Below are 144,179 nucleotides of genomic sequence, written 5' to 3'. Positions count from 1 at the left end.
GGAACTGTAATGTTCCTATTGCTTCAACAGAGCAGAATAAATTTGCTGATGCATGCATTAGAGTTACGATTAACATTATTTTAAAAGTTTTTGAGTTTTCTTGAACATTTACTGCTTCTATAACTGGCTCATTATCTGAAACTGTTGAATTAATCTCCCCCCCCCCCCCACACCCCACCTAGCTATGGATTTACAGGGCCAAACTTTGTATCAACCCTCAGATCCTCAATCAAATGAAAATGGAGAAAGCTGATCACTGGTTGTTTTCCCATCTTGTAACTGCACAAGTGATACAGTAAACATTGGGGGAAAAAATGTGTGGGAGGCAACAGCACCTATAATTTATATTAGCAGAGCCAGTAGACTTCTGGTTTACTTTGCCATGTTTGTATGGTTCTTATGCACAGACCTTGAGTTTTAATTTTATTTATTTATTTATCTAGAAATACAGTGCAGAACAGGCATCTCCAGCCGCATCTCCCAACAACCCTCAGTTTACCCCAAGCCTAATCACAGAGCAATTCACAATGACCAATTAACCTACGGACCAGTAGGTCTTTGGACTGTGGGAAGAAACTGCAGCACCCGGAGAAAATCCATGCATTTCATTGGGAGGACATATAAGCACCTTACAGAGGACAGGAACCGATCTGACCTTTGGCCTCAGCTCCCATTTTACTCTTTGAATCTCAGTATCCTTGATTTTCCTGTTAATCAATAAAATTAAATGCAGCTTTGAAAACACAGTTTGAGCCAACCTCTACAGTACTCTGAGTGGAACATTCTGAAGATTCATTATTTGAGGAGAATAAATTTCCCTTCATCTTAGTCTTGAGTGGTGAACAATCTTTTTCCTGAGACTACCCTATTGTTCTAGACTTTGGACTAGGAGAAACATTCTTACAGCACCTATCCTATCAAGAACTTTCAAAATTTTCCATGTTTCAACAAGACTCTCAATCTCTAAAACTTCAGAATGTTTTGGTCCATATCACTCACTGTTTCTTCATATCGTAACCTCACGGCAGGAGTCTTCATTAACCTTCACTACAGAGCCTGGCTATACAAATGAAGGAATTAAACTATATGTTTCTGACTCAAATTGGGTTGTGGGTATAACCTTACGAACCAGTTGGGTTCAGTTGGATCTGGCTAAGTTGTGATTTGAGAAATGAAAAAGAGAGAAAATGAGATGGGTACATGGAGAGAGGCAAACAATGTACATGAAAGAGGTGGAGAGATGGGCTGGGGGACAGGCAAGCAGAGAGAAGGCATTGGGTCAGACTGATCTTACACCTATACAAAACTTTATTTAACTGCACTGCCTCTAAGTTAGTACATGTAGTACTCCAGTTGTGGCCACATTTAAGTTCATAATGGTTAGGCAAAACAGCCTACTCTTATTTTCTATTTACCCCATGTGGTAAACTATGTATATCTGTCTGGACATGCCCCTCTGCTGACTGCTTCTGTGACTCCTCCCACAGACCCCTGTATAAAGGCGATTGGGGCACTGCTCCTCCCTTAGTCTTCGACATGTTATGCTCCCTTTTCACTGTTAATAAAAGCCTATCGTTCACTTCCAGTCTCCTAGAGTTATTGATGGTGCATCACCCCACAATAAGGACCAACATTTAAGCTGCCAATTGACTACAGTACTTGGAAAGACTAATCTGACCTTTGGCCTCAGCTCCCATTTTACTGTTTGAATCTCATTATCCTTCATTTCCCATTGATCAATAAAATTAATTGCAGCCTTGAAGACACTAAATGATGCAACCACTAGAGTTCCTCCATGCTAACTTTCTGCAATCCTAGCTGCACTGCACATTCTTTGTAACTGCAACACCATTATATATTATGCATTCACTTTTTAAAAAAATCACCTTGATGTAATTGTGTATGGCATAGTCCACCTGGGTGGTATGCACAACAAAAGCAACTCATTGTATCTTCTCACATGCGACAGATCGTTTGTTATGTGCCATGTCTATGATGTGCGAGATCATGATCTTTCCATGACCGTGGTTGTTCTTGGAAAACTTTTCTACAGAAGTGGTGTGCTATTGTATTCTGGGCAGTGTTTATACAAGACAGGTGACCCCTACCATTATTAACATTCTTCAGCGATTGCCTGGCATCAGCACTTGTGATATGCACCAGCTTCTCATATAACCATCTATCACCTGCTCCCATGGCTTCACATGGCCCTGTTCGGGGGGCTAAGCAGGTGCTACACCTTGCCCAAGGGTGACCTGCAGAGTAGTGGAAGGAAGGAGTGCCTTACACCTCCTTTGGTAGAGACGTATCTCCACCCAACACCCAACTTGTGGCAGTAATAAACCAATATTAATTATCTTGTAAAAGGATTTCTCTGAACAATAATCTTTATCAAAATTAGAAATGGGATTTCTAGAAATCTAGAATAATGGCAAAAAAGTGTCAGAAAGTCTCAGCAGCTCAGGCAACATCTGTGGAATGAGAAACAGTTAATTTGTCAGCTCTGGGATTCTTTGTCAGAACTGGGTATTTCACGAGTACACTTCTGACAAACAGCATAAAAGGACAGAGATAAATTTTCCATCAGTCATGTTTGATTCCTATTTGGTATGTACTAAGATGTGATTGTAAAACAAAATCAGAATCAGGCTTATTATCACTGTCTTACATAATGTAAAATCTATTCCATCAGTATGTGGACTTTGCAACGAGGGGGGAGAACATGTTGATCCTGGTTTACAGTGGCAGAGTCCCACCCCTACCTCGGATACTCAGACCACATCTCTGTTATGCTAATCCCAGCATACAGATCGCTCGTCAGGCTCTCCAGACCAGTTCAGAAGCAGGTGAAAACCTGGCCAGCAGGAGCCATCTCTGCTCTTCAAGACTGCTTTGAGCACACTGACTGGCACATGTTCAGGGAGGCTGCAACCGATGGCGACTCTACCAACTTAGAGGAGTACACGGCATCAGTGACCAGCTACATCAGCAAGTGCGTGGATGATGTTACTCTGTCCAAGGCCATCACTATACGCGCTAACCAGAAGCCATGGATGACCGCAGAGGTGCGTGTGCTGCTGAGGTCCCATGACTCCGCCTTCAGAGCAGGCGACAAGGCAGCTCTAACAACAGCTTTTTTAATAGTTATCAGACCACTGGAAAATGATGCTGTAAAAGTAGTAGTAGAGGACAAGGAAAGGTCTGATGCACTGCAAAATACTTATTGCATCAGTCTTCACTGTCGAAGACACTAGCAATATGTCGGAAGTTCGAGAGTGTTGGCAGTTGCTATTACTGGGGAAAAGGTGCTTGGGAAGCTGAAAGGTGTGAAGGTAGTTGAGTTACCTGGACCAGATGGACTACAGTCAGGGTTCTGAAAGAGGTAGCTGAAGAGATCATGGAAGCATTAGTAATGATCTTTCAAGAATCAATAGATTCTGGCGGCATGGTTCAAGAGGACATGAAAATTGCAAATCTCACTCCGAGAAGGGAGAAAGGAAATTATAGGCCAATTAGCCTGACCTCAGTGTTTGGGAAGATGTTGGATTCAATTGTTAAAGATGAGATCTCAGGATACTTGAAATAGGCTAAAGTCAGCATTATTTCCTTAAGGGAAAATTTTGCCTCACAAATCTGTTGGAATTTGAGGAAATAACAAGCAGGATAGACAAAGGAGAATTGGTGTACTTCGATTTTCAGATGGCCTTTGACACATGAAGCTACTTAACAAGACATGAGCCCGTGGTATGAGAGGAAGGATACTAGCTTGGATAGAGCAGTGGCTGATTGGCAGGAGGCATAGCGTTGGAATAAAGGGAACTTTTTCTATTTAGCTTGTGGTGTACTGCAGGGGTAGGGGTTTGGACCGCTCCTTTTTACATTATATGTTAATAACTTGGATTATGGAACTGATGACTTTGTGGCCATTTGTGGATGATATGAAGATTGGTGGAGAGGCAGGTAGTGATTAAGAAGCAGGGAGACTTAGATCAGGAGAATGGGCAAAGAAGTAGCAGATGGAATACAGTGTCAGGAGTGGATGATTATGCACTTTGGTAGAATGAATAAAAGTGTAGACTGTTTTCCAAACATGGAGAAAATTCAAAAACCTGAGGTGCAAAATGACTTGGGAGTCTTCGTGCAGGATTTCCTAGAGGCTAACTTGCAGACTGAGTTAGTGGTGAGGAAGGCAAATACAATGTTAGCGTTCATTTCAAGAGAACTAGAATTAAAAAAAAGCAAAGATGTAATGCTAAGACTTTATAAGGCACCGGTGAGGCCTCACTTGGAGTGACACGAGTAGTTTTGGGCCCCTTATCTAAGAAAAGGTGTGCTAACATTGGCGAGGGTTCAGAGGAGGATCACTAGATCGATTCCAGGAATGAAAGGGTTATTGTATGAGAGTATTTGATGGTTCTTGTCATGTACTCATTGGAGTTTAGAAGGGTGGTTGGGGGGGGGGTGTTGAGGGGAGTAATCTCATTGAAACATATCAAATGTTGAAAGGTCTAGATAGAGTGGATATGAAGAGGACATTTTCTATCGGCTGTATAGGATCAGAGAGAAGGTACAACCTCAGAATAGAGGGGGCACAGCCTCAGAATAGAGGGAGATTCCATTTAGAATGGAGATGAGGAGGAATTTCTTTAGCCAGAGAGTGGTGAATCTGTGGAATTCGTTGCCACAGGTGGCTGTGGAGGCCAAATCATTGGGTGTATTTAAGGCAGAGATAGACAGGTTCTTCATTAGCCAGTGTGTGAGAGGTGATGGGGAGAAGGCAGGAAAATGGAGTTGAGAGAGAAAATGGATCAGCCATGATGAAAATGGCAGAGCAGAGCAGACTTTGCTTGGCTGAATGTCCTAACTCTGCACGTACGTCTTTTGTTCTTATTATTGAATTCTAAAAAAATTCCTACATACCATAGTTTGGAAGGTGGCCCATGTTAAGCCAAGGGACCTGGATATTCCTTTCTCAATAATGACTCAACACAGAAGTGTACTTCAAGATGTTACATCAAGCCACATTCTCTTGGTTCATTGCCCTGGTTTCTACATTTGGCTTCAGAAACTGGAAGTTGTTGTTACAAGAGCAGTGGCAGATGGAATACAGTGTAGGAAAGTGTATGGTCATCAATGCAAGAAGATCACTGCTGTGAGCTTAACACCCCAAGATACACAGCAGACCAAAAGGACAGGCAAGCGGGAAGAGTGGCTGTGGTGGCTTTATTGCTAACAATGAAATCAAATCCTTAGAAAGAGGTGACATCGGATCAGAAGATGTAGTATCCCTGTGGGTAGAGTTAAAGAAACTGCAAGGGTAAGAAGACCCTGTTGGGAGTTATATTCCCAACAGTAGCCAGGTTGTGGGGTACAAATTAATAAGGAGGACAGAAAAGACATTTAAAAAAGGACAATGTTATGATAGTCATAGTGGATTTCAATATGCAAGTAGATGTGGAAAAACAGGCTGGAACTGGATTGCAAGAAGGAATTTGTATAATGCCTATGAGATGGCTTTTTAGAGCAGCTTGTGGTTGAGCCCACTAAGGGAATGGCAATTCTTGACTGGATGCTGTGTAGTGAACCAGATTTGAATAGAGAATCCTTCAGAGGTAGTGATCATATTATGATAGAATTCACCCTGCAAAATTTATCTTAAACTTCCGGTTTAAGATGGCCCGGCTGAAGATGGGCGACAGCTTACTGGCAGTTCATAAAGCAAGAAATGCAATTAAATGCTTTATTAATAACACTTTTCTGTGGAAAAGTGTAATGTGCAATCACCACACTGCAAACAACGAAAAGCTGAACAGAGGTGAAGCTGACTCCAGGGTCGAGGTGTAATGCAAAGTCAAAGCGAGGTTGAGGAGAAGTGATTGGAGTGAGGTGGAGACATGTTCAAGCCAGAGTTGGAGCAAGTGGAGCGGAGAAAAATTGGAGCTGAGGAGTTTCGGAGCACTTCCACCTAAATCGAGAGCAAGGTCTGATTGATTTAAGCGCCAGGCCGATTTGGAAAGGTCAGGGACGGGCCAGAATGTGGAGACAATAGACAATAGACAATGGGTGCAGAAGTAGACCATTCGGCCCTTCGAGCCTGCACCGCCATTCTGAGATCATGGCTGATCATCTACTACCAATACCCGGTTCCTGCCTTGTCCCCATATCCCTTGATTCCCCTATCCAGCTCCTTCTTGAAAGCATCCAGAGAATTGGCCTCCACTACCTTCTGAGGCAGTGCATTCCAGACCCCCACAACTCTCTGGGAGAAGAAGTTTTTCCTTAACTCTGTCCTAAATGACCTACCCCTTATTCTCAAACCGTGCCCTCTGGTACTGGACTCTCCCAGCATCTGGAACATATTTCCTGCCTCTATCTTGTCCAATCCCTTAATAATCTTATATGTTTCAATCAGATCCCCTCTCAATCTCCTTAATTCCAACGTGTACAAGCCCAGTCTCTCTAACCTCTCTGCGTAAGACAGTCCAGACATCCCAGGAATTAACCTCGTGAATCTACGCTGCACTTCCTCTACAGCCAGGATGTCCTTCCTTAACCCTGGAGACCAAAACTGTACACAATACTCCAGGTGTGGTCTCACCAGGGCTCTGTACAAATGCAAGAGGATTTCCTTGCTCTTGTACTCAATTCCCTTTGTAATAAAGGCCAAAATTCCATTAGCCTTCTTCACTGCCTGCTGCACTTGCTCATTCACCTTCAGTGACTGATGAACAAGGACTCCGAGATCTCTTTGTATTTCTCCCTTACCCAACTCTACACCGTTCAGATAATAATCTGCCTTCCTGTTCTTACTCCCAAAGTGGATAACCTCACACTTATTCACATTAAACGCCATCTGCCAAGTATCTGCCCACTCACCCAGCCTATCCAAGTCACCCTGAATTCTCCTAACATCCTCATCACATGTCACACTGCCACCCAGCTTAGTATCATCAGCAAATTTGCTGATGTTATTTTCTATGCCTTCATCCAAATCGTTAACGTAAATGGTAAACAGCTGTGGTCCCAATACCGAGCCCTGTGGCACCCCACTAGTCACCACCTGCCTTTCCGAGAAACACCCATTCACCGCTACCCTTTGCTTTCTATCTGCCAACCAGTTTTCTAACCATGTCAATGCCTTCCCCCCGATGCCCTGAGCTTTGATTTTACCCACCAATCTTCTATGTGGGACCTTATCAAATGCCTTCTGGAAATCGAGGTACACTATATCCACTGGATCTCCCCCGTCTAACTTCCTGGTTACATCCTCGAAAAACTCCAACAGATTAGTCAAGCATGATTTACCCTTGGTAAATCCATGCTGGCTCAGCGCAATCCTATCACTGCTATCTAGATATGTCACTATTTCATCCTTAATAATGGACTCTAGCATCTTTCCCACCACCGATGTCAGGCTGACAGGTCGATAGTTCTCTGTTTTCTCCCTCCCTCCTTTCGTAAAAAGTGGGATAACATTAGCCATTCTCCAATCCTCAGGAACTGATCCTGAATCTAAGAAACATTGGAAAATGATTACCAATGCATCCGCAATTTCCAGGGCCACCTCCTTTAGTACCCTAGGGTGCAGACCATCTGGACCTGGGGATTTGTCAGTCTTCAGTCCCATCAGTCTTCTCATCACCGTTTCCTTCCGAATGTCAATTTGTTTCATTTCCTCTGTTACCCTATGTCCTTGGTCCATCCATACATCTGGGAGATTGCTTGTGTCTTCCTTAGTGAAAACAGATCTAAAGTACTCATTAAATTCTTCTGCCATTTCTCTGTTTCCCATAACAATTTCACCTAATTCATTCTTCAAGGGCCCAACATTGTACTTAACTATCTTCTTTCTCTTCACATACCTAAAAAAGCTTTTGCTATCTTCCTTTATATTCCTGGCTAGCTTGCGTTCGTACCTCATTTTTTCTCCCCGTATTATCTTTTTAGTTAAGTTCTGTTGTTCCTTAAAAATTTCCCAATCATCTGTCCTCCCACTCACCTTAGCTCTGTCATATTTCCTTTTTTTAATGCTATGCAGTCTCTGACTTCCTTTGTCAACCACTGTGGCCCCTTTCCCCCCTTTGAATCCTTCCTTCTCCGGGGGATGAACTGATTTTGCACCTTGTGCATTATTCTCAAGAATACCTGCCATTGCTGTGCCACTGTCTTTTCTGCTAGGCTATCCTTCCAGTCAACTTTGGCCAGCTCCTCCGTTACGGCTCCATAGTTTCCCCTGTTCATCTGCAACACTGACACCTCCGAGCTACCCTTATCCTTCTCAAATTGCAGATAAAAACTTATCATATTGTGATCACTACCTCCTAATGGCTCCTTTACTGCGAGATCGCTTATCAAATCCTGTTCATTACATAACACTAAATCCAGAATAGTCTTGTCCCTGGTCGGCTCTCGTACAAGCTGTTCCAAGAATGCATCCTGTAGGCACTCTACAAACTCCCTATCCTGTGGCCCAGCACCAACCTGATTCTCCCAGTTCACCTGCATGTTGAAATCCCCCATAACTACTGCAACATTACCTTTGCCACATGCCAATGTTAACTCCCTATTCAACTTGCACCCAATATCCATGCTACTGTTTGGTGGCCTGTAGACAACACCCATTTGGGTCCTTTTACCCTTACTGTTCCTCAGTTCTATCCACACAGACTCTACTTCTCCTGACCCTATGTCCCCCCTTGCAAAGGACTGAATCTCATTTCTCACCAACAGGGCCACCCCACCCCCTCTGCCCACATTTCTGTCCCTATGATAGCATGTATATCCTTGTACATTCATTTCCCAGGTCTGATCTCCCTGCAGCCATGTCTCCGTTATCCCAACAACATCATAATTACCCATTTGCACCTGGGCTTCAAGCTCATCTGCCTTATTTCTGACACTTCGTGCATTCAGATATAGAATTTTTAGCCCATTTCTCCTCTCTCTGTTTGAATCTCTGCCTATCGTGCTTAACCCAGCTCCCCGAACTCCCATCGGGCTATACGCCCCTAGAATTTTGTTGTCCTTCCTAAATTTACTCATTCTTTCAACACATTTAACTCCATGTTCCATCAGACCATCCCTCTGTACATGAGTCCTCCTTATCACTTGTTCTGCCCCACCTTCCTCTACTACACACTTAATATTCCGGAACCCACCTGTGTAGTCCCCACCTGTCCTTTATTCTTCCTCTCACTATCCTCTCTCACATTCTGGATCCCCGCCGCCTGCAAATTTAGTTTAAACTCCCCCAAGAAGCACTAGCAAACTTCCCTGCAAGAATGTTAGTACCGCTCCAGTTCAGGTGTAAACCGTCCCTTCGGAACGGATCCCACCTTCCCTGGAACAAAGCCCAATTATCTAAAAACCTGAAGCCCTCCCTCCTGCACCATCCTCTCAGCCACGTACCATACACAATCAATACCCCGTTCCGGCCCTCTCCCCATATCCCTCGACCCTGCTATCTATAAGAGCTCTATCTAACTCTCTCTTGAATGCATCCAGAGACTTGGCCTCCACTGCCTTCTGGGGCAGAGCATTCCACATATCCACCACTCTCCGGAGTCAACGGGGCCTGGGTCCTAGCGTGGGGAACAACCTGATGTTTGGATGATCTAAGTGCCAGACCAGATGGTTTAAAAAGGCAGAGTGTTGGGACCGGAGGCTAGGGTCAGGCTGGTTCTGCTTGCTGCTGCATGAAATTTACTCCACTCTCTACTGAGGCTGAGGCTGTGGGCCTGCTCTGGGTTTCATGTCCGCTGACTTCGTGTCTACGGATTCATTTTCGTTCTCAATGGTGTTGCTTGCTTTTATTGGTTACACAATTTGTGTCTTTCTGCATTTTGGGTGCTTGTTGGTCTTTTTAAACTTGGGTTCTTTCAGATTTCTTGTTTTGTGGCTGCTTGTAAGGAGACAAATCTCAAGGTTGTATGACTTACACATACCTCAATAATGAATGTATTTTGAACTTTGAAAGGGAGATCTAAGTTAGATCACAGTTCAGCGAAGGAGACTACAGAGGCATGAGAGAGTAGCCAGCCAGTTTTTTGGAGGGGGATGCTAGCAGGGATGACCGTGGAACTGCAATGGCTCTGGTTTCTGTGAGTAATTTGGAATCAGGATTGGTTCATTGCAAAGAAGAAGTATTCTAATGGAAGGATGAGACAACCATTGCTGACAAAGGAAGTCAAAGTGGGGTGTGAGACAATTGGGATGCTTTTAAAAACCAATAGAAAGCAACAAAATAGCCATAAGGAGAGAAAAGACCATAAGACATTGTGGTAAACTATGTGAATACCTGTCTGGACACGCCCCTCTGCTGACTGCTCCTGTGGCTCCTCCCACAGACCCCTGTATAAAGGCGATTGGAGGCACTGCTCCTCCCTCAGTCTCCAGGATGTCGTGGTCACGTTTGCAGCTAATAAAAGCCTATCTTTTGCCTCCAGTCTCCGAGAGTTATTGATGGTGCATCAATTTTATTAGCTGCAATTTTAAACCATGGAGAGCATTTTACGACCAGACTGGTTTGACATTGATCCACAATCTCCCGAAGCAGCTATTGCCTTTGAACTCTGGCTTGCATGCTTCCAATCATACTGGGAAGAGATTCCTGTGACTGAGCCTGCTATCATGCACAAAGTTCTGCTTTCCAGGGTCAGTCCGCGGATATTCTCCCTTATCAGAGACCTGACGACCTTCCAAGGGGCACTGGATGCCCTCAAAAGACAGTACCTGCGGCCGGTGAACACAGTCTATGCAAGACATTGCTTAGCGACACAGCGGCAGTGTGCCGGAGAGTCAAGCGCTGAGTTTGTCCGAGCCATACAGACACTCGTGCGGGCCTGCGACTGCAGGGGACTGACGGCGGAACAGCATGTGGAGCTCCTGGTACGAGACGCCTTCGTTACGGGGATCAGGTCAGTGTACGTACGCCAGCAGCTGCTGGAAAGCACCAATCTTACTTTACAGTCAGCGATCGAGCTGGCCGACACGCTGGAGGCTGCTCTGCACAACGCTGATGCTGTCCAGCCGCGCAATCTCCCGCTGGTCCCGTGGACGTTGCAGATCCCGAATCGACCACAGCTGCTGACACTCGCGAGTCCGTGAACTCCCCGCTACCCTCCATGAACTCCCCGCAACCCTCCGGCGAATCGTCCACAGCTGCTGCCAGTCGCAAGTCCGCGCAGTGTTACTTCTGCGGACTCAAAAAGCACCCCCGAAATCGCTGCCCGGCCTGAAAAGCTACCTGCTCCAGCTGCGGAAAGAAGGGCCACTTCGCCAAGGCCTGTAAGTCTAAACCACGAGCAGGGTCGAGCAGCGCCGCGTGCGAGGCATGGGGGTCACCATCTTGGTCGCCGTCATCTTGCCTGCCCGCCTTGTGCGAGGCATGGGGGCGGCCATCTTTGTCGGCGTCACCTCGCCCCGCCTCCGACCCACGGGTGCTTACCGGGTACCAAGACGGCGATTCAACTCTTGCCTCCGTAACCCTCGACCAAAGCGCCCCACACCGGTTTGCAAGGTCAATGACGGACATCCTGGTGGAGGGGCACAGGACTAGCTGCCTGTTTGACACAGGCAGCACTGAGAGTTTTATTCACCCGGACACAGTGCATCGCTGTGGACTCGTGACACGGCCGGTAAGCCAGAGGGTCACCATGGCTTCTGGATCGCATTCCACAGACATCCGGGTGGGTTGTGTAGCGACATTGGTGGTGCAGGGCACAGAATATCGGGACTTTGCGTTACTGGTCATGCCTCAACTGTGCACGCCTGTGCTATTGGGGCTGGACTTCCAGAGCCACCTCGAAAGTGTGACTATGGAGTATGACGGGCCCCTCCCACCACTCACTGTCAGGAATCCTCAGTTTTGTGGGACTTCGCCATATACCCCGCTACTGACCACACACACACACCGAACCACAAATCCCACCCAGCACCATGCCGACAGCTGCACTACTGACATCACTTGCAGCCTCTCCACCCTCAAGATCCCTCCCCCACCGCTGTTTGCCAACCTGACCCCCGACTGTAAACCTGTGGCAACTAAAAGCAGGAGGTACAGGCTGGGGGACAGGGCCTTCATTCAGTCGGAGGTGCAGCGGCTGCTCAGGGAGGGGATCATTGAGCTAAGCACAAGTCCTTGGAGGGCCCGGGTGGTTGTTGTTCGGACCGGGCAGAAAAATAGGATGGTCATGGACTATAGCCAGACCATCAATAGGTTCACGCAGCTTGACGTGTACCCCCTACCCCGCATCGCGGATATGGTCAATCAGATAGCTCAGTACAAGGTGTACTCGACCATAGACCTGAAATCCGCTTACCATCAGCTCCCCGACCGCCCCTACACTGCCTTCGAGGCAGGCGGCAGGCTCTATCACTTCCTGTGCGTCCCCTTCGGTGTCACAAATGGTGTCTCTGTCTTCCAGAGGGAAATGGACCGGATGGTGGACCAGTGCCAACTGAAGGCCACATTCCCATATTTGGATAACATCACCATCTGCGGTCACAATTGGCAGGATCACGACACCAACCTCCAATGATTTTTCCAAGCGACCAAAGCTCTTAACCTCACCTATAATAGAGACAAGTGTGTGTTTGGAACCACCCGACTTGTTATCCTTGGGTATGTCGTGGAGAACGGGGTCATTGGCTTCTTTTCCTATTACGCCCAATGGGTCCCTCACTACGCAGACAAGGCCCGCCCCCCGGTCAAGATCACCGCATTTCCACTCTCAGCCGAGGCCTGCGCGGCCTTCAGCCGTATTAAAGGGACATTGCCAAATCAACAATGCATGCGGTGGACGAGACCATTCCCTTCCAAGTAGAGAGTGACGCCTCCGACTTTGCGCTGGCTGCTACCCTCAATCAGGCAGGAAGGCCGGTAGCATTCTTCTCTCGTACCCTTCAGAGCCCTGAAATTTGGCACTCCGCGGTGGAGGAAGAAGCCCAGGACATAGTGGAAGCTATTAGGCACTGGAGGCACTATCTCGCCGGCAAAAGGTTCACCTTGCTGACCGACCAGCGCTCAGTTGCGTTCATGTTCAGCAACCAACAGCGGGGCAAAATCAAAAATGATAAAATTTTGAGGTGGAGAATAGAACTCCCCACCTACAACTATGACATCCTGTACCGGCCTGGAAGGCTCAATGAGCCCCCTGATGCCCTATCACGGGGAGCATGTGCCAGCGCGCAGCTTGACCGGCTATACGCCCTCCGTGCAGATCTTTGCCACCCGGGGGTCACCCGACTCTACCATTTTGTGAAAGCCCGGAACCTGCCGTACTCCCTTGAGGAAATCAGGACGATGACCAGGGACTGTCAAGTCTGCGCTGAGTGCAAACCGCACTTCTACCGTCCTGAAAAGGCGCAACTTATCAAGGCCACCTGCCCCTTTGAGCGACTGAGTGTTGACTTTAAGGGCCCCCTTCCCTCCACCGACCGCAATGTCTACTTTCTCAACGTCATCGACGAGTACTCGCGGTTCCCCTTTGCCATCCCCTGCCCGGATACCACTGCCACGTCCGTCATAAAAGCCCTGCACCAGCTCTTCACTCTGTTCGGATATCCCTGCTATATCCACAGTGATAGAGGGTCCTCGTTTATGAGTGACGAGCTGTGCCAGTACCTGCTGGCTAGGGGCATTGCTACTAGTAGGACCACGAGATATAATTCCCGGGAGGAATGGACAGGTGGAGAGGGAGAATGCCACAGTGTGGAAGGCCACACTCTTAGCCCTTAGGTCAAAGGGACTGCCGGTCTCTCGCTGGCAGGAGGTCCTCCCCGAGGCACTCCACTCCATCTGCTCCCTGTTATGCATGTCCACCAATGCCACCCCTCATGAGCGACTCTTTTCTTTTCCCAGTAAGTCTGCCACTGGGACCACCCTACCGGCCTGGCTGATGTCCCCAGGGCCAGTGCTGCTCCGGAAACATGTGAGGAGCAATAAATACTCCCCGATGGTCGAGAGGGTTCACCTACTACATGCGAACCCCCAGTATGCCTATGTGGTCTTACCTGATGGGCGGGAGGACACGGTCTCCGTCCGCGACCTGGCTCCTGCAGGAGCACCAGACCCCTACCCCGAACACTCCACGGTGACTATGAACCCTGTACCCACCGATGTATATATATATATATACCCACGAGACCCCGTGCACACTCCCCTCTCAGCCGAGGCCCACGCGCACACCAAGCCCTACGCAGACTCCTCACGACACTCCCATACCGGGCGCCAGGCACACGCATGAGGGATTACTGACGCCTAACGGGCTGGCGCCTCAAGTCAGGCCGGAGTCAGCACAACCACTGTCACCGGTGCAATCGCCACCGGTGCTACGTAGATCACAGCAACAGACTCGGCCACCTGATAAACTTAACCTGTAAATATACTTGTGAGAAACTTCGCCCGTGGGGACTCTCTTTTAAAACAAAGGGGGGGGGGTGAATGTGGTAAACTATGTGTATACCTGTCTGGACAGGCCCCTCTGCTGACTGCTCCTGTGGCTCCTCCCACAGACCCCTGTATAAAGGTGATTGGAGGCACTGCTCCTCCCTCAGTCTCCAAGATGTCGTGGTCACGTTTGCAGCTAATAAAAGCCTATCTTTTGCCTCCAGTCTCCGAGAGTTATTGATGGTGCATCAGACATAGGAGCAGAATTAGGCCATTCAGCCCATCGAGTCTGCTCTGCCATTTCATCACGGCTGATCAATTTCCCTCAACTCCTTTGTTCTGCCTTCTCCCCGTAATCTTTCATGCCCTCACCAATCAAGAACCTATAAGCCTTCACCTTAAGTACATGCAATGATTTAGCCTGCACAGCTGCTTGTGGCACTGAATTCCACAGATTCATCACTCTCTGGCTAAAGAAATCCCTCATCTCCATTCTAAATGGAAGTCCCTCTATTCTGAGGCTGTGCCATTTGGTTCTAGAGACCCCACAAAAAGAAACATCCTCTCCACTTCCACTCTATTAAGGCCTTTCAACATTTAAAAAGCAAACATGAGGAAATCTGCAGATGCTGGAAATTCAAGCAACACACACAAAATGCTGGTGGAACGCAGCAGGCCAGGCAGCATCTATAGGGAGAAGCAGTGTCGACGTTTCCGGCCGAGACCCTTCGTCAGGACTAACTGAAATCAAAGATAGTAAGAGGTTTGAAAGTAGGAGGGGGAGGGGGAAATCCGAAATGATAGGAGAAGACCGGAGGGGGTGGGATGAAGCTAAGAGCTGGAACGGTGATTGGCAAAAGTGATACAGAGCTGGAGAAGGGAAAGGATCATGGGACGGGAGGCCTAGGGAGAAAGAAAGGGGGAGGGGAGCACCAGAGGGAGATGGAGAACAGGCAGAGTGATGGGCATGCAAGTGAGAATAGGTTAAAGATAAGTGGGGAGATTGGAATCAGAACCTAGAGACAGCACTGGCTCAAAGGACTGAATGGCCTACTTTGTGAAATAAATAGACATGAAGTCAAGTCCTTCCAGATTTGTAAATCAAATTTTATTGGATAAAATCTAAATCCCAATTGTTCCCTATGTTTTATTTCTACTTTTACTCTTCAGAATAAATTTTGCCAATAATAACTTACATTAAACCTTAAAATCAAAGACAATCAAGAACCTCCCCAGCACCTTTACTTAATAACATTTTCCAATACTAGGACATTATTTGAATTTTGTATTTCAATTTAACTGATTGACATGGTCATCAAATAAATAAAAATGTCACAATTATTTTATATAGTTCAAAAGCAAACCTCCAACTATTCATAAAGTTGTTTTATACTCTATTTATAAGGCCTTTTAACATAAAATGTATAATTCAGAAACAGTTCAAAAATGCCAACATTTCTGCTGTACACTAGCCCCCTTCGACATTGTTTCAACCAGTCTCAATGTATTCCTTCCCACCTCTTCTATTCATATAGCTCCTCTTTTTTCACCCGTGCAGCCTCGAAGTGGAGATCAACAGTAATTGATTAGTAGAGTAGGAAATGCACCTTAACCATTTCTTTTACACAAACACCTTAACCATTCCATATTTGTGAAATGTTAGACATAATAGCATACACACCTCAGAAGGTTGTGCATCTGCCCTGTTTCAGAGACAAAAACCTCAGCACCACTTAAATCTATCAGAATTAAAGAACAGGTGCAATGTCAAAGGCTAGCTTCTTCAAGTGAGATTAAACATGAGTGGCAACATGAAATATGAAGGTAAGCTAGCCAATCATATAAAAGAGGATTCCAAAAGGATTTTCATATATGTAAAGAGTAAGAGAGGCACGACTGGACATTGAACTGTTGACAAATGAAATTGGAAAGGTAGTAATAGGGTACAAGGAAAGGATGGATGAACTGTATAGGCATTTAGCATTAGTCTTCACTGTGGCAGACACCACCAGCACGTTAGAACTTCGAGAGTATTCGGGAGCAGAAGTGAGTGTAGTTGCTCTTACTAAGGAGAACGTGCTTGGAATGCTGAAAGGTCTGAAGGTAGATAACTCACTTGGACCAGATGGACTAAACCCCAGGGATCTGAAAGAGGTAGCTGAAGTGATTGTGCAGGCATTATTAGTGAGCTTTCACGAATCACTAGATTCTGGAATGGTTCCATAGGACTGAAAATTTGCAAATGTCTTTCCACTCTTTAAGAAAGGATGGAAGCAAAAGACAGGAATTTATAGGCCAGATGTTAGAGTCCAATACTAATGATGAGGTTTCGGGGTACTTCAAGGCTTCTGATAAAATAGGCCCAAGTCAACATGGTTTCCTTAAGGGGAATGCCTGACAAATTTGTTGCAGTTCTTTGAGGAAATAACAGGCGGGATAGACAAAGGAGAATTAGTGGAAGTTATTTGCTTAGATTTTCAGAAGGCCTTTAACAAAGTGCCACACACGAAGCTGCTATATGAGAGCCCGGGAAAGATACTAGTATTGCCTGACTGGTAGGAGGCAAAGAGTGAGAATAAACTGGGCCTTTTCTGATTGGTTGTTGGTGTCTAGAGCTGTTCCACAATGGTTGGTGTTGGGTCCGTTACATTTCACTTTATATGTTAATGATCTGGATGACAGAATCGACGCTTTCTGGTCAAGTTTGTGAATGATACAAATATAGGCAGAGGGGCAAGCAATGTTGAGGTAGCAGGTACTTTGAAAAAGACTTGAACATATTAGGAGAATGGACAAAGAGGTGGCAGATGGAATACAGTGTCAGGAAGTGTATGGTCATCCACATCGGTAGAAGGAATAAAGGTGTGGACGATGTTCCAAACGGGGAACAAATTCGGAAATCAGAAGTGCAAAGGACTTGGGAGTCCTTGTGCATATTCTTGCAAGTTGACTTGCAGGTTGAGTTGGTGGTAAGGAAGGCAAATGCAATGCTAGCATTTATTTCAAGAGAACTTGAATATAAAAGCAAGGATGCACTACTGAGCCTTTATGATGTCAAGCCTGCACAGGCAGGCACCTCCCAGTCTCCACCCAACTAACGAGTCACCGGCCATTCGTTTCCATCTCATCACCTGCAGCCTATTTAAACCCAACTCTCATCCACAGTCCTTGTTCACCCATTGAACCAGCCAGCCTCAATTAATTGCACCTGACCTTCAGGTACCTTGTTGTCCAGTCATGTTCAGTATCTGCTCTCTCTCGTTTTGTGGCCCCACATTATTGATACTTTGGAGTTTATTATTAAAGTTATCACTTACTGCTAAATCATCTCTGCTGCTCTGCTTTTGGGTCAAGCCTTCTCTACATTCCCTGAGAGGCTGAATGAGCCAATGATTGGCCCAGCAGAGTTTGCTTGCCCAAAGGAAGTTGTTCATCAATGTGAGAACATGATCTAGAAGGTGCAGGAAACCATTGACCAATGAGGAATTCACTGCTGAGATGCACCATGTTTTCAACCAGTTGGGAAGTGGATCAGATACTTTGCCTGCATTGAGGGTCATACTCTGCATTGGATTACACTGTGGAATTCAGGATCTTCATGGCAGAGTGTATTGGAGTATAAAAGTTGAAATTGTTTGCTGTGTAACCAAAACTATGTAGTCAGCTTTGAAACTTGCTATTTGCTATGCATGTACCCAATTTAGTAGGAGAATGAAATCTTAAGAATGTAGAAGACAATGGTGTGTTAATGAGAGGTAGCTAAGGGATGTTGATTAGAACATGATTAAGTCAATGGGTAGAAACAATAGTGGCGGATGTACTTGTGATAGGCAACTATAGACCGATTGGATATGCTAATGCAACTAAACCAGGAGATTGCTATAAAAAATGCTATGTACAAGGATCGGTGGGCAATCAGCGACTAGCTCAATGACTGTCTCAGCTTCGATTTTCAAATTAAAGTTTAACCCTTCTTGAAGAATCTTCTGCGTCTCCTGGTCGTTTGTGGGGTACGAGAAACCACGACAAAATTGGCGACCGCGGCAGGACCGGAAAGAGACCCGCGGAAAGGAAATGGCAGATTGGGGATGCTTCCCAGTCCTCTAGGGACCCCCACAAGGCTAACAGAATTAAGGGTGCACCCAAACAAAAGGTAAGCGCTTTTTGCGACAATTTGCACTAAGAATTCTGTTGGTTTTGGGGAGGTCTTGGAGTCTCAGAAGTGCGGAACCACTGCCGAAGTGTCTCTCCAGTCCAAAGAATCTGGCAGAATTGGGGGTTAACAGGAGGCTCAGAGGATTGATCAAGAACACTGCAGTGAGGGTAAGTACAAATAAGTTAATAAGAAGTTAAGTGAAGAAAAATTCCACGTGGTGTTGATAAGTCCCTGTGGATACCGCTTCGTATGAAACAAAGGTCTGAACGGGCAGGGAAAGGGAAGATAGAGAAAATCCTCGTGGATACCGCCTTAAGAGATAAGGGTCTGAATAGACGAGGTGCAAAGAGAAAGATTCTGTGGATACCGCTCTGAATAGAGGTCTGTACGGGCAGAACAGAATAGGAAACAAGGACAGTCCAATATATAGTTTAAAGCACTGGTAGATAGACGATAGACTAGGCATAGAATTAGAGTAAATAATATTATCCAGTAAACGAACTGTGAATCTCTGAAATACCTTAAAAAGAGAGAACAACATGACAGGTAAAGGAACGGCAGTAGAGATTCTGAGCAAAAACAATCCCGGTAAATAAATATCAATAACTTCAGAAAAATGGGAAAAGAGAACCAAAAAACTGGTCACAAAATGGCCAAGAGAAGGAACGTTTGATGTAAGCTTGTGCGAAGAAATGGAGGCACTAATTAAAAATTACAAACCAAAAGATAAATCTAAGAAAAGAGGACAAAAAAGAGAACGAGAAATGGAAGTGCTAAAACTCTTCAGAACGGAGGGAGAAAGGCTGAGGAGGACAGGTAGAATATTGATTACAAGCGAGGAAGACACCAAGGTGCTGGAGAAACAGCCTGTTAGAGAGAGAGCGGAGGGTACGGTGAGAAGCTGGCTTCAGCTCTGTACCCGGACGTGAAAGAAACAGAAAAACCCCCTCCGTATAATGTGGAAGGAACCCCTAAGCAGTGCCCCCTGCTGACGGGAACAGTGAACATGCAGGGAGAATTACAAGTTTGGGATAATGAGGAGGGAAAAAAAACAAAACGAGAAGGAAAAAGCGGCGATATGGAAGGAGATACAGGCAGAAAGGATAAAGATGAAACAGGTAAAGGGAGAAATGGAAGAAGGGATTGAACGGATGAAATACTAGAGAGAGGAAAAGGAGTATGAGGAGTATCGGTTATACTATAGAAATAAACAGACTAGAAAAGAAGGTGGCTCATCAGGGCAGGAAGAGATGAGGCATTCAAGAGGAAGTGGAAAAAAGATAGCAGACGAGAGTCTTGGAGAAACACAAGAGAGAAGGGAATCAAGCACGAGTAAGGATCATGAGGAGTCCCTGCCACAGGTGTACAGGCACGGACAGGAAGAAAGAGAAGGTGACTCATTGGAGGAGCAAGAGTTAAGTGGAGAGAGAGAGGATGTGAGAATTTGTGGGGAAGAGGTAGGAGGCAGAAGCCTAGAAGAGCAGAAGGAGGTGGTAGGGAAGTGACTTGCGGAAGTAGAGAGAGAGCTAGATAAGTTACTGAGAGGGGATTGCCAGAGGAGATGCAAAAAATACTCCAGGGGCCAACCAAGTATTGAATCAGGACAGAAAGGAAGGACTCCACAGGGGAAGAAGAGGACCCTGGAGACATTTGTGTGGGAGGCAGTAAAGACATACCCTGAGACAGATGGGGAGTCAGGCGAGGAGGAGAGCCAGGGCAGGTGGGAAGAAGGAGGAAGAATGATGCCGTTGTTAGTTAAAGGATCAGGACAAGTGCAGTATATCCCTTGGGGATCCCAGGAACTAGAAGGGCTAAAAAACACTCTGCCCAATCTACGTGAAGGAGCAGGGAAATGGATTAGAGCCTTTGAAGAAGAAACGGCGGGACGATTATTGGCTATGGGAGATTTGAAGGCACTATTGATAAGGTTGATGGGAACCTCCAGATTTAACGAACTAATGGAAATGGCTGGCATAGTAAACTCGAACGACCCAAGAACTGATGGAGACGGGTTTGACAGAGTGAGGCAGAGGGTATGGCAGGCCTTCAGGAAGCTTTATCCACCCAAAGTGGACCCCAAAGCCTTAAAAGGGGATCCCCTGGGAGACACTGAAAACCCAGCAGCCTACGTAGAAAACCAGTTGAAAAGGTGAAGACTGGAGAATGAGCAAGAGGTGGAGAATAGCTTATTTATGACCTCACTGTTCCGACATAGCATTTTGGATGCAATGCCTCCACAAGTAAAATCCAAACTGGAAGAAGTGGTTGGGCTGACGTCAATGACCCCACAAGAATTTAGAGACCACATAGTCCATGCGGTTGAGAAATACCGGAAAGACAAACGAAGGTTGGCTGAGCAGCAGGAAGAGGTGCAAAGAAAGTTAATACAAATGCAGCTCGAAGAACTCAAAAGAAAGAAAAAGAGAAAAGCAAAAAGATGCTGCCAGCAACCACCGGTCCGAGTACAGCCATCGAACTGGATGAAGCACCGCTATATGGAGGAACCGATCATACTGTAAGACAAGGGCTGGAAAACCCCAAGCCAATAATCATCTTTGGAGGAGCATTCCCACAAATGCACTATCAGGAACAGACTAAATTCAAACAGCCCAGACAGGACTGGAAGTCCCAAGGAGGGGTACAGAGGAGCTATGGGCAGAGAGGACCAGTGAGGAAACAGGACGAAAGAGAGGTAGAGGGATTGTGCTGGGGATGTAATCAGCCAGGTCACATGAGAAGAGATTGTCTGTTTACACCATGGCCTGTCACACACCAGCAGGAACCGATAAGAAGGGAACTAAAGTTTAGCCAAGGACCAGCCCCCACCGGCCCAAGCGGACCTGTGAACCCCTATGCGAGGTATTAGTGGTGCCCCGAGAACTTGAGTGGGAAGGGACATTACCCAATGATAACAAGGGAGGCAGACGAGGAACCCATTGTTCAGGTTATGTTAGAAGGGCAACTGACACCAATGATGATAGATACTGGAGCCACGTAAACTTGTGTACAGCCACAGAATGCCCTTCACCTTCCCATGTCAGTAAAGTTTATTAAGATGGTAGGGTTCTCAGGGAAAACACAGTTGACACAGTGCACGGCTCCAGTGCGGTTGAGAATGGGAAATAAAGAAATTGTTTTGCCGGTGCTAGTATTTAAAGGAACTCCGATTAATTTGTTAAGCAGAGATGCCTTATTGAAACTGGAATTAAAATTAGAATGCACCAGAAATGGGCTGAGTGTGGAAAGAGCAGGGGCTCAATTGATAGTGCAAGAAGACAAGAAGGCTAATGTCTTTTGGATAGGAGACATCGCAGATCAGATTCAGGAAACCTGGGAAAAATGGAAAAAGGGCGTGCAGGCTATATAACCCAGGGCTGTAATGCCCAAATCTGAGCTACATTGTACAGTGATTTTTGACGAGACTCAGAACAGGGAGTTAGAGGAGAGATGGCACCTGGAGGCATGTACCCAACAACACCTGGAAGGGGAGGCTGTGACAATTGGAAAGCAAGGGGCAGCTTTACAAGTTAAGTGGAACACCTTTTTAGAAAAATGGTAGAGGATACCGGAGGCTGCGCCCCACGTAACGCTGTTGGTGAACAAGGGATATCAGTCTAAAGACTTAGGACCCTTAGTTAAGAATGCTGAAACCGTAACAGTGTGGAGGAAAATCACGCCAGAGGTGTGGATATCAGAAGACAACAATTGCATTAAAATAATGGTAAGTGTAGATATGGTAGGGACAGTGAGAGAGGTCGAAATAACTCCCCAACCACACCTGCCTTTGCTGGGAAAGGAAAGAGACCAGCAGAAAGATAAAAGGTTAGATGAGTTGCCATGTATTCTGTGGTCACAGCATGACACGGACGTAGGGAAATTAAAAACAGCTAATCCGGTGGAAATAAGGCTGAAAAGGGGAGCAATTCCACCCAGGAGACCACAATACCCTCTAAGACCAGAAGCAGAAGAGGGAATAGCATCCACAGTGCAGGGGTTGCTTGAAATAGGAGTGCTTAAAAGAACAAACAGTCCATGCAATACCCCGTTGCTGCCGGTCTTAAAAGCAGATAAAGCTAAGTGGAGATTGGTGCATGATTTGCGAGCGGTAAATGATGTGGTAGAGGACTGGCCAGCGGTAGTCCCCAACCCACACATGCTTTTGACTAATGTTCCAGCAGAAGCAAGTTTTCAGTGATTGATTTGTGTTCGGCTTTCTTCAGCATTCCTCTGGCCGACCAGTGTCAGTATCTGTTTGCATTTACTTACAGAGGTGCACAGTATACCTATACCAGAATGGCGCAAGGATTTAAACATTCACCACACGTTTTTAATCAGGTGTTGAAGACAGACCTAGAGGGCATGCCATTGGAAAGTACATTGTTACAGTATGTGGATGACCTGTTGATTAGCTCCCACAGCGAGGAACAGTGTGAGCAGGACACTATAACGCTGTTAGAGAAGCTGGCGCACGGAGGACATAAAGTATCCAAAAAGAAACTGCAATTTTGCACGCAGCAAGTGGAGTACTTAGGCAGGGTAATATCCAAGGGAGTGAAGGCGATAGCACCAGATCAAATTGAGGCAATAACTAAGGCCCCAAAACCCCAGACTGTAGGGCAGATGTTGACGTTTCTGGGAATGGCAGGGTACAGCTCAGATTGGATAGGAGAATATGCTGAGATTGTGGCACCTTTGAGAAAGATAATGAAAGAAGCAGGACATACAAATTTGAAGAATGGCTTACAGTGGAATGGAGAGGCGGAGATAGCTTTCAATACTATTAAGCAGGAATTGCAGTCAGCACCAGCATTAGCTTTGCTTGACTACGAGAAGGTTTTTCATTTGTATGTATCCAACCGACAGGAGGGTTATGTCACAGCGGTTCTAACACAAGAGACAGGCACAGGAAAAGCAAAGCAGCCGATAGCATACTACAGTACGAGACTAGATGAGGTGGCTCAGGGGTATCCACCCTGTTATCAGGGATTGGCGGCGCTGTACTATGCATATGGAAAGGCATCATCTGTAACCCTGGGCTATCCTGTGACTCTGTACACACACCACAAAGTAGCAGAATTGCTGGAAAGAGGGAAATTTGTGCTGACGCCAGCCAGGATAGCAGCGTATCAGGTGCTATTGACATTTCCAGACATAACTATACAGAGATGCACTACCAGTAATATAGCCGATTTTGTCCCTTTGGGCTATGAAGGAGAACCCCATGATTGTGTAGGGAAGACGATGGCATTTGCCAAATTGAGAGCAGATTTACGGTCAGAACCACTAGAGGATGCAGATAAAAAGGTTCTGTTCGTAGATGACTCTTGTTATAGGGATTATGATGGAAATCATGCAGGGTTCTCAGTAGTGCAGCAGGATCAGTCGAGCTATAAGATTATTAGGATGGAGTCCTGTCCCCAACCGTGTTCCGCCCAACTAGCAGAAATCAAAGCCCTGACAACTGCGTGTGAAATGATGGAAGGTGAGAAAGTAGACATCTATACTGATTCAGCATATGCTCATGGAGTATGCCATTTGTTCGGGGCAGTGTGGAAACAGAGAGGTTTTAAAAAAAGTAGTGGAGATCCCATACAACATTGTCAGCAAATTCTAGACTTAATAAAAGCCATAATGAAACCTAAAGCATTGGCTATAGTAAAATGCCAGGCACATAAAAATGGAAATGATGTAATAACAAAGGGAAATCAAGCTACGGACGAGGCAGCCAGAAAAGCGTCTGGATGTACATCAGCTGTCATTGCCCCCCAGGTAAGCCTAACTCCAGAACCTGTGGTAGAGGACCTAATTGAAATACAAGGTAAGGCAACTTCGGCAGAACAGACAATGTGGAGACGAAGGGGGGCCAAGCAGAACCCGGGAGGCTTGTGGAGCATGGAAGACGGTTTGTTGGTAACGCCCACCCCTCTACTGACGATTCTGATTTCAGAAGCGCATGGGATTGACCATTGTGCAAGGGGGGAAGTGATAAAGCAAATAAAGAAGGATGGTTTTTGGTCACCTTATTTACAGGCTTCAGTGGACTTTGTCTTGTCACAGTGCGAGGTATGCGCACAAAATGCAGGGCTCGGACAGGGTTAGAAAGTAAACTCGGAGGATGGGGAGCATGGCTGACTAAAATGGCAATAACTGTCAGTATTATATTGTTGAGCTGTGCGCTTGTGCTGTGCTGTTTTCTTCCTTGTCCCAAATCTCTTGTAGTGCGTGCTGCAACCAATTTCCAATGCTCGTGGCAATTACTGAAGCAAGCTTAGTGGAGAAAGAAACACCGAAAATGTATCGTTACAGCCTACAACACCTACAGGATGAACAAGAGCAAAACGACAGTGTGGGAGTAGATTGTAAGGGCTTCTGAGTCTTTTTCCCTGTCTCAGATACATAGGGACAGGTTTTTGGCTCAGCGGCCCAGGGTAACAGGGAGAGAATACTTTGAGGTCTTGGCGCAGAAAATTATAGTTTAACCTGAGATTTGGGAATAACTGCTTGAGCTTATTGGGGCTTTTGTGCGCAGACTCTTAGTCTTCTTTCTCTGTCTCAAAGGGGGGATATATTGGAGTATAAAAGTTGAAATTGTTTGCTGTGTAACCAAAACTATATAGTCAGCTTTGAAACTTGCTATTTGCTATGCATGTACCCAATTTAGTAGGAGAATGAAATCTTAAGAATGTAGAAGACAATGGTGTGTTAATGAGAGGTAGCTAAGAGATGTAGATTAGAACATGATTAAGTCAATGGGTAGAAACAATAGTGGCGGATGTACTTGTGATACGCAACTATAGACCGATTGGATATGCTAATGCAATTAAACCAGGAGATTGCTATAAAAAATGCTATGTACAAGGATCGGTGGGCAATCAGCGACTAGCTCAATGACTGTCTCAGCTTCGATTTGCAAATTAAAGTTTAATACTTCTTGAAGAATCTTCTGCGTCTCCTGGTCGTTTGTGGGGCACGAGAAACCACGACAAGTGCAGCTAGAAAACAGACATGCTGTGGCTCATTACTATCACGGACTCTTGGAACACTTGAAAGATGAGCTGTCTACCCGGGAGATGCTCTCCGACCTCTAATGCCTCATCACTCCGGCCCTCCATATTGACAAGTGTCTTAAGGAATGACCCTCCAGATCACCAGCCAGAACTGCAATTCCATTCCCTGAACAAAGTCAAGCTGCAGGACCCTCATCAGCAATGCCCCCAGAACCCATCTAATTAGAAAGAGTTCCCTTAACCCCAAGAGTGTGAGCACCAGCAAAGAAACAACTTGTGTGTTTACTGTGGAAAAATGCATCAAATGCTCACTACATCTGGGAAATGGCACCACCAAGTAGAGACAAGGACCTGCTATCTGGTAAGATACCCCTGTCCCCTAGTTCCAGCTCACTCTATCTGTCTTCCTCCACACTCCGATGATTCTACGCACTCAGGAGGCTCTGGTGGATTCCAGCTCAGCAGGCAACTTTCTGGATTCTGTGTGTGCAACTTTGACTGCCTACTAAGCCTATTTCTCACCCCTACTTCTTCCCAGCCATTAACAGGTGGCCCTTGGCATCTGGGATGGCCAGAGTATGCACTGTTTTCACCAGTTTTGTTGACAGAACTTAGAACAGAATGGGACAGATGTCAAGGAGGTCTAACACCACATGGTCTTCACCACTGTACCTGCCTGTAATTTCTCAAAAAGAACTATGAGAATAGTATGAAGCCCCGAAGGTGTAGGAAAAGCACATTCATTAGCAACTTACTAGAAAGACTTGGTTTGAAAGGAATACTGTAGATCACAGTCAGTAAAATGACTATGGAGTGTGATAATTTGGACAGCTCTTTCAGCATGCAAAATGTGTAAATATATGGGCTAGACATGAGGAGTCTTATTTTAGATAATATCAATGGCACCTAGCCAGCTTCCCTGAACAATGAGATACACCTTAACCTTCATTCTCATAATCACAGTCATGAGCGTGACTTGTAAAATTGCAACTCCTACACAGGAAAAATGGGGAGGGTTGGGCCAATTTTGTAAGATTTTTTTCTGCATTTAGATAGCACCTTTGATGTAGTGTAACATCTGTAGGTGTGATGGTTTTGGGATCCTTGTGCACAAAGCACTCAATTCAAATGAAAATTTTAAGCCCTAGCCAATAAAGATAAAGGGGTAATCCTCACTATAGGGAGGTAATACTGTATCCACCTATTCTTCAAGGACCAACTACTTCCCTGTCTAACCTCTGCAGTGAGAATTTAGCTGCCAATACCCACTGCTGGAGTAGTGGGTGGCCCCTGCCTACCAAAAACAAGAATATTCTCGGTAACAGCGTAGTTTAAACAGTTATTTTATTTTTAATGTTACATATTTAAATATCATTCTTAACCCACATTCATAGAGGATTTTTAATTTATTAGAGGTTTACAAATTACAAAGGATTTTCAAACACAGGAACAATTCTGTCAAACTAAAAGAACACCAACAAATTACAGATGAACAAATTGTCTGAAACAGAGAAAGAAAGCTGTGCAAGAAAGCAGAGTTTAGCAATAAGCCTCTTGAGTACTGGGAAGAGAATATTCATCACATTGGCACTATATTGTTTTGGTATCAGTTTATTTCAAGAAGACACAGCAAAAAAGAACTCATTTAATCCTTATAATCCAGAGCACGTAAGTGAAAGAGAATTTCCTGCAATCAAACAATTTGGCAAGAAGAAGTTGTTAAGAATACTCAAATTAATAATATTAAATGATTTATACTAAAAATTGATATAATTTGCAAAGGATCATATTTGGAAACAAAAATAAACATATCAGAACAAGAAGTGCAAAAGATTTGATCTCACTTATATTATGGTCTTAAAAAACTATAGACTATATCTTAGTGCTTATAACAAGTACATTTACAAGTTATTGTTATGTTCCAATTCTTTGTGTATTTTCAAATTATTAATACCTCCCTATCACAATCCTTGTTTACTGAATTCGTCTTCCTCTGTGGACTTTACTGGGTCAACATTTACGTCTTGAATCAGTCCCTGAAAGAATTCTTCAGTATGGCGAGTGCAGCAAACTCAACCAAGCTGAGAGTTTGTGATACAATCTGATAACTCCTGCTACCGGGATAAAGTACAACTTCAGTGAACAAGTTTGTAAATACTTTTCCCAGAGTCAAGTATGAGAATAGAAAGCCAGCAATGTTTATGTACTAATTACTATGGTTATAGCTCAATTGTAGACTGCATATGCTTCAACTATCAATTTAGTCTAATTTTTGAAAAATTAAGTTAGAGTTTTTAAAATATTTGTAAATATGAATATTATTAGGTGAACATAATTTAGAATTAGTTTAACAATTCACAGAAATACATATAGCACACTATTACACCATTTTTCAGTAAAATATACAATTAAGTTCTGTACTTTTCAGTGAGATCCATATATGTCAGTAAGATCACAGTAAAATCCCCGATTACAAGAGAAAGGTCTGGGATAAAACTGCCTAATTGGGCATTAGTTGATGGAGAAATGTTGGTCAGGATGTGAAATGAACCCATGGACCATGCTCCATCCTTGGTCTGGGATCTGAAATTTAACAGTTGTCGAGTATGACCAACACAGCCAAACTTCCACTTCTGGGATACAGACCAACTTCTGTGAAAAAGTGTGCAAATACTTCTGGCATATTCAGATCACAACATGCTTGTTCACCTCGTTCATTTCCAAATTGCAAACTCCAAATGGAGTGCAGATCCCTCAGTCACTCGTAACACCTCAGACAACTGGCTATCTCTGAAGGGATTTATTCAATGAATGTTAAATATTAGAATACAAGATTAGAGTTGTCTGAACAGTTAAAATGTGAATAATACGCTAGGTGTGTTTCATTCAAGGTACTTGAGCTCTTTCAAAGTGTAATCAATAACATAATTAGTTACAGTTCGTTTGAAACGATTGGATGCGAAACAATCTCCATTGTTATTTGGCTTGGCAACAGAAGCCGAGCTGAACTCCTCGTTGGACTTCTGACTAATAGAGAAATAGATAAACAGCACAGAGCACCACCAGTACAGGCAAGAATTTCAGCAGGATTGGCCAAGAGGCATTTTGCTGACTACTAGGAACCACGCGTGTTTTAGTGGGCTTGATGGTGCGGTGCCACTGTGTCAAGATGGTTTCCCGGGCTTTTGGCCATTTTCCAGGTCCCATCAATCGAAACTGGAAAGGTGTGCAGGGGCCAAGGAAAACTTGAAATGCCAGCTGTGGATCAGTGAGGAGGAGGTGCCTGATGTTGGGTTTTACACCGATCAGCTCAGCTATCTCATCCATGTAGGGTATGAAATCAACTTGAATGGTGTGCCTTTGGGAGCTGACGTATCTTTGCACAGAAAGAGAAACAGATGGGAATTTAAAAAGACTTGCAGCATAAACCAAAGGCAATACAATCTAGCTGTCTATAATCCAATAATAGAAAAATAGTGAAAATCATCAACAGTTTAACAGCAACTGTGGAGAGTAACTGCATTCCTGTTAGCATCCTTTCATCAGAACTTCTTTGCTTTGTATGAAACTTCCCCAACTTGATGAGCGAGAAGTTTCCTTCTATAACGGGTTCAATTGCAACACTTGGGAAACATTTAGATATGTACATGGAGGGGTGGTGTGATCAGTATGGACCAATTGGGCTAAAGTGCATGTTTGTGAGCTGTATTACTCTAGGAATCTCTAGATTTTGCTTAGCCTTCTGAGTATTTCAAGTACTTTCTATTTTACAAATCAAAACTGACTTGGCCTTGAATTTACAAGACCAACTCTCGTCAGTAGTCAATGTAAAAAGCACCCTTGCTGCATGAGCAAATGAGGAATTAACTTTGTCGAGTGCCTCAGGATGACACTCACTATTGCATTTGCTGAGTGGCGAAGCTCGCACACTAAACAATGCATTCATCAACAGGCCCAACAAATTAATCACTCACTACCAGCAGCCAACTCACATTATTATATGAACTCCCATGGAGAACATTTTGGATTATATAAACAGTGCTAGTCCCATAGGTCACACATGGAGTTATGATTTACATTGAGATCTCATCTGTAATATAACAAAATACACAAAAAGAGTTGGAACAGGTGGGTAATAAATAGGCCAGGCCCTGAAGTACAAGTTAATTACCATTTTAAAACTGTATATTCACTATTTATCTGATATAAATAGTCTCTCTTCCATAGCTTTTTTACAATAAATTTGCCGTCTCATTTTAAAAAAAATAACTATTAAATGCAGATGGAGCACTTGAGAAACTATATAGGTCTCGTCCTCATTTAAATCCTTCTAAATTAATTCATTCTGTACTTTATTATCAGTTAAGTCTGCACACTTCTAAGGGTGTTTCCAAATGTTGCTGCTGTAATGAAATAATTTCCCATCTGAGATTAATAGGTACTTATTATTATTATTTTGGATTTGTCCAAAACAATGGGATTGAATGCAGTGTCTATTATATCCCGAACACTGTGGTTTTAGTAGGGAATTCAGGTGGGCTAGAAGGTTAAGACGAAGGAAAACTTAATGATAATAAATGAAAATTAAGGAGTTTAGTTGGTTTAAAGAAGGTGTTGGGGAAAAAAAGCCTTGGGTTCAGAGTCAACAATCAAAAAGTACCACTTGAAGAGACACAAAGAAAGTTGTAATATTGACTCTAACCAAATGGCTGTAGTAAAAGCTTGTTTATGAGATCTGAGGAAGGAGAATACTGGCATTTGGAATTTGTACAGTTTACCGCTGGCTCTAAGTATATTATTAACTAGACTCGTGGGTACAAGCAATGAGAGTTCAATTTGCAGATGAAACAATAATGGCCATTAATGTGAAATGCCAGTGAATAGTGATCATAAACAAGAGATTTTGCAGATGCTGGAAATTCAGAATAATTTGTGAAAAAATAACACTGGAGGAATTCAGCAGGTCAGGCTGCATCCATGGAGAGGAATAAAGAGTTGATGTTTAGAGCCAAGAACCTTAATCCGAATTGGATAGGGAGGGATAAGAAGACAGAATAAGTAGGTCGGGGGAAGTGAAGGAGTACAACTGGAAGGAGATAGGTGAAGCCAGGTAAGGAGGGAGGTAGGTGGGTTGAAGTGAGAAGTTAGGAGATGATAGGTAGAAAAGATAAAGAACTAAAGGAGGAGGAATCTGGTAGGAGAGGAGAGTGAACCATGAGAGAAAGGGAGGAAAGTGACAGGCAGGTGAGGAGATGAGAAGGGGTAAGATGCATAAAAATATAATAAAAGATCATAAAATGACAAGGGTTTGAGACAGAGTGGATAGTGGGAAGCTGTTCCAATTAGAATAAAGAGTAGCTCTGATAGAGAACTAGCATGGACACAGTAGGCCAAATGGCCCTTTTCTGTAACTATTCAATGATTCAATGAAAATGAAGAATATTATGAAAGGGTTGTAAAGCTATATTGTCTCAGAGCGAGGCCCTTCAGCCCAACTGGTTCATGCTGACTAACATGATTATCTGAGTGTGTCCCATTTGCCTGCATTTATCCCGTATTTCTCTAAACCGTTCTTATCCATGTACCTGTCCTAAAGCCTCTTGAATGTTGTCAATGTACCTGCCTTAACCACTTCCTTTGGCAGTTCAATCCAATATACTGACCACCCTATGGATGAAAAATATATGCCACTGGTAATTCTGCTAAATGAAATACAGTTGGGCCTCCTCATCCACGGGGGATTGGTTCCGGGACCCCCCACAGATATCAAAAAACGCAGATGCTGAAGTCCCTTATTTAACCTGTCTGAATGCGGTGGCCTTTAGGACCCAGCGGAACACAGGACTTTATTTAACCTGTATTAGTGCAGTGGCCTTTAGGACCCAGTGGCAGAGCTCTGAATCTGCAGGGTTTCCATTCATGAAAATAATCACGATCACGATTGAAAATAAAGTGGAAGTAATAGAGCGATCGGAAAGAGGTGAAACGGCATCAGTCATTGGAAAAGCGTTAGACTACAGTTGGTCAATGATTGGAACAATTTTAATGGAGCATTTGAAAGGCCCTGCCCCGATGAAAGCTACAATTATTACTAAGCAACACAGTGGTTTAATTATTGAAATACATATGTTTCTTAAGAGTTTTATATGCATAGAAAGGTAAAATATATACTATACACTAAGACAAACAAACGTTTTACTGACTGAGGCTACATAATACCGGATGTACCTGTCCCGACTTCAAATCCGACTTAAAGATGGTCTCAGGAACAGAACTTGTTCATAACCCGGGGACTGCCTGTACTTTTAAATCATCTCTAGATTACTTATAATACTTAATACAATGTAAATGTATGTAAATAGTTGTTATACTGTATTGTTTAGGGAAAATGACAAGAAAAAATAGTCTGTACATGCTCAAACAATGAGTGCTGGAGAGAGAACTTCTGGGTTTTCCCGCTCCGCGGTTGGTTAAATCCACAGATGCAGAACCTGCAGACAAGGAGGGCCGACCGTAGCCCATTTCTCTGCAGTCAATTGTGTATAACTCTTTGTTGTGTAATACCTTTTGGCCATATTTTCCTTCTTCTCCAAAATGTCTGCCATCATGTTGTTAACAGAAGGTAGTTTCACCAACCCTAAAAGAAACAGATTAAGAGAATGGGGTTTACTTCAGTGAATGACTTAAATATGGTACAGTGCTAAATTTATTAGGGATTTGTTGCCCTAAATATACAGAGTAGTCTTGAGTTCCACAAGTGGCTAGCTGCTGACAGAATGGCTTTGGCAGCCAATGAGGTCCTACTGCACCTCTTGTCACTCCCGTTCTCTTGCAGCCACCACAAGGCTACAGGACGATCATCACTGAACTGCCTTGTACAAGTTCAAAGCACTGTGCAATGATCTGGTCCGTGCAAACAGTATGTAAGATGGCCATTCCTCTGTACCTTCGTACAACTGACAATAATAAACCAATTCCAATTTCACCTTGGGTGTCTGTGAATGTATTTAACCACCCATGAATTATTAAAATATTACAAAATAATCAATAATTTTGAGCAAAGAAAAAACAGAAATCACAAATTTAATAATAATTGAACATATTTAAATTACTTGAAGTAAATCATATAAAAGTCAACTAGGTATTGTCATGGCCAAGGTGGTGAACGGTTTAGACCAGAATCCTTGATTAAATCCCTGGTAGTTACTGTATTAATATTTATTCTCTTTGTTTACTTCATTTTTCCTTGCCTTCTCCACTGTGTAACACTTTTTTCACATGCAATCTCCCCAAACAAAGGGAGAAATAATTTCTCCCAGAGAGCTGATAAATAATCTTTTAAGATGATAGTTTCATAGTTCTCATAGCAACCACATCTAATAATTTAAGAGGCCATCTGAGGAGCGGCAGATTATCAATAAGAAATCCCCAAAATTATATCATGTCAACAACCAAGCTACGTTATCAATGGAAAATTCACACAGTGCAGGTTATCGCTTTTTTCAGAAAGGTCTGCACTGCCTGCATACCTTTAAAAACCCTTGTGGCCCAACGAGCCTGCATTTCAGATATTGGCATAATGGCTCCCAATGGCTGGACAAGGCCAATGATGGCTAGAGTCGGCTGCTCCAGCTGAGGTGGAAAGACATTCTTATAAAGAAGGGCATGGTTTCTGTTAACTTTGATGACAGACTCATTCAGAAATGGGAAAGCAAAACTGTATCCTGTTGCAAAAATAATAGTATCAATATCTTCCATGGTGTCATCTTCAAAGATGGCTGCTGATTCAGTTAACTGCTTCACGTTAGGTTTCACAAGAACACGTCCAGATAAAATGCGATTTGGCAAATCGTCATTAACTGTTGGATGTTGGCTGTAAAAACTGAAAAGAAAGATAAGATCCCATCTCCATCAGTTTGAGAGCATTAATATTTAAGAATTAATTCAGTTGATTGGTGAAATAATTAGATTGTACACTCTTACAAAGCACTTTCATAAAGCAATAGAGAATAATTATTTCGGCAATGAGTGCAAAACTCAACTGCAGCATTTATCTGGTAAAAGATAGCTCTAACTGAATAAAAACATTTACATTGGTAACTATGTACACAAAGTCACATGAGTGTTTGACCAATAAAGAAAATGAGTTGAGATTCTGTTTAACTAGCTGATCAGAATCAAAATGAAATATGACACTTAAATGCACAGCAGTGATTTATATGGGGAAGAGGAAAAAGTGGCCTGGGTGCGTATGGCATAGAAAATAAGTATATGTCAGAGTATTGATTGGATTGGTCATCACTCAATGTTCCATTGATCCTTGGTTCTTGAAGACAATTCAGGATCAGGGTCAGTCTTCCCAGCATGGAACAAAGTTGCCCTAATGAATGGTGTAGAGCATAGGTGTCAAACACAAGGCCCGCGGGCCATATCCGGCCCGGCGTACAATTATATCCGGCCCGCGAGATCATTTTAGATAGATCTATTATTTTAATTATTAATGGCCCGGCGATATGAAGTGCTGATAACACACAAACTACAGATCCCATAATGCAGCGCAACAGCTGCCGATAGGCTACCCGGGAACATTCCCCCATCAAGCGTCTGTTGCTGTATACAACGCTATTCTTCGCACTGAGTTCGCACGGCGCTTTGGTGACTTCGAAGCACAAAAAATTAATTTCGAGCTGCTTCGCAACCCATTTGCCGTCGACGTGGAAACTGCACCTGTACAGATTCAGATGAAGCTGATAGAGCTGCAGTGTAATGGGACACTAAAGGCAAAGTACGACACTGTAGGGCCTGTACAGTTTATTTGCTCCATTCCTGAAGCAATGCCTCAACTCCGTCTACATGCGGCTCGAACCTTGTGCATGTTTGGTAGCACATATCTGTGTGAGAAGCTTTTCTCAGTGATGAAGATTAACAAAACATCACACAGGCGTCGTCTCACTGATGAACACCTGCAGTCCATCCTGAGAATCTCCACAACACAGAACCTTACACCAAACCTAAATGAACTTATTGCCAAGAAAAGATGCCAAGCATCCAGCTCTGACAAAACGGCATAAGAGCAAAGAAAACTGAGTGTTTTGATTTATTGTTGTTTTAACTTTTGCTGAAAAGCACAAATTTTATTTATATTTTCAGGGTTTTTTTGCAGCATGCTCATATTTCTAACTTGTATAATACTGACAGAAGATATTTTTATGGAGAGCAAAATATTTAAGTTATTTAAAGTTTTAGTTTATTTTTTCTGGAATAATATTCCTGTCTGTTTTTATTCATATTTATGTTCAAAAAATGTTTAGTTTTAGTGTGTTCAATAAATGTTTATCCTGTTCGGCCCACGACCTAAAGTGTGCTTTGAGTTTTGGCCCCATGTGCAATTGAGTTCGACACCTCTGGTGTAGAGTAATAACTAATGAAGAAGGCAAATGTCAGAATGAGCTGGTCACAGATAAATGTGTTTAGGATTCTGTCAACTCATTGTTAAAAATAGAGTTAACCTTTCAGGTCAATGACTAGTCATCAGTTCATGGGAATTTCTTCTGCTGGAGGTAACCAGTTCAAGGGAACACAACTTAAAATAAACATGAAATCATTAAGGAGAAAAGTTAGGAGACACATCTTCACCCAGAGTACAAGGGTTAAAATATCTACAAAATTAAGGAAAAGATTGACTGACAGTTGGCTAGAAAAGTATATAGAGCTGACTTGAAAAACTGTTGTTTCTCTCCCTTCACAAAGTCTGGCTGATACTTTGAGTACATCCTACATTGTCTATTTTATTTTCAATTCTCTAGCATTTGTTAAATACTAAATCATTCCCAAAGGCTTCACATATAAAATGTGAGATCTAGGCACGTTCAAATGGGACACGTGGCCAAAAGAAAGCAAAGTTTCAAAGAGCAAATTAAAAGAAGACTAAGATCAATTTGCATTCCAGACAGGATGCTGGTATTACATGCAGTTATACCTTCAATCTACATATAGATTGGGTGAACCAAATTGGTAAGGGTGCTGAGGAAGGGGATTTCTTGGAATGTATGCGGGATGGTTTTCTGAACCATCATGTTGAGGAACCAACTACAGAGCAGCCATTCTAGATTGGGTATTGAGCAATGAGGAAGGGTTAGTTAGCAATCTTGTCGTGTGAGGCCCCTTGGGTAAGAGTGACCATAATATGGTGGAATTCTTCATTAAGATGGAGAGTGACATAGTTAATTCAGAAACAAAGGTTCTGAACTTAAAGAAGGGTAACTTTGAAGGTATGAGACGTGAATTAGCCAAGATAGACTGGCAAATGATACTTAAAGGGTTGACAGTGGATATGCAATGGCAAGCATTTAAAGATCGCATGGATGAACTACAACAATTGTTCATCCCAGTTTGGCAAAAGAATAAACCAGGGAAGGTAGTGCACCCATGGCTGACAAGGGAAATTAGGGATAGTATCAAGTCCAAAGAAGAAACATACAAATTAGTCAGAAAAAGCAGCACAGCTGAGGAATGGAAAAAATTCAGAGTCCAGCAGAGGAGGACAAAGGGCTTAGTTAGGAAAGGGAAATAACATTATGAGAGAAAGCTGGCAGGGAACATAAAAACTGACTGTAAAAGCTTTTATAGATATGTAAAAAGAAAAAGATTGGTTAAGACAAATGTAGGTCCCTTACAGTCAGAAACAGGTAAATTGATCATGGGGAACAAGGACATGGGAGATCAACTGAATAATTACTTTGGTTCTGTCTTCACTACGGAGGACGTAACTAATCTTCCGGAAATAGTAGGGGACTGAAGGTCTAGTGAGATGGAGGAACTGAGGGAAATACATGTTAGTTGGGAAGCGGTGTTAGGTAAATTGAAGGGATTAAAGGCAGATAAATCCCCAGGGCCAGATGGTCTGCATCCCAGAGTGCTTAAGGAAGTAGCCCAAGAAATAGTGGATGCATTAGTGATAATTTTTCAAAAACTCCTTAGATTCTGGATTAGTTCCTGAGGATTGGAGGGTGGCTAATGTAACCCCACTTTTTAAAAAAGGGAGAGAGAAACCGGGGAATTATAGACCAGTTAGCCTGACATCGGTGGTGGGGAAAATGGTAGAATCGGTTATCAAAGATGTGATAACAGCACATTTGGAAAGAGGTGAAATCATCGGACAAAGTCAGCATGGATTTGTGAAAGGAAAATCATGTCTGATGAATCTTATAGAATTTTTTGAGGATGTAACTAGTAGAGTGGATAGGGGAGAGCCAGTGGATGTGGTATATTTAGATTTTCAAAAGGCTTTTGACAAAGTCCAACACAGGAGATTAGTAGTGTGCAAACTTAAAGCATATGGTATTGATGTGGATAGAGAATTGGTTGGAAGACAGGAAGCAAAGAGTGGGAATAAACGGGACCTTTTCAGAATGGCAGGCAGTGACTATTGACTGGTGACTCGTGTCGAGTGACTAGTGACTCAGTGCTGGGACCCCAGTTGTTTACAATATATATTAATGATTTAGATGAGGGAATTAAATGCAGCATTTCCAAGTTTACGGATGACACGAAGCTGGGTGGCAGTTTTAGCTGTGAGGAGGATGCTAAGAGGATGCAGGGTGACTTGGATAAGTTAGGTGAGTGGGCAAATTCATGGCAGATGCAATTTAATGTGGATAAATGTGAGGTTATCCACTTTGGTGGCATGAAAAGGAAAACAGATCATTATTTGAATGGTGGCCGATTAGGAAAAGGGGAGGTGCAACGAGACCTGGGTGTCATTGTACACCAGTCATTGAAAGTGGGCATGCAGGTACAGCAGGCAGTGAAAAAGGCGAATGGTATGTACAAGGCCTTGGTGAGACCGCACCTGGAGTATTATGTGCAGTTTTGGTCCCGTAATCTGTGGAAAGACATTCTTGCCATAGAGGGAGTACAAAGGAGGTTCACCAGATTGATTCCTGGGATGGCAGGACTTCCATATGAAGAAAGACTGGATCAACTGGGCTTATACTCGCTGGAATTTAGAAGATTGAGGGGGGATCTTATTGAAACGTATAAAATTCTAAAGGGATTGGACAGGCTAGATGCAGGAAGATTGTTCCCGATGTTGGGGAAGTCCAGAACAAGGGGTCACAGTTTAAGGATAAAGGGGAAGCCTTTTAGGACCAAGATGAGGAGAAACTTCTTCACACAGAGAGTGGTGAATCTGTGGAATTCTCTGCCACAGAAAACAGTTGAGGCCAGTTCATTGGCTATATTTAAAAGGGAGTTAGATATGACCCTTGTGGCTAAGGGGATCGGGGGTATGGAGAAAAGGCAGGTACAGGGTTCTGAGTTGGATGATCAGCCATGATCATACTGAATGGCGGTGCAGGCTCAAAGGGCCGAATGGCCTACTCCTGCACCTATTTTCTATGTTACTTTGTTTCTATATTACAGACCTGTGGCTAGGTTGCAAACCATAATTTCCATGATCAAATCGACTGTTTATGGATCGTCGAATTAGCAGCTCAGGTAGAAATGAAATTAATAGGCCATAAAAGCGACGGGTAAAGGTCAAGTCTGCAGGATATCCGCTTTCAGCCACACGAGTAATTACCCAGGCACCCCTTCTTGTACTCAGGAACACCTGCAAGACATTTGAAGAAGTCAAGGATGGTCAGTTTTAATATTTGCTGCTGGGACAAACACCTAAAGACACGATCGAAATTGCATTTAATTTTCTTTCAAGGGCAACAGTTATGCATTTCTAAATCTGAATGATGAAGGGTAAGGAGAGCAATTGCAATAGGATTTTTCACTTCTAATTTATAGCAGCTTGTTCAGCTGAAACAACACAGTCCTTAAAGTGCCAAAGGAAACATTACCGTGTAAACACAGGAGATCATATAGATGCTGGAAATCCAGAGCAACACACACACAATGCTGGAGGAACTCAGCAGATCAGGCAGCATCGGTGGAAGTGAATAAACAGTCAACTTTTCAGGCTGAGACCCTTCTTCAGGACTGAAATGGAAGGGGGACGATGCCAGAGTACAAAGGTGGGCCAAGGGGAAGGAGGCTAGCTGGAAGATGATGGCTGAAGCCAGGTGGGTGGTAAAGGGCTGGAGAAGGATTCTGATAGAAGAGGAGAGTGGACCATTGGAGAAAGGGAAGGAGGAGGAGCAATGGGGGAGTTGATAAATCTGAGAAGAAAAGAGATAAGAGGCCACAGTGGGGAATAGAAGAGGAAAGAACAAGGAGAAAAGAGAAAAATATATCGGAAGGAGAAATACATGTTCATACCACCATGGTGGAGGCTATCTAGATGGATTATGAGGTGTTGAGCCCCATGACAAAAGAAGAGGACATGTTGGAACAGGAAAGGGAATCAGAATTAAAATGGTGGGTCACTGGGAAATTTTGTTTTTGGTGGATGGAGTGAAGGTACATCCTGATTTACATTGGGTCTCACCATGCAAGCAACAGAAATGCTACATTTGCCCAACTATCTCCTCTCTGATTTCCATTTAGTGCTCCAAACAGTCCTTTTGGGTGCAGCAATACTTTATCTGCAAATCTGTTGGGGCTGTCCATTGTATCTGCTGCTCCTGATGCAGCCTCCTCTAAAATGATGAAACCCGACATAAATTTAGTCCATGAGCCAGTAGGGTTGGTCGCTACCATCTGAGGGGAATGATGCTAATAGTGATTTTTGGCAAGGTACACATCTCTAGAGTTAGAAAATATGTGACAGCATCGCACAAGTGGTAGCTTTATGTGTCCTTCACCTTGTAGAGATCTCTCACTATTCTCAGTAGAGTTCTCCTTGTATGTGTCGAACACAACATCTATTCTGCTACTCTGACTGCCTTCCCTCAGAGCCGTGCCCAGAATTGTCGTGGCAACATCTCTGAAAGTAACTTGATCACCTTTCACTCTTTGGATCAAGTTCATTCCATTAACCACTGTAGCAGAGTTTCCTGGGAGTTGCTCTTCTACTGCTACATTTTTCTGCAAGGTTGTGGCTAAAGTAGCTTTATTTGTCTTTCTCAGCAATCCTTCTGGTGTGGACAGGGCCCAGGACAATGGTCCAAGGGGATGAGAGAGGATATCCTCCATACGTAGACTGCGCCCTTGTGCCATCACTATGATGCGTCCAAACAAAGACCTGTCTGCTTTCAAGATGATCACCCGCCCTTTTGATTTCACCTCTCTCTTCTTACACATATCACTGAATGTTCTCAGCTTGTTAGTTTTCAATGGGTCATGGAATTTCTTTGCTGGTGGGTCTTCCTCTAGTCTCTCATCCTTGAAGGTTGCGTAGCATTGCTCACCAATCTCATGCCTTCATCAGGTCGGAGGCAATGTCCTTGGGGGCTGCCTTTGTCATAGAGATGCTAATGAGGTCCCGTTTCTCTGCAAATGGGTTGACCCATTCATGTACGAGGCTAACCACTGCTTAAGCTGCTTCCTCATCTTTCTGGATTCTTGGCCGCTGTAGCTCCGCATGACAAAGCTCTGATTTGTTGCCTTGCACCATCTCCTTTAACTGTCCCAGGAATGCACTGCGGTGGTCAGCTATTATGTAGTAACCCTCGATAGCCCCAGCATTCAGGCTGAACTGTGATGTGCCTCCAGGAGTCTGTGTGTCTTTGTTCACTGTGGCTTTGATAGCCTGGTTCACTGGGATCTGCCCAAAGGGGCTGTTACTGGACAGCTGCACTGAGAATTGGCCTGTCTTGAAGGCCCCATACACAGAAGGATTCTTCTCTGGGAGGTTGATCATCTGAGCAAAGTAAGCAGACAGGTACCTGGCATAACTCATCTTATCATAGACAAAGTACCATGGGATCATGTTTTTATAGCATGGAGGTGCAACTCCCAGACCCCCTCACGAGAGGTGTGCAGTAGCCCAAGTACTACGTTCTCTACCATGTCAATGTATGATATCCAGAATGCGGACAGCTCTCCATTGCTGTGATGGAGGTGTTCCAGAAAGTCTGTTCACAGGGTTATCAGCTCAGCTAAGAGTGGACTTTGCAGCAGATTGTTCAGCTTCTGATGGTTCCAGTGACTGGCCATGTCGTTCACATGGTCTGAGAATGATTTGATCATCCCACTCCTCTCTGGAACGTTGTCCTCAACCTACCACCACTACAATGCTATCACATATTTTCTAGCACTAGGGGTGTATACCTTGTCAAAAATCACTTTAAGAATTATTCCCCCCAGATGGTACAGGTGGCCCAAATTTGGGGTCCTGGCTCATGGACCAATTGGGGGATCACTTCATCAAACACCTCTGCTCCGTCCACCAAAAGCGATATTTCCTAGTGGCTAACCATTTTAATTCCTATCCCCATTCCCCTTCCAACATCTCAGTCCATGACCTCCTCTTCTGTCACGATGAAACCACTCGCAGTGTGGAGAAAATACACCTCATATTCCATCTGGGTAGCCTTCAACCGGATGGTGTAAACATCGATTTCTCCTGGGAACTTTCCCCACCCCTCTTCCCTCTTCTTCTATTCCCCACTCTGGCCTCTTCTCCTCACCTGCCTATCACCTCCCACCAGTGCCCCTCCTTCTTCCCTTTCTCCCATGGTCCACTCTTATTTTCTATCAGGTTCCTTCTTCTCCAGTTCTTTTCCTTTCCCACCCACCTGGCTTCACATATCACCATCTAGCGTGTCCTCCCTCCCTACCTTTTTATTCTGGTGTCTTCCCCCTTCCTTTCCAGTCCCAATGAAGGGTCTCAGCTGAAACGCCGACTGTTTATTCATTTCCATTGTTGCTGCCTGATGTGCTGAGTGCCCACCCAGCATTTCATGTGTGCACTCAGGTTTTCCATCTAAGTGTCTTTTCAATGTTGTACCAACCTCTACCACTTTCTCTGATAGCTCGTTCCAATTCAAGGGTATTGGTGTTTCCATACCAGGCTGTGAAGTAGGCAGGCAATGTACTCTCCAGCACACATCTATTGATGGCATGCCAATTCTTCACAAAATCCTAAGGAAGTAGAGGTGCTGTCATGCTTTTTTTGTAATTGCCCTTACTTATAGGGCCTAGGACAGATCCTCTGAAATGATAACACCGAGAAATTTGAAGTTGTTGACCTGCTCCACCTCTGATGCATCGATGAGGACTGGCTCATAGACCTCTGGTTTCCTACTGCTCAAGTCAATAATCAGTTCCTTGGTCTTGCTGACATTGAGTAAGAGGTTGTTGTTGTGGAACCATTCAGCCAGATTTTCTTTCTTTTCTTTTTCTTTTCAAATCTTTTTATTAATTTTTAAGAAAAACATAAGTAAAATATAAGTACAAAACATTTGAGAGTACACAATTAATAGATTAATTAACAATCAGATATGTATTAATCAATATATAAAATCTCCCAAACTCATAGTATTAATGTAAAGGAATTAAGAAAAAAAGAAAAAGGAGAAAAAGAACCCCCCCCAAAAAAACTAAAAGAATTTAAAAAAAACAACTAATAAAAAAAAACTAACCAACATGGGCAATTGCATAATGTTAAATACATACAGTAGTGCCGATAGATAGATAGATAGATAGATAGATAGATAGATAGATAGATAGATAGATAGATAGATAGATAGATACTTTATTCATCCCCATGGGGAAATTCAACTTTTTTTCCAATGTCCCATACACTTGTTGTAGCAAAACTAATTACCTACAATACTTAACTCAGTAAAAAATATGATATGCATCTAAATCACTATCTCAAAAAGCATTAATAATAGCTTTTAAAAAGTTCTTAAGTCCTGGCGGTAGAATTGTAAAGCCTAATGGCATTGGGGAGTATTGACCTCTTCATCCTGTCTGAGGAGCATTGCATCGATAGTAACCTGTCGCTGAAACTGCTTCTCTGTCTCTGGATGGTGCTATGTAGAGGATGTTCAGAGTTATCCATAATTGACCGTAGCCTACTCAGCGCCCTTCGCTCAGCTACCGATGTTAAACTCTCCAGTACTTTGCCCACGACAGAGCCCGCCTTCCTTACCAGCTTATTAAGACGTGAGGCGTCCCTCTTCTTAATGAGGGACCTCCATCCACACAATTCAGGATAGTAACAATAAGGTTCAGGATCAGACCATTTAATTCATATGAAAATGTTGAATAAATGGTCTCCAAGTTTCCTCAAATTTAACTGAAGAATCAAAAACCACACTTCTAATTTTTTCTAAACTCAAACAGGAAATAGTTTGAGAAAACCACTGAAATACAGTTGGAGGGTTAATTTCTTTCCAATTCAGTAAAATAGATCTTCTAGCCATTAGTGTAACAAATGCAATCATTCGTTGGGATGAAGCGGATAAACGCTTATTATCTATCATTGGTAGACCAAAAATTGCGGTAAAAGGATGTGGTTGGAGATTAATATTTAAAACTCTTGAAATAATATTAAAAATATCTTTCCAATAGTTTTGTAAACAAGGACAAGACCAAAACATATGGGTCAATGAAGCAACATCAGAATGACATCTGTCACAGGTTGGATTAACATAAGAATAAAATCGAGCAAGTTTATCTTTAGACATGTGAGCTCTATGTACAACCTTAAATTGTATTAGAGCATGTTTAGCACAGATAGAGGATGAGTTTACCAATGATAAAAATTTTTCCCATTGCTAAGTAGATATAGGGCAATGCAATTCTTCCTGCCATTCCTTCTTAATTTTTTCTGATATATCTGGCTGTACATTCATAATCATATTATAAATGATAGCTACTAAACCCTTTTGACAAGGATTGAGAGCTAAAATTCTTTCTGTAATGTCCAATGGACATTCTTTCGAAAAAGACTTTAGTTCATTATATAGAAAATTTCTAACTTGTAAATATCTAAAAAAAATGGGTTTTAGATAAATTATATTTATTAGATAACTGTTCAAAGGACATAATGTTATCATCCAAAAACAGATCACGAAAACATGTTATACCTTTTGTTTTCCATAAAAGAAAAGCTTGAACTATAGATGATGGTCGGAAGAAGTAGTTAGATATTATAGGACTTAACAGCATAAACTTATTCCAACCAAAAAATTTACGAAATTGAAACCAGATTCGTAATGTATACTTAACTATGGGATTAGTTATCTGTTTATTCATTTTGAGTAACGAAAAAGGAGGTGAAGATCCTAAGATTGAGATCAATGAGAAATCTTGCACAGATTTACATTCCAAATTTACCCATTGTGGGCCAGCAACTGTAGTCGATTCTTGTGTCCAAAATATCAAATACCGTATATTAACTGCCCAATAGTAAAATCTTAAATTTGGTAGAGCCAAGCCGCCCTCCTTCTTAGGCTTCTGTAAATATTTTTTACCTAGCCTAGGATTTTTGTTCTGCCACAAATACGAAGATATTTTAGAGTCAACCATATCAAAAAAAGATTTAGAAATAAAAATTGGTAATGCTTGAAATAGATATAGAAATTTAGGTAGTATCATCATCTTAATGGCATTAATTCTGCCTACCAAAGACAAAGATAGTGGGGACCACCTATTAGCAAGTTGCTTAATTTGATCTATTAAGGGTAAAAAATTCGTTTTAAATAAATCTTTATGTTTTTTAGTAATTTTAATACCTAAATAAGTAAAATAATCTGTAACAATTCTATATGGTACATGAGCCAGATTTTCAATCTCCCTCCTGTATGCTGATTCCTCACCACCTTTACTTTGGCCAGCGACTGGTGTCATCAGCAAACATTGAGCTGTACTTAGCCTCACAGTCAAAAGTATAAAGTGCGTAGAGAAGGGGGCTAAGTACACAGCCTTATGGTGCACCTGTGCTGATGGAGATTGTGGAGGAGATGTTGCTAACTCGAAATGATTGGGTTCTATAAGTGAGGAAATTGAAGATGCAGTTGCACAAGGAGGTATTTGGGCTGGGTCTTGAAACATTGATTAGATATAAGAGGATGATAGTATTGAATGCCAAACTGTGGTCAATGAAGAGCACTCTGATAAATGCATCTTTGCTGTCCAGATGTTCCAGGGTAGAGTGAAGAACCAATGAGATGGCATCTGCTTTGGACCTACTGTGACAGTAGGCAAAGTGAAGTGGGTCCAAGCCGCTTCTCAGGCAGGAGTTGATATGTTTCATCACCATCCTCTCAAAACACTATCACTGTGGATGTAAGTACTACTGGACAATAGCCATTGAGGCAGGTTAACACGTTCTTCTGAGGCACTGGTATAACTGAAGCTTGCTTGAAGCAGATGGATACCTCAGACTGCCAAAGGAGGAGGTTAAGGATACTGGACAACGTTCCAGCCAGTTAATCAGCACAGGCCTTTAGTACACGACCAGGTACACCATATGGTCTGGATGCTTTATCTGGGTTCATTCTCCTGAAGGATGCTCTCCTGTCAGCCTCAGAGACTGAAATCACAGGATCGTTGGGGGCTGTGTGAGTTTGTGAAGGTGTCACCATGTTTTGAAGGTCAAAGCGAGCGTAAAAGGCATTGAGCTCATCTGAGAGTGAAGCCTTGCTGTCACCTATGTCACTGGGTCTTACTTTGTAGGAGGGAATAGCATTCAAGCCCTGCCACAGCTGTCGAGTGTCCTTTACTGACTCAAATTTGGTCTAGAATTGCCATTTTGCACGCGAGATGTCTTTCTGGACATTGTACAGTGCTGTGATACACAATACCTATAAAAAAAATTCACCCCCTGGGAAATTTTCATATTTTATTGTTTTACAACACTGACTCACAATGGATTTAATTTGGCTATTTTTGACACTGATCAACAGAAAAAGACTCTTTCGTGTCAAAGCGAATACAAATCTCTACAAAGTGACCTAAATTAATTACAAATATAAAACACAAAATAATTGATGGCATAATTATTCACCCCCCACCTTTAATATGATACACCAAATAATCACTGGTGTAGACAATTGGTTTTAGAAGTCACATAATTAGTTAAATGGAGATCTGTTTTTGGAGATCTGTGTGCAGTCAAAGTGTTTCAATTGATTGTAATAAAAATACACCTGTATCTGGAAGGTCCAACTGCTGGTGAGTCAGTATCCTGGCAAAACCTACACCATAAAGACAAAAGATCACTCCAAGCAACTCCATGAAAAGATTATTGAAAAGCACAACTCAGGAGACGGATGCAGGAAAATTTCCAAGTCACTGAATATCCCTTGGAGTACAGTTAAGTCAATCATCAAGTAATGGAAAGAATATGAACAGCTGTAAATCTGCCTAGAGCAGGCCATCCTCAAAAACTGAGTGACTGTGCAAGAGGGGACTAGCGAGGAAGGCCACAAAGAGACCTATGACAACATCTGGAGGAGCTACAAGCTTCAGTGGCTGAGATGGGAGAGACTGCGTATACAACAACTGTTACCTGGGTGCTTCACCTGAACCAGCTTTATGGGCGAGTGACAAAGAGAAAGTCACTGTTGAAAAAAATTCACATGAAATCTCAGCCAGAATTTGCCAGAAGGCATGTGGGAGACTCTGAAGTCAACTGGAAGAACTATGGTCTGATGAAATCAAAATTGGGTGTTTTGGCTGTCAGACTAAACACTACGTTTGGCTTAAGCCAAACACTCAACGTCATCAAAAGTACACCATCCCTACCATGAAGCATGGTAGGCATCATGCTGTGGGGATACTTCACTGCAATAAGCCCTGGGAGGTGTGTGAAGGTAAAGGGTAAAATGATGCTGCAAAGAACAGGGAAATCCTGGAGGAAAACCTGATGCAGTCTGCAAGAGAACTGTGACTTGGAGAGTCAGCGGGAGACGCTCATGGAGTGAGTACTGTTTCAGATCCGCTCCATAACCTTTACTTTTTTTAACCTTTGATCACCCTTATTCAACTTATTGTTACCTACACCAAAAGATTCTTGCTACTTTCTCGGGCTTATCGTTAAGATTTTATTGTGAATTCTTGAAGATATGCAAACAGAAATGGCTCTTAGATCCAAAGGACGAGAACCAGGGCGTAACCCGAACGGTAATGGAAAGAAGCAAGCTCAACCGCAACGCACTGAGTTAACTTATGAACTGCTTATGGAGGTTTTGGATAGAAAATTTGAGGAACAACATCAAGTTTTTAAACAAGAAATAAAGGCTTTTCAAGATTATATGGTTAAGACCGATTCAGTAATTAACCAGCAACAACTTCTTATCGCGTCTTTGCAAGAAGAAGCTCGGAAACGAGATTTGACAATTGAAAAATTACAACAGGATTTAATCTCGACCATTAAACTGGTGGAAACACTTAAAGCCAAGAGTGTCGATTTGGAGAATCGGTCCAGAAGACAGAACCTATGCATACTTGGTCTCCCAGATGGCATAGAAAAAGGCGATCCTTCGAAATATTTTGCTCAATTTTTAAAAGATGCGTTTCCGTTGGTCTTTCCAGAGAACCCCCCGGTACTTGACCGAGCACATAGAATTTGGAGTCATTCATTGAGTGTTTCAGCCAAACCTCCGGTGGTAATTGTCCGGTTTCACTATGTACACGACAAAGAACAACTCATTCGTGAGGCTCGGAGGGCTGGGATGATTAAATTTCAAAATTACTATTTCCGTTTGGTGGAAGATTTTAGTTCTGAAATTATGAAGAAAAGGCTTCTTTTTAAACCTCTGATGTCTGAATGTTATGAGAAAAATCTAAAACCTGCGCTCTTATACCCGGCGAAGCTCAGGATCTCACCGCCGAACGCTCCTCGTCAGGTTTTCCTTTCGACTTTTGAAGCGAAAAAGTATTTGGAGGAGAACTTCCCTACTGCTATAGACACTACTCTCTAATAAATGAGTGATTCTGATCGTGAAAGATGGTTTTCGATTCCTTAAACCAGGGTTAGTCTCTGGCTATTGGTGTAGGGTTATCCAATACTTCATATTTAAGTTAAAGTGTGTTTTCGTTATATTAATCGCTCTGTCTCATACACTTTAACCACTATACCATATTTTTGACTACTATTTTTGTTCCCTTGAAGGTATATTTTTAACCTTTCGAAGGGAATTTTTTTTTTATTATCAAGATGGTAGTTTTTTGCAAAATATTCTTGGTTTTGTTTAAGATGGCGTTATTGTTTCTTTTTTCGTCTTTTTCCTATAATGCATCGCTTATCATAGTTTAAGTACTTCTTGATTTGTTTGGGTTATAACCCGATTTATAAACTTTTAGTGATTATACTCTTTTTTTTTACAACTAAGCATATTAAGAAGCACAGATTTTAGTATTGCGATCATAATTCTTAAAGTTGGGGTGGTTTTTTTTTCATATATCCTTTAAACACGGAGTGGTCTGCCGCTGATATGGGGGTAGATTTAGTCTCATTTTTTCCTTTTTTTAGCCATATTTTGGCTTTTTTTCTTTTTCATATGGGGGTGGGGGTTGGTCTGTTTTCCTTTTTTATTTTTCTTTATCAATTTGTTTTAGTTTTTTCACTCGGGCTGTTCTTGAACTACAAATATGTCTACGATGTCGTCACTTCCGGGTCCGCTCTTTATATTTGTTCCTCTTCCGGGTGCATGAGTTTATAATATGGTTAACCCTTTCTATACCAAAGGGATGACTTTAGAACTATGGCTCAAACCATTAACTTTGTGTCTTGGAATACTAATGGTTTAAACCATCCGATTAAACGAAAGAAGATTTTTAAAGTATTCCAAAGACTTAATGCTCATATCATTTTTGTACAAGAAACTCATGTGAGGAAGGAGGACAAATATCGCTTTTTTAGGTCTTGGCGGGGTCAACAGTACCATTCAAATTCGAATGCCAAAGTTAAGGGAGTTTCAATTTTTATTGACTCCTCTATTGCATTTGTTCAACATGATATCCTTTCGGATCCGAATGGTAGATTTTTGTTAATTACGGGTTTACTTTGTAATAAAAAGGTTGCTATGGTTAATGTTTATGCTCCAAATGTGGATTGTCCTGACTTTTTTAAGTCCTTATTTACTTCTTTACCTAATTTAAATGAATATAAGTTAATAATGGGTGGTGACTTTAATTGTTGTCTAAATCCTTTGATGGACAAATCTACATCTATTCAGACTTTACCCAATAAGTCAGCCACTTGTATTAACTCCTTTTTGACTGATAATGGAGTTTTTGATATCTGGAGATTTCGTCATCCTAATGATAAGGAGTTTTCCTTTTTCTCACATGTTTATCACTCCTATTCGAGAATTGATTATTTTTTTATTGACTCTTGTTTTATTCCATCGGTAATTGGTTGTAATTATGATATTATAGCTATTTCTGACCATGCTCCATTAAAACTTTCTATTAATTTTACGGATACAGCTTTAAGTGCTAGACAATGGCGATTTGACTCTACCTTATTGCAAGAGCCGGACTTTATTAAATTTATGAAGGAGAAGATCGATTTCTTCTTTTCAACTAATTCCACGGAAGATATTTCTTGCGGAATACTTTGGGACACCTTTAAAGCGTATACACGTGGACAGATTATTTCTTACTCTGTTGGTCTGAGAAAACGCATTAAGAAGGAAACTCTTTTATTGGTTGATAAAATTAAGGAGATTGACAAGAAATATTCGACTACTCCTAGTAGGGAGCTTTACAAACAGAGGGTTGAACTCCAAATGGAACATAGTTTATTACTTACATCTCCGATTGAAAATCAATTAATGAAAACCAGATCTGATTTTTATATACATAGTGATAAATCGGGAAAACTGTTAGCTAGTCAGCTGAAGAATGTTTGGGTTAAACGTCAAATCACTAAGGTTCGTCAGCAGAATGGGGATTTGACAGTTAACCATGATGAGATAAATAAGTCTTTTCAAGACTTTTATACCTCCCTGTATCAATCTGAATTCCCTCAGGATCATAATACCATGTGTGATTTTCTTGGGAAATTGAATTTTCCAAAATTATCATCCGATGATCTTTCAGTATTAGATACTCCGTTCACGGATGCGGAAATTAAAGGGGTTATTTCCTCAATGAATTCAGGGAAAGCACCAGGTCCAGATGGGTATACAGTAGAATTTTTAAAATGTTTTTCTGCTACTCTCTCTCCTTGGCTATGCAAGGTTTTTGAAGAAGCAATTAGATTGGGGAATTTGCCACAATCTTTTTATAGAGCTTCCATTTCCTTAATACTGAAGAAAGATAAAGACCCTACTGACTGTGCATCTTATAGACCAATATCTTTATTGAATGTGGATTCTAAGATCTTTTCCAAGTTACTGGCTTCCAGGTTGGAGAAGGTATAACCCCAAATTATTTCAGAAGACCAAACCGGTTTTATTAAAAATCGCTATTCTTTTTTCAATGTTAGGAGATTACTGAATATTGTTTATACTCCTTCACATAACACTTCAGAATGTGTTATTTCATTAGATGCGGAGAAAGCATTTGATAGAGTTGAATGGCCTTACTTATTTTATGTGCTGGAGAAGTTTAATTTCAGTCCGACCTTTATTTCTTGGATTAAACTGATTTATCAAACTCCAGTAGCCTCGGTGTTTACTAATAATCAAAGATCTCCATTTTTTCGTTTATTTCGGGGCACTAGACAAAGTTGTCCTCTTAGTCCATTACTATTTAACATTGCTTTAGAACCTTTGGCAATTGCCATCAGAGAATCACAGGATATTTTGGGTATTAATCATGGAACAGATATTCATAAGGTATCTTTGTACGCAGATGATTTATTATTATTTATCTCTAACCCTGAGAAATCTATTCCAGCAGTCTTATCATTGTTGGCTCAATTTAGTGAGTTTTCTGGGTATAAGTTAAATCTTAATAAGAGTGAATTGTTTCCTTTGAATAGACAGGTCCCAAGCTATGATATTTTACCTTTTAAATTAGTTAATGATTCTTTTACTTACTTAGGGATTAAAATCACAAAAAACCATAAAGAATTATTTGGGTTTAATTCTCTACCCTTAATTGATCAGATTAAAGGCTTGTTTACTAAGTGGTCACCATTATCTTTATCTCTGATAGGTAGGTTTAATGCTATTAAGATGGTTATTTTACCTAAATTTTAATATATTTTTCAAGTGGTACCAAGTTTTATTCCGAAATCCTTTTTTACTAATGTTGATTCAAAAATTTCCTCATATATATGGCAGAATAAAAATCCCAGGTTAGGTAAAACATACTTACAGAAGACAAAGAAGGAAGGTGGGTTGGCATTACCCAATTTCAGATTTTATTATTGGGCAGTTAATATTAGATATTTGTTATGTTGGTTGAAAGAATGGGATGGTCCTTTTGGCCCTCATTGGGTGAGTTCGGAAACTAAATCGGTATCAGGTTATGCTCTGGGTTCTATTTTAGGGACATCTCTCCCTTTTGTTCTTTCTAAATTGCCGAAACGAATTGACAACCCAATAGTTAAATATACCTTACGTATATGGTTTCAATTTCGGAAATTTTTCGGGTTGACTCAATTCGTTTTAAATAGTCCTATTGTAGCTAATTGTTTTTTCCATCCCTCAATTATAGATCAAGCTTTTTTGGCTTGGAAAACGAAGGGTTTATTAAGATTTTCCGACTTATTTTTGGACAATTGTTTTATGTCTTTTGAGCAATTATCTAATAAACATAATTTGCCTAGATATCATTTTTTTAGATACTTACAGGTTAGGCATTTTTTAAGTACGGTACTTCCTACGTTTCCAAATGTTGTGTCTTCAGATATTTTGGAGAGTTTGTTTGAATTAAACCCTTTTCAAAAAGGGCTTATATCAAAACTTTATAATATAATTATGAAGATACGTTCAGTGCCCTTTGATAAGACCAAAAATGATTGGGAAAGAGAGCTCAATCTTATTATTTCTATTGAGAATTGGGATAAAATTCTTCAATTAGTTAATACATCATCTATATGTGCCAAACATTCATTAATACAATTTAAGGTTGTACATAGGGCCCATATGTCCAAGGATAAATTAGCTCATTTTTATTCTTATATAAACCCTATTTGTGACAGATGTCAATTAGAAATCGCGTCTTTAACTCATATGTTTTGGTCATGTCCGCTTTTGAAAAAATATTGGAAAGATATTTTTGATATTATCTCTGCGGTACTGAACATCGATTTACAACCCCATCCTATTACTGCAATTTTTGGTTTACCGATGATGGACTCACTCCATTTATCTCCTTCCGCCTGTCAAATGATTGCTTTTCTCACTTTGATGGCTAGAAGATCTATTTTGTTGAATTGGAAGGAAATTAATCCTCCCACGGTATTTCATTGGCTTTCTCAAACTATGATATGTCTAAATTTAGAAAAAATTAGAAGTGCTGTATTTGATACTTCTATTAAATTTGAAAAGATATGGAGATCATTTATTCAATATTTTCATATGATGTAATATGGCCCTGTGCCAAGCTTATTGGTTTTTTCAGCTTTAATCGTATGTATGTTGAGAGGATCGGAGTTGACGACATTGATGTTTATGTATTCTTGTGAGATACTATAAACAGCCCTTTTTTTTCTCTTTTTCTTTAGTTTTTTCTCTTTTTTTTTGTTTTCTTTTTTTTTCCTTAGATATTAGATTAGTACCGTAGATTCCGGATTTTAAGCCGCTACTTTTTTCCCACATTTTGAACAGCTTTGAACTTTGCGGCCAATAATCCGATGCGGCTAATGCAAGGTTTTTTTCATGCCGCCTCGTAAACATTTTGCCTCGTAACAGTAGACCAATAAAATTGATGAGTAGTTCACAGAGGTCCAATGAAATTGTACGATAAATCAAGCGCACTTTCACAATTAAATTATTGTAAATCAGTCATTTGTACTCACCCTCATCAACATGGAAAACACTCGAAGCATTGTGCTACCTACCCTCTTAGTTTAAACTATATTTGTTTTCTGTACTACATCGCGGGATGCTATGACGACACACCCGGTTTCGCGGCGTCTTGTGGGAAAATGCCGTTTGCGATGAAACGGAAAGGAGGGGGTCGAGCGGCGGAGCGGCTTTGGATCCGAGCGAAATCTGCTTTTAAATGCCGTTTGCGATGAAACGGAAAGGAGGGGGGGAGCGGCATTACGCGAGCGGCTTTGGATCCGAGCGAACTCTGCTTTTAAGTTAAAGGTATCAATAACTTTTCCTGATAGGCTGCAGTATATATATTTTTTACCAGTCGTTAGGAGATATTGGAATGTTGTTCAGTAAAGAAGTACCGGTATACGCAACGTATATTTAAAAGTAGCCGCGTACGGGCACGGTTCGAAAAAAAGCATTTGCAATATGTATTTGTTTTTGTTACCATATGGATTTAATTAAAAGTTAAAAAAATCCTCACGTGTAATATCTTTCTGTGTAAATATCTCATATTACAACGTGGGACACCTGCGGCCGAAAATCCGGTGCGGCCTAAAATCCGGTGCGGCCTTTACATTTAAAAAATGATTTTATTTCTAAAATTAGTGCCAGCGGCTAAAAATCAGGTGCGCTCTGTAGTCCGGAATCTACGGTAGGTTAGTAATTTTGCATATATTTTTTTTCTTTTTCTTTTTTTATATATTATATATTATGAAATATCTAGATTTACCTTGTTCATATATATACTATATGGTTCATGTTTTGGGAAAACTTATTTATACTGTATTCATTGCTTATGTATTCCTTCATGTGTAATGGGAATTTGTATGTTTGTAATCCCTTTATTAATATATTAACTGTATTTTGTTCATAATATTTTTAATACTAATAAAAAGATTGAAAAAGAGAACTGTGACTTGGGAGAAGACTCATTTTCCAGCAAGACAATGGTGGCAAGAACAGGAAGGCAGATTACAATCTAAATGGAGTCAAGTTAGGAAAAGGGGAAGTACAATGAGGTCTAGGTGTTCTTGTACATCAGTCAATGAAAGCAAGCATGCAGGTACAGCAGGCAGTGAAGAAAGCTAATGGCATGCTGGCCTTTATAACAAGAGGAATTGAGTATAGGAGTAAAGAGGTCCTTCTGCGGCATCATCAGCAAAGAGTATCTCCCGGATAAGGACCTGACGCACTTTGGTCTTTAGGTGTGCAAGGGTGAAGAGCTTGCTGTCAGACCTAGTGATGGTTCCATCATCAGATGTCCTAAAAGCGTACAACAGAAGATCCCAAAGAGCGTCGGGCAAGGATGTAACCCTGCTTCACTCCGCTTTGGATGGGCAAGGGCTCTTGAGGATGATCCATTGAATTGTACTGTCCCCTGTATGCCGTCATGGAAAGAGACGCTGAGATTCAGCAGCTTTGATGGGCATCCAATCTTCTTCAGGAGTGCGAAGAGGCCTCTGCTGTTAACCAGCTCGAAAGCCTTGGTCAGATTGATAAAGGCAACGTACAAGGGCTGCCTCTGTTCCCGGCTCTTCTCCAGAAGCTGCCTGAGTAAGAAGATCATGTCGATGGTGAATCTCTCTACTCTGAAGCCACACTGGGACTCAGGGTAGACGTGTCTGCAGTCGCTGCAGAACCACTCGGGCAAACGCCTTGCCATTGGTGTTGAGCAGGAATATGCCTCTGTAATTAAGACAGTCGTTGCGGTCTCCCTTACTCTTGAACAATGTGATGATGTTTGCATCTCGCATGTCTTGGGGAACTGATTCCTCCTCCCAGCTCGTGAAGATGGCTTAGGAGCACTGGTTTCCCGCACTGGATCACTTCTGCAGGGATGCTGTCTTTGCCTGGTGCCCTGCCGTGAGCAAGTGAGTCGATGGCCTTGCTGAGTTCTTCCTCTGTTGGGGGTAGGTCCAGTTCTTTCATGACAGGTAGGGCAGGGTTGACTCAGTGACCATGTTCTCAGTGGAGCACAGGTTCTGGTAGTGCTCGGCCCACCTCTCCATCTGCCTGGCACGGTCTTTGATGACTTCACTGTCCTTGGGCTTCAGCGGAGCGATCTTGCTAGCGGTGGGCCCGAGGCTTTCTTCATCCCCTCATACATGCCTTGCACGTTGCCACTGTCGGCACAGGTCTGGATGTTCTGGCACAGGTTCTGCCAGTAGTCGATAGCGCAGCGTCTAGCTGTCCATTGAGCGTTGTTTCTTGCCGTTCTCAGTGCAGTGAGATTCTTTTCTGACGAGTCTCAGTGCAGTGAGATTCTTTTCTGACGAGTCTCTTTTGTAGTTGATCAGAGCTTCTCTCTTGGCATTGATGACAGGTTCCATCTCAGACAGGTGAGATTCAAACCAATCTTGGTGTTTCCTCTCTTTCTTCCCGAGGGATGACATGGTGTTATAGATGGTGTCGCAAATGAATTGCCACCTCTCCTCCATGGTTGTGGCTGTATTTGCTTTGAAAGCTTGTTCCATTTGGTCAACGAGTTTGGTGCGAAGTTCTGGATTCACTGCCTTATATACCCTCTATAATCTCACTACACTTCAGAGAGAAAGTCCTAGACTATCCAGTCTCTCCTTATTGCCCAAGCCCTTCAGTCCTGGTAACTGTGATACTGTTTCATCAGAAAGTTACTGTTCTTTGGAATGGATTACAAGTGAATCCTGCTAGTTTCCTTGGCTGTGTAAGTCTAGGGAAGACACACTCCGGTCCTGCCAAACCCATGAGACTGTGACGGCTCTCTCACCCCAAACCCCAGTTTGTGTGGATGCCCCAAATTCTTTACGAGGACTCACTCTCCAAGCATTAGGTGGGAGAACCTAACCTTTTGATCTTACCTCCTCTTATTTCCTTGATTCTGCTTGCTAGCCAAAACTTCAGCTAGTTCATAAGCCTTTTGCAGCTCCCTTCTCATATCAGCCACATAATTCAGATAAATCTTCTGCTGTAGATCTTCCCTGCCAGTCCCAAAACAGAGGTCAATGGGCAACCTCGCTTCGTACCCAAACATCAGTTAATATGGTACCTGGTAGCTTCATTCTGAGTATAGTTGTATCAGTCGAGCAGATGTCCAATATGTTGGCTGCACTTGTTCTTTTTACAGATATCTAAGGTTCCGAGCATGTCTTGCAAGGTCCAATTGAACCTCTTGGGCTGGGGACCACCCTGTGGGTGATAAAGCGTATTCTTCAACTTCTCGACTCCAAGCATGCTCAGTGACTCATGTATGAGCCTACTCTCGAAATTCCATCCCTGATCACTATGTATCCACCCAAGGATGCCATAGTAAATGAAGTACTTCTCCCATAACACATTGGCCACGGTAGACACCTTCTGATCGTTGGCAAGGAAGCTTGCGTATATCTGGTGCTGGCATCATTGATAGGAAATCCATACACACCAGAACAAGTGGCCCCGCACTCTGCAAGTGGGATAACGGAGTGGCCCTCCTAGACAGCGTCTTCCTCCGTATACATCAAATGCATGACTTGCAGCACTCTTTGACTCCGGCTTCATTCAGGGCCAGTAGAACCAATCTCTGAGCAATCCATAGGTCTTGTCAACCCCCAAATGACTGGAATCATCATGAAGTGACTTCAACACAATCCTCCGATACTTCTCAGGCAGAACCAACTGGGAACGCCGAGGATGGTCTGGAGGCAATGTGACCTGGTATAGGATCTGGTTCCACAACTTCCATCTGGACCACTCTCTCAGTAGTAGAGATACCACAGCGTGTTTCATCTTGCCCGCTTGGGCCAGGTCCCCTTTTGCAACCGCTGACCAAACAATACCAATGCAAGGGTCATCGTGCTGAGCAGCGGCCACTTCCCCGGGACACAATTCTGGCAATTGCCTTGTCTTCAGAGCAGTCAGGCTGCAATGAGCTTGTGGAATGGTACCATCAAAAGCTCCCAAATGACCTACCTGACTTTCCTCTGCCTTTCCCATGATGGGAAACTGGCTTTGACTTCAGGGGCAGGAACGCTCTCTCACTCTCTGTCCCTGTCCAGCCCTTCATTTGCCCGTTAGGACAACGCATCGGCATCAATGTTCCAGCTTCCCGGCCGGTACTCCAGGCTGAAATCATAGGCAGACTACGCCGCCAACCACCGATGGCCTGTGGAATCCATTTTTGCCGAGGTCAGGATATGAGTTAATGGGTTGTTGTCCGTCCTCACCTCAAACTTGGCACCATAGAGATAGTCACAGCTTATCCACCACAGCCCATTTTAATTTGTGCGTGGGGTAGTTTTGCTCAGAGGGTGACAGACTTCGCCTGATGAAAGCACAAGTTTCAACCCCATGCCCTGATCCTGAAACAGAACACCCCTAAGCCCTGTCTGCTGGCAACTGTATGCAATACTTACGGCAACCGGAGGTCTGCAAATACCAGCACAGGCGCTTTCATCAGCAGCTCCTTCAGCAACTGAAAAACCTCTTTACATTTCGCATCCCATCTTGCTTCGAAAGGCTCTGAAGGGCTAATATAGTCTTTACCATCCCCCCCTTTTGTTCTCTTTCCTTTCTTCCTCAAGGGACTGTAACCACACAGAAGCTGATTTAAAGGGTGACCCTCTTTAGAGCAGTCCTTCACAAACCTCTGATAGTACCCACAGAACCCAAGGAATGAGTGCATGTGGTCACCGCCTCTATCTTAGACAAATCCGTAGCTATTCCATCTCATGAGACTATACGCCGACCCCTGCAGTATCCATAACCACGTATCTTTATCACTTTACCAGACAATAGTTTAACACAGGCTTAAACACACAACCCACTGGATCAACGCTCAGGGCAATCACACAGCATCCAACAGAATCAATCTGGGATAATACCCCCACAATTGAAACCCCACTAGTTTCCTTGCCTGTATGAAATTGAGACAGCTCTCCCACCCCAAACCCCGGTTTGTGTGGATGCCGTGTAATTTGCTACCCTGTTACAATTCTGTGCCAAGAAACAATAGACAGCACACTGCATATGATTAAAGGAATTATTTTATGAATCTTAACTTAAGGGTTAGTAAAGAAAAGAAAGAAAAAAGAACTAAAAGGGCCCATTATAATTGGACCGTCAAATAGAACCATAGAATGTTACAGCACAGAAACAGGCCCTTCGGCCCTTCTTGGCTGTGCTGAACCATTTTTCTGCCTAGTCCCACTGACCTGCACCTGGCCCATATCCCTCCATACCTCTCTCATCCATGTACCTGTCCAAGTTTTTCTTAAATGTTAAAACTGAGCCTGCATTTACCACTTCATCTGGCAGCTCATTCCACACTCCCACCACTCTCTGTATGAAGAAGCCCCCCCACAATGTTCCCTTTAAACTTCTCCCCCTTCACCCTTAACCCATGTCATCTGGTTTTTTTCTCCCCTTGCCTCAGTGGAAAAAGCCTGCTTGCATTCACTCTATCTATACCCATCCTAATTTTATATACTTCTATCAAATCTCCCCTCATTATTCTACGCTCCAGGGAATAAAGTCCTAACCTATTCAACCTTTCTCTGTAACTCAGTTTCTCAAGTCCCGGCAACATCCTTGTAAACCTTCTCTGCACTCTTTCAACCTTATTAATATCCTTCCTGAAATTAGGTGACCAAATTCAGCTTCACCAATATCTTATACAACCTCACCATAACATTCCAACTCTTATCCTCAATACCTTGATTTATAAAGGCCAATGTACCAAAAGCTCTCTTTACGACCCTATCAACCTGTGACGCCACTTTTAGGGAATTATATATCTGTATTCCCAGATCCCTCTGTTCTACTGCACTCCTCAGTGTCCTACCATTTACCTTGTATGCTCTACCTTGGTTTGTCCTTCCAAAGGACAAATATGGACAAGTTGGAGTTCAACTCTTCCCATCATGTCAAAATTCATATTCACCAATTCTCAGTCGATCTCAGTGCCTGGCTCCATTGAATCACAGTCCGCCACCAGGTCTTATCCTACGACTGGCTTTCTCCAGTATCTTCTGTGTTTATCTCCCGCCAAACAAAAGACCCAGGTCTCATTCCAGAGCACCTGTTACCTCTACTATAACCCAAACACTGCTTCTATAGAAAGACTATTGCATTAGCAGTGAAACCTTTTCCAGGGTGTTACACAAGGAGAGAATGTAAACTTGGCCATTTATTCAAAATTCAAAGATGATTTTATTTATGTCTATTGCTTTTAAGGTAATTGGACAGGAGAGGGAAACTGCTTTTGCTGGTGGGGAATGTCTAATTAGGCCATTAAAGAGAGAAGGCTTCTTCCAGTCAATGATCATCAGAGAACTGCAGTAAATGCTTACTGAATCTTAAACCTGAAACTTGACTGGATCTTAATCTACTGGAGCATAGAAGGAAACATATGGATGAAACAGACATAGATCAGCCCTTGTCTTATTGTAAGGGAGAACATGCTGAAGTGACTAGTGGACTAGTGGACATTCCCGTATCCTCATTTGTTGTATCCATTGTCACGTCAGATTTGTGTCACTTGATTGGAAAGTGCTGATGCAAAGGGTGGTGAAGAGAAGGAGTTTTTGTAACATCATATAATAGATGAGGCTTGGAACGGCACCTGCCAGGCAGATACAGACAGATGGAAGTTTCCTTTCACGCACACAGTATTTAAAAAGCGATTTACATTCTGTGGTCTGTGTTCTCCTCACCTGTTTCGCAAGTTGACTGATTTCAACTGAAAGGTCGACCCCAGAGTTTCCAATTCCAACTACTACCACTCTTTTCCCTTCGAATTTTTGGGGATCTTTATACTCTTTACTATGCATGTGTTGACCCTTGAACTTTTCTATGCCTGGGGAAAATTAAGACAGTCAATGTTAGAGGATTTTGCTTGGTGAGTATACAATACAACTCTGTAATTATGGTCAGTATACATAACACAGTAAGCTAAATAAGTTTCATGAAAAGTTAAAGCATCATTGAAATTTCAGCACAGAGTTATTATTTACCCTAAGTCTCTGGCTGGTTTATTGTCTGTTCTCTTTTCCGTCTGCCTTAATTTTTCCTGCTCAATTTCTACAACTAATCAGCTTCAATATACCAGTTGTAGACTGAACCTGGGGACTCAATAATCACAAAACCCATCAGTATTTTTTAGCCATGTTAAATATGTCCATGCTCCCCAACCCTACTTCAAAATTACCGTTCTTTCCCCTTTCACATTTCTATCAAAGGTGTTATACAGGCCAAATGTTTTCCTCCTATAATGATGTTTTATCTTTCCTACCTCTTAAAATATTCTTTAATTTTCAAAACCCTTTCAACGAACCATTAGACTGATAGTCATTCTTTTAAATCAAAGAGTACCAAAAATAGCACACATTGAAGAATTGCTCCTTTATTCATACTTTCAGATAATTACATTATGAATTTTTTTGCTAATGTGAGAGTTTAAATAATGAAAGGCATTATTTTAATTGAGTTCAGAAAATAATTGAAATTTCCCAGAGCTTCCAAAGCTCCATGTCAAATGGAGATAACAGAGAACATGTACAACTAAAGTATAGGACCAATGTTCAGCGAGTGGGTGGGAGGTGGTTGGTTGGGTGGCTAGGAAAGGGGAAATAGCAGAATCCAGGGCTACTTTCACAAATCACAAGTGTTGGAGCAGTGCACAATGCTTCCCTTTTCTAAACATGCAACTTTTGGAATTGCTGGCATGATTAATGCTCAAGGCTTATTGACTCACAGAAAGCAGGAGCTAATTTCTAGGAACTGTTGGCAAAACAAATCCAGGGATCATTACCTGTGATCATGACCTATGCAATGCTGGAAAATTGCTTCAACTTTCTGGGTAGTCAAACAGAGAAAACAAACAGATAATACTTTTGTTTTACTAAATGAAATATGGAGTATGCACATTTTTGCTTGATGAAAACATTTAGGGATATAAATATTTGCTCTTTAAGAACTCTTTGATCTACTTCTTCATTTAGACTCCTTTCTTTCCAGGTAAAATATGGCTTCCTATTTTTTCCTACTAAATGTAATACTTCGCAGTTGTCTATTTTTAGAACAATTTTCCAATTACACATCCATTCCATATTCACCAAATTACACAAAAGTCATGGTCATTATCCAAGTTGAGCATTCATATATGGTCTACAAATTTTTAAATTATCATTGATTCTGAAGTATCATATTGTTTAGTATAAAATGTCAATAGTGGTGTCATCTCTCATCCCAGAGGGATCACAGTTCTTTGTTCTCACCACCTTGGAAACTACTCATTCTATCGGCTCTCTATCTTTCACCAAGGACCCAGCAAGCTACTTCACTACTTGTCTCCAAATGCTGGATCTACTGAATTTTTCAGAAGGCTTGGTCATTACCACTTTGCTTTTTGGGTGACATCGCTGACCATAGATTCACAGCAGGGTAGATGTAAAAAATTGTAAACAAAAATATATTTATAGTATTTGGTATACAGAGGTTGCTTCATGAAACACTGCAAATGGAAATCCTTCTTATTAATGTCTTACACTGTAGATAAAGTGTTTTCAGCTTACAGAGAGGAGCTGCAGTGGCTAACGGACTGGTGCAGGGCCAACAACCTGTCTCTGAACGTGAACAAAAGAGATGGTTGTTGACTTCAGGAGAGCACGGAGTAACCACTCCACGCTGAACATCGACGGCTCCTCAGTAGAGATCATTAAGAGCAACAAATTTCTTGGTGTTCACCGGCGGAGAATCTCACCTAGTCCCTCAACACCAGCTCCATAGCCAAGAAAGCCCAGCAACATTTCTACTTTCAGCGAAGGCTGAGAAAAATCCATCTCCCACCCCTCAATCTATGCTTTAACTGATGAATATACTCATTTTACTCACCAGGAAATGTATCCAGAGGTAAATAAGGATCAGCGTGATGACCGACACAGACCAAAATAGCATCAAAGGTAGTTGTTTCCAAATTTCCCTCAGTGTCGCTTGTCACTACATCCCATTGTCCGGTGGTGGAGAAATCTGCCTGCTGTGTAATACTGGAGACACTGGTCTAAAGCAAGAACCAAAACAGACCATAAGACATAGGAGCAGAATTAGGCCATCTGGTCCATCGAGTCTACTCCACCATTCAATCATGGCTGATCCTTCTTTTTCCCTCCTCCTCAACCCCGGTTCCTGGCCTTCTCTCCGTAAACTTTGATGCCATGTCCAATCAAGAACTTATCAATCTCTGCCTTAAATACACCCAATGACCTGGCCTCCACAGCTGCATGTGGCAACAAATTCCACAAATTCAACATCCTTTGGCTAAAGAAATCTCTCCGCATCTCTGTTTTGAAAGGGCCCCTCTATCCTGAGGCTGTGTCCTACATTAAATCGCAGGGCTCTGCAGAGAGTGGTGCAGACAGCCCAGCCCATCTGTGAATATGAACTTCCCACTATTCAGGACACTTACAAAGACAGGTGTGTAAAATGGGCCTGAAGGATCACTGACGACCCGAGTCACCCGAACCACAATCCATTCCAGCTGCTACTATCTGGGAAACAGTACTGCAGCATAAAAGCCAGGACCAACAGGCTCCAGGACAGCTTCTTCCACCAGGCCATCAGACCGATTCATTCATGCTGATACAATTGTACTTCTATTTTATTCTGGCTGTCTTGTTCTACATACTATTTATTACAAATTACTACAAATTGCACATTTAGACGGAGACATAACACAAAGATTTTTACTCCTCGTGTATATGAAGGACGTAAGAAATAAAGTCAATTCAATAACTGATCAACTGGTACCTTGCTGAGCATCTGGATTTCTTCCCAGGAATAAGAGCGTATCCACCAATAATTGTGGTAAAAATAATCCAATAATAGTGGCTCAACTTTATTATTCCTGTCCTTGCACCATCAAATGGTTTATAGCATGCTGGAGAATTCTAGACTCCTCACCTCATCTCAGATCCTTCCAGGGCCTTTCTTTGGTTCTGTGATCTCCTTTGGATTTGTACTACTAGCGTTGTGTCAGTTGCTGAATCTTCCTATTTTACTACATCATCTAGAAAACCATTCTACAGGGCTCCACTCAGTTTCTTCAACAAAAGTCTTACAAGCCTTTCTGCTCCAGCATTCTGAAGGAAAAGGCTACAAATGGACGCGAACACAAAAAGGTCATGGAGCCAGTGAAGGTCAGTAAGAATAAAGATGCTGGGTGAGTAGGACATCGTGCAAGATATAGTCTCAAGGGCTAGTTTAACTTCATAGAGACGAGAAAATGGGGGTTCACCAGGAGTGTTTGGAATAATTCAGCCTCGTTGTGGCAGTGATGCAAAGTAATAGGTAACTGTTCCTGCATGAAGTGTGGAGGTGATGTTATATAGTGTAAATAAGTGCTTATTGTGATTCTGGGCAAACTCAAACTTCTACAAATGTACCATGAAGAGCATTCTGACTGGCTGCATCACCATCTGGTATGCACAAGATCTAAGTAAGTTGCAGAAACTTGTAAGATTAGTTGGCACCATCATGTGTACTACCTATTCATAGTGTCCAAGACATCTTCAAGGAGTGGTGCCTTAGGAAGGTAGCATCTATCGTTAAGGACCCTCACCACCCAGGATATGCCCACTTCCCATTGTTTCCTTAGGGAAAGAGGTTCAGAAGCCTTAAGGAACACACTCAGTGATTCAAGAATAGTTTCTTTCCCTCTGCCATCAGATTTCTAAACTGAATTTGAACTCATTCTGATACTGCAAGCTCCAATCTGCATGAGGTGGAATAGCCTGGTTCACTACCCAGAACCAAATTAATACCGAATAGTCTACAGGAAATGCTCAGAAGTGAGTGAGCATACAATTTGTATGAAATATATTCACTTATTGAGGTACAGTGCAGAATAGACCTTAGTGTTATTACTTTAGGTGGCCTACAGGGAAGAAGTCATTTCTCTAACACAGTGGTGTCAAGAAAACAACCTCTCCCTCAATTTTGCAAAAACAAAGGAGCTGGTTGTGGACGACAGGAGGAATGGAGACAGGCTAACAATGGATCTGGGGTTGAGGGGATATAGATGGCATCAAACAGAGTCACTGGGTAATAGAGTCACTGAAGAGCACAACACAGAAACAGGGGATCATTGCTACTTGCATCTAGCTGAGAAGCAGTACCTGTGGAGGATTCAGTTCACAGGGGAAGTTGTTGTAGCTTTAAACCATAAGCGAAGATCCAATTGGAATTTACTCTGCTGCATCACCACTGCTTCAGTGACACAGGCTGATTTAGACACACTGGAGCCAGCTGTACCCAAATAACCCTTCATAGAGACATCAATCACTCATGGATTTCCGCTTACAGGATAGGCAATTTTACAACTGATCCCATGCAGAATAAGTTCCAATTTGATACAATCTATAATATTTTTAGAAAACAGATCTAAATATTACCGCAAATCGTATGTACTTCAACAGATTGAAATGTGCAGCATAAAGGCGGAAATACTCCATAATCTTTGAGTGATGCATATAGTTTGGATAATCTTCATGAACTGGAAAATCACTGTAGGCCATCATGTCTTTGGAGGTATTGATGATCAGTGACTTGTAGATGCTAGCTCTCCCATCTGTCACATCTTCCTGAATAAAATTAATAGAATACATTTATTAGGAAATTATTGTAAAACTGTTCATGCATTTTTCTCCATCTTCAAAACAGTCCTCCAAAATGTTCATAACTTTTTGTACTACAGTAAAGTCACCAACAAGTTATTTCATTTTGAGAATGAAGGATTTTTTTTGCATATTTTTATTGTACTTCCATCACAAAGGAACGGCAAGCAATAGTCTAATTTCTCTGAGCCACAATAATCTGACTGTTCATGGTGTGACCTATAATCACAGCGTGGCTTGGATTTTGCTTGGCTTTAGTTAACCTGCAAACTGTTGGAAAATCTGAACACAGGTGTCAAAATTGCTGACAGATTCCTGCAGGCAAAACCAGTTGTTACACTTAGTTACACACACAAAATGCTGGAGGAACTCAGCAGGCCAGGCAGCATCTAAGGAAAAGAGTAAGCAGCGAACGTTATGGGCCGAGACCCTTCATCCAGTCATGTTGACTATACTCTTTTCCATAGATGCTTCCTGACGTGCTGAGTTCTTCCAGCATTTTCTGTGTGTTGCTTTGGATTTCCATTATCTGCAGATTTTCTCGTTTTTGTTACACTCAGTTGTTGGTCTTCAGTACAGTCCTGTAGTGTACCATAAACAGATTGAAACTGTCCAGCACATAAAAATCTGCTCATTGATCATACAACAAGCAGTATTGTCCAGTACTTTAATGGACATTTCACAGCAGAAAGAATGAATGCTGTTATTTGAGAAATAAATGGACAGAACATCAAAAGACATTTATCCAACTTCAATTACTCTTTCTTTTGTAAGGGAAAGCATCTATCATTTTTTCCTTACTGTTTGATCGCATCAGCTTAAATTTTGCTAGTTCTTTGTGGGTTACATAAACACAACAATTGGAAATTCCAATTTCAAGGAAGGTGGAGGGAAGATCTTGATAATGTTCATGTTCCCCAGTTTAATTTCTGACTCTGAATTCACAACAAGAAGAGAACACGGCTTGACTTAAACATTCCAGTTTTGCCTCTACAATTATATATTTCTAATACTTTTAATGTAAGTACAGGAGTGTATGACTTGTGAAGTACTTTGGCAAAACACTTCAGTGCGCAGAGGAGCATTGTAGCACAGTTAACAGGGCCATTGCCTGATAGCACTGGAGACCCGGTTCAATTCTGACCTCAGACACTGTTTGTGTAGAGTTTGCATTTACTTCCTGTGACTGCATGGGGTTCCTCTCGGTGCTCATTTACTCTCACATCACAAAGGCTGTGAGGTTCCTTAGCCATCACAAAGTGTCCCTTGTTTGTAGCAAATGGTAGAATCTGAGTGGAGTTGATGAGAAGGTGGGGAGAATAAAAGATGGGATTCGATGAACGGATGATTGATGGTCACCATTGACTCAAAGCCTGCTTCTATGCCATATCTCTGTAACTCAGTGCTGTGGACCCCTAGATTAACAATGTCACTTTCTTATTACTGAGCAGAATCTCAGAATCAAGCAAAGTTTACATCCATTGATACTGTAGGTAGCTAAACATGGGAACCTCAGACAGACTGGGATGAGGTGACTAAGGGGAGAGCAGATGGGCATGTTGTGAGATGATGCTCTCTTCCTACTGCCTGCATACCATAAGTCCTCCTTGTACTCCCAGTGCATGATCGAGGTTCTCAGCCCCATTCTGAATGGAATGCTATTGGACCCCTCAATGTAAATATACATCCTAAATTGTCAAACCCAAACAATGAGAATTCCATAGTTTTGGATCATTATCACAATTGTACCTGTGACACGTGACAGTGTTACACAGTCCTGGAGTTGTATTCCCTCTTCACAATGAAGCTTCATTGTGAGAGCTGGATAGAGAAGTGGGGAGTCAATTTTGAGAATTACTCTGATATAAAGTTAAAAAATCAAACCCATGGCCAATCCAAACCAATTAGAAAACTGTTGGAGCCTGCGATTTACAGTTTGGAGATCATTTGAGTGATTCAGTGCTTTACTGGCTCCGAGAGATTCCGGGAAGCGGGCGCCTACTCGGACGGCTTCGATGCCAAGAAACTTCGAGACCATGTTTGAAAAAGGTGAGCACAAGTTTTAGCATCAACTGCTTGCCTTTCGATTGCTGCTGGAAAAAGAATCTGTAAGCGGCCGATCACTGTGTGGCTGGCTGTGGTAGGCGGGTAGGCCTCTCTGCCTCGTGTGGTGTCCCTCTCTTTTGATGAATGTCGGTGGTATGGTGGTCCTGCATTTATGGATTGGACTGTTGTGTTTATGGACTATGAACTTTTTAGCCTTATAGATTTTATACTTTTCTGTATTTTTTAAATCACCTGTTCCTTTTCCGTTCTGTTATGCGAGAGGAAAGGGGGTTTTGGGGGGGATGATGATTGAGAAGCTGCTCTTTTTTGTACGGGGTGGAGTGTGGGTTTGATGTTTCTCTTTGAATGACTTTAACGTTCTTTCTTTTTTATCATGGCAATCCAGAGAAATGCAAATTTCAGAGTTTATATGGATACATGCTTTGATAATAAATGAACCTTTGGACCTTTGGTGGTCTAGGGGTTCATGATCTTACAATAACTCCATAATGGATTAGGGCTCCCAGGCCTGAAACATTATCCGTTTTTCTTTTCACATATGCTGTCTGATCTGCTGAGTATTTTCACTTTTTATTGGCAAGGGCTGGCATTGAAACACTAAAAAATATAATAAAACACCCAAACATACCCGGAAGTTCCAGAGCCCTCCAATGTCGTTGCTTTTTTCAAAGCATACAGGCTCCAAGCCTTCATCCAAACAGCATTTTATACACGCTAGCCCACTGGCTCCAGCCCCAATGATAGCGACTCGCTTGACCATCTTCACCTAACAAAGGAAACAGCCAGTAGCTTGACTTCATTTTACAAAATAAGAATAGATCTGGAACCCATATTTATCATGTTCCCCAGATAATCATCCAATTATATATTTACAGCTATATTATACAGTGCAACCACACCATTATACAGCACTGCATGAACTCTGTTAATGGTTGATGAGTTGTGAACTAACTTTTTCTTCAACTGCTAGATCCAGCAGTGCATGTAATCTTGACCTTTCCCCATACCAGAAAAAAAGTTTAAATTATTTTTTCTGTTCTTATTCTAAACGCTTGTTTAACATGCTGTTTTAAACAAAGCCCTTCACACAAAAATAAAATCCAGCCATCATCTTTTTTTTGCTCTATTCATTGACAATAAATGTGCAATATTAACTGTGAGATTCTATTTCCATAATGTTAAACCTGACTTTATGTCTGAGTTTCCTTGAATCTGCACCCATTCTGGATTCCCAGTGTGATCCAACAACACACGTTTCCTCGCAGAAGCAGCATGTTAGGAGGTTAATTGATGATAGTAATTATCCACAGTGCAAACATGATGTGTAGAATCTGAGGGGTGGTTGGTGTTAATGAGAATATGGGGAGAAAAAACTAAGATTAATATAGGATTAGTGACAGTGGATGGCTGATGGCCAGTAAAGAATTGATGGGCCAAAGGGCTTGTCTCTATGCCAACCTGGAGCAATCCCATTCCTCCAGTTATTTACTGGAACATTAACTGTCCATCCCCATAGATGCTGTTTGACGAGCTGAGTTCTTCCAGTGTTTAATTTATTGGTGCTCAAGTATCATTGGGGTCATAAACTGGAAACACAATAATATTCTAAGCAACAGCTGATCATTCAGTGAAACGAAACATATTCCAAAGTGAAGGCATCAAAGCTATAATATGACCTGCCTTAATGACTATCATCTTGTAGCACACACGTCAACAGTGATGAAATGCTTTGAGAGGTTGGTCCTGACTAGACTGAACTCCTGCCTCAGCAAGGACCTGGACCCATTGCAATTTGCCTATTGCCACAACAGGTCAATGGCAGACGCAATCTCAATGGCTCCCCACACAGCTTCAGACCACCTGGACAACAAAAACACCTATGTCAGGATGCTGTTCATCGACTATAGCTCAGCATTTAATACCATCATTCCCACAATCCTGATTGAGAAGTTGCAGAACTTGGGCCTCTGTACCTCCCTCTGCAATTGGATCCTCGACTTCCTAACTGGAAGACCACAATCTGTGGGGACTGGTGATAACATATCCTCCTTGCTGACGATCAACACTGGCGTACCTCAGGGGTGTGTGCTTAGCCCACTGCTCTACTCTCCGTATACACATGACTGTGTGGCTAGGCATAGCTCAAATACCATCTACAAATTTGCTGATGATACAGCCATTGTTGGTAGAAGCACAGGTGGTGACGAGAGGGTGTACAAGAGTGAGATATGCCAACTAGTGGAATGGTGCTGCAGCAACAACCTGGCACTCAACATTAGTAAGACGAAAAGAGCTGATTGTGCACTTCAGGAAGGGTAAGATGAAGGAACACATACCAATCCTCATAGAGGGATCAGAAGTGGAGAGAGTGAGCAGCTTCAAGTTCCTGGGTGTCAAGATCTCTGAGGATCTAACCTGGTCCCAACATATTGAAATAGTCATAAATAAAGCAAAACAGCAGCTATACTTTATTAGGAGTTTGAAGAGATTTGGCATGTCAACAAATACATTCAAAAACTTCCATAGTTGTACCGTGGAGATCATTCTGACAGGCTTCATCACTGTCTGGTATGGAGGGGCTACTGCACAGGACTGAAAGAAGCTGCAGGAGGTTGTAAATCTAGTCAGCTCCATCTTGGACACTAGCCTACAAAGTACCCAGGACATCTTTAGGGAGCGGTGCCTGAGAAAGTCAGCGTCCATTATTAAGGACCTCCAGCACCCAGGTCAAGCCCTTTTCTCACTGTTACCATCAGGCAGGAGATAAGGAAGCTTGAAGGCGCACACTCAGTGATTCAGGAACAGTTTCTTCCCCTCTGCCATCCGATTCCTAAATGGACATTGAAGCTTTGGACACAACCTCACTTTTTTTAATATACAGCATTTCTGTTTTTGCACATTTTGTAATATCTATTCAATAAATGTAATTGATTTACTTGTTTATCTATTATTCTGTTTTATTTTATTTATTATTATTTTTTCTTTCTCTGCTAGATTATGTATTGCATTGAACTGCTGCTGCTAAGTTAACAAATTTCACGTCACACACTGGTGATAATAAACCTGATTCTGATGTTACATTTCTTCAGTAAAAGCAAATATCTGCATGGCTGACATCATTTTCTACTGATGAAGATGGACATTTAGACAATAGACAATAGGTGCAGAAGTAGACCATTCGGCCCTTTGAGCCTGCACCGCCATTTTGAGATCATGGCTGATCATCTACTATCAATACCCGGTTCCTGTCTTGTCCCCATATCCCTTGATTCCCCTATCCATAAGATACCTATCTAGCTCCTTCTTGAAAGGATCCAGAGAATTGGCCTCCACTGCCTTCCAAGCAGTGCATTCCAAACCCCCACAACTCTCTGGGAGAAGAAGTTTTTCCTTAACTCTGTCCTAAATGACCTACCTCTTATTTTCAAACCATGCCCTCTGGTACTGGACTCTCCCAGCATCTGGAGCATATTTCCTGCCTCTATCTTGTCCAATCCCTTAATAATCTTATATGTTGCAATCAGATCCCCTCTCAATCTCCTTAATTCCAGCGTGTACAAGCCCAGTCTCTCTAACCTCTCTGCGTAAGACAGTCCGGACATCCCAGGAATTAACCTTGTGAATCTATGCTGCACTTCCTCTACAGCCAGGATGTCCTTCCTTAACCCTGGAGACCAAAACTGTACAAAATACTCCAGGTGTGGTCTCATCAGGGCCCTGTACAAATGCAAAAGGATTTACTTGCTCTTGTACTCAATTTCCTTTGTAATAAAGGCCAACATTCCATTAGCCTTCTTCACTGCCTGCTGCACTTGCTCATTCACCTTCAGTGACTGATGAACAAGGACTCCTAGATCTCTTTGTATTTCTCCCTTACCCAACTCTATACCATTCAGATAATAATCTACCTTCCTGTTCTTACTCCCAAAGTGGATAACCTCACACTTATTCACATTAAATGTCATCTGCCAAGTATCTGCCCACTCACCCAGCCTATCCAAGTCACCCTGAATTCTCCTAACATCCTCATCACATGTCACACTGCCACCCAGCTTAGTATCATCAGCAAACTTGCTGATGTTATTCTCAATGCCTTCATCTAAATCATTGACATAAATCGTAAACAGCTGTGGTCCCAATACCGAGCCCTAGTGGTGACCGCACTAGTCACCACCTGCCATTCCGAGAAACACCCATTCACCGTTACCCTTTGCTTTCTATCTGCCAACCAGTTTTCTATCCATGTCAATATCTTCCCCCCAATGCCATGTGTTCTGATTTTACCCACCAATCTCCTATGTGGGACCTTATCAAATGCCTTCTGAAAATCGAGGTACACTACATCCACTGGATCTCCCTTGTCTAACTTCCTGGTTACATCCTCGAAAAACTCCAATAGATTAGTCAAGCATGATTTACCCTTGGTAAATCCATGCTGGCTTGGCCCAATCCTATCACTGCTATCTAGATATGCCACTATTTCATCTTTAATAATGGACTCTAGCATCTTCCCCACTACTGATGTTAGGCTGACAGGACAATAGTTCTCTGTTTTCTCCCTTCCTCCTTTCTTAAAAAGTGGGATAACATTAGCCATTCTCCAATCCTCAGGAACTGATCCTGAATCTAAGGAACATTGGAAAATGATTACCAATGCATCCGCAATTTCCAGGGCCACCTCCTTTAGTACCCTAGGATGCAGACCATCTGGATCTGGGGATTTGTCAGCCTTCAGTCCCATCAGTCTACTCATCACCGTTTCCTTCCTAATGTCAATCTGTTTCATTTCCTCTGTTATCCTATGTCCTTGGCCCATCCATACATCTGGGAGATTGCTTGTGTCTTCCCTAGTGAAGACAGATCTAAAGTACTTATTAAATTCTTCTGCCATTTCTCTGTTTCCCATAACAATTTCACCCAATTCATTCTTCAAGGGCCCAACATTGTTCTTAACTATCTCTTCACATACCTAAACAAGCTTTTGCTATCCTCCTTTATATTCCTGGTTCGCTTGCGTTCGTACCTCATTTTTTGTCCCCGTATTGCCTTTTTAGTTAAGTTCTGTTGTTCCTTAAAAATTTCCCAATCAGCTGTCCTCCCACTCACCTTAGCTCTGTCATATTTCCTTTTTTTTAATGCTATGCAATCTCTGACTTCCTTTGTCAACCACTGTGGCCCCTTTCCCCCCTTTGAATCCTTCCTTCTCTGGGGGATGAACTGATTTTGCACCTTGTGCATTATTCCCACAAATACCTGCCATTGCTGTTCCACTGTCTTTTCTGCTAGGATATCTGTCCAGTTAACTTTGGCCAGCTCCTCCCTCATGGCTCCTGTTACGAATGTGAAGCAACTCTGAGGGGCCGAAGGGTACAAAGTCGCCCCCTCCTTTTTGAGAATCGCAAGATCGCTATTATTTCGGGTCTGGGACCCAGGAAATGGGAAAGAGACATCCAGAATACACAAGGTTTGGAATGTGTCCTGACATCGGCGGAACGGAACCACTGATAAAATGCCATTGTCTCTTGGAGAAGGAATTGTGTATTGAGTACCGTACTATTCATTGAAACCCCTCAGGGGACAACCAGAGTAGTCTGGTTGAGGGATTGCATCATCCCAACCTGATTGACATCTGAGACCCCGTGAGTAAGGTTAAAAGAGGGGTCTGGGGATCAACCCCTTTAGACGCACCAGGAGAAACGCTAGAGATCCCATGACAGCGTTTTATAGCGAAAGCCGGTGGGGGCTTGTGTGCGTCCTCCCTTGCCTGGGTGGCAGGCTCACCACGGAAGAACGGTTTAGCTAAAGGAGAGGCCACAATTGAACGGCCACGACAACGAGACACCTGATGGATCGAAATCATAAAGGTTGGAAAAACCGGTAGGGGTAAATGTTCCCATGATCTCTCTCTCTCTCTCACACTCTCTCTCTCTCTCTCTCTCCAACAATTGCAACACAGCGGTCCCCAACGGCTGCAGCCTGCATGAGCTGAACAAACTATATATTTCCATCGGACAATACATTATCCCCTAGACAACGATAGAGCTTATTTCTTATTGATTATTATTATACCCGCACTTTTAGATTTAGTATTGACGACGTATATTATCTGTATATTTGCATTGATATTATTTTTGTGTATTTTTACTAATAAATACTGTTAAAAATAGTATCATCAGACTTCAACGGACATCTCTATCTTTGCTGGTAAGTGACCCATTTACGGGGTTCGTAACACTCCATAGTCTCCTTTGTTCAACTGCAACACTAACACCTCCGATCTGCCCTTATCCTTCTCAAATTGCAGATAAAAACTTATCATATTATGGTCACTACCTCCTAATGGCTCCTTTACTTCAAGATTGCTTATCAAATCCTGTTCATTACATAACACTAAATCCAGAATAGCCTTGTCCCTGGTCGGCTCTCGTACAAGCTGTTCCAAGAATGCATCCCATAGGCACTCTACAAACTCCCTATCCTGGGGTCCAGCACCAACCTGATTCTCCCAGTTCACCTGCATGTTGAAATCCCCCATAACTACTGCAACATTACCTTTGCCACATGCAGCTGAGCACAGCAATGTGGTTTACTGGCAGAAAGTCTCCATTGTGGCCTGGGTAAATAAATTTAGGATTCAACCTCCACTTAATCAAGAAATTTTACTTTACTTGCTTTACCAGGCACTTTAGAACCATTTTGGTGTCAGGGCAACACTAGGTATGAAATTTAATAGGTGTGTGAGAGTAGGCTCCCAGTTCTCTCAAAGGAAAGCTCACTTCTTAAGAAAACTACACTAAATCACTGAATCAACATGAGGAATTCTGCAGATGCTGTGGTCTTGGCCCAAAGCATCAACTGCCAACTGTAATATGTGGTTCTTTTGTGCAATCAAACAATTCATCCTAGTTATAGGAAAAGAAAGTGGCTTGCTGGTCAGAATGGAGGTGACCATCAGGTTTGTTAATTGTCATATGCATCAAAGTGCAATGAAGAGTCCTGCTTGTGTGAAACTATTTAATTCCTCACAGTTTTCCCTAGAAGGGAAAATTGTTTTAGTGCAATTGTTTTAGCTCGTTTTGTTCATTATCTCTGAGAGATTGTATCCAGCTAAACTGCTGAGTTATCGGCTGATGCCATTACATGACAGACGATAATCAAAAACTTCTGTATCCACTGTCAGTGAATGCCCAAATCCCACAATATTAAATGCATCCTCTTGCTCTGTGTAAAATCTTGATATCCACTCAGCCTGTCTATTCCCCCACATTATGTCCATATGTAATGGGTGGAGTCGAAATGGTTAAATGCTTTACCACCAAGGACATTTTCTGACAGGTAGGCAGCTAGATTATAATAATTACCCCACTCTGCTGCAATGCAATAACTTGCATTGAGTCACTGTACCACCAGCTGTGATGTGCACAAAGTAGTTTGGTCATGGTGTTGAACAGCACAACCTGCAGCTAATGCACTCTTCTAGTTGCTGAAGATACACTCAGTGGTCATCTCATTAGGCACGATTGTGCACCTGCTCGTTAACACCAATACCTAATCAGCCTACCATGTGACAGCAACTCGAAGCATAAAAGCATGCAGACATGGTCAAAAGGTTCAGTTGCTCACATCAAACATCAGAAATGTGATCTAAGTGACTTTGACGGTGGGGTGGCTGTTGGTGCCAGATGGGGTGGTTTGAGTATCTCAGAAATTGCTGATTTCCTGGGAATTTGACACATAACAGTCTCTAGCGTTTACCGAGAATAGTGTAAAAATCAAAAAAAAACATCCAGTGAGCAGATGTGGGTGAAAATATCGCGTTAATGAGAGAGGCAGAGGAGAATGGTCAGACTGGTTCAAGCTGACAGAAGGTCGACAGCAACTCAAATAAACCTGGATTACAGCAGTGGTGTGCAGAGCATCCCTGAATAGACAACACGCCAAACCTTGAAGTGGATGGACTACAGCAGCAGAAGACCACGGACATACACTCAGAGGCCACTTTATTAGGTGCAGGAGGTAGCTAAGAAAATGGCCACTGAGCATACCTTTGGTACAGGAGGAAAATCATCCACCTGACCCATCCCTTCACTGGCTGGTAAACTGTCGCAGGGAATCAAGGAATTTTAATAATAATTGGAGGATGTGGTCAGTGGAGGATGGGTATTAGGATTGGTAGATGTTTTGGTGACAAGAAGGATGAGGATTCCAGAGTTTAAAGGGTGCAATAAAGTCAGGACTGGCAGCAAATTGCAGAGTGGATTTGTGGAGAGCTGGGGAATTGAAGCACCATGGAACTGGCCTGGCAGAGTTAAGCTGAGATCAGCCATGACAATATTAACTGATCTGGCAGGCAGGCTTGAGGGACCAGGTAATTAATCCCTCTCCTATTGTTTTTCTGCAGTTTGACAGTTGGGGTGAGAAAGGGAGAGGCAATCAGGCTTGAAATCAGAGGAAACCGGGTGAGGTTGCGGGTTAGTGTAACCCATGGTGAAGGAGCCAAGTTGAAGATGGTATCACTTTACAGACCACCCAGTTTGGTGTGGTGTTACAATGATCAAGCTATCCTGGTGTGTTCACCAACAGACAACCCCAAGATGACCCAATTGAAGCTCTCAGCCATGGGAAAGATGAAAAGAGTATGCGGTGATCCCATGTGACCCAAACCTGGAAACCTCATTGGATGCACAGGACATTTGAAAATGTCTGCTCATATTTCCTGAGTGACGTGACATAGCCTTGGAAATCGATGTCACCGTGCCTCCGTCAAAAGCAAAAAAGCATCATTGCAGGACACTAATATAGAACAGAGCTTGATGGAACTGATTTTGTGACACCAACAGTTCTAAATAAAAGGCCTTACCTCCACTCTTCGTCAGTTAGGTGATCACATTATATCATCTTTGATTTGTTTTGCTAATGATAAGATTCCAAGGATAAAGAAGGTAATTGGTATTTTTTAAAAAGTTGAATATATGATCAATACTTGTAATCACTGTTGTTACGTACCCCGTAACTGAGTTAACAAACCAGCAGAAATGGAATGATACATTGGAGTGTGGTGGTACTGTAACTGAATGTGTTTATTAGTAAACTAAGCAATACAGTATGAAAAATAGAAATATACATATAAAATAGGTTAGCAATGATATGTATATTTATATACATATCATTGGGAGGGGGAGGGAGAGAGGGAGGGAGGGAGAGAGAGAGAGAGAGAGAGAGAGAGAGAGACAGAGAGAGAGAGTGAGAGAGAGTGAGAGAGAGAGACAGAGAGAGAGAGACAGAGAGACAGAGAGACAGAGACACAGAGAGGTCTCTCTGTAACTATCACGACCTCTGTCGGCGTCCCTCACAGCGGTTTATCGCTGTCTCAGTACACGGGACAGTAATAAAACTATCCACACAAAATGCTGGTGGCCAGGCAGCATCTATAGGGAGAAGCGCTGTCGACGTTTCGGGGCGAGATTTTGATTTAGTACTTTCAGGAGTTTTGTGGCAGATACCACTTTCTCCTTCTTGTTTTCACTGTCCAGTTTCACTTCCTCATTCTCTTGCAAAGCTTTAATCTCAGGCCAGTTTCTGTAGTTGGATTGCTTGCTGCGAAGAGTGCAAGTCCAATCCCAACACTGACCGAATGACCAGAGTTTGTCCGGTCCCAGTAGGTGGACACGGTCTGGACTGGTTCAGCCCCATTCGGTAGCCAGTCTGATCTGTGTCTGATCCTAGAATCAAATAACGTCCTAACAGTCCCTTCTGCCGAAGTTGCTCGGGCCAACCGTGATGCCTTCTTGACATCCTGAGCTAGTTTCCTTGATCTGTATTTAGCCCACATCTCTCCGAGTCTTTCCTGTCCACATGGCTGATCCTATCTGATAGCCAAGATTTGGATGGGTCAGCCCCGGGCGGGTGTGGGGGTTTTGGTCCAATGTGGTCTCCTCTGGACATCGGGAGTCTGACCTGATTAGGGCCGGTCTGCCTCGGACCTTGACTTGAATCACCTGTCAATCGGAGACGGTAGCAGGTTGCCGAGTCTCCGCTCCTGGCGGGACAACAGCTCACGACCTGACCTCTCCGAACGGCTGATCTGAACCTCACACGGGCAGGTGACATTTCTCCAAAATCCGGGCAGGGGGAAGAAGCCCCGTGGTTATGATTATTTCAAACTATATTTTTCTCGGGAGTTTTGACGTAATCTTTTTCAATCTTTTTTTTATTATTATTATTATTATTATTATTATTAATAATAATATCAACATAATAAGATTGATACATAGATAATGGGATTACAAACATACACATTTCAACTGAACATGAAAGAATACATAAGCAATAGTTACAATATAAATGAGTCTTCTCAAATCATGGACGATACAAGTAACATATAAACAAGGCAAACCTAGGTATATCATAATATATATTAAAAAAAACAGAAAAGAGAAAAAGAAAAAAAAAATTATGCAAGAGAAACTAATCTAACAATCTAATAACTAATAAGGAAAAAATGAAAAAAGAATAAAGGGAAAAAGAAAAAATGAAAAAAAAGGGCTGTTTGTAATATCTAACAAAAATACAAAATCATCAGTGTCGTCAACTCCGATCCTCTCAACATATGTAAAATCAAAACTGGAAAAACAAATAGGCTTGGAACAGGGTCATATTACATCATATGAAAATATTGAATAAATGGACTCCATATCTTTTCAAATTTAATAGAAGTATCAAATACAACACTTCTAATTTTTTCTAAATTTAGACATAACATAGTTTGAGAAAACCAATGAAGGAGGATTAATTTCTTTCCAATTCAACAAAATAGATCTTCTAGCCATTAATGGAAGAAATGCAATCATTCGACAAGCAGAAGAGGATAAATGGCCTGAGTCCATCATTGGTAAACCAAAAATTGCAGTAATAGGATGAGGTTGTAAATCAATGTTCAATACTGTGGAAATAATATCAAAAATGTCTTTCCAATATTTTTTCAAAAGCAGACAAGACCAGAACATATGAGTTAAAGATGCTATCTCAGAATGACATCTGTCACAAATAGGATTTATATAAGAATAAAAATGAGCCAATTTATCCTTGGACATATGAGCCCTATGCACAACCTTAAACTGTATTAATGAATGTTCAGCGCATATAGATGATGAATTAACTAATTGAAGAGTTTTATCCCAATTCTCAATAGGGATAGTAAGGTTAAGTTCTCTTTTCCAATCATTTTTAATCTTATAGAAGGGCTCTGAACGTATCTTCATAATTATATTGTAGAGTTTTGATATTAGCCCTTTCTGAGAAGGATTTAGTTCAAACAAATTCTCCAAAATACCTGAAGACGCAAGATTTGGAAAGGTAGGAAGTACAGTATTTAAGAAATTCCTAATCTGTAAATATCTAAAAAAATGAAATCTAGGCAAATTATATTTATTAGATAATTGTTCAAAAGACATAAAACAATTATCCAAAAATAAATCGGAAAATCGTAGTAATCCTTTAGTCTTCCAAGCCGAATAAGCTTGGTCTATAATAGAAGGATAAAAAAAGCAATTGGATACAATAGGAATATTTAAAACAAACTGAGTCAACCCAAAAAATTTTCGAAATTGAAACCATATACGTAAAGTATGTTTACCCTATCGGATTGTCAATTCGTTTCTGCAATTTAGAAAGAGCAAAGGGAAGAGAAGACCCTAAAATAGAACCCAATGAAAATCCTTGTACAGATTTAATTTACAGGTTCACCCAATGAGGGCTAAAAGATAAATCCCAATCCTTTAACCAACATATCAAATATCGGATATTAACTGCCCAATAATAAAATCTAAAATTAGGCAATGCCAATCCACCTTCCTTCCTTGCCTTCTGTAAATATTTTTTACCTAATCTAGGATTTTTGTTCTGAGGAAATTTTTGAATCAACATTAGCAAAAAAAGATTTCGGAATAAAAATTGGTACTGCTTGAAATATATAAACTTGGGTAAAATAACCATCTTAATAGCATTAAACCGACCTATCAGAGAGAAAGATACTGGTGACCATTTAGTAAACAAATATTTAATCTGATCGATTAGGGGTAAAAAATTAACCTTAAATAAGTCCTTATAGTTTTTTGTGATTTTAATCCCTAAGTAAATAAAAGAGTCATTAACTAATTTAAAAGGTAAATTTCAATAAATTGGAACCTGTCTATTTAAAGGAAACAATTCACTTTTATTAAGATTTAAATTATACCTGGAAAAATTACTAAATTGAGCCAACAATGATATAACTGCGGGAATGGATTTCTCAGGATCAGAAATAAATAATAATAAATTATCTGCATATAATGATAGCTTATGTATATCTGCCCCACGATTAATGCCAAAAATGTTCGGTGATTCTCTAATAGCAATTGCCAAGGGTTCTAAAGCAATATCAAATAATAATGGACTAAGAGGACAGCCTTGTCTAGTACCCCGAAATAAACGAAAAAAGGGAGAAAGTTTTGACGTCGTCGAGATAGAGAAAAATGAGCAGGGTTAACAAAAGGAAATAGCAGTCGCATTCGAGGAACAGGTTCTGTTTAACTTCCCCATTCTGTGTGCACTACTCACCTGTTCAACCACAATTCACAACGTCCAGTGGAAGTCTGCTTCCAGCCCGAGCACTGTTCGTTTAAATAAGGGCGCGGGATTGAAAGTGCCGCCTTCGAGAGGCAGTGACATCGATCCGATCCCTGCCTGAGCGCTGGGCACGTACGGCTTTACAGTACGTTCACTTTTTGAAGTGGGTAGATCGCATGTGCGCCTGGATTGGTGCATTTATTGGTGTGTATGTGAGATAGGTGATTGAAAGGAAAGTGGGGAGAATAATTAGGATTATGCCACTGTTGTGCAAAAACTCAGTCGCCCACCCATTTGCCTTCTTATTATTAAATTAAAAATAAAAAGACTGGTCTTTCCAAAACTACCCAGCTCGTTTTCCGATCGACTCGTCATTAATTTGGGGTTGAGTTACTAACTGACACGGTTATTTTTGTTGACCGTTTTCAAAGAAAAAGACAGTTTCTCTTCCAGCTCACTTATATTTGAAATTCTGTCCTCGGGTTAATTCTCAATCTTGTATAATGGATGCACAGCATGGAAACAAATCCTTTAGCTAAACTCATCCATACTGTTATGAGTGATGAACAGACCTGATGGACAATGGGGTACAGAGTTAACCATTCCCCTCCTGAGAAACACGAACTATTACTGTTGCTATGCTGACCATGAGAAAGAGAGACGGAAAAACAAGCAAGAACATCGGCGACAGATAGGAGAGAGGGGGAAATTGCTGATTAACCGTATTATGCCTCCTTTTTGAATTATTACTGTTTCGCTGCAAGGACAATAGTTTGCTCATAAACATTCCTCAGTGGACTGAAGGAATGGCCTTATTTGATGGACACAGTCATTCAGGAGTGATGGATAGCTGAGTCTCCATGAGTAGGGATAAAAGACAGGTCTGGAGAGACACCCTCCAGACACGCCAGTGGACACTGATTGAGTGTTGGAACCCACAAGAAAGAAGGGGCTTCGGAGACCGAACCAGGTCGGTCGGTCATTAAGGCAATCAGTGTAAAAGCAGGGCCGGTGGGGACTTGTGTGTGTGTGTCCACTCATGCCAGAGTGACGAGTCCACCACAGAAGAACGGTCTAGTAGAAGGACGGAGAGGTCATAACTGAATGACCACACCGATACGACGGATTAAGAAAGCAAAGGAAGGTTTGCCTGACTGTAGCTGTTACATCTCGCTTGCTCTCTCTCTCTCTCCAATGATTACAACACAACAACCATAACTACATCAGCACTCATGAACTGAACTGAACTTTATACTTTTCTACGACAATTCATTTACCCCTAAACATTGATAGAGCTTGTTTATTATTGATTATTATTATTCCTACACTTTTAGGTTTATTACTGCTAACTGGTTTTATATGCATATTTGCATTATTGATATGGTTTTGCTTATTTTTATTAATAAACACCTTTAGTATCGTACCACCAGACTCCAACGAATTCTTCTTTATCTGCTGGTTAGACACCCAGTTACGGGGTACCTAACAATACTAACTAAGATGTCAATATAAGCCAGTCCCATTGGCTCGTATTTGGTTCATTTCCTTCTAAAATTTTATCTGTATACTTGTCCATTTTTTTAAATGTACCTGCCTTAATCACTCCGCCTGGCAGCTCATTCTATATATTGGCCATATTCTATGTGAAGATAATGTTGCCTTAAACCTATGCCCTCTAGGTTTTGATTCCCAAACCACTGGAAAGAGAATCCGTGTTTACTTTTAAACATTCCATCAAGGTCACCCCGCAGTTCCCAATGTCCCAAGGAATAAAACCCTAGCCTGCCCAACCTCTCTCTATAGTCTTCAAGTTTTAGCGATTCAAAAGTTTGGACTTTTTTTTTGGAAAACAAACTTGTTTAATCTCTAACTAGTACTTTCCCCTTCTTTATCTCCCATTGTTCTATTTTCCTGCAGCACACCTGGCCACATTCTTCCCCTGTCCATTTCTCTGTTCTGACCCATACAAATTCATTTGCTGTGCTTTTCCTGGCTGATAACCTCATAAATTGTCTGTAGTCTATAGGTGACTGACAGAATCTGATGGGAAAGTAGTGAGAATAAAGAGGGATTAGTAAAGAATTTTTTCTCAATGGGTGCTTGATGATGTCTTTGGTGAGGTGAGCAGTCCCTATCGATGTTGTAGGACACAAGTCTCATTGTGCACATAAGCTTATGCCAGTGTCTCATTCTTCTACTGAACTTATAGACACATGAATGTGAGGAACATGGAAGCATGTGGCATTGTGTAGGCAGAGATGTCACAACCACGGATCCGGCAATTGCGCTCGTGAACATGCATGCGTCAGCTAATTGTTATTTAATTGTGGTAATATTTAACTACATTCATTTTGTTGTAGTATTTGTCGAGTCTTGGGCACAGCAATGCTTCGCTGCCCACTTGTAGTCTACCTTGCCTGAGCAATTGGACTGTTGAGTTAACTGACTCTGAAGACTAGCGGTATTCATTTTAATCTTAGTTGTTCTTTTCAGCCACAGTGTAGGCTTCGTTTTCCATTTGAGAGCTTTAGTTAATGGCCCTGTTGGCCTAGCATTTATTATTTTCTTTTCCCTTTAACACTGTTCGCGTTAAAGTCTGTGAACTATCGACCTGCTTCAGTGTCTCTCACTCGCCACTTGGGCCATATCCGCATCGGGTGGCAGAGGGGATTAGTTAGGTTGCCCATTTGATTACTAATTTACTTGAATTACAACAGTGTGGGCCACAGGGCCTGTTCCTGAGCTGTACTCTTCACTATTCTATGTAGAATCTGAGGGGAGTTGGTGGGAATGTGAAGAGAATAATATGAGATTGTAGGTTGAGCTTTGGAGAGCTGAGCAGTCTGTATCCATGCTGTGTGACCCAATGGCAGCATGGTGTCTCATTGTGCACACAAGCTTGTGTCAGCTGCTAATTCTTATATTAAATTCCAAAGTCCAAATTCCTCCAACAGCTATCACCAGGCAATGTTGATACAAAACAATTTGAAAGTTCAGGACTTGTGTTTTCTCCCCATTGGGAAATAACCTTATAAAATACTCTGGCCCCATGTGCTGGGTAAAGTCTGAGATCAGAGAAATAATGTTTTATAATATACAAACTACATACTCTGTGCCAAGTATGAATAGGTGGAGTCAAAGACCTGCAAAATCTCTTTTCCAAATAGCTCCACTATATTCTCAGTGGTGAAACTTTTTCAGATGCCTGCTTGCTAGACTTCTCTGTAGAAAATGCTCTAGATTTGTTGTATTTAGAACTGCCGAAAACTGTGGTGCTGATTGTCCCTTTCCCAGTGTCCTAATTAATCCAGATTCCAACTGTTAACCGTTAACATACATAAACATACCTTTCCAACCTACAGCACATTGAGAATTTTTTTTGTGTGTGCGTGGTGTTGCTTTGGATTTCCTCATGTTTGTGGCATATCTAGAATTGTTATGTTTGCAGCACAGCGGACTCAAAGCCAGGTAGCCCTTATACAAATTGAATGATGAAAAGGTTACTCACACAGGGACTAATACCGTTTGTCACACATAGGCTGCAATACCTCACAGTCTCCTCGTAAATATACTTTATCGAGTGGTTGACCACGGCAGCAAAAACTGGACAATAATATTCCTTATTACCATAATACTGGAGACCATTATGGTTGAACAGGAATATGCAGATAGAGAGAAAGGACTCTATGCAGTGAACAATGAAAGGATGTATTTTCTTCAAAGTAATTCTAAAGTTGGAGCTCTTGGTTACATACATGTTATAAGCTGGCTATGGGAAAAAATCAACAAATACCAAATGGGCATTGTGGGTCAACAAGGCCTGTTTCTCTGTCTTATGATCAATCTGGATTCAGTCAAATCTGGCCAAGACATGATGTGAGAAAGGAAAGAGAGAAAATGAGGCTGGTAAATGAACAATATATATGGCAGAGGTTGAGAGAAGGGTTGGTGGTGGGCAAGCAGAGAGAAGACACTGGGTCAGACAAACAAGAGAAAACCTGCAGATGCTGGAAATCCAGGTAACACACCCAAAATGCTGGAGGAATTCAGCAGGCCAGGCAGCATCTACAGAAAACAGTACAGTCGACATTTTGGGCCAAGACCTTTCAGCATAAGATGGGTTAGACCAGTATTATACCCATACAGTGCTTTACTTCACGGCACTGCCCATAAGTTGGTATATGTATACTCCAAGTAAAATCACATAATTTTATAGAAACTAGCATGTTCTCTAAATTCTGAACATTTCCTATCATTTATTTGGCTCTGGTCAGTGAACTAGACTATTCCATCTCATGCCGATTGGAGCTAACAATATCATTTCCCCAGAATCACAATAAGCACTTATTTACACTATACAGTCGGCCCTCCTTATCCGAAGGTTCCGCATGCGCGAATTCAACCAACCACGGATCGGGAAAACCCGGAAGTTCTCTCTCCAGCACTCGTTGTTTGAGCGTGTACAGACTATTTTTTCTTGTCATTATTCCCTAAACAATACAGTATAACAACTATTTACATAGCATTTACATTGTATTTGGTATTATAAGTAAACAGAGATAATTTTAAAGTACAAGCAGTGCCCGGGTTATGAATGAGTACCGTTCCTGAGTCCGTCTTTAAGTCGGATTTGAAGTTGGTACAGGTACATCCGGTATTATTTAGCGTCAGTTAGTCAAACATTTGTCTTACTATATAGTATATATTTTACCTTTCTATGCATATAAAACACTTAAGAAACGTATGTATTTCAATAATTAAACCACTGCATTGCTTAGTAATAATTGTAGCTTTCATCCGGGCAGAGCCTTTCACATGCTCCATTAAAATTGTTCCGATCGTTGACCGACTGTAGTCTAACGCTTTTCCAATGACCGATGGCGTTTCACCTCTTTCTGATCGCTTTATTACTCCAACTTTATTTTCAATCGTGATCAGAAACACCGTGGATTCAGAGCGACACCGCTGGGTCCTAAAGACCACCGCACTGAGACAGGTTAAATAAGGGACTTGAGCATCCGCGTAATTTGGTATCCACGGGGGGGTCCCGCAACCAATCCCCTGCAGATAAGGAGGGCCGACTGTATAACATCACCTCCACACTTCACAAACCAGCCAGTCTCAACAAGTTGCTTTTAGTTTTTTGTTTATCTTGTTGTATTTAATGTCTGTTCCCTCTTGTTTTCTGGCCCATCTTGGATTGTTATTTTGCAGTTTATTACTAAAGTTATAACTCACCACTTAATTGTCTCCACAGCTCTGTTTTTGGTTCTAGCCTCAGCTCATTTCCTGGCTAGTTAATTATATAAAAGAGGATACCAAAAGTTTATGAAGAGTACAAGAGAGGCAAGAGTGGATATCAAACTGCTGGAAGATGGTGTTAGTGAGGTAGTAATAAGGAACAAAGAAATGGTGGATAAGCTTAATAAGTATTTTGCATTAAACTTTGGAAGATCAGCAGTATGTCAGAAATTCAACAGTGTCAGGAAGCAGAACTGAGTGCAGTCATTATTACTAAGAAGAAGGTGCTGAAAAAGTAGATACGTCACTTAGATCAGATGGACTATACCCTGACATTCTGAAAGAAGTAGCTGAAGAGATTATAGAGGCATTAATTCCCCATAATGGAATGGTTTTGTAAAATTTCAAATGTCACTCCACTCTTTAAGAAGAGAGGGAGGGAGGAATCGGCAGGAAATTTTAGGTCAGTTCACCTGACTTCAGTGGTTGAGATGATGTTGGAGTCCATTATTAAGGATGAAGTTTTGGGGTACTTTGATGCACATGATAAAATAGGCTTAAGACAGCATCGCTTGCTTAAGGAAAATCCTGCCTGACAAATCTGTTGGAATCCTTTGAGGAAATAACAGGCAGGAGAGACAAGGGAGAGTCAATGGATGTTCTTTAGTTGGGTTTTCTGAAGGCCTTTGAAAAATGCCTCACCCAAGGCTGAAAATCAGGACAATTGCTAAAAAGGATGGAAGATTGGCAGGCTGGCAGGAGGCAAGGAGTGGGAATTAAGGGGGCTTTTCTGGTTGTTTGATGGTGACTAGTGATGTTCTGCAGGGATTGGTGTTGAGTCTGCTTCCTTTCATGATATATGTCAATGATCTGGATGACGGCATTATGGCTTTGTGGCCAAGTTTGCAGAAGATACAAATAGACGGCAGGTGTGGGGGGCAGTGTTTTAGAAATAGGAAGTCTGCAGAAGCGCTTGGACATATTAGGAGAATGGGCAAAAAACTGGCAGATGGAATACAGTGTAGGGAAGTGTATGGTCATGAGGTATGGTAGAAGAAATAAAGCCATAAAATATTTTCTAAATTGGCATTAGAGAGGGTCTGGAGGAGGTTTTTGAGAATGATAGGGTTAAGACATGAGAAGCATTTGATAGCTCTGGGCCTGTACTCACTGGAGTTTAAAAGAATGAGGAGGGAACTCATTGAATATTGAAAGGCCCAGATAGAGTGGACAGTGAAAGAATGTTTCCACTAGTGGGGGATTCTAGAAACAGAGAGCACAGCCTCAAGTCCATTTAGAAAACAGATGAGGTGGAATTTCTCTAGCATGAAGGTGGTGAAACTGTGGAATTCATTGTTGCAGATAGCTGTGGAAGCCAAGTAATTGGATATATTTAAAGCAAAGGTTGATAGGTCCTTGATTAGTAAGGCTGTCAAAAGTAATGGGGAGAAGGCAGGAGACTGGGGTTGAGAGGGCTAATAAATCAGCCAAGATGCACTGAATTGTCTAATTGTGCTCCTGTGTCTTATGGTCTTAATATCCGCTACACAATCCTTCTTGAAATTACACATTTATCCCTATCAATAAATCCTTTTCTTCCTCCCAATGTGGCTCATGTAATTTGTCTCACCTGTTCCAACAGTAACACATCACACATTATAGCAAGAAGTTGGATAAAGGAATTTCTTCTGAATTCGTTGGTGGATTTACTAGTTCCACATCATCTCCCTGCTGTGCGTCGAGGCAAATATCTTCTTCAGCGCCATTTCCAATCGGCTGTGCACCTACCCAGCAAAGAACATCAGTCCAGAAGGGTGGCATTTCAGGGATGCCGGGCTGTCTGGAGCACACCGGTGTGGTGACACAGCTCATCAGGGAGGCCAGAGAGAACAAGGGCAACCTGTCAGTGCTGTGGCTCGACCTGGCAAATGCACAAGCTGGTGCAGCTCACACTGACCAAACATCAGAAAGTACTCTGCAGATGCTGTCATCAAATCAACACGTACAAACAAGCTGGATGAACTCAGCAGGTCGGGCAGCATCCGTTGAAAGGAGCAGTCAACGTTTCGGGCCAAGACCCTTCGTCAGGACTGAAGAAGAGGGAGCAGGGGCCCTATAAAGAAGGTGGGGGGAGGGGAAGGTGCAGGTGATAAACCAATCAGAGGAAAGATCAAGGGGTGGGGAAGCAGGGAGGTGATAGGCCGGAGAGGTGAAGAAGGAATGTAATGGGAAAGCACTATGGGTAGTAGAAGAAGGCAGAATCATGAGAGAGGTGATAGGCAGCCAGAAGAGGAGGCAGAGTGAAACTGGGATGAGGGAAGGGAGAGGGAGGGAATTACAGGAAGTTGGAGAATTCAATGTTCATACCAAGGGGCTGGAGACTACCCAGACGGTATATGGGGTGTTGCTCCTCCGACCTGAGTTTGGCCTCATCATGGCAGTAGAGGAGGCCATGTATGGACATATCTAGATGGGAATGAGAGGCAGAGTTGAAGTGGGTGGCAACCGGGAGATCTTGTCTGTTGTGGTGGATGGAGCAGAGGTACCCGATGAAGCGGTCCCCCAATCTGCGTCAGGTCTCGCCGATGTAGAGGCCACACCGGGAGAACCGGATGCAATAGATAACCCCAACAGACTCACAAGTGAAGTGTTGCCTCACCTGGAAGGACTGTTTGGGGCCCTGAATGGTGGTAAGGGGGGAGGTCTAGGGACAGGTGTAGCACTTACGCTTGCAGGGATAAGTACCAGGTGGGAGATCTGTGGGGAGGGACGTGTGGAACAGGCAGTCGCGGAGGGAACGATCCCTGTGAAAAGCTGAGGGGGGTAGGGAGGGAAAGATGTGCTTGGTGGTGGGGTCCTGTTGAAGGTGGCGGAAGTTGCGGAGGATAATGTGTTGGATCCGGAGGCTGGTGGGGTGGTAGGTGAGGACAAGGGGAACCCTGTCCCTGTTGTGGTGACGGGAGGATGGGGTGAGGGTCGAAGTGCGGGAAATGGAGGAGATGCGGGTGAGGGCATCATTGATGACGGCAGAAGGGAAACCACGATTCTTAAAGAAAGAGGACATTTGACATGTCCTGGAATGGAAAGCCTCATCCTGGGAGCAGATGCGGCGGAGACGGAGGGACTGGAACCAAACACCAAGTTCCAGCAGAATCAGAGACCTTATCGTTGATTATTACAGCAACTTCAGGACGAGAGTCTCTTCAGGAGCAATTACATCGAGCTGGCACTAGGTGGAGATCGGCATCATCGCAGGGTGCACTATCTCAGTGACACTGTTCTCCCTAGCCATGAACATGCTCACTAAGTCAGCTGAAACAGAGTGCAGAGGGCCCAGAATGGATTCCGCTCAACGGCCACCACCCATCAGGGCATTCATGGATGACCTCACAGTCACCACAGAATCAGTCCCAGGCTGCCGGTGGATTCTGCAGGGGCTCGAAAAGCTGGTGGAGTGGGCCCGGATGCGTTTCAAACCAGCCACATCAAGATCTATGGTGCTGAGGAGAGGGAAGGTGGAGAACAAGTTCCGGTTCAGCATCGTAGGCACAGCCATCCCAACCATCACAGAAAAGCCCGTCAGGAGCTTAGGTAAGATTTTTGACAGCTCTTTAAGGGACACAACATCCATTCAGGCGACCCGCACAGAGTTGGATGGCTGGCTGAAATCTGAACAAGTCTGGCCTACCTGGGAAGTTCAAAGCCTGGGTGTATCAGCATGGCATTCTTCCCAGAATCCTGTGGCCCCTCCTCGTCTATGCAGTTCCGATCACGACGATCGAAACCTTAGAGAGGAGGGTTAGCAACCACCTCAGGGGATGGCCGGGTCCGCCAAAGAGCCTGAGCAGCATCAACAAACACAACAAACTATGGACACCACAACAAACTGCAACTGCCCTTCAAATCCTCGGAGGAGGAATTCAAGGTAACAAGAGCCAGAGAAGTGGTACAGTACAGGGACTCAAGTGATCCGAAGGAGACTCGAGCAGGGATCCAAGTGAGGACCGGTAGGAAGTGGAGGTCAGAGGAAGCTGTTCAGGAAGCAGAGGAAAGGCTGCGTCACAGGAGGCTGGTGGGAGTGGTCACACGGGGCCAAGCTGGGCTAGGATCCTTTCAAACTCCCCAAATGGACACCATCAGAGGGAAGGAAAGGCGCCGCCTAGTTCAGGAGGAGGTGAGAGCAGCAGTGGAGGAGACGAGAACCTGCATGGCGGTCGGAATGAAGCAACAGGGAGCTTGGGCAAGATGGGAGAATGCGGTGGAGAGGAAAGTGACCTGGGCTGAGCTTTGGAAAGCCGAGCCACACTGCATCCAATTTCTCATCCAGGCAGTGTACAATGTGCTTCCAAGCGCATCAAACCTGCACACATGGGGCAAAGCAGAGTCATCTGCGTGCCCACTGTGTTCCAAGCGAGGAACCCTGGAGCACATCCTCAGCAGCTGCACAAGGGCAGTTGGTGAGGGACGGTACCGATGGAGGCATGATCAGGTCCTGAAGACCATCGCTGAAGCCATCAGCGCAGGAGTTGAGTGGGTGAGCGGCAGCTGAAGTTTCCCAACCATATCGCAGCCACCACCCTGTGACCAGACATTGTCCTTGTGTCGGAGTCTACCAAGCAAGTGGTGCTGCTGGAGCTGACAGTCCGACGGGAAGATCGCTTGGAAGAGGCCTTTGAAAGGAAGCTCTCCAAGTACGCAGGACTGGTCAGCAACCGCCAGCAGGCTGGATGGAGAGCGAGGTGTCTCCCAGTGGATGTTGGTTGTAGGGGATTCGCAGCCTGTTCCTTAGTCAGAGCCTTCAGCAATTTGAGCATCGAGGGAGAGAGGAAGAGGAGAGCCATCCGCAGTGCCACCGATGCGACAGAGAGGGCCACAAGATAGGAACATCATTGAAGATGTGTCGAGGCATCAGTAGATGTATGTACACAGCATGTTTATATACCCCCTTTATTAATTTATGTCATATTTAAATATCTTCTCCGTAAAGCCTTCCTTCTGCAATTTAAGGACCAATAATTTCCCTACCTGATATTTATATATGATTTCAGCTGGAGAAGCTGCTATTAATTAGAAGTGAAAAATCCTACACGAGGAAATCTGCAGATACTGGAGATTCAAGCAGAGGAACAACACCTTATATACCGGCTGGGTAGCCTCCAACCTGATGGCATGAACATTGACTTCTCTAACTTCCATTAATGCCCCTCCCCTTCTTACCCCATCCCTGATATATTTAGTTTTTCCCCCATCCTCTTTTTTCCTCTCTCTGCCCATCCTCCATCTCCCTCTGGTGCTCCCCTCCCCCTTTCTTTCTCCCTAGGCCTCCCGTCCCATGATCCTTTCCCTTCTCCAGCTCTGTATCACTTTTGCCAATCACCTTTCCGGCTCTCAGCTTCACCCCACTTCTCCTATAATTTCACATTTCCCCCTCCCCCTTCTACTTTCAAATCTCTTACTATCTTTCCTTTCAGTTAGTCCTGACGAAGGGACTCGGGCCAAAACGTCAACAGTGCTTCTCCCTATAGATGCTGCCTGGCCTGCTGTGTTCCACCAGCATTTTGAGTGAAAAATCCTATTGCAATTGGTATCCTTACCCCTCGCCATCCAGATTTGTAAACACATAACTGTTGCTCTTGAGAGAAAAATAAATACAATTTTGACAGCATCTTTTGGTGTTCCTCCAGCATTTTGTGCGTGTTGCTCGGATTTCCAGCATCTGCAGATTTTCTTGTCTTAGACTATTGATTAGAAGTGGAAACCCCTAATGCAATTGATCTTCTTCCCCATCATCCTCCAGAATCAAAAGCACATAGCTTTCTCTGGAGGGAAAAATAGATGCTTTTTTGATAGTGTCTTTTGGCGTTTGTCCCAACAGCAAATATTAAAACTTACTATTCTTGATTTCTTCAAACATCTTGCAGGTGTTCCTGAGTACAAGACAGGGTGCCTGGGTAATTAATTGTGAGGCTGAAAGAGGATACCCTGCTGACATGAGATACACCCACCACATTTGTAACCCATTTGTTTCACCTGTAACTGCTTCCCTAATTCAGAGATCCTTAAACAGTCAATTTGATCATGGAAATTATGGTTTGTAACTTGGTGTGTAATGCTAGATGATGTCCTGTCCATGGGGCTAAATTTGCTGTGCGAGTTCATCTTTGTATTCTTTTAATCTGTTCCTTGAAACCTCATGTTCTGTGTGTATATATATATATATAGCAGTACACAGGGAAATCTTTTCTGTGTAATGGATTTGTTCACTGACTTTTATGAATACTGAAATAGGGGCCCTCAACTCACAAATAGGAGGGATTATCCCCCACAGCTAGACATTTCCTCTAGCTCAACGCAGGGTCATTTACTAGAGACCTCAGCCTTGGAATCACATGTTCGTTGCCATTTTTGTTATTATTTGAGTTTCTTGGTTCTTATTTGTTCAGGGTGTAGATTGATTAAATTTTTTTCTAATTTCAATGATACATTGACAGATAAATAAAGATGGCTAAGGACAAGGTAAAATTCATTTCTTTTAATGTAAATGGGCTATTAAATCCAATCAAACGTAAGAGAATTTTATCCAAAATGAAAAAAGAACAAGCCCATGTAGTATATTTAGAGGAAACTCATTTAAGTGATAATGAGCATAAAAAACTAAAGAGAATGGGCTTCACTAATCTGTTTTTCTCCTCATATAAATCAGGACATAGGAGAGGAGTTGCATTCTTATCTCAAGTAAGCTAAATTTTGAAAAAATATTCGAAATGGGAGATAAAGAAGGCAGATATATTCTGGTAAGGGGGAATATAGAAGGCAATTCAGTTACTCTATTGAATATATACGCACCCCTGGGAAGTGATATTGGTTTCTTTCAGAAAATTACTGATATTATGGTAATGGAAACAGAAGGTCTCCTGATATGTGGGGGAGACTCAAATTTACAATTACAACCAAACTTAGACTCTTCCAATAGAAAAACCTATGAAACAAAATCTTTACATAAGAAAGTTAATACACTTTTTGAGGATGTTGATATATGGAGGGACCTTTTCCCTGACAGAAGGGATTACACTCATTATTCTGCTCCACATTCTGTATATACAAGAATAGACTATTTCATAACATTTGGAAAAGACAAAGACAAAATAAACACCTGTGGAATTGGGACAATAGATGTAAGTGACCATGCACCTATATATTTATCTGTTGATTTTGACCTACAACCAAAGAATACTATTTGGAAACTAAATTCAAGTCTACTCAATGATCTGTACTTTAAGGAACAAATTAAAAAAGAAATTGGTCTCTACTTAGAATTTTAATGATAATGGAGAGGTCTCACCTCCCATTTTATGGGATACTCTGAAGGCGGTCTTAAGAGGGAAAATTATAGCGATATCTTCATATAAGAAAAAAATAAGGAATAAAACATCAGAGGAATTACAAAATAGGCTGAAGGAACTAGAGAAAAAACATAAATTGAATTTGGCACAGGATACATTAAGGGAAATTAAAAGAATTAGGAATGAAATAAATAATTTGGCTATGCAAGAAATCAGGAAAAACTTAATGTTTCTGAAACAGAGACATTATGAAAGTGGATTGAAATCTATGAAAATACTGGCATGGAAACTGAAAAAAAAGATAGCAGAAAATACAATTCATAGAATTAGGGACCCAAGAACGAAAATGATAAAAAATAAGCTAAGTGAAATTCAAGAAGCTTTTGAAGTGTTTTACAAAATGCTATATTCCAAAGTTCCAGGGGGAAGCATAACCCAAATTGACACCTTCTTGAATTCCCCAGAGTTACCCACTTTAAGCGAAGAACAAAATAGAAGGATGACTGCTGACATAACTGAAGTTGAATTAAAAGCTGCAATTACCGTAGATGTCGGATTATAAGCCGCTACTTTTTTCCCACATTTTGAACAGCTTTGAACTCTGCGGCCTTTAATACGGTACGGCTAATACATGATTTTTTTCATGCCGCCAAAAACATTTTGCCTCGTTTAACAGTAGACCAATAAAATTGATGAGTAGTTCACAGAGGTCCAATGAAATTGTACGATAAATCAAGCGCACTTTCACAATTAAATTATTGTAAATCAGTCATTTGTACTCACCCTCATCAACATGGAAAACACTCGAAGAAAAGCATTGTGCTGCCTTTATGGCAGTTATTTAGTTTATAATATTTTCGCTTAGTAATTCATTTTCTAGTTAAAGTTAGAAGAGTTTTAACTATATTTGTTTTCTGTACTACATCGCGGGATGCTATGACGTCACACCCGGTTTCGCCGCGTCTTGTGGGAAAAATGCTGTTTGCGATAAACGGGACGGCGGGGGGCGAGCGGCGGAGCGAAAACGCTGCTTTTAAGTTAAAGGCGATCAATAACTTTTCCTGGTAGGCTGCAGTATATATATTTTTTACCAGTCGTTAGGAGATATTGGAATGTTGTTCAGTAAAAAAGTATACGCAACGTATATTTAAAAGTAGCCGCGTTACAGGCACGGTTCGAAAAAAAGCATTTGCAATATGTATTTGTTTATGTTACCATATGGATTTAATTAAAAGTTAAAAAATCCTCACGTGTAATATCTTTCTGTGTAAATATCTCATATTACAACGTGGGACACCTGCGGCCGAAAATCCGGTGCGGCCTAAAATCCGGTGCGGCCTGTACAAGTAAAAAATTGATTTTCTTTCTAAAATTAGAGCCAGCGGCTTTTAATCAGGTGCGCTCTGTAGTCCGGAATCTACGGTAGTAGGCTTAAATTAAGCAAGTCACCAGGATCAGATGGGTATACGGCAGAGTGGTACAAAGAATTTAAAAATGAGTTAATTCCTGTTTTACTCCCCACACTGAACTGGGCTCTAAAAAAGGCACAAATGCCACCCAGTTGGAAGGAAGCGATAATCTCAGCTATACCAAAAGAAGGCAAGGATAAAATGGAATGCGGGTCATTTAGACCAATATCCGTCCTTAATGTAGATTATAGGTTATTTACCTCCATCATGGCCAAATGATTAGAGGAGTTTCTACACATGCTGATACGTAATGATCAGACAGGTTTTATACGACAACGCCAGACTCAAGACAATATACGAAGGACACTTCACATTATGGATCATATACAAAAAAATAAAATTGAAGCAATAGTGATAAGCGTGGATGCTGAAAAAGCATTTGATTTGGTTAGTTGGAATTTTCTTTACAGAGTTTTACATAGATTTGGTTTCCAAGACACAATTATTAAAACTATACAGCAGAGTTTTACATAGATTTGGTTTCCAAGACACAATTATTAAAACTATACAGACACTATATGACAATCCTACTGCTAGGATTAAAATCAATGGATATTTATCAAATAGTCTTACCCTAGAAAGGGGCACGAGACAGGGTTGTGCATGGTCACCACTACTCTTTGCGTTATATCTGGAACCATTAGCTCAATACATCAAACAAAATGAAGATATCAGGGACAGAGCATAAATTGGCTTGTTACGCGGATGACATTTTGATCTATCTAGGGCAACCAACATACTCCTACCTAAATTGATGCAATCCTTTGAACAATATGGTCAATTATCAGGATACAAGATCAACATAGATAAAACCCAATTACTTTCATATTACTATAGCCCACCAAGAGAAATTGAAAGTCGATACCCCTGGGCATGGCACACAGAGTCTTTCAAATATTTGGGCATATTATCAGCCTTTATATAAAAAAGTTAAGGAAGATGTGGCAAGGTGGAGCCTGATTCCTTTTTTCAGTCTCAGTTTAAGGATTGAGTCTATTAAAATGAATATACTGCCCAGACTGTTATATCTCTTTCAGACCCTACCAATAGAGATTAATCAAAATCAATTCAATGAATGGAACAAGATGCTATCAAGGTATATTTGGCAGGGTAAAAGGCCTAGAGTTCGTCTCAAAACTTTGTAATTAGCAAAGGAAACGGGGGGATGGGGCTTGCCTTCTCTTAGAGATTATTATTTTGCAGCACAGTTGAGAGCGGTGATATGTTGGTGCAACCCATCATATGACGCTCAATGGAAAAACATTGAGGAGCGGGTACTTCCCATCCCCATACAAGCAATTTTGGCTGATACCAACCTGCAAAGGTACATAAATACTATGATAACCCATGGGTGAAATTGACTCTTAAAATATGGAAAACTACTATAAAAGAATATAATCTTGAGGGAGATATTGCAATTCTTAAATGGTGTGCATATGACTCTGATTTTACACCAAATAAATTGGATGCTAGATTTAAGGACTGGACAGCTAAAGGAATAACAGTTCTTTACAACATAATGAAAGAAGGAACACTGTTCAGATTTGAAATGCTTTAAGAGAAACACTTATTAGAAAAAACAAGATTTTTATCGGTATTTACAGATGCGACAATATGTTAATAAGACGCTTAAAATGTAATCAAGGCAAATACATGCTTGATAGAGCTCTTTAGAAAAGCATATAATTCAGATAATGGTAGTAGAATCATTTCAAGCAGGTATAAGGGGTTGTCAAATCTTAAAACACATTCGACTTCATACATTAAAACAAAATGGGAGAAGGAAGGAGGGATAATTATATCTGAGGAAGAATGGACAACAATATGGAGATATCAGTGGAAGTGTACCAATTCACAGAAATGGAGGGAGTTTGGATGGAAAAACTTGATAAGATATTTTATTACACCCTCTCAGAAATCCCATTATGATGGTAACCTCCCTGTTTGCTGGAGAAATTGTGGAAATCAAAATGCAAATCATTATCATATTTTTTGGGACTGCCCTGTTATCAAAAACTATTGGAGGGGGATACACAATGCCCTACAAGACATCTTTAAATGTGAAATACCCTTGGAGAGTAAGACCATATATTTTGGATATATACCTCAAGAATGGTGGAAATGGTTATAACAGGAGAGCCCAACTTTAAATACACGGATGGAATTTACAATGGACATTTACAAAAGGGAGAAGATAACAGCATCTGTTAATCATAAGCTGGAACAATTTGATTCCTACTGGGAAAAATGGTTTAACTACATAATGTCTCATAGGCCTGATTTTATTCTCACAAATCAATGAATCTGTTGAAAAAAAAGATCACTCCCTACTTGTACATAGTTCTTTCCTTTTGCTTGTTTTTTCTTTCCACTCTTTTCTATAAGTGTATAGCTCAGATAAATACTTTGTGGAGATTTTGTGATATATATGATTATATGATAAATATGTACAATGTCTGAAATACATCTTATGGAAATATTTGTTTGATGAACTTCAATTAAAAAAATAAATTACAAAAAAAAAGAAACCTCTTGTTCTTTTGGTCAAGTGTCCCATTTGAATGTGACTCAATCTGATGATTCTCATGTGAAGCCTTCAGGAATTGTTCAGTATTTAACAAATGTGAGAGAGTTGCAAATAAAACAGACATTGTTGTTAGAACCCACAATATCATCCAGGCTCTCTGAATGGTGAGATACAACAGTATTTCAAATCAGCTCTATCTACATTTATATTCTTTTTCTAGCCAACTGTCAGTCAATATCAATCCATCTTTTCCTCCATTTTGCTGGAGATTGTTCAGCTCTTGTACAATTCTCTGGGTGAAGAAGTGCCATCTAACTTTTCTTCTTAATGGTCTAATGCTTATTCTAAGTTGTGCTCCCCTGAACTGAATATCTCCATCAGAAGGAACTCCCATGAACTGATGACCAGTCACTGACTTGAAAGGTTAATTCTATTTCTACACATATGCTGTCAGAGCGGTAAGCTTTTTCTATTTTATTTCAGAGTTTTTGGCATCTGCACTATTTGAGTTTGGAACATGTATTTGCTGTTTGTTATAATGATAAGCTTTTATTTTTAACCATGCGCTGATATAACCTTAAAACCGTATGCAATTTATCTGCAACCAGTTCATTCCAACATTTGCCTCTATTACTTATTATTCTATACTGAATGTCTCCATTCACTGGTGCAACTTTGCTCCAGGCTGGGGAAGCCTGACCCAGATGCTGAATTGTCTTCAGGAACCAAGGATCACTGGAACATTGAGTCATGACCAATCTAATCAGTACTCTGTCGTATGCAGTGGATTCTGATTAATTGGTTATTCAGGGCAGCCACTTATTTGAGACAACTCTTAAAGAACAAAACGTAATTGGAAAATAGCTGGGATTCTCCTTGTTGATTTGGGACTTTAAGCTGCTTAGTTGGGGCAGGAGACGGACGTGGAACTGCTTCTATCTCGCGTCAGGCCCGTGCACTTGTGTGGCCACTAGAAACTACACCATGCTTAGGGTGAACAGTTTTTCAATTGTGTCAATTGCGTGTGTTTGTGTCCAAAAAGCAGCGGTTTTTGTCACTGATATAAGCAGTAAGACAATTCAGAACCATTTTGCTCTCTGCAATTTCAAGCATTCAGGCTTGAAGGTGCTAGAAATGGCTGTGGGTGAAACTTAAAAGATTCCACAACTGCAACTACAAACAATTTGATGATATTGACAATCATCTTGAACGTTACAATAAAAATGAAGATTTGGAGGATGCAGTTGTCACTAGCATTGTATGAAACAGACCATTATCTACATTAGGCATCTGTGTTGATTTTGTTCATTAACATTTAATCAGAAGAACAGGGCAGGGTACATTTGATGAATTATTAAGTTTTATAGTACTGTAGTAGTGTTGCTAGTGTTCCAATTTGTTCTGTATTTCAATTAAATTATAATTTGTTACTCAATAAAATGGAAGTTTGTTTTACATGTTTTAATTCTTTCCATGAAACTTCAGCTAACTGGGGCAGATGCTTAATAGGGTCAAAATGTCCTGGTCCTGATGTGTCCCAATTAACCAGAATGTACTGTACTTCTTTTCTGTGCCATGGGCACCCAAGATATTATTTCTCTTCCCTGTCTAATTCACTGCTGTGCATTCAAGCACCATCTCTCATTTTGATTCCATTCAACTGATTAAACAGAACTGCAATGCATTTTCTTTATCAAACACTGATATGATCTTGTGTACATTGTTATCAATTGAAATGTTTTTATTTAGTTTTTCTCCTTCACCAGATCAATGCTGCATTTGAATTTGCACTCACTGCCAAAATGTTTATTCTCCAGTGCTGTATGAGAGTGCTTTGTAAAATGGTTTATTTCATCAATCATCTGTTAATTCTGAAATATTAATATTCTCAAGTCAATGGAGAGTGGACGTTATCTCTTTTTTTCAGTTTCTACAGCCAACATCCAACAGCTAATGACAATTTGCCAAATTGCATTTTATCTGGACGCGTTCTTGCTTAACCTAATGTGAAGCAGTTCACTGAATCAGCAGCCATCTTTGAAGATGACACTGTGGAAGATATTGATGCTGTTATTTTTGCAACAGGATACAGTTTTGCTTTCCCATTTCTGAATTTTATTTGTCATCAAAGTTAACAGAAACCATGCCCTTCTTTTTAAGAATGCCTTTCCACCTCATCTGGAGAAGCCAACTCTAGCCATCATTGGTCTTATCCATTCATTAGGAGCCACGATGCCTATATCTGAAATGTGTAGCAACAAGGATTTCCTGGTGGACAACCGTGTTTATTCCATTCACATCCATGGTCCATATGCCCTCCACTGCTGCCATAACGAGGCTGTTCTCAGGTTGAGATCGCACACCTCATATTCCATTTGGGTAACCTCCAACCTGACAGCATGAAATTGATTTCTCCAGCTTCCAGTAATATCTATCCCACCTCTCTCCCTTTTCCATTCCTCATTGTGGCTCCCTCTTACCCCATCTTTACTTCTCACCTGGCAGTCACCTCTCTCTGGTACGCCCTCCTCTTTCTCGCAAGGTCCATTCTCCTAACAGATTATTTCTCCTTCACCTCTTTGCTTTCTACCTATCACCGCCCAGCTTCTCACTTCATCCCCCTCATCTGTCACCATCCAGCTTGTACTCCATCCCCTCCACCCACCCTCCTGTGCTCACTTCTACCTCTTCCTTTCCAGTCCTGATGAAGGCCATTGTTCCAAAATGTTCACTCTTTATTTCTCTCCGTAGATGCTGCCAGACCTGCTGAAATCTTTTAGCATTTTTTACATTGTGTTGTTCTGGATTTCCAGCATCTGCAGAATCACTTGTGTTTATGAACAATATTCATTTTACTTTCACACTATTGGCAAGTATTGTGTAATCTGCAAATTTAAAAATGTTTGCTTGCACCTCCAGGTCAGGTAATTAATATAGATGGAGACGGGGGGAGAATCAATGGTCCAGTATCATGTGAATGCCAATATTCACCTTCCTTGGGTCTGATCAACAAACATTTACTATGGTCCTCTGTTTACTGTTAGTTAGGGCAATTTCTTCTGCCCACTCAAGTGGTACTTTTTGACTGTTGACTCTGAACTCAAAACCACATCTTCTATTTCAATATTTTACTTACCAACTAACTTATTTAATCTTTCAATATTATTGTTACGCTTTCCTTCACCTCACCCCTCTAGCCCATTAAAGTCCCTACTGAAACCACAGAGTGAATGACATAATAGTCATGATGTCATAATGTAAGACAATGGGGTTATGTTAAGTGGCCTGTATCAAACCAGACAACACTGTCCAACTTATTTAGTTCAAGGGAGCTTGCAGACCAGACTGATACTATCACTTAGCACATGAAATAACTGATCTATCAATAGTTGGGAGATTTGTGAACTCGGTGTAAGTCCTCACAGCGTTAATTGTAGGTGTTTGGGGTCTCTGTCACCAGAAGCTTTGGTGTGAAGTTACCAAGTGGCAGAGAAACAGTATAGATGTTAGAGAGCAGTCAGGCTTGTTAGGAATGTTTACAGTACAACAAGAAGAATGAAAGAAAGAGGAGGTGACTAGAATCCATTTCTTTGCCTTCTATTTCTGATTCAGGCGACTCTTTCTTCAGCAATTTGGTATGTCTTTTTAGCTTAAAGGAATTGTATCTGTGGTTTAGAAATCCTCTATGTTTGTGATGTGGAAATCTTTTATAAGATAGTATTACGTACCCCATAACTAGGTTGTCAAACCAGCAGAAATGGAACACTCATTGGAGTCTGTAATTACTAGAAACTAGTAATGTTTATTAGTAAATTAAGTAATACAGTACACTAAATGCAAGGATATAAATATAACAGGTTAGCAATGATAACATACACATATACACAGAAATATGGGAATAGGAATCAGCCAAGCTCTATCGAAGTCCAGGGGTAAATGATCAGTCTTCAGGTGAAGCAGAGTTCAGTTCAGTTTAGTGTAGTTTGAGGTAGTTGTTGTGGTACCATTGGAGAGAGAAAGAGAGTGAGAGATACAGCTGAAATTTCAGGCAAACCTTCCGTTGTCTTCTTGTCCCATTGTGGTCACCGACTGTGACCCCTCCGTTCCAGATGCGACCATTCTTCCATGGTGAACCCGTCACCCAGCCAAGGGTGGACACACAACAGGTTCCCACCGGTCGTACCTTTACACCCTGCGAGCCTCTGGCTGATTCCCGCGAATCGGTCCTCCAAACTCCCACCAACTTGTGGGGGCACAATGCTCTCTCCAGGGTCTCGTGGCGTGTCTGCCTGTGTCTTAGCAAACTCGCTATTTTATCCACCCCTGATGGGGTATCACCTGTCCATCAAACTTCACCACTTCCTGATGTCTCAGCAGGAGTGTTAACGAACAGTTCAGGTTCAAAGCAAATGTCCGTGGCAGTATCAGTGCAGACGCCAAAATACTGAATTAAGTGTCTCTCTCTCGTTAGCTCTCTCTCATTAGCATTTTGAATGGCTCTCCCTTATCTCTGTCTTATTAGCAGCATCCGTTCTGCAGCTCTGCTTGGCTTCACACATAACACCCCCACCCTTAAAAGAATTTTTCCGGGGGGTAAAAATTAGGGACATGAATGCACATTACAAAAAACACTCTAATATACAGGTAGTCATCAGCTATTTGGCTAATACAGAGAACTTTAAATTTAACACCTGGATAGACAATCAGCAATGACATTTTCATTTCCTCTTACATGTTTTATCTTTATATCAAATTCCTGTAATATCAGACTCCAACTTAACAAGCGTTTGTTTTTATCCTTCATGGTGGTCAAAAACACTAATGGATTGTGATCCGTGTAAACTATCAGTGGCTTCCGTGCCGGACAAATATAAACCTCAAAATGTTGTAACACCCGAATAAGTGACAGTAATTCTTTTCCTACAGTGGAGTTAATTCTTAGCTTAGGTGTATATTACAAAGTGTGAACCAATACATGTGTGATTATAATGTGGTACATTACAGAAGTGTATGCAAACTCTAATCTCCAGTTTACTTTTAAACCTAATTCAAACAGTCAATCTTCCATGATGCTTTTATCTTTCACATGATTTGTTACAAACAAAAAAAAGTCAAATTCCTGCAAAATCAGATCCTGTTATTCCAAAAATGATGTTTGCTCACTCTTGGCCTTTTTCCCACTCTGAAACAGAACATTTAACCCTTGCGTGGTCAGCTGGCTTATCAGCTTGGATACGGCTTTCAGAGACCCCCTTCACAGGTGTTAGCTTATCACCAATGTTGTCCAGACTAAGCCCATTTGCTGAACTTTCAAACAACTCATTAATTTCAAGCAAGTTATTAATTTTATCTTCAGGGTCTTTAATTTGATTAGTTTCCTTAATGACACTAGCAGATGGTCTCTCTGGGTCAAAACAACTCTTCATGTTTTTCCTCTCCAAATCACATACTTGAACAACATCACCACGTCGTTTATCTTTATTTTAAAAAATAAACTGTAATTGACTAGCAGGCATCTTGTTAACAAACCATTGTTTAGTTAACGGTCCCTTCACTCTGATCAACAGTCCTGGAAACAAACCCGACTTTAAATTTATTTTATTCAGAAGTCCAGTAACACTTTTTCCCAAAATATCTTCAATAATATCCATCTCACCAGCTTTCATCTCATCACTAACTTTTAACACAAGTGACAGAATCCTCACTTTCTACTGGTGCCAGGGTTAACCCTTTCTTCACTGAACCAAGTTCATCTGACCCAAAAGGACTGCATTCCTTTTCAACTAAGTCAGACCCCTCAGACTTTTCCTGAGCTTCAACACTAGGTTCAGTACCCTGTGCATCCACAGGTACTTCCTCAACCTGCACACAGGCCAACGGGACATCTGCCTCTCCTAGGCTTTCAATCCCAGTCCCCCTTTCAAATTTTAAGTTCCCCTGATCCTCCCAGGTACTCTTTGGGCACACACACACACATCTGCCTCTCCTAGGCTTTCAATCCCAGTCCCCCTTTCAAATTCCAAGTTCCCCTGATCCTCCCAGGTACTCTCTGGGCAACTCCCCTCCGGAGTAAACTCAACCTTGCAGGTTAAGACAACCTCGTCTGCTAACCCAGCAGACTCCCTCAAGGTAGCAGCATCCTTTTTATCTAGGACTGCCCTCACATCATTGGGAACACACTTAAATTCTTCAACTGCAAACAGCTCTGTCAAGCTAGATAGATCATGTGTCCAACCCCGGACCTTCTAGCTGCCACATCTGTTTCTCATCTTGGCTCCGTGCCTCCATAAATTCCTTCCTCACTCCAAAATGTCCACCTAGGGGTAGCTTATGGGCAGGGCTCAAAATCTCGTTCCTTGACAACCCTAAATTTGCCTCGTCTCTCTTAATTTCCTTAGCTCCACTATTCTCCGTTTTACCACCCTCTAACCCCTCTTGGTACAGGGCTGGTAAAAACGTCTCAGCTAAATCAACGCAGGACTCATTTAAACTGGCGCCTGTCTCTGCTGCTTTTCTGGCCAGGCTTCAAGTTACTGCGCAGGCGGGATTTACTTCAGAAACTATGGGCGGGTCCTCAGTCCTGGCAGGCTTGCTAGTCAGCTTCACTGCTGGGTACACATCCCCACTTGCCACGTCGTTCCTGAGCAAGACATCTACATCGGGTATCGGGAGTGCAGGCCGTACCCCTATTGTGACTGGTCCGGAAACCAAAGCACACGTCACAAATACTTTATGTAATGGTACGGCCTCGGTCCCTTTTCCAACCCCTTCTATCACGTTCACGTCACCAGTATCTGTCTCGCTATTGAATTCCAACACTCTGCTTAGGATTATGGACTGAAAAGCCCCAGTGTCTCTCCAGATTCTTACTGGCACTGGGGGTGACCCGTCCTTCACAGATACCAACCCGGTTGAAAGGAATTTCTCACATCCCTCCTGAACTCGGTTTAGCTCCTCCTCTTTTAACGGCATTTCAATCGGCTTAACACAGCGCACGGTCACCTTTCCTTTCCCTGTCTCCTTCTTCAGAGCAAAGCACCTAGACGCAATATGACCGGCTTTCCCGCAATTAAAGCACACAAAACTAGGAGACCTCCTACCAGACTGTTTCCTGTCTTCCTTACCCTTCTCACTGGTCCCCAGCTTACCTTCTCTGCCCTCTCTACTACCCTTCTGGTAGCTCTTACTCGAGGTAAACTTTGCTTTGTGTGTTAACGCGTACTCATCTGCTAACTTAGCAGTCGCGGCTAAGGTTTCTGCATCTTTCTCATCTAGATAGGTCCGCATACCATCAGGGACTCAAACTTTAAACTGCTCAATCAGCAGTAGCTGTAGCAGTTTGTTATAATCCCCAGTGACCCCTTTCGAGGCGCACCAACACTCACAATACATTTGCATCTCACAGGCAAACTGTAAATACGTGCGGTCCCACTGCTTCCTCACCTTCCGGAACCTTTGCCGGTATGCCTCCGGGACCAACTGATAGATCCTGAGTGTAGCCTCTTTTACCATATCATACTTCTTTGCATCTTCTGCTGACAACGCTGAGTAAGCCTGCTGAGCCTTCCCCTTAAGCACACTCTGGAGTAAAACAGCCCACTTAACCCTCGGCCAGTCCTGACTTACAGCGACATTTTCGAAATGTAGAAAGTACCGATCAACATCGGGCTCCTCAAATGGGGGAACCAACTTAACCTCCTGGGTCGCCTTGAATCCTCCACCTTGGTCCGGCATTCGGCCCCCCTCTCGCATTATCTTTCACTTCTCCAGCTCAAAATCCCTTTCTCGCTCCCTCTCTCTCTCTCCTCCCTTTCTAGCTGCTTTTCTCTTTCCTCCCTTTCTAGCTCCTTTACTCGTAACTCATGCTCGAGCCTTAATTTTTCCATCTGCAGCTGAATCGCAGCCTCACCAGGTTTGCTCTCAGACACCACCTCCAGGAAACACATCCTTAGATACAAAATACTCAGCGATGGTTCTTTGTATCTCCGATCTCCTCATTGCCTGCTTCCCTTTCAAAAGATTCAACCGTTTTGCAACATTCACCAAGTCTGATTTCTTTGCATCCTCTAATGCCTCCAAGGTTGGTATCTTTAGAAATTCCTCAATCTCCATTTCTGCTGTTTGTCCTTTTTGTCTTTTTTTGTTTTTTTTTCCCATGACCAAATCAGATACGGGAATTTAACCCAATCAATTCACCCAGTCCCAATTTTGGCGTTCAAAATCCCGGACAGAGCCCCCACTTATGTTACGTACCCCATAACTGGGTTGTCAAACCAGCCGAGATGGAACACTCGTTGGAGTCTGTAATTACTAGAAACTAATGAAGTTTATTAGTAAATTAAGTAATACAGTACACTAAATGCAAGGATATAAATGTAACCGGCTAGCAATGATAACATACACATATACACAGAAATATGGGAATAGGAATCAGCCAAGCTCTATCGAAGTCCAGGGGTAAATGATCAGTCTTCAGGTGAAGCAGAGTTCAGTTCAGTTTAGTGTAGTTTGAGGTAGTTGTTGTGCCACCGTTGGAGAGAGAAAGAGAGTGAGAGATACAGCTGAAATTTCAGGCAAACCTTCCGTTGTCTTCTTGTCCCATTGTGGTCACCGACTGTGACTCCTCCGTTCCAGATGCGACCATTCTTCCATGGTGAACCTGTCACCCAGCCAAGGGTGGACACACAACAGGTCCCCACCGGTTGTACCTTTACACCCTGTGAGCCTCTGGCCGATTCCCGCGAATCGGACCTCCAAACTCCCACCAACTTGTGGGGGCACAATGCTCTCTCCAGGGTCTCGTGGCGTGTCTGCCTGTGTCTTAGCAAACCTGCTATTTTATCCACCCCTGATGGGGTATCACCTGTCCATCAAACTTCACTATTTCATGTTGTCTCAGCAGGAGTGTTAACGAACAGTTCAGGTTCAAAGCAAATGTCCGTGGCAGTATCAGTGCAGACGCCAAAATACTGAACTAAGTGTCTCTCTCTCGTTATCTCTCTCTCATTAGCATTTTGAATGGCTCTCCCTTATCTCTCTCTTATTAGCAGCATCCGTTCTGCAGCTCTGCTTGGCTTCACACATAACAATAGAAACATAAAAAACCTACAGCACAATACAGGCCCTTTGGCCCACAAAGTTGTGCCGAACATGTCCCTACCTTAGAAATTATTAGGCTTACCCATAGCCCTCTATTTTTCTAAGCTCCATGTACCTATCCAAAAGTCTCCTAAAAGACCCTAACGTATCCACCTCCACCACCGTTGCCAGCAGCCCATTCCACGCACTCACCACACTGCGTAAAAAACTTACCCCTGACATCTCCTCTGTACCTACTCCCCAGCACCTTAAACCTGTGTCCTCTTGTGGCAACCATTTCAGCCCTGGGAAAAAGCCTCTGACTATTCACACGATTAATGCCTCTCATCATCTTATACACCTCTTTCGGGTCACCTCTCATCCTCTGTCGCTCCAAGGAGAAAAGGCCAAGTACACTCAACCTATTCTCATAAGGCAACATACTGGTAAATCTCCTCTGCACCCTTTCTATGGTTCCACTTCCTTCCTCTAGTGATGCGACCAGAACTGAGCACAGTACTCCAAGTGGGATCCGATCAGGGTCCTATATAGCTGCAACATTACCTCTCGGCTGCTAAATTCAATTCCACGATTGATGAAGGCCAATACACCGTACACCTTCTTAACCACAGAGTCAACCTGTGCAGCTGCTTTGAGCGTCCTATGGAGCGTTAGCATCCTAAGGCTCTAAGATTCCTCTGATCTTCTACACTACCAAGAGTCTTACGATTAATACTATATTCTGCCATCATATTTGACCTACCAAAATGAACCACCTCACACTTATCTGGGTTGAACTCCACCTGCCACTTCTCAGCCCAGTTTTGCATCCTATCGATGTCCCGCTGTAACCTCTGACAGCCCTCCCCACCATCCACAACACCTCCAACCTTTGTGTCATCAGCAAATTTACTAACCCATCCCTCCACTTCCTCATCCAGGTCATTTATAAAAATCACGAAAGGTAAGGGTCCCAGAACAGATCCCTGAGGCACACCACTGGTCACCGACCTGCATGCAAGTCCTCTGTGAGTTTTAAATGTTTTAAGAGATTTACCTAAATTTAAAAACGTATCACTAAAAATAAATGAACTGTATTTAAACTACTTAAACAGCTGGAAGTGCATTCTCCTTAGTGGGAGGAAGGGGAATCCCTATGCTTAAAGAGTGGGTTTTGGCAGCTAAACATGCCATGGAGCTCCAACAGGGGAATGATCAAGCCTTTGAAATGTAGGTGGCTACAGTATAACATCTCTTTAGTGAGCATACCTGTAGCTAGCTATATTGTATAAGGCTTCAGATCTTCGAGTTCAGAATTTCACGGGCAGCAAACCCAATATCATCACACCTAAACTACCTTATTGTAATCCTTACACTTTATTTGCCTAGCTGTGCTGTCCCTGTAAATGCAACAGTATAGTCTGCTTTCCTTTGACCCCTTCATGCAATGATGTGCCTACGTGGCACTCAAAAGGTTACCTCTGTAACTCAGAACATTGGGACAGCAAAAATAAAAGTGAATCAACATTTGATTCACTGCTTTCGGGTGCTTGTGTCTGACATTAGTTTCCCCTTCTTGTTTTCACTGTCCAGATGCACTTGCCCTTTCTCTAGCAAAGCATTAATTTCAGGCCAATTTCTGCAGGTGAAATGCTTCGGCCCAACGGCTCACCTGGTGGTTTTCTGATTCAGGGCCTAGGCCGGGACAGGGGTGGGTGGGTGTGCGTGCGTGCGTGTGTGCGCGCTGTAACCAGAGAGCTGTGCCTGTCTCGTGACAGCACTGCCCTCACCTGGTCGGAGGTCACACCACCTGCCAGTCAACATTTTGCCCCTCCCAACTACTCAATGCACACTTAACCACTGGCCACTTTAATTGGATTAACCTGTCTAGCACCAAACCGTTGGCCCCCTGACCAATAAAGGGTGCTACATGTGCTTGGCTCGCTCTCCTTTGCCATCCTCGAGGGACCACCCTGCTTCACTCCAGGTAAGGTGTGCATTGAATAGGGTTGTGGGAGCGTTTATTGTTGTCCCTCTAGCAAAGAGCCGTGCTTGCCCATAGCCAAAGGGGGGGGCAAGTATTGTAGTTACTTTTCCCCTGCTTGTATGTGTACCTGTACTCTGTTCCCACACCGTTTTCCCGTGTATTGTACTGCAGACCCGACTTTTCCCACGCTCCTCTATTCTAAGCGCGTTTGTACGAATACTGTAGCTGCTTGTGTTGTTCCCAAGCTTTTTCTCCCCTTGTAAATAAACTCCTTATTGTTAAAACTGTGTGTCCAGAGCTCTTGCCTTGAGACTCAAAGAACCTTTCTCATTTCATCACAACATTTGGCACTGCGAGCAGGGTCTCATAGGCCTTGGCTGGACACAGAGCACAGGGAAGAATGTTCTGGAACAAGGGGAGAAAAGCCAGTGCAGGCACCCAGAATAAGATCCCCGGGTGGACTGATGAAAGGGAGTGGTTTGAGAGTCCGGCCAGCATGCTGGCAGACCACGGGATACCAGTGGACTGGTCTGAGCAGTTAGACCCCCGTGGCAAGAAGCTGGGCCACCACGTGATCTCCCTCCTTAAGGAATCAGGGTTCCCCGAAGCCAGGGGGAGTCAAAGGGGTGCCTTCTGGTTGTTTGCGTCCCTGCTGAGACGCCAGGTCAGGATTAGCGACCACATTCAGCACTGATGTGGTCAGAAGGACAAGGAGCTCGAAGAGCTCCTGCAGTGCTGCTACACGCTGTGAGAGGCAGCGCAAGCTGCCCAGACCCGAGCCAAAGAGCTCGGGGTCAGGGGAACTGAGGCCGCCTGCAGGCTCACACATCTGCTACACGCTGTGAGAGGCAGCGCAAGCTACCCAGACCCGAGCCAAGGAGCTCGGGATCAGGGGAACTGAGGCCGCCTGCAGGCTCACACAACTGCTGCACGCTGCGGGAGGCAGCGCAAGCTGCCCAGACCCGAGCCAAAGAGCTCGAGGTCAGGGGAACTGAGGCCGCCTGCAGGCTCACACAACTGCTGCACGCTGTGAGAGGCAACGCAAGCTGCCCAGAGCCAAGCCAAGGAGCTCGGGATCAGGGGAACTGAGGCCGCCTGCAGGCTCACACAACTGCTACACGCTGTGAGAGGCAGCGCAAGCTGCCCAGACCCGAGCCAAGGAGCTCGGGATCAGGGGAACTGAGACCGCCTGCAGGCTCACACAACTGCTACACGCTGTGAGAGGCAGCGCAAGCTGCCCAGAGCCGAGCCAAGGAGCTCGAGGTCGGGGGAACTGAGGCCGCCTGCAGGCTCACACAACTGCTACACGCTGTGAGAGGCAGCGCAAGCTGCCCAGACCCGAGCCAAGGAGCTCGAGGTCGGGGGAACTGAGGCCGCCTGCAGGCTCACACAACTGCAGCAGGCGCGGGTAGCCCGTCGGTCTGGCTGGCAGCCGGACCCACTAAAGATTCGAGCCTTGGTCCAGTGTGGCGACAAGCTGGACGCATGGCTGGGGGATGGGGACATCTGGCTGGATAGCGACAGGGAGGGGGAGCCCGAGGGGTCTAGGTCCCACAACCACCCTTCCCCCTTCTCACCCGGGCTCCAACATGCCCAACCCATCCCCACGCGGTCCCAGATTCACCACAGGGAGGAAGGGGATGGGGGGACCTGCCCAGACCTACCCCTGGTCACTCCGAGACCACGGCGACCCGGGACTTCTTCCCCAAGGAGCTGACCCAACTGGCGAATCGGTACCGCCAACGACTGGGGAGCACCTCGCGGCCTGGCTGCTCCGGCTGTGGGACGAAGGGGGGGCCCAACCTCAGCCTCTCCCATCAGGAGGCAAGCACCCTGGGAAGCCTCTCTGACCAGCAGAGCATAAACAATGCGCTGCGGGCGCCACAAGCAGAAATCCGCGACGGCACAACCCTGTGGGATCGGGTAGTGACCGCGGTATGAGCTCGCTATCCCACACTTCTGGAGTGGGATCTACACGGGCGGCCGCAATGGGGTACGGTCGGTGAGGGCACCTGGGTTATCAGGGAATGGGCACTGGTCAACGGCATCTATCAAGGTGCCTGCGACCGCAACTTCCTTGAAAACACACGAGTGACCGGTGCCCTAGCGGGATACTTGGTCACTACCGCACGCCCCGACCTGAAGTCAGTCATCCTGCCCCTCATGGCATCAGTCAGCGGTAGGACTGTAGGGGAGGCCATCACCTTCCTAGAGGGACTGGAATATATGCGGAGGGGTGCACCCGCCCAGGTCCGCGAGACCGAGGCAAGGGCTCCAAACACTATCCCTCCCCGCTTTACACTCAGACAGCTGTACACAGACCTGCTGCGTGCAGGGGTGGACCGTGACAGCAAAGATGGCATCTCCACCCCAACCTATGTGCCCTGTGGAAGGAGCATTGCAGGGGCAAAACTAGCTACAAAAAGACCACCATCCGCCCCGCCACCAAGCCCGACGCAGTGGGTGCCCCCAGCCCCCAAACCGCCTGGCCAGACCATGCCCACACCAACCCACCCTCTGCACCTCCCTTACCTGAAACTGCCTCGCCTGCTCTCAAGGCAGAACTCATAGTTTCTGAGACAGGAAATGTCCCACCTCCACCACCAAGGTGCCTCACCACAGGGGTGGCAGACCCTTTCCCCCCTCCCATAGGATGAAGGCCAGGGCCCCCGGCGCATTTGCTCTCTGGCCCTCTCCCGCGCGGGGGACCTCAGGCCTCATATACCTGTCGTAGTACACTGGGGAAAGGGAAACACGCAGAGGTGGATGGCACTCGTAGATACAGGTACCCAGCACACCATCATCCCAGGCAATCCTGCCGCATGGAGGGGCAACGACATGCAAATTGAGGGGTTGGGGGGGCTCCCTTTTGCCCACCAGAGAGGTCACACTTTGCCTAGCCATAGGCAACCATTCGCCCCCCCACCCCGACCTGTACAAGTCCTTATTGCCTCCTCCCCGGAATGTATCCTCAGGATCAATGTTTTAAAGGGACAGTCCCTTCAAACAAACAGGGGCAAGTTCACCTTCGGCATTGCGCGAGTCACTACTGTCGTTGGGGCGGCTAAGTGGGAGCCCATTTTTGTCCCCCCTCCCTCCAAGGTCATCTGCAACCATCAGTACAGAGTACCAGGAGGACACCGAGAAATCACGGACTCCATTCAAGCCCTGCTACGGGAGGGAGTTATTCGACCCACAGCCTCCCCTATCAACAGCCCCGTTTGGCCCGTCCGCAAAAAGAACGGCTCCTGGTGGATGACCGTTGATTACAGGTACTTAAACAAGGTTGCACCCGCCCCCCCTCGCCACCGCTGTACCCGACACTGTCACCCTCATTGAGGACATCTCAGGATGTCCATATAAACCCTGGTATGCGGTCGTTGACCTTGCTAATGCATTTTTCTCTATCCCCCTGCATCAGGATAGCCAGGACCAATTTGCATTTACTTGGGATGGCAGACAATACACCTTTCGTCGCCGACCCCAAGGCTATGTCCACAGCCCCACTATCTGCCATGGCCTCATCTCCCGTGATTTACACCGCATCCAGCTTCCCTCCGAGGGGTCAATCGCCCATTACGTTGATGCCCGTCTGAGACCATTGTCTCAGGTTACATCCACACTAGACCGGATAATTTTGAAAACGCCGGTTTCGCGTAAAAACGATAGGCGTCCACACTATGCATTTTTGAAAATATCTCTGTCCACAGTGAAACGGAGATTTCGGCGAATCTCCTCCTACTGGGCATGTGCAGGACATATCTACCGAAAACAAGCGACATGTTTGGTGTCGAATCTTGCCGTAAAAGTGCGCGTTTGTGTAGTTACAGACTGGAAAAACTTAAACAACGGACAGCTGTTGGCTCTCATGCAGGAGAACTTAAAAGTAAAATAAAACAAATACTGGAGCTTATGGAGGCAACCGACAGGGAGTTCACCGACAGATTGACCCGAGTGACGGCGAACATTGAAAAACTGACTAACTCTGTTGCATTAATAAACCACCTTGTTAAATGTATAAAACATGTCTGCATCAGTGTTATCTTGTATTTTCATACAATGTTACATTCGGCTGTTACACATCTATTGTCAGAGAAGTACTTGCATAAATAGGTAAACCACTTTCATACGAGCAAGGACAGAAAACGGCAAAGTGAGTATACTTATCTATTCAGTAAGTTACAGGTCAAAGTATTTGGTGAGTACATTTCTAACTCTTCTGGCTTCAGTCTCGTTGCCATCTGTTCTGAAATTGTTAGGTTGCGTTCAAGAAAACAATGAAATAGCATGCTGCCCTCTGATAGTATTTTCAAACGTCTCCGGTTACCCTGTCCACACTGATCTGCGCAAGCAGCGTTTTCAAAGATATCCACCTTGGAAAGCATTTCTGAAAAGCTCTAGTTTCGGGGGACGAAAACACCATTTTAGTGTGGACGGAGGGTAAAAACGAAGAGAAAAAGCTTCGGTTACGGATTTATCCGCCGTTGTGTGGATGTAGCCTCAGAAGCCCTTCACATGCTAATTGAATCCCTCAGGGGACGAGGCTGGGCAATTATGGAGAAGGTACAGGGCCACAGCCAAAATGTGCTCTTTCTGGGAATACAATGGAACTCTGGCCATAGAAACATCCCTGATGGTGCTACAAATAAAATTTTAAATTTTGCTGTCCTCTCTAATAAAACGGACACACAGAGATTTGTGGGGCTCCTGGGCTATTGGCAACAGCATATACCCCACTTGACCATGCTTCTTTGGCCACTCTATAGGATCCCCAGGAAAAAAATCCACATTTCTATGGGGACAGGAGCAACAGGCTGCTTTTGATACAGCTAAACAGGCTGTGGAACAAGCAATGCCACTTTCTCCCCGCCAGGCAGGTCTGCCCTTTGAGTTACAGGTGTCAGCCAGCGAGACGGTTGCCGAGTGGAGCCTCTGACAGAAGACGCACGGGCGCAGAGTCCCCCTCGGCTTCTGGACTAAGTCCCTACCTGAAGCGGCAGCGCACTACAGCCCCTTCGAGCACCAGCTACTAGCCTGTTATCTGGCGCTCCTCACCACGGAACACCAAACAGGCACCGACCCTGTCATCCTTTGCACCCATCTCCCCATAATGCTATGGGTCAAGTCCCCCGATTCCACCCACAAAGAGGGCCGTGCCCAGAGGTCCTCCATTGTCAAGTGGAAGCGGTATATTATGGACCGGGCTGAACCCATCCTGAAGGGGTCAGCCGCCTCCATGAACAAGTCATGGCTTTCCCCCAGTCCCAGGACCCTGCCCCGGGCATTCCCAAGATGCGACCCTCCCCAGCGTGTTGGGGTCAACCCTTCGATTCCCTCGATCCCGACGAGAAGCTGAATGCCTGGTTCACAGACGGCTCCAGCCGCTAGAAAGGGGGAAAACCATTGTGGAAAGCGGCAGCACTTCATCCCGCTGTCAACCTGAAATTACTAACCTGCTCAGTTGAGGAAAAACACCAGAGACACGAAATTACCTTTGAAACGGTTTTTGTAGTGTTCTCACACAGGTGTAAAAGAACTCTGAACTAAACACCAAGCATAAACCAGTCAATGAGGCGGTCCCAGTAAGATTAACTGTTTACTGTTCACTCTTCCACATTAAAGTATGGTGAAAACTGTTTATAAAACTATACAAAATATATACAGTATTTGTTTCATTCTTGACATCACATTTACATCATAAATACTTGCAAAAGTAAAACTACAACAACTATATTACATTAAAGTGCAACATACAGTCAGAATCTACCTACGCCATCGACTGGCTTTAAATACACTTCAACACAAACTATCCGCAACTCTTTAAATAACAAAAAACATAAACTTTATCAACCGTCATTACTTCTAACAGAATCAGCGTTAACATTTTTAATTCAACATATCAATTATCTCATGAACTTACGGCGTTGCTTCTCTAATGTTTCTAGTGCGTAGAAAGAAAACTTTTCTCGCGCTGATCCTGCACACACATAAGCCCCCTCCTTCCCATTTCTCCAAACCGGTATTTTCCCACAAGACGCGGCAAAACCGGGTGTGACATCATCGCATGCCACGATCTATCACAGACAACGAATTTACTTTAAACAACCTTAACTTTAACTAGAAAACGATAACAAATGAATTACTAAAGCGAAAATATAATAAACTAAACAAATGCCTTAAAGGCAACACACTCCCCGCCTGACCTTCGTAAGGTCACAATGAACATAATACAAAACTTCAGTCTCTAAATCAGTCCTTAGGGAGAAGTAGAATGACTTCTGCAACTGGCCTTTGGTAAATCTTCACATCACCTCGGTCAGAAGTTTTCAACTCAACCTTCCTGACGTGTCCATCCCTACTAGGGAATGTGGCAGTGATTCTGGCCATTGGCCAGCAGTTGCGGGTGATTTGCTTGTCCCTGAGCAGGACTAAATCTCCAACTTGAAGATTCCTGCGAAGTTCTGTCCACTTTTGTCTGTGTTGCAACAAAGGTAGATATTCATGTCTCCAACGAGACCAGAACCGATTTGCAAAAGCCTGAACCTGTCTCCATTCCTTTGTGTACAAATCCTTATCAGAGAAGTCCCCTGGTGGAGGGGGAGCTCCTGCCTTCTGCGTAAGGAGCATTGATGGCGAGAGTATGAAGGGGCTTTCCGGGTCAGAAGACACAGGTAGGAGTGGTCGTACATTTATAATGGCTGTGACCAATCAAGAATTCTTCTGGCGATACCAATCATCCGCTCCCATGCGCCTCCCATGTGAGAGGCGTCTGGTGTGTTAAAACTCCCAGTTGCATCCCTGCTGACTGAGGTACCTTTGCACCGTTTTGTCCATTCCCAACTCCTTAGACGCTCCAACAAAGTTTGTGCCGCAATCAGACCTTAACTGTTTTGCAGGGCCTCTTAGCGCAAAGAAGCGCCTGAGAGCATTAATGCAGCTGGATGTATCCAAAGATTCGATGACCTCAATGTGTACCGCTCTTGAACTCATGCAGCTGAACATGATGGCCCACCGCTTGTCCTCCTCTGGTGCATCTAGTAGTGATAGTCCAGGGACCAAATACATCGAGCCCCACATATGTAAAAGGAGGACAGACCTCGAGGTGTTCTGGTGGGAGGTCCGCCATACATTGAGCTTCCATCTTCCCTCGCAGTTTCCTGCAGGTTACACATTAGTGAAGTGCTGAATTGATCAGTGTTTTACCTCCCAAGATCCACAGTCCCGCTGCCCTTATTGCTCCTTCCGTCAGGTGACAGCCCTGATGCTTTACCTGTTCATAGTGATGGTGAGTGAGCAGTAAGGACACATGGCTGTCTTTGGGCAGGATTACTGGCCTCTTTTCTGCAGCTGGAAGTTGAGAGTGTATTAACCAGCCTCCAATGCAAATTATATCGTTCTTCAGGATCGGGTTGAATTTCCTCAAAGGGCTGTCCTTTGGTATTGGTTTATTAGCTTGGAGAGCCAAAAACTCCCTTGCAAAAGCTGCTCTTTGAGTTGCTTTAAAGATGACATCCTTTGCCTGGGCCAATTCGTCCACAGTGCGAGTTAAGTTACATTTGTACCATAAGAAACGGAGGAAATTGCGATGGTCCTCCTGTACTAAGAAGCTATGGAACATCTGCTGGATGTCCGCTAAGATTGTGCCCTTCTCCTTCCGGTAGCGCATCAGGACCCCGAGAAGGGTATTGTTAAGGTTGGGGCCTGTAAGGAGCACGTCATTAAGGGAGATACCAGCGCACTGAGCACTGGAGTCAAAGACCACCCTGATCTGACTGGGCTTTTGTGGGTGGTAAACCCCAAACGTTGGGAGGTACCAGCACTCCTCACCTTCTCTCAGTGGTGGGGCTACTTCAGCATGTCCATTAGCGAAGATCTTCTCCATAAATGCTACGTATTGTTGCTGCATCTTAGGTTTCCTTTTCAGGGTTTTTTGCAAGGACGTGAACCGCTTGACTGCCTGCTCTTTGTTGTTTGGCAAGCGCTGGCGTGGTTCTCTGAAAGGTAGTGGGGCAACCCAATTATTTGCTTCATCTCTGAAGACCTTGGTGTCCATTATTTTTAAGAAAATGGCGTCTTGTGCTGATGGAGCAAGTTTATTATCATGCTCAGTTTGAGTGAAGACTGACTGTCCCAGTGTCTTGTCGGTTACTTTACATTTGTTAAAGCCTTATCGTGCTTCCTTGATACACATGAAACTTGTGCAGGGTTGAAAAATTGAATGGCGGCCACTCTCTAGCACATTGGTCTTGAGTGTGTTAACTGTCGGTTTGTGTACTTTGCCAAGGCACACCTCTCCTATCACCACCCAGCCCAGATCCAGACGTTGGGCAAAGGGGGCATCGTGTGGTCCATTGACCTGCTGCCTGACCTTGTGCACCTGGAGAACGTCTCTTTCTAATAGCAGGAGTATTTCTGCTTTTGGGTCCAGTTCTGGGATGTGCTTGGCGACGTGGTGGAGATGTGGCTGGTGCTGCACTACACTTGGCGTCGGGATCTCAGTGCGGTTATTCAAAATTTCATTGCACTCTAAGAGTGGAGGGAGACAGATGACAACTTTACCATCCAGCAACTCGAGCTGGAAGCCTTCTGCCTTCCTTCCATATGTTTCCACACTGCCTGAGCAAGTTCTAAGGTGGTATGGGAACTGATTACTCTCAATGTTGAACAAGTCAAAGAACTCTGGTCTGACTAGTGAGTGATTGCTCTGATCGTCCAGAATTACATAGGCTTTGATGGCCTTGTCTTTGGCTCCCTTAGGGTACACCTTAGTGAGGCAGATCTTTGAACAAGAACGGCTTGACTGAGCTTGACCGCAAACTTCTGTGCAGCTCGAGCTGACAACAGTTGTCCTGGAGTGAGCCTCTCCCTCCCCGCCGTCCTGTTGTGGGGGTGAAGGAGCGTTGTCAGTTTGTGGTAACGGGCCAGGATGCATGGCCCCATCGTGATTAGTGCTATTACATTCCGGGCACTTCACGGAGATCGTACACTCTCTAGCAAGGTGAGAGGTAGAGGAACAGCATTTAAAACATATTTTTTTCTCCTTGAGAAGGGCCATCCTCTCTTCAAGGGGTTTTTTCCTAAACGTTCTGCATTTTTTGAGGGGGTGGGATTTGTTGTGCAATGGACAATTCTTGCTAGGGTCATTGTTAGTTGTAAAGGCTTCAGTTTTACACACTGAGACAGATTTATTAATGTTGAAATTATTCGAAGTGGATTTAACTGGCTTGGTGTAAATTGTACTGCTTCCTGGACCCATGAGGCTAGGGTCGTTTCGCTTCTTCGCCTCCTTGCACACAAACCTAGTGAAATACTCAAAGGGAGGAAATCGACCATCGTTCTCTTCCTTGTACTCTGAGCCAACAGACACCCACCTTTCCTGCAGCCCAAATGGAAGTTTGTCCACGATTTGTCTAATCCCGTATGAAGTATCTAGGTATGACAGACCAGTTAAATAGCCATCTTCTTTGGCACCTTGAATCTCCATGAGTAAATCTCCGAGCTCTCTTAACTTAGTGTGGTCCTTGGCTGACACCTTAGGAAAATTTTCCAGACGTCGAAATAGTGCCGTTTCAATAATTTCAGGGGCCGCATAGCACTCCCGAAGTCTCTCCCATGTAAGGCTAGCTTGGGGTTGTTAATGTACACTGAACGTATGCGTCTCACCTGTTCGCATGATTCTTTTCCCAGCCATTTCGTCATAAGATCCAACTCTTGGGTTGCTCCGAGCTGGACTCCGTGGATAGTGTTGGCGAATGAGGAGTACCATGCACGGTAATTTTCAGGTTTATCGTCAAACTGATACAGCCCTGAAGTGACGAGATCTCGTCGTGCTAAATACTGTGCCATGGGTTCAACTGCAAGTGGCATGCTGGCTGGGGGAATATGTCTGCGGGTATATGACTGAGGGTGTACATTTGTTATGGAATTTGCAGTTCTGAATTCAGCCTTTGCCTCTCCTCTCGCCAAATCTGGTAAGTTTGGTGTCAAGAAGTACTTGTCATCAGCCCTTTCATTCTTGAATTCATCGCGGAGTTGCAAGGGTAAATTGTCTTCCTCGGATGGATGAGATGCAATTGGGCCTCTCTGAGTCTCCTCCTGAGGTGGGATGTTAGCATATAAGTATGGAGAGGAAGAACGAATCTTCAAGTTCATTGGAGATCGGACATAGTTGCTTGTGCGTTCCAATCTGGTCCTTACTGAAGTAGATTTTACGTCATCCAGAACATGCATTTCTTCAGCACTTTCTATTATCTCTGCTTCCACCCTGGCAGCTTCTGCTTCTCGGTGTAGTGTCAGCACTTCTAACGCTGACGCTATCCCTACCTTTTCCAACTGGTTTTCGGCTTCTCTGGCAGCCGCTTCCTTTTTCAATTTTGCTTCTTGTTCGGCGTACAGCGCTCGCACCTTGGCGGCTTCTGCCTTAGCTCTTGCACGGGCAGCCTTACTTGTTGATGCCCTACTGCCCCTGTCGCTGGATGGCAACGACTTGATGCTGGATCGTGATGCCATTGTAGCACTTGAAAACACCTGGTAATGTCGCCTTTTCAGTGTAGTGTTCTCGCACAGGTGTAAAAGAACTCTGAACTAAACACCAAGCATAAACCAGTCAATGGGGCGGTCCCAGTAAGATTAACTGTTTACTGTTCACTCTTCCACATTAACGTATGGTGAAAACTGTTGTTAAAACTATACAAAATATATACAGTATTTGTTTCATTCTTGACATCACATTTACATCATAAATACTTGCAAAAGTAAAACTACAACAACTATATTTACATTAAAGTGCAACATACAGTCAGAATCTACCTACGCCATCGACTGGCTTTAAATACACTTCAACACAAACTATCCGCAACTCTTTAAATAACAAAAAACATAAACTTTATCAACCATCATTACTTCTAACAGAATCAGCGTTAACATTTTTAATTCAACATATCGATTATCTTATGAACTTACGGCGTTGCTTCTCTAATGTTTCTAGTGCGTAGAAAGAAAACTTTTCTCGCGCTGATCCTGCATACACATAAGCCCCCCCCACCCCCTTCCCGTTTCTCCAAACCGGTATTTTCCCACAAGACGCGGCATAACCGGGTGTGACGTCATCGCATGCCGCGATCTATCACAGACAACGAATTTACTTTAAACAACCTTAACTTTAACTAGAAAACTATAACAAATGAATTACTAAAGCGAAAATATAATAAACTAAACAAATGCCTTAAAGGCAACACAGTTTTTATTCAGAGAGGAGTTCGCAGCCCCACTCACTTCGTGCATAAGGTAGCCAACTCCCAATTTGTCGGTTTACAAAGGTCATACTTATACCCAAAAGCAGGGTACTACATTCGCAAATATGGTTACCGATTCAAATCCATCAATTGATTGGCTATTGCATAGCTAAACACGCGAAATACTCGGAATAAGCATAGACGCAAATGTAATACTTGGAATGGGTATGGATCGCAAGGTTCCTCTTCTTTGTGGTGGCCACATGCTGTCTGGCATCTTATTTTAGCTACCTCTTCCCTGTCCTCCTACACTTCCCCAATGACGTATCCTCTCCCTGGTCCTGTCTACATAGTTTGCTACACTTACCCCTCGCCCACCCCTTCTACACGTACCCCTTACCCTCTTCACATTCTCATTCCCTCCTGTGATCATGAAATGATCACTCATCAATATCGTGAAAATCCTCTGGTGCAGGTTCGAGGAGTTCGGTGGCCTCGATGGTTGCCCGTACTACCATCAGCGGCTTAGCCGGCAGCAGGTCCCCTAACGAGGCCATCATGTGGTTCAGGACACATTTGACAATGGCGATACAGACAAAAATCCCTATAATGGCCGTCAGCGCGTAAATAGCCCCATTGATCAACCAGTCGTTCCACACACTTAGTCCCCAGTCCCCCCATCCTGCCCAACCTGTTCCTTCCTTGATGGATCCTAACTGTTCATCTATTTTGTTGATATACCGCGTTATGTTGGCAGTAGCATCGTCTTAATGCTCCCCTGGTGGCGTTCCCGAGGCTCATGAGACCACAGGCCAGATAGTTCAGATTGTGGGCCGCCATAGCGGCTCCTGATGCCCCCAAAGAGAAAAAGCCAGCTGCCCCGTATCCGGCCACCTGACCTGCGGTTAGGGTGGTCAGGACTTGTAATCTGCACAAAATTCCTGGGAGACCTCTCTCTTGTACCTCCCAGGCGGGCGGCGTGAGGGACCCCAAGTTCCGGGGCAAGGGACCGCAGTAGGGAGGAGGGTGCCATAGGCCACCGAGGAAGGGTCAGGGTACTCCAGGAAGTTGGTAGCAATGCCGTTATAGAAGAAAAAATACCCCGGGAGGGTATACATGGTCTCAGTGCAACCCTGACCCTTTAGGTGTATGGCATCACTCCATTCTCCTATACCGGCAGAGGCGTACACCCGTTTGGTACCCCTGCGATATTCAGGTCGTAGGAATACATGATCATTGACTTGGAGGTGGGTGTGGTTCCCCTCCCCACAAAGAAGTTGCACCCCCTGGGCCAGGGACTGGCACTTTGTCTCATGGCAAGAGCAAGAGATCCCTAAGGGGTCCTTGGTGGGGTGACACTCCCTTTTCCTACAGGGCTTGGAGAGGCAGGTGACGTTATTCGAGACATACACGTCTGAACATCCCCACCCTGTTCCGAAGTAGCAGTTCTCATATACTCGGTCACCCTTCGGGGGCTTGGGATTCCCCTCCCACCAGAGATCTTTTCTCATCCATGGAAGGAGTCCATGATTTGACCGCTTACTGATGGACGGGGGAAATGGGCAGTCCGCGACAGGGGCCGTGGAAGAGTCATAGGTGAATTCCACCCTCTTTCCCTCAGGCAATGTTTTGCTGGCGGGGGCACATCGGAAGGGTTGATCCCAGTGCAGGAAAATGGTAAAGAGTGAGGAGACACTGGCGGGGTGGGGATAGCAAACAATGGTTGTAGTACCATACAGTCGTTTGTGCACGTTCCACGATTCCTGCAGCTCGGGGGTGATAGGCACAGTGGAATTGTTGTTCAATCTTTAGTATTTCACAGATTCTTTGTTTACTTTCCCAATGAAGTGCGGGCCGTTATCAGAGGAGAGTCTTTGTGGGATACCAAAACGAGGAATAACTTCTTTCAGCAGTATTCGCACTACCGTGGAAGCCTTGTTGTTCGTTGTGGGGAAGGCTTCAATCCATTTACTGAAGACGTCAATTATAACTAAACAGTACTTGTGACAATTCACCTTAGGTAACTCAATAAAGTCCATTTGTAATGTGTCAAATGGTCCTGCTGGGGTTGGGGTGCACCCTTTATCACATCTAATAGATTTACCCGGGTTTACTTTATGGCAAATTAAACAACCCCTTGCCTGTCTCTCCGCTGCCTCATTCAAACTGGGGACCACCATGTTTTTAATACACATTCCCTCCGTGCCGAGGTGGGTGTCAGACTGGAGGCGGTCGACCAGGACAGGCAGGAGAGTATCAGGAATACAAGTCTGGCCTGCTGGGGTCTGCCAGAGGCCCGTTGCGTTATTAATAATACAACCATGTTTCTTCCAAACATCAATCTCTGCTGCAGGGGCGTCCCCCTGTAATCGCGCGCTGTCGGATATGCCTGGGCTATCAACCGGCAGAAGGCGTGGGGCCAAATCCACAGTTATTGTTTTAGAGGAGGCGGCTCGCTTGGCTGCCAGGTCTGCCCTGTCATTGCCTTTACTTACGGGAGAGTCATCGGATAAGTGGGTGGCACATTTTATAATAGCAAGCGTACCGGGAAGATGGATGGTTCGGAGCAAATTGTCAATGTAGGCAATGCTTTTGCCAGCCGACGTTTGGAAGCCCCGCTGCGCCCATAGTGTGCCAAAATCGTGAGTGACCCCAAATGCGTAGCGTGAATCCGTGTAAATATTGGCTGTCCGACCCGAGGCGAGGATGCATGCGCGAGTGAGGGGGAAAAGCTCAGCCTGTTGGGCCGAGACCGGTGGGTGGAAGGCTGCCGTCTCCAAGGTGGTGTGTGGGGTCACAATGGCATAACCTGATTGCCGGCCATCGTCCGGGGAGACAGAGGACGAGCCGTCCACAAGTATCAGGTCCGGATTGTCGAACTCAATGTCCTGGAGGTCTGGCCGCGGGGAAATGAGGAAGTGGTTTCGGTCTACGCAGGAGTGGGGAGGCTCGGATAGAAGGTCGGGCGGGTGATCCACAAAGGTAGCCGGGTTAAGTGTGGTACAATAGGTGAACGTCAGCAACGGATTATGGATAAGAGCAATCACATAGCGGCTGAGTCTCGCCTCAGTGAGATGTTGAGTTTGGTGCGTGGTTAGGAGGGCAGTTACCGCATGGGAAGAGTAGACCGTCACTGGTTGATGTAGGGTTAAGTTGGATGCTGCGGTGACCATAAGGTAACCGGCAGGAAGTATTTGAGTGCACGGGGGGTATCCCTGGGCTACCGGGTCCAGCGGTGCTGAATAATAGGCAACCAGACGCCGCTGGTCCCCATGTGTCTGGGTGAGAATAGCTGTTGCACATAAATCGACAATGGAAACGTAGAGCTGAAAAGGCCCGTCATTCAGTGGCCGACCCAGTGCAGGTGGGGCAGAAAGGGAGGCCTTAAGAGAGTTAAAAGCGGCCGATTGGTGCTCGTCCATTATCAAGGGAGGAGGGGCCTTTGGAGAGGCTAAAGGGGTGAGCAGCTTAGTCAGACATGCAGCGTTAGGGATCCACTGCCTGCAAAAGTTCACTAGCCCAAGGAATTTACGCATTTGCTTTGGAGTCTGTGGAGGGGGTGTCTGGGTTATGGGTCGAGTTCTGTCAACCGTAAGTGCTCGATCTGCGGCACTAAGCAGGACACCTAAAAACTTCACCTGTGTCTGAGTTCATTTCACCTTTGTCAGAGGAATTACGTATCCCAGGGAATGTAGGGCGTGGAGGAGATGGTTTGTGTCCTCCTCACAGGCGTGCTGAGTGTCGCTAGCCAAAAGCAGGTCATCAACGAGCGCTGAGTTTTTGGGGAAGGTGAAGTCCTTCAGTTGGCCACAAAGGGTCTGTGAGAAAATAGTGGGGGAGTCCCTAAAGCCCTGGGGAAGTCGGGTCCAGGTGTATTGGCGACCATGGAAGGTGAAGGCGAATAAGTAGCGCGAATCCTCAGGTAAGGGTATGGAGAAGAAGGCGTGTTGTAAATCTATAATGGTGAACCATCGTGCAGTGGCGGGTATCTGGCCCAGAATGGTTGCGGGGTTGGGGACGGCGGCATGCAGGGAAGGGATTGTCATTAATTGCCCTTAAATCCTACACCAAGCGCCACTCGTGGAGTCCGGGCTTTGGCACTGCTAAGATCAGGGTATTACAGGGCGAAAGGCAGGGGACCAGGACGCCCTGTTCTACGAAGGAGGTAATAAGCGGGTGGACACCCTGAACGGCTTCCGCTTTGAGAGGGTACTGCGGGATCCGGGGCAATCATGAGTTGGGCTTTACCTGTATCTGGATGAGGGCTACCAGGGTAAGGCCTACGTTGGTCTTGGAGGTTGCCCATATCTCAGTGGGTGGTTCGCAGCAGGGGTCAGTCGGAGGCTGATGGTGGTGCAGGGTCCCTGAGGTGTCACATTGTTTGTCGAAGAAAAGAATACTACCACTTTCCACTTCCTGTGGGTTTCCCGACAGGGAAGTGTCTGCCTGCTGCAGCACCCTAAAGACGGCGGGGCCCAATTCCTTAGCTGCATGACCCTCGTTTACACGGAGGGTTATATGGGGGCTTATTCCAGGGGACTGCTGCCACAGGAAGTCGGGGACATGGGCGGCTAGGACTATGCCTGCCTCTGCAGTCACAATGGCAAAGACTGAAATTGGGAATTTCAGGGTCAAATGGGGAGTGTATGGGGACTCGAGGGCGACTGGCGAGCAGGAGGGGAGGTAGGCGAGGTCCAACGCCCACCATTGTGGTAGGCGTATGGGTAGGAGGTTCGGTCAGGGTGAAACCATCACTGGTGCAGGTAACGGTGGGATGGAAACGAGAGTATATCCCTTCCGGCCAGGTTGACGCCCAAGTTGGGGGTCACCGCAAATCTGATAAGGGACTCGTGGTGGTTATAGCGAGTGGGGAGTTCTTCGGTCATCTGGAACTCCTGCACCAGAGCTGACAATCCCGGAAAGGGGAGTCCAGAGTCGGAAAGGGGGAAGGCGTATCGAATGCAAATATCACGGTCCAGGGTGGACGTGGTGGCCCTGGTATCAAGGAGGAAGGGTATGTGTACAGAATGGACCCAGAGGTGAAAAATTGGTTCGTCCTCTGCAGACAGAGAGAGGACCGGCAGGTTGTGTGGATGGCCTTGAGAGTCCCATTCGCCCGCCTCACGTCATTGTCGGAAAGGGTTGGCGGTTGTATAAGGGGGCCTATTCCGTGGGGATCCAAGTTGACCCATATCCCAGGGTGCCAGCGCAGGGAAACGGGGAGGGCAGGGGTCAGTCGTTCGGGGGCAATACCGCCGCCAGTGGCCCCTCTCGCCGCAAGCGAAACAGTAATCTGTTGGCAGTGGCATTCTGTTGGGCAAGCGCTGGGGACCCCTGGGAGAGGGTCGACGGGCAGGTCCATATGATCCATCTGGATGTTTGTAATACCCATTTCCATAGTCATCTACCCACCCGCAGGTACACACCACAGATTCCATCAGATACCCTGTTCCCCCGTCAGCATCGGGGAGGGCACTGTATCATTTCTCGCTTAACAAGAGTCGGCGCAGATTTGCCCTGTGCCCAGAAATGGGTTACCAGGTGCCGCATCTGGCTTCTGGTCTTGTCAGCCCAGTCTAAGGTATGGGTCTTTATGGCCTTCGAGACCTCGTCTGGGAGGCACTGGATAAGGATGGCCCTGAAGTGTGGGGAGGGCTGTCCAGTGTTAAATGCCACATCCGCCGCATTAGTGGCATAAGTGGAGCAGAAACAGTTAAAAAAGTCAGGACTGTCCTCTTCCTTTTTCGGGCGGGTCTCCATCATGAGATCTAAAGGTTGTTGCAAAGCCCTTCGGAGAGCTCGGCAGACGCGTTCCGTTTGCTCCCTTCCACCGGGAACCTCCCGTACCAAATCCTCCCAGGTTTCTAATGGGCCATTATCCCCCAGATTAGCCCGCCATTGTTCTGCCTCAGTAGTGGTGAGGGCCATACAACATAAACTAAAAAGATCCCTCGGGGTCGCCCTGTAGATCTTAATAGTACTCAGCAAATAATCAATGAACTCCACTGGTTTCTGCTTTCTGTCCGGAGCGCCCTGCATCACTACCAGCATTTCATTGGGCTTCCAGGGGGTGTACACAGAAACCGTCAAGGGGTTTTGCACAGCATCCTTAGCCTGGGCTGGATTGTGACGAGGGCTGGGGACCTCTCACATTGGCATCTGTCGGGGGGGAGGGGGGGCTTGGATCTACCCAGATCTTTGGTGGGGTAGGGCCAATCAGGGTACTTTCGAGCAAGGGCTGCGTCAGGATTATCCTCGGGGTCAGTATCATCACTGGAGGTGGTAAAGTCTGAGTCGGGGTCAAACTCGTCCCCTTGGGGGTCTATCAATGGGCCGTCACCCACACAGAGGTTCCGTCTTGTAGTCCATTTACGAGCCATGCGGTTCTTAGGGCTCGCAGGTTTAGTACCTTGTGTGTCCCCTTTCCTGGTTTTAGCTCGGGTACGGGCTGCAATGGGGTTGGTGAACCGTGGACTTGGGGTCGGGAGTGCATAGGGGGGGGACGATCATGGGCACAGGGGGAGCAGAAGGTTCCGAAGGTACAGGCGGGACGGGATCCGCAGCCCCCGCAGGCGAAGGGACCTGCTGCTCCTCCTCCTCCTCAGTGTCCTCATTAGGGCCAAATAGGGTCTGCAGCCCAGTCATATCCGGTGCCGGCCTTTTATCACCAAGTTTTACATTATGATCATCAATCCTACGCTGCTCATCATAGATTTCACATCAGGCCTTCAGTACCGGCCAGCCCCTGGGTTTTCCGTCACTATCATTGATGGGTATCTTTCTATTTCTTTCATTCACCTCCCAGGAGGTCTGGCGGGAGTGCTCATTAAGTCTGCTGGTCACGGTATACCAACGCGTAATTATATCTTTCCATTTCTGTGAGATATTCTGTTGCCACACCTGTCTCTCTGCTCGTTTACACTTCTCAAGATCCCAGGTTCCCCCTAATGGCCTAAATTCATTCCCCAACTTCTTATTCATCCGCGCACTCAGTCTCCGTAAATCTGTCTCGTTTTCAGGGAATTCTTTACACATTTTCCATAATGGAGTATTTGGTCCTGTTTTATCTAGAGTCTGGCCCATTTTGGTAACTTACTCTCGCATCCACTTCAGTGTCCTGACCTTCGTGTGGCAGATTTCTGCTCTTAACGACCAGTCTAAGGCAGGATGCGGTTTCAGTTAGATGTTGGGACCAGACCTTAATCAAATTAAATATGTATTGCTCCGGAGCTTCCAACCCCAAACCCCACGCAGGGACTCTAACCCCGCTTCCTAAACCAGGGGACTCGAACCCCAAACTCTACGTAGGGCCTCTAACCCCAACTTCTTAAACCAGGGGACTCGAACCCCAAACTCTACGTAGGGCCTCTAACCCCAACTTCTTAAACCAGGGGACTCGAACCCCAAACTCTACATAGGTCTTACCTGTTATCCGTGTCTCCCAACTGAGGTTCTCCGTTTGGTCCGTGGAGGCCGTAGGATGGTCAGCCGGAGCCGAAGGGGTCGGAACGGGGAGTCAGAGAGGGAGAGAGAGAGACCGAGAAAAATCTCTCGGAGGGCCCTTCCGTCTCAACCCGCTCGTACCTGCCCACCGATCTCTTACGCCGAATCCCCAAACTGCCAGCCGTTAGGCTCCTGGCTCGGCTCGCCAAATTGCCAACCTGAAATTATTAACCTGCTCAGTTGAGGAAAAACACCAGAGACACGAAATTACCTCTGAAACGGTTTTTATTCAGAGAGGGGTTCGCAGCCCCACGCACTTCGGGCGTAAGGTAGCCAACTCCCAATTTGTGGGTTTACAAAGGTCATACTTATACCCAAAAGCAGGGTACTACATTCGCAAATATGGTTACCGAATCAAATTCATCAATTGATTGGCTATTGCATAGCTAAGCACGCGAAATACTCGGAATAAGCATAGACGCAAGCGTAATACTTGGAATGGGTATGGACGCAAGCAAAACACTCAAAATAGGTATATAGCTCAAAATACTTTGCCGAACACATTGTCTTGTGGTCGCAAGGTTCCTCTTCTTTGTGGTGGCCACATGCTGTCTGGCACCTTAATTTAGCTACCTCTTCCCTGTCCTCCTACACTTCCCCAATGACGTATCCTCTCCCTGGTCCTGTCTACATAGTTTGCTACACTTACCCCTCGCCCACCCCTTCTACATGTACCCCTTACCCTCTTCATATTCTCACCGCCATGGGCAAAATTTTGACCACAGAGGGGGAGGGGGCTTCCAGTCAACTTGCTGAGCTGGCACCCAGTAGCCCTCACCCTCCAAAACACTACTGGACCAGTCCACATCTATACTGACTCCTGGGCAGTAGCTAATGGCATTGCGGTGTGGATGGCCCGGTGGCAAGACATGGGGTGGGGAATACACGGGCATCCTCTCTGGGGACAGCACCACTGGCATTTCATTTGGGACCAGGCTACCCACAGAAAAATTTCTGTGCACCATGTGGATGCACATACCTGAAAAGATAACGAAGAGGCAACATTTAACGCCGCTGTGGACCAGGCTGCCCAAATATCATCTGGCACCACTTCCAGCTCTGACACAGACCCCAGGGCACTAGCTGCGTGGGCACACAGACCCCAGTGCACTAGCTGCGTGGGCACACCGACCCCAGGGCACTAGCTGCGTGGGCACACCGACCCCAGGGCACTAGCTGCGTGGGCACACAGACCCCAGGGCAGTAGCTGCGTGGGCACACAGACCCCAGTGCACTAGCTGCGTGGGCACACAGAACCCAGTGCACTAGCTGCGTGGGCACACAGACCCCAGGGCACTAGCTGCGTGGGCACACAGACCCCAGGGCACTAGCTGCGTGGGCACACAGACCCCAGGGCAGTAGCTGCGTGGGCACACAGACCCCAGTGCACTAGCTGCGTGGGCACACAGACCCCAGTGCACTAGCTGCGTGGGCACACAGACCCCAGTGCACTAGCTGGGTGGGCACACAGACCCCAGTGCACTAGCTGCGTGGGCACACAGACCCCAGGGCACTAGCTGCGTGGGCACACAGACCCCAGGGCACTAGCTGCGTGGGCACACAGACCCCAGTGCACTAGCTGCGTGGGCACACAGACCCCAGGGCACGAGCTGCGTGGGCACACAGACCCCAGGGCACTAGCTGTGTGGGCACACAGACCCCAGGGCACTAGCTGCGTGGGCACACAGACCCCAGTGCACAAGCTGCGTGGGCACACAGACCCCAGGGCACTAGCTGCGTGGGCACACAGACCCCAGGGCACTAGCTGCGTGGGCACACAGACACCAGGGCACTAGCTGTGTGGGCACACAGACCCCAGTGCACGAGCTGCGTGGGCACACAGACCCCAGGGCACGAGCTGCGTGGGCACACAGACCCCAGGGCACTAGCTGTGTGGGCACACAGACCCCAGGGCACTAGCTGCGTGGGCACACAGACCCCAGGGCACGAGCTGCGTGGGCACACAGACCCCAGGGCACTAGCTGCGTGGGCACACAGACCCCAGGGCACTAGCTGTGTGGGCACACAGACCCCAGGGCACTAGCTGCGTGGGCACGCCGCAAAGGTGGCCACTTAGGGGCCGATGGCACGCGACGCTGGGCTGAACAATTCGGTGTCGCCTTGACACTCGACCAATGCAAAACCTCTGTAGCTAACTGCCCCATCGGCCAGCAGGTCAAGCCACAGGGCTACCAGGCCATATCTGTCGCGGCACGGGAGCGGGTCGGGTATGGCAAATCGACTATATTGGACCGCTCCCACGACAGAATAAGAAGCAGTATGTCCTCACGATGGATGACACATACTCGGGTGTCCTGATGGCAGTGCCCTGTGAGAGGGCCGACCAGAATAGCACCATCAGAGGATTGCAGCACCTCTCCTCTATCCATGGGGTCCCATGGGAGGTACAATCCGATTCGGGCTCACATTTTGCTGGGACCAAAGCCCAGACCTGGGCGGCTGAGGCGGGGATCGCGTGGCTGTTCCACATACCCCACCACCCCCAGGCATCGGGCTTAATTGAAAGAATGAATGGCCAATCAAGGAAAAAATTCGCACTGACACCCTCTTGCACTCTGCAGGGGTGGCTAAGTGCCCTTCAGCAGGCCGTTGACCAATTAAACACATGGCCAACTGGCCAAGGGGGGTCCCCATTGTCCCGCCATCTGGCACACTCCCCATCGCCTGACTTGGAAACCACTGAACCCCCCGAGACCGAGGACTCGGGTAGAGTATGGATAACACAGCCACCGGGTCCCCCCAAGAAGGGAGAAATTGTTGCGAGCGGCCCAGGGGACACCTGCTGTGTTGCCATTCCAGGTAAATCCGATTTATCCTGTATACATGCCCAGCATTTAACCAGACGGGAATGAGTTTCCTCCTGCCCCCACAGGACAAAGGTGTGACTCCAGTCATCCCTCCTGGCCGCTGCGATGGTCGGCTTCGTGACAGCTGCCAACACCTTCCTCAGGGTCGCTTACGAGTTCGCCAGCAACACCAACAGATCGGACTGCTGGATCTGCTTCTGAACCCCAGCACACGCCGATGATGCGCTGCTACTCACGCCGATCCTGCTGGATGACATCGGATGAATTGTTTACAGACTGTTTGCTCCTGCTGGTTTTGGTATATCTGTTTGGGGGGGCTCTGCTGGCAGTCCCCCACCACTCTCCTCCCCACTACACAACGTCTCTTCCCTTGATCCCCGATGGGGTGGGTGCTTCAGGAATTGGTATTTCCCTTCCTACAATTTGACCTCCACTCGAGTCCCCACCCTCAGAGTTATCCCACAGCCACTGAGTAGACCCAGGGAATGCTGGTGCAGGCTCCGCAGTGAGCACACTTCCAACCTGTCATTTCATTTTTCAATCTTTTTATTGATTTTCCAATAAAGAATATACAAATCAGAGGAGAAGTTTAGCAAACAGATAATACAAAAAACATATAAACAGCAATAAAAAAACAAAGTATATATTGTCAAAATCAGATAGGTAAAATGTTACGCTGTTATATATACAATATAGTCGAAAAAAACTACAACTCATAACAATCATAAAAAAAGATTGGAAATTTTATTTGATAAAGGAAAGAAAAACACCACTAACTAAACTAAAACAAAAAAATAGAAAAGAAAGATTGAGCAGTCCAATTGAGGATAAAATTAGAAAAAAGAGAAAGAGAAAAAACATCCTTCCAGTCATCTCCGAACCTTCACGGATAAGGATTTTCCCCAGAGAATAAAGAAAAATAAATAAATAAAAAATAAATTAAATCATGTGAAAATAATGAATAAAGGGTCACCAGACTTGTTCAAAAGTAAAATATGTATCAAATGTCTGGCTTCTAATTTTCTCCAAGCTTAGACATGACATAACGGAGGAGATCCAATAAAAAACAGTAGGCAGCTTAGAGTCTTTCCAGTATAGCAAGATAGCTCTCCTAGCCAGTAAAGTTGAAAAGGCTATCACATGTTGAGTGGAAGCAGACCCTTTGCTTGCTTCCTCTGGAATAATCCCAAAAATTGCTGTAAGTGAATTGGGTTGAACATCCACATCTAAAACTTTAGATAATATTCCAAACACATCCCTCCAAAAATTATTTAAGTTTACACATGACCAAAACATATGAGTTAGAGTAGCCACTTCTGTGTTACATCTGTCACAAATAGGGTTTATATTAGGAAAAATATGTGCCAATTTATCTTTGGACATATAGGCCCTGTGTACTATCTTAAACTGAATTAAAGTATGGTGTGCACAGATAGATGAAATATTGACTAGATAATAAATTTTACTCCATTGATTATCTGAAAGTGAATGTTGAAGTTCTATTTCCCAGATGCATTGAACCCTATCATTAGGCGTCATGCGAGCACTCATTAACTGTTTATAAATGATAGCTATTAATCATTTTTGAAAAGGTTTAAGCTGAAAAATAGCATAAGCCAAATTTAAAGAGCAGGCCAAGGGGTAATTCGGTAAAAAAAATCACGTAAAAAATCCCTAACCTGTAAGTATCTGAAAAAATGTGTATTAGAGATGTCATATTTATCCATTTACTGCGAAAAGGACATTAAACAGTCCTGTAAAAACAAATCTAAAAAAGTTTTTATTCCCTTAATTTTCCATGTTAAAAAGCCTTATCTAAAGTTGATGGTTTAAAAAAAGAAATTAGAATAAATATTACTAGAAAGTAGAAAATCATTTAATTCAAAAAATCTACGAAACTGAAACCAAATTTTTAAAGTATGTCTAACAATACGGTTCAGAGCTTGTCTATCTATTCCGGAGAGTGAAAATGGAAGGGGAGCTCCTAATAAAGAAGCTAATGAAAACCCCATTACTGAATTTTCCTCCAACTGTAACCATGAAGGGTGATCTTGGTCATCTATATCATAAATCCAATAAGTAATATAACAAATACTAATTGCCCAATAATAAAATCTAAAGTTTGGTAAGACCAGTCCTCCATCTTTTTTTGGTTTTTGCGATAAAAGTTTATTCACTCTAGAGCTTTTATTATTCCAAACATAAGACAAAATCAGAGAATCTATTTTATGAAAAAATGTTTTTGGAACAAAAGAGGGAACTGCTTGAAATATATATAAAAATTTCGGTAGAATAACCATTTTTATAGCATTTATTCGACCTATCAATGACATCGACATAGGCGACCATTTAGAAAGTGTCTGCTGAGTATATTCAACTAAAGGGGAGAAACTATACCTATATAGGTCTTTAAAATTTTTAGTAATTTTGATACCAAGATAAGTGAAATGGTTTTGGGCAATATTAAAAGGTATTTGATCATAATAATCAGAATAATTATTAATAGGAAATAATTCATTTTTATGTAAATTAAGTTTATATCCAGAAAAAATACCAAATTCTGTAAATATAGATAACATAAAAGGAATAGATTTCCTAGGATTTGAAATGTAAACTAATAAATCATCCGCGTGTAACGAAACCTTATGTAATTTATCCCCTCTCTTATCCCCTGCACAGAATTAGAATCCCTAAGAGCAATAGCAAGTGGTTCTAAAGCCAAATTAAATAATAAAGGACTAAGGGGACAACCCTGATGGGTACCTCTATATAATCTAAAATAAGGAGACTTTTGATTATTAGTTATAACCGCAGCCTGATAAATCAATTTAATCCAGGAAATAAATCCCGGACCAAAATTAAACCTCTTCAAAACCTGAAATAGATAAGGCCACTCCACCCTATCAAAGGCTTTCTCAACATCCAAATACAATACATTCAGATTCTTTGGCTGAGGGGGAATAAATAATATTTAACAATCTTCAAATATTAAAATATGAGTACCTATTTTTGATAAATCCTGTTCGATCATTTGAGATAACATTAGGTATGATATTCTCAAGCCTATTTGCTAGGATCTTAGAAAGGATTTTAAAATCTACATTCAATAAAGAAATAGGTCTGTAGGATACACATTCCAGTGGGTCTTTTCCTTTTTTTGGAATCAATGAAATTAGTGCCTCATAAAAAGTTTTAGGAAGGTTCCCAGAGGATGTAGAATCGGTAAACGTTTGATGAAGATGTGGTATAAGCATTTCATGAAAAGTCTTGTAAAATTCTACCATATAACCATCATGTCCCAGAGCTTTACCTAATTGCATAGAGGATATAGCCTTGGCTATCTCCTCTTGTTTAATAGGTGCATCTAACATATCAACATCTTGAATCGAAATTTGAGGTATGTTTAACCTTTGCAAAAATCTATTCATAATAATAGTGCTATCAGAGAATTCAGAGTTATAAAGATTAGAAGTCCATAAAGATATTATTAATTTCATAAGGATCTAAAGTTTCTGTTCTATCTGGTCAACGAATTTTTAAGATCTGTCTTCTGACCATCCCAGCCTTTAACTGACCCGCCAAAAGCTTAGCAGATTTTTCCCCATGTATATAAAATAAACTTTTAGATTTAAAAATTTGCTGTTCAATGGGAAAGGTCAGAAGCAAATCATACTGTGATTGAAGTTCGACCCTTTCTTTATAAAGGTCCTCAGTAGGTTTAACTGAATACGCTTTATCTATCTGTTTAATTCTATTAATAAGCACTGACAATTCCGCTTTAGTTTTCTTTCTCAAAGCTGCTGAATATGAGATTATCTGTCCACTAAGAAAAGATTTCAATGTGTCCCATATAACCAGATTTGACATTCCTTCAGTTGTATTAAATTCAAAAAATATAGAAATTTGCTCCTTAATAAAATTAACAAAAACTGGATCCTGTAACAATACAGGATTCAGTCTCCACTGTGACATTTTCAAAAATCTATCCGAAAGCTTAAGGTTTAACTTTAAAGGTGCATGATTTGAGAGCACAATGATGTCATACACACATTCAACAACGGAGTTTAACAGACGTGTATCTAAAAAAAAGTAATCAATTCGAGAATACTTATGATGAATGTGTGAGAAAAAAGAGAAATCTTTATCATTGGGGTGTTTATATCTCCAAATATCGACCGGGCCATATTCTAATAAAAAAGAGTTAATACAAGCTGCCACTTTTTTTTAGGAAGCGACAGATTGGTTGATGACCTGTCAATCGCCGGATTTAAACAATAATTAAAGTCACCACCCATGATCAACTTATATTCGTTCAGATTCGGTAACTCAGAAAAAAGTTTCTTAAAAAAATCAGAATTATCTACATTAGGTGCGTATACACACACCAGAGCTACCTTTTGCTCGCATAATAAACCAGTAACAATTAAATATCTTCCAATCGAATCAGTGGTAGTATTAAAGTGTACAAAAGGGATTTTGGGGCTAAGAAATATAGAAAAACCTCTGATCTTACAATTAGACAGCAAGTGGAACTGAGGTCCTTTCCAAAATCGGAAAAACCTGTCCTCATCCTGTTTTCGTATACGATTTTCTTGCGCAAAAATAATATCTGCATTAAGTGTTTTTAATTTCTTAAAAATCTTTTTATGCTTAATGGGGTGATTGACACCATTCCAATTCCAAGATATTATATTAATTTTATTAACATCCATGTTTAAAATTGAATTTAATATTATATAAAAGAAATGTTACGCAAGTACAGATTAAATCAAAAGGCTGTTTGGATTCATTGTTAATTGGATTAACCTGTCTAGCACCAAGCCGTTGGCCCCCTGACCAATAAAGGGTGCTACATGTGCTTGGCTCGGTCTCTTTTGCCATCCTCGAGGGACCACCCTGCTTCACTCCAGGTAAGGTGTGTATTGAATAGGGTTGTGGGAGCGTTTATTGTTGTCCCTTTAGCAAAGAGCCGTGCTTGCCCATAGCCAAAGGGGGGGCAAGTATTGTAGTTACTTTTCCCCTGCTTGTATGTGTACCTGTACTCCGTTCCCACACCGTTTTCCCGTGTATTGTACTGACGACCCGACTTTTCCCACGCTCCTCTATTCTAAGCGCGTTTGTACGAATACTGTAGCTGCTTGTGTTGTTCCCAAGCTTTTTCTCCCCTTGTAAATAAATTCCTTATTATTAACACTGTGTCCAGAGCTCATGCCTTGAGACTCAAAGAACCTTTCTCATTTCCATCACAACACACGCGCACATATATGTATGTGTATTTTTTACTGAGTTAAGTATTGTATGTAACTAATTTTGCTACAACAAGTGTATGGGACATTGGAAAAAAAAGTTGAATTTCCCCATGGGGATGAATAAAGTATCTATCTATCTATCTATCATGTGTGTGTATGTGTGTATGTATGTGTGCGTGTGTGTGTGTATATATGTGTGTGTGTGTGTATATATGTGTGTGTGTGTGTGTGTGTGTGTGTGTGTGTGTGTGTGTGTGTGTGCGCGCGCGCATGGCCAAGTGGTTAAGGCATTCGTCTAGTGATCTGAAGGTCGCTAGTTCGAGCCTTAGCTGAGGCTGCATGTTGCGTCCTTGAGCAAGGCACTTAACCACACATTGCTCTGTGACAACACCGGTACCAAGCTGTATGGGTCCTAATGCCCTTCCCTTGGACAACATCAGTGGCGTGGAGAGGGGAGACTTGCAGCTTGGGCAACTGCCGGTATTCCATTAAAATAAACAACTTTGCCCAGGCAACTTTCCAAGGTGCAAATCAATGGTCTATCAAGACTAATGGAAGCCCCTCTATATAACACACACACACACACACACACACACACACACACACACACACACACGCACACACGCACACACACACGCACACACACATACCATTTGGCCCAACTTGTCCATGCTAACCAAGGTGTCTTCCTTCAGATCAGTGACCTTTCATAAGAACTAAAGAAGTTCTGATGAAAACATGAGGAAATCTGCAGATGCTGAAAATTCAAGCAACACACACAAAATGCTGGTGGAATGCAGCAGGCCAGGCAGTATCTATAGGAAGAAGTACAGTTGGTGTTGGGGCCAACACCAACACCTTTCATCAGTTGCTAACAGTAATCAAGTTTCTCTCCACAGTTGATGCTTAAATTGTTGACGATTTTCAGTACTTTTCTGTTTTTCTGGCTATAAACATCTGCAATATATTAGACCATAAGATATAGGAGCAGAATTAGGCCATTTGGCACATTGAATTTGCTCCACCATTCAATCAAGGCTAATCCTTTTCTCTCCCTCCTCCGCCTTCTCCCCGTAACCTTTGATGTCCTGTCCAATCCAGAACCCATCAAGTTCTGCCTTAAATACACCCAACGACCGAGGCTCCACAGCTGCCTGTGGTAATAAATTCCACAAATTCACCACCCTTTAGCTAAAGAAATTTCTCCACATCTGTTTTAAATGGATGCCCCTCTCTCCTGAGGCTGTGCCCTCTTGTCCAAGACTCCCCCGCCATGGGAAACATCCTTTCCACATCTACACTGTCTAGGCATTTCAACATTTGAAAAGTATCCATGAGATCTCCCTCATCCTTCTAAATTCCAGAACTACAGACCCAGAGCTATCAAGCATCCCTCGTACAATAACCCTTTCATTCCAGAATCATCTTTGTGAACCTCCTCTGAATCCTCTCCAATGCCAGCACATCTTTTCTTACGAGACCAAAACTGTTCACAATACTCAAGGTGAGGCCTCACCAGTGCCTTATAAAGCCTCAACATCACATCCCTGCTCTTGTATTCTCGACCTCTTGAAATGAATGCTAACACTGCAGTTACCTTCCTCACCACTGACTCGACCTGCAAGTTAACCTTTAGGGTGTTCTGCACAAGGTCTCCCAAGTCCCTCTGCATCTCAGATTTTTGGACTTTCTCCCCATTTAGAAAATAGTTCCCACATTTACTTCTACTACTAAAGCACATGACCATGCATTTTCCAACATTGTATTTCATTTGCCACTTTCTTGCCCATTCTCCTAATCTGTCTAAGTCCTTCTGCAGCCTACCTGTTTCCTCAACACTACCTGCCCCTCCACCAATGTTTGTATCATCTGCAGATAAGGCAACAAAGTCATCTATGACATCATCTAAATCATTGATATATAACATAGAAAGAAGTGGTCCCAACACCAACCTCTGCGGAACACCACTAGTCACTGGTAGCCAACCAGTAAAGCATCCTTTTATTCCCACTTGTTGCCTCCCACCAATCAGCCAAAGCTCTAACCATACCTAACTTTCCCGTCCACCTGAGTATTACATCTATCACAAATGGCATTAATATTGGGAAAAATATGGGTTAATTTATCCTTTGACATATGTACCCAATGCACTACCCTGAACTGTATCAAGGATTGATGGGCACAAATAGATGCAGTACTTACCGGATGAAAAATTTTACTCCATTGATTATCTGAAGGTAACTCTTGAAATTCCAATTCCCAGACAACTTTAATTTTATCATTAGATATCATTCGTAAATTCAATAACCATTTATAAATTGTAGCTATTGATCCTCTTTGGAGCGGTTTAACCTGGAAGAGGATATCTATTATATTAGACGGATAAGCAGAGAGATAATTTGGAAGCAAAATACGTAAAAAAAAATTCCTAATTTGTAAATATCTAAAAAACTGTACATTGGATAAATCAAATTTATCCGCTAGCTGAGTAAAAGACATTAAACAATCCCCTATAAACAAATCCGAAAAAGTTATTATACCTTTGGTTTTCCAAATTTAAAAAGCCTGATTTAAAATTGAGATCCTATTTGTGATAGATGTAATACTCAGGTGGCCACTTTAACTCGTATGTTTTGGTCTTGCATAAAGTTGGAGAATTTTTGGAAAGATGTTTTTAAAACCTTATCTAAAATGCTGGATCTGGATTTACAACCAAACTTATTTACAGCTGTTTTTGGGATTATTCCATCGGAAGCAGGATATATTCCTGCTTCCGCTCAGTGGATCATAGCCTTTTCAAACTTATTGGTTAGGAAAGCCATTTTACTTAAATGGAAGGACCCTAACCCTCCTACTGCCTTTTATTGGCTTTCCTCTATCATGTCCTGTTTAAGTCTAGAGAAAATAAGTCGGACATTGGATACATTCTTTAAATTTGAAGAAATCTGGCGATCTTTTATTTAATATTTTCATATGATCTGATTTTTGTACTGATTCTCTTCCAGCTATTTTTTCAGAAACTTGGATTTGATCAGAGTCTCTCTTCTCTTGGTTTTTCTCTCGGGATGGACTGCCCAGTCCTTTTTTTCTGTTTAGAATAGTGGGTTTTTTTCCTTCTCTTTTCTTTTATACAAAAATTTCTAATAGTCCTTCCTTTCTTCATAAATTGATAAGAGGAGTTATACATTCTATATCAAATTCATACTTTGTAGATCAACACTGTGTGATTCTGATATTGTTTATTTTACCTTCTGTATGTACTGCTATTGACATGTATACCAGATATTCTCCTCCTGTTTGTATACACACTTTTTAAAAAATCAATAAATAGATTGAAAAAAGAAAGAAAGAAAGAAACTTTCCTGTCATACCATGGTCTCCTAACTTGGTTAGCAGCCTCATGTGTGGCACCTTGTCAAAGGCTTTATGAAAGACCAAATATACAACATCTACTGCATCCCTTCATCTATCCTACTTGTAATCTCTTCAAAGAATTCCAACAGATTCATCAGGAAAGATATTTCCTTAGGAAACCAGGCTGGCTTTTCCTATCTTGTCCTGTGTCACCAAGTATTCCATAACCTCATCCTTTACAACTGACACCAACATCTTCCCAACCACCAAGGTCATGCTAACTGGTCTATAATTTCCTTTCTGCTGCCTTGTTCCTTTAGAGTGGAGTGACATTTGCAATTTTCCAGTCCTCTGGCACCATGCCAGAGCACAATGATTTTTTTTTGAAAGATCAATTCTAATGTCTCCATAATCTCTACCGCTACCTCTTTCAGAACCCTAGGGTGCAGATCATCTAGTCTGGGTAACTTATGTACCCTTAGGTCTTTCAGCTTTTTGAGTACCTTCTCCCTTGTAATAGTAACTGCACTCTCTTCTCTTCCCTCATACCCTTCAACATCTGGCACCAGCTAGTGTCTTCCACAGTGAAGACTGATGTAAAATACTCATTTAGTTCATCTGTCATCTCCTTGGCCCCTGTTCTGATTTCTCTGGCCTCATTTTCTAGTGGACCTACATCCACTCCCAGCTCTTGTAGTTTTTTTTACATACTTGAAAAAGCTTCACTATCCACTTTGATACTGTTTGTTAGCTTGCTTTCATATTTCAACTTTTCCTTCCTAATGATTTTTATAGCTGCTCTCTATAGGGGTTTAAAAGCTTCCCAATCCTCTATCTTCCCACTAATTTTTGCTTTGTTGTATGCCCTCTCTTTTGCTTTTACATTAGCTTTGACTTCCCTTGTCGGCCACAGTTGTACTACTTCGCCATTTGAGTATTTCTTCACTTTTGGAATACACATGTCCTGCACCTTCCTCACTTTTCACAGAAACTCACACCATTGCTGCTCTGCTGACATCCCTGCCAGCAGCTCCTTCCAAATTACTTTGCCAGCTTCTCTCTCATACCACTGTAATTTCCTTTACTCCACTGAAATTTTGCTACGTCAGACTTTACATTCTCGCCATCAAATTTCAAGCTGAACTCAATCATATTGTGATCACTGCCTCCTAATGGTTCTTTTACCTTAAGCTCTCTAATCACCACCGGTTCATTATATAACACCTGATCCAGTATAGCTGATTCTCTAATGGCCTCAATGACAAACTGCTCTAAAAAGCCATCTCATAGGCATTCAACAAGCTCACTCTCTTAAGATCCATTTTCAACCTTATTTTCCCAATCGACCTGCATTTTGAAATCTCCCATGGCTATCGTAACATTGCCCTTTTGACACGCCTTTTCTTTCTCCCGTTGTAATCTGTGGTCCACATCCCAGCTACTGTTGGGAGGCCTAAAAATAACTGCCATCAGGGACCTTTTACCCTTGAAGTTAATGAACTCATCCCACAAGGATTCAACATCTTCCGATCCTATGTCACATCTTTCTACTGATTTGATGCCATTCTTTACAAGCAGATCCACACCACCCCCTCTGCCTACCTTCCTATCCCTCCGATATAATGTGTAACCTTGGACATTCAGCTCCCAACTACAACCATCCTTCAGCCATGATTCAGTGATGGCTAGAACATCATACTTGACAATCTGTAAAAGTGTAACAAGATCATCCACCATATTTCTAATAACACTTTGAAAACTGTATTTGCTGCTTTTGTTGATTCTGCATCCCTAATACACTGATACACACCCTTATGACTTATCATCCACCTGCCCTTCCTGACTGACTGCTTTAATATCATTTGTTCTATCCCGAATCCCTTCACTCTGGTTCCCACCTCCTGCCAGGTTAGTCTAATCCCTCCCAAACAACTCTAACAAACCTGCCCGCGAGAATATCGGTTCCCCTCAGGTTCAGGTGCAACCCGTCACTTTTGAACAGGTCAGAGCTCCCCCAGAAGAGATCCAATGATCCAAGAACCTGAAACCCTGCCCCCTGCACCAGCTTCTCAGCCATGCAGTAATTTGCCAAATTATCCTGTTTCTACCCTCACTGGTGCGTGGCTGAGACAGCAATCTAGAAATTACAACCCAGGAGGTCCTGCTTCTCGGCTTTCTACCTAGTTTTCTAAATTCTCTTTTCAGGACCTCATTGCTTCTCCTTCCTATGTCATTGGTACCAATATGTACCAAGACACCTGGCTGCTCCCCCTCCCTCTCCAAAATGCTGTGGACGTGATCTGAGACGTCCCTGACCCCGGCACCTGGGAGGCGTCATACCATTTGGTGTACCATTCATGTCCATAGAATCTCATGTCTGTTCCCATGACTATTGTGACCCCTATCACTACCGCTCCCCTCTTCTCCCTCATTCCCTTCTGCAGCACGGACCCATGCTCAGTGCCAGTAATCCAATCTCTGTGGCATTTCCCTGGGAGGTCATCCCCACGACAATATCCAAAACAATATACTTATCATTGAGGGGAACGGCCACAGGGGTGCCCTGCGCTGACTGCCTATTCACTTTTCCATTTCTCCTGACAGTCACCCAGCTACTCGCCTCCTGCAACTTCGGGGTGACTACTTCCCTGTCACTCTGATCGATTATCTCCGCACTCTCCTGTACAAGCCCAAGGGCTGCTGCTCCAGATCCCTAACATGGTGTTCTAGGTCTATTGCAAGTAGCACCAGTGACCCAGGTTCAATTCCTGCCACTGCCTGTAAGGAGTTTCTGTGTTCTTCCTTTGACCATGTGGGTTTCCTCCGAGGACTCTGGTTTCCTCTGGTTAATTGTGTGGTGCAGGGTCATTGGGCTGGAAGGGCCGGTTACCGTACTGATCTCTAAATAAATAAATTCCCTTCTGTTTCTCTTTCCATGCAAAAGGTATGTCAGCTCCCAAAGGCACACCATTCAAGTTGATTTCATACCCTACATGGATGAGATAGCTGAGCTGATCGGTGTAAAACCCAACATCAGGCACCTCCTCCTCACTGATCCACAGCTGGCATTTCAAGTTTTCCTTGGCCCCTGCACACCTTTCCAGTTTCGATTGATGGGACCTGGAAAATGGCCAAAAGCCCGGGAAACCATCTTGACACAGTGGCACCGCACCATCAAGCCCACTAAAACACGCGTGGTTCCTAGTAGTCAGCAAAATGCCTCTTGGCCAATCCTGCTGAAATTCTTGCCTGTACTGGTGGTGCTCTGTGCTGTTTATCTAATTCTCTATTAGTCAGAAGTCCAACGAGGAGTTCAGCTCGGCTTCTGTTGCCAAGCCAAATAACAATGGAGATTGTTTCGCATCCAATCGTTTCAAATTAATTGTAACTAATTATGTTATTCACCACACTTTGAAAGAGCTCAAGTGCCTTGAATGAAACACACCTAGCGTATTATTCACATTTTAACTGTTCAGACAACTCTAATCTTGTATTCTAATATTTAACATTCATTGAATAAATCCCTTCAGAGATAGCCAGTTGTCTGAGGTGTTACGAGTGACTGAGGGATCTGCACTAGATTTGGAGTTTGCAATTTGGAAATGAACGAGGTGAACAAGCATGTTGTGATCTGAATATGCCAGAAGTATTTGCACACTTTTTCACAGAAGTTGTACTTTATCCCAGAAGTGGAAGTTTGGCTGTGTTGGTCATACTCGACAACTGTTAAATTTCAAATCCCAGACCAAGGATGGAGCATGGTCCATGGGTTCATTTCACATCCTGACCAACATTTCTCCATCAACTAATGCCCAATTAGGCAGTTTTATCCCAGACCTTTCTCTTGTAATCGGGGATCTTACTGACATATATGGATCTAACTGAAAAGTACAGAACTTAATTGTGTTTTTTTCTGAAAATGGTATAATAGTGTACTATATTTGTTTCTGTGAATTGTTAAGTAATTCTGAAAGATGCTTACCTAATAATATTCAGATTTACAATTATTTAACAACTCTAACTTTTTTTTAAAAGATCAGACTAAAATGATAATCGAAGCATACGCAGGGAACAACTGTAGTAATTAGCGAATAAACCCTGCTGGCTTTCTATTCTCATACTTGATTAAGGGGGAAAGTATTTACAAACTTGTTCATATGACGTACTGTATCCCGGTAGCGGAAGTTACCAGATTGCATCACAAACTCAGTGTGGGTCAGGTCACTGCAGTGAACAAATTATCCCGGAAGTGTTTGTGTTGGCAGAACATTCCATTCACTTACGTGCTCAGGATTATATCGATCAAAAATTTTTTCGCGAAGTAGATCAAAGTAGACCTTTTGTAGTGCTGACAGGTATTTTTCCGTCTAAACGCAAAGAGAAAGCCTTACAAAACTGCTCCTCCCCTGTGCTGTCATGCCCGTGTTGTCGGCGGTCGCACTCGAGCAACAAGTTTATTTTAACCACAAATCCGAGCAACGCACTCAAAATGCTGGAGGAATACTGACGGGCCAAAACTTTTTTCCATAGATGTTCCTGGCCTGCTGAGTTCCTCCAAAATTTTGCGTGTTGTTTACGTTTAAAATTATCATTCTGTGTGGCGGCCTTACTCACCCGTTCAGTCACAGTTCACAACCTCGGCTGCCAGCCAGGCTCAATAACACTGGTGCAGTGTGTAAAGTTCCGGTCGGGTACGATCTGTGCCTGAGCGCTGTGTGTGTTTACTTGTACATCTTCCCGCTGTCATGGAGCAACCCCCAATTGTGGTATTGATGTGACTCGGACACCGCTGTGGACTGAACCACCACGCTTATTCAACAGACTTCCATTTTTCTTATTCCTTCCCTCCCCCCGTCTTAACATCATACGCACTCTGACCTACTAATACTCACACAATACATTACATCCTCCTTCTCAAGATATTTTTTACAACACTGAATTACCAAACCAATGCCTTTCTTACATTGCAACAGACATAACATAAACTAAAAAAAAAATAACTTTTAATTAGCTTTCAAGAAGGAGCTGGATAGGTATCTTATGGCTAGGGGAATCAAGGGATATGGGGACAAGGCAGGAACCGGGTATTGATAGTAGATGATCAGCCATGATCTCAAAATGGTGGTGCAGGCTCGAAGGGCCGAATGGTCTACTTCTGCACCTATTGTCTATTGTCTATTGTCTATACTGTATTCGACATTGTATCTTACAATACTAACAGCAGTGTATTTTCTTTTACTAACATAAACTAATAAACCTTTTATTTCACACCTTGGAACTTATAGCATGTGTGACTTTGCCTCAAACTGTGTGAGACTGTGTGAACTAGTCTCTGTATCCAGCTGGAAGTTTGACTTGTCTCCCAGACCGTGTGTAACACAACTGTGACTATGCTTGTCCTTCATCAGTGTCAGTCTCTTGAGTGACCTCTGCGTCTTTGCGGTCTGCATCACTCTTGGTGTCGTTTGTTTCCATGTCTGTATCTGTGGAAATGTCCTGTGCATCTGTACGTGGAAACTCCCTCTCGCCTGTCTTCTGTAGATGCTTCATGTTCCTCCTGTAGACTCTTCCATCTGGCGTGCAAACTATGAAGGATCTTGGTTGCTGATGTCTGTTCACAACCACAGCTGGTTGCCAAGTGTCTCCTCTCTGTATTCTGACATTTTCACCTGTATGCAGATCTGGTAACTGTCTTGTATGTCTGTTATAGTAGCTCTTTTGCTTTATTTGCTTGTCATGACCTTGAGCATTACTTTCAGGAGTCAGTAGAGTTGTGGCTGTTGGCAGCTTGGACTTCAGACGACATCCCATCAACAGCTGTGCAGGAGAGAACCCCACACCCTCAATCGGTGTGTTGCGGTATTCAAGCAGAGCAATGTACGGGTCACCGTTGCTGCTTTGTGCCTTCTTGAGCATGTTCTTCACAGTTTGTACAGTTCTCTCTGCTTGTCCATTACACTGAGCGTGCCCAGGATGGGAAGTAACATGTTGAAATTCCCAGCTTTCTGAGAACCCTCTAAACTAACCACTGGCATATTGTGGACCATTGTCACTAATGACAATATCTGGAATACCAAGTCTTGCGAATGTCAACTTCATTGCGGTAATGACACCTTGACTGGACATGTCACTTAACTTGGTGATTTCCGGATATTTTGAATAGTAGACCACACAAAGCAGATATTCTGCACCATTGAAAGAGATCTGTGCCAAGCTTCTCCCATGGTTTTCCTGGTAGTGGGTGGGGAAGCAGAGGCTCTCTTGGATTGCTGTTTTTGTTTTCATTACAAACAGCACACTGAGACACAATGTCCTCTATCTGAGTTGACATACCCGGCCAATACAGAATGTCCCTTGCTCTTTCTTTACATTTCACTGTCCCCAGGGGTGACTCATGAATTCTGTTGAGCATTTCCCATCTCATTTGGTTTGGTACGATGAGTTTTGCCGTTTTGAACATTAGTCCTGATGCATAGCTGATTTCCTCTTTATTTTAAATGTCCAGTATTTCTGCATTTCCTTTGGAACATCTTTTCTTTCTGTTGGCCATCCATTCATTGTACTGTTTTTTAGCATTTGCATTTCAGGATCATCCGCAGTCGCTTTCCTGAACATGTTTAACTTCTCCTCAGAGATGGGTAGCTGAGGTGTAACCCAGTTGACCTCCAGCTCTCTTCCTAGCAACTCTTCCTTTTGCTCTTTGAGGTAAGCATGGCTCAAAGCATCAGCGATGTGCAGTTCTTTTCCTGGCTTATAGGTAACTGTGAGAGTGTACCTCTGTAGCCTGAGAAGCATCCTTTGCAGCCTCACAGGAGCTTGATGAAGTGGCTTTTTGAAGATGCTCTCAAGTGGTTTGTGATCACTTTCAACCTGGATTTCTTTGCCATTCACATATTGGTGGAACTTCTCACACCCATAAACTATGGCAAGTAATTCCTTCTCGATTTGAGCATATCGGCGTTGACAGTCTGTGAGTGCTCGTGATCCATACGCCACAGGCCTCCCAGCCTGCAGTATAACAGCTCCTATTCCCTCCAAACTGGCATCCACAGACATTGTCACCAGTTTATTGACATCATAGAACTTGAGTGCTGGTGCATTGGTAACCAACTGCTTCAATGTGTCACAACTTTTCTTTTGTTCGTCTTCCCAATGCCATTCAGTGTTGCTCTCTAGTAGCTTTCGAAGTGGAGCACTGACCTCTGATAAGTTGGGAATGAACTTGGCAAGATACTGTATCATGCCCATGAACCTCAAAAGTCCTTGCTTGTCTTCAGGTGGTGGTAGCTGTACCACAGCCCTGACCTTTTCATTATCTGGTTTTAGCCCATCAGCGCTGAGTACGTAACCTATGTATTTGATCTCTGTAGTTCTGATCCTACATTTACTTTTGTTCAGTTTTAGGTTGTACTCACGTGCTCTCTCCAGAAGCTTCCTCAATCTCTGATCATGTTCCTCAATTGTGTCACTCCATATCAGCAAATCATCAATGATATTGACCACTCCGTCCAGACCTTCAACCATTTGTGCCACGAACCTCTGGAATACCTCTGATGCAGAAGGAATCCTAAAGGGTAGACGCACGAAATGATATCTCCCTATGGGTGTGTTGAAAGTGCATAATTTGGAACTTTCTTCATCCAGCTTGATCTGCCAGAAACCTTGATTTGCATCCAATACTGAAAAGTGTTTCGCATTAGACATGCGGGAGACAACCTCTTCAAC

The 144,179-nt window shown here is 43.4% G+C and overlaps 1 protein-coding gene and 1 pseudogene across 4 annotated transcripts; one reads left to right on the top strand and one right to left on the bottom strand.

Annotated features, from left to right (window-relative positions):
* Positions 1-27,147: 27,147 nt before the first annotated feature.
* Positions 27,148-141,226, bottom strand: LOC140737248 (flavin-containing monooxygenase 5-like). Of its 4 annotated transcripts, XM_073063577.1 has the most exons (11): positions 141,069-141,226; positions 140,738-140,821; positions 124,946-125,181; positions 66,664-66,801; positions 63,747-63,935; positions 61,192-61,357; positions 59,013-59,155; positions 37,978-38,165; positions 33,082-33,434; positions 32,117-32,189; positions 27,148-28,928 (listed from the first exon to the last, which is right to left on the bottom strand). In XM_073063577.1, exons 4-11 carry the CDS (start codon positions 66,793-66,795, stop codon positions 28,580-28,582), a joined length of 1,593 nt encoding a protein of 530 aa, XP_072919678.1. In that variant the 5' UTR covers positions 66,796-66,801; positions 124,946-125,181; positions 140,738-140,821; positions 141,069-141,226; the 3' UTR covers positions 27,148-28,579. The 4 variants fall into 4 exon arrangements, with proteins under 4 accessions (XP_072919678.1, XP_072919676.1, XP_072919679.1 ...); XM_073063575.1 differs by lacking the exon at positions 124,946-125,181; XM_073063578.1 differs by lacking the exons at positions 124,946-125,181; positions 140,738-140,821.
* On the top strand, positions 97,222-139,813 carry LOC140736636 (flavin-containing monooxygenase 3-like; annotated as a pseudogene).
* Positions 141,227-144,179: the final 2,953 nt, after the last annotated feature.

This window comes from Hemitrygon akajei, chromosome 12 (genome assembly GCF_048418815.1).
Source record: "Hemitrygon akajei chromosome 12, sHemAka1.3, whole genome shotgun sequence".
In the NCBI taxonomy this organism is placed as follows: domain Eukaryota; kingdom Metazoa; phylum Chordata; class Chondrichthyes; order Myliobatiformes; family Dasyatidae; genus Hemitrygon; species Hemitrygon akajei.
Note: the sequence above shows the minus strand (reverse complement) of the source record. Positions and strands in the feature narration are given on the sequence as shown.

What these genes read in the sequence shown, in the direction of transcription:
- LOC140737248 (XM_073063577.1), bottom strand. Translation starts at nt 66,795, where the DNA reads ATGGTCAAGCGAGTCGCTATCATTGGGGCTGGAGCCAGTGGGCTAGCG. An exon ending in TGAAGTACATACGATTTGCG is followed by an intron (nt 61,358 to 63,746) that starts GTAATATTTAGA and finishes TTCTTGCTTTAG; the next exon opens with ACCAGTGTCTCCAGTATTAC. An exon ending in GGTTTGCAACCTAGCCACAG is followed by an intron (nt 33,435 to 37,977) that starts GTCTGTAATATA and finishes CTTTCTTTTCAG; the next exon opens with TTTTTACAGCCAACATCCAA.